At 45.6% G+C, this 144,179-nt stretch overlaps 5 protein-coding genes across 9 annotated transcripts in view; 3 read left to right on the top strand and 2 right to left on the bottom strand.

Annotated features, from left to right (window-relative positions):
* pou2f2b (POU class 2 homeobox 2b) overlaps positions 1–28,407 on the top strand; it is a 39,771-nt gene extending 11,364 nt beyond the window's left edge. Inside the window, exons 2-17 of one of the 4 annotated variants that reach the window (XM_066719431.1) lie at positions 12,936–13,004; positions 13,414–13,448; positions 13,970–14,026; positions 15,581–15,706; positions 16,172–16,450; positions 16,808–16,913; positions 17,265–17,356; positions 17,546–17,668; positions 18,056–18,197; positions 18,412–18,557; positions 22,975–23,163; positions 23,675–23,723; positions 24,532–24,688; positions 25,196–25,264; positions 25,741–25,814; positions 26,445–28,407. In XM_066719431.1, the coding sequence (XP_066575528.1) occupies positions 12,936–13,004; positions 13,414–13,448; positions 13,970–14,026; positions 15,581–15,706; positions 16,172–16,450; positions 16,808–16,913; positions 17,265–17,356; positions 17,546–17,668; positions 18,056–18,197; positions 18,412–18,557; positions 22,975–23,163; positions 23,675–23,723; positions 24,532–24,688; positions 25,196–25,264; positions 25,741–25,814; positions 26,445–26,842 (2,111 nt within the window). In that variant the 3' untranslated portion in view covers positions 26,843–28,407. Of the gene's footprint in view, positions 1–2,869; positions 3,155–12,935; positions 13,005–13,413; positions 13,449–13,969; positions 14,027–15,580; positions 15,707–16,171; positions 16,451–16,807; positions 16,914–17,264; positions 17,357–17,545; positions 17,669–18,055; positions 18,198–18,411; positions 18,558–22,974; positions 23,164–23,674; positions 23,724–24,531; positions 24,689–25,195; positions 25,265–25,740; positions 25,815–26,444 lie in introns of those variants that run through there. The other 3 variants (XM_066719430.1, XM_066719428.1, XM_066719429.1) reach the window with 3 other exon arrangements.
* A 14,820-nt stretch (positions 28,408–43,227) lies between these two features.
* On the bottom strand, positions 43,228–64,037 carry erfl3 (Ets2 repressor factor like 3). The gene is given in 6 exon segments (XM_066719427.1): positions 43,228–47,736; positions 47,739–47,804; positions 48,007–48,719; positions 48,830–48,945; positions 50,539–50,773; positions 63,206–64,037. Coding segments are annotated over 6 exon segments (2,190 nt in total). The 5' UTR covers positions 63,228–64,037; the 3' UTR covers positions 43,228–46,698.
* Positions 64,038–69,642: 5,605 nt separating this feature from the next.
* Positions 69,643–80,994, top strand: LOC136764090 (protein capicua homolog). Its single transcript, XM_066717917.1, has 3 exons — positions 69,643–69,912; positions 78,819–80,780; positions 80,968–80,994. Exons 2-3 carry the CDS (start codon positions 79,095–79,097, stop codon positions 80,992–80,994), a joined length of 1,713 nt encoding a protein of 570 aa, XP_066574014.1. The 5' UTR covers positions 69,643–69,912; positions 78,819–79,094.
* Positions 80,995–81,037: 43 nt separating this feature from the next.
* cicb (capicua transcriptional repressor b) lies at positions 81,038–108,642 on the top strand. 2 transcript variants are annotated; one of them, XM_066719425.1, is made up of 20 exons: positions 81,038–83,643; positions 90,211–90,360; positions 90,648–90,906; positions 91,150–91,261; positions 94,261–94,443; positions 94,642–94,786; positions 95,148–95,353; positions 95,533–95,674; positions 95,818–95,915; positions 96,004–97,285; positions 97,500–97,639; positions 98,152–98,303; positions 98,463–98,611; positions 102,954–103,412; positions 103,607–104,007; positions 104,228–104,385; positions 104,509–104,660; positions 104,802–104,936; positions 105,123–105,254; positions 105,409–108,642. In XM_066719425.1, exons 1-20 carry the CDS (start codon positions 81,075–81,077, stop codon positions 105,840–105,842), a joined length of 7,458 nt encoding a protein of 2,485 aa, XP_066575522.1. In that variant the 5' UTR covers positions 81,038–81,074; the 3' UTR covers positions 105,843–108,642. The 2 variants fall into 2 exon arrangements, with proteins under 2 accessions (XP_066575522.1, XP_066575521.1); XM_066719424.1 differs by having other exon boundaries at positions 103,604–104,007.
* Positions 108,643–115,226: 6,584 nt separating this feature from the next.
* On the bottom strand, positions 115,227–143,947 carry grik5 (glutamate receptor, ionotropic, kainate 5). The gene is made up of 20 exons (XM_066717916.1): positions 142,656–143,947; positions 135,197–135,356; positions 129,575–129,739; positions 128,708–128,805; positions 128,320–128,485; positions 127,589–127,767; positions 126,906–126,959; positions 126,614–126,775; positions 126,255–126,407; positions 125,982–126,086; positions 125,730–125,837; positions 125,126–125,329; positions 123,952–124,065; positions 123,289–123,398; positions 122,903–123,076; positions 122,131–122,296; positions 120,777–121,002; positions 117,258–117,386; positions 116,422–116,600; positions 115,227–115,979 (listed from the first exon to the last, which is right to left on the bottom strand). The coding sequence occupies exons 2-20, from the start codon at positions 135,303–135,305 to the stop codon at positions 115,227–115,229; spliced, it is 3,354 nt and encodes a 1,117-aa protein (XP_066574013.1). The 5' UTR covers positions 135,306–135,356; positions 142,656–143,947.
* Between the last annotated feature and the right edge of the window lie 232 nt (positions 143,948–144,179).

Here is a 144,179-nt window from a genome sequence, read left to right as displayed (position 1 = left end):
GACGATTATTGTCTTGTCGGGAGTCAGAGGCATCGATCCGCACAGAAATATGAGGCTCTGAGCACAGCCACTGTGTCACACGCCATCCTGCACACTGCTCCCCTGAGACACACACTCACTCACACACACACATACATTCTCACACACACAGATGCATACACACTCACAGATGCACACTGCTGTACACACACACACACATACAGCAATACCCACACTGATGCACACAATTACTATGCACAGCTCCCCCGATACAAACACTAATACACACACTGCTACACACACATACACACTGATACATACACACACTCACTGCTACACACACACACACACACACACACACACACACACTGCTACACACATACGCACACAGCTGTACACACACTACTAGAACAAGCACATAGATTTTTGGGCATTTCTACTTTATGGGAGGTATTTTAATTAAATGTAATTTTGTAATCCATGCATTTAATTGTATCCATGCTATTGTTTTCCACCCATAATAGAAATATATGTGTAACCAATTAACAGATATTAAAAATACATCCCTCATATGTTAAATGTACAAAGCAGGGGCCAATTTAGACATGTGGAAAATATAACACATTTCTAACTTATATTATTTATTTATTTATTTTATAATTATTGTTATTTTGGGTGTAAGAGTCACTACCAGAGGAGCAAATCATACAGCTTGTTAACCTGCCTCATTAACGAGCTCAGTCCATGTGTCTGGAATAATAATTAGCAGTTGTGAAAGGATAGCTGTTTCCTTCACAGCTTGGTTATTAAACATCCCAGCCCTGTCTGCACCCTTAATTAATAACTCGGCTGAGACAGGGTCTACTAAGGAGGCCCGTAAGGTCCTCCATTAATTAAGGAGCTTCTTAATTGGTAACTTAATTGGTCTTAATTTGTTAAAATACCTTCACCTGCAGAGCACACATTGTGTTACAGTTAGATGGAAGCTTGCATGAAAAGTGGGACTTTGAAGGAGAGCTTCAAATTGTGTCATTGCGTGTCTAATTGCTACCATAACAAGGTTAATTAAGTAATTGAGAGAGTGAGAGACAGAGAGAGAAAGATGGAGCAGGACTGAGTGGACGGCCCCCATAGAAGAGAGTGAGAGAACAGGAAATGCAGAAGAAGCAGGAGAATGGAGACAATTAGTAAATTAATCAGGTACATTAATGAGCTGATTGATGTCAGTTAATGATAAGGAAGCGAGGGACAGTAAAAACAAAATGACCAGGAGATCTGGGCTGACACACACACACACTCACTGACTCACTGACGGATACACACAGACACACATACACACACTCACACTCTCAGACAGACCTTTGGGTCCTGTTGCCAGGCAGCGAGCCCTGGTGTCCAATCAGAGAGCAGCGCTGTGTCCACTGATGTCACTCTTACTGCTGACCAGTGCTGGAGAAAGAGGGGGAAAGGGAAAGGGAAAGAGAGAGAGCGAAAGAGAGAAAAGGAAGAAAGGAGAGAGAGAGTTGGGTATGATTTCATTATAACTAAATGGTAGTTAGTGAATTTGATGCAGTACAGTAATTTACTGAACACTAAATGTTAAATAGTCCTCCTTATTTCTCTCTCTCTCTCTGTCTTACTCTCACCAGTGAAGAGCCTCCACACTGCCACACAAAAGACAATGCTGCCACCGTGTGGTGTATTTCAGATACTGCAACAACACGGTGTATAGTGTGTAGTTTTTATATTCCAGGTGTATAGTGTGTACTGTATATTAAGAACATAAGATAGTTTACAAGAGGAGGCCATTCGACCCATCGTGTTTGTTTGGTGTCCAAGTGTCCCAAGGATCCTTTCCAGTCTATTTTTAAATGTTCCCAAATGTTCAGCTTCAACCACATCGCTGGGGAGTTTGTTCCAAATTGTGACAACTCTCTGTGTGAAGAAGTGTCTCCTGTTTTCCATCTTGAATGCCTTGAAGCCCAATTTCCATTTGTGTCCCGGGTGTGTGAATCCCTGCTGATCTGGAAAAGCTCCTCTGGTTTGATGTGGTCGATGCCTTTCATGATTTTGAAGACTTGAATCAAGTCCCCACGTAGTCTCCTCTGTTCCAGGGTGAAAAGGTTCAGGTCCTCAGTCTCTCAGTAGGACATTCCCTTCAGACCTGGAATAAGTCTGGTTGCTCTCCTCTGAACTGCCTCTAGAGCAGTAATATCCTTCTTGGTGTGGAGCCCAGAACTGCACACAGTATTCCAGATGAGGTCTAACTAGTGTGTATGTGTAGTGTGTAATGTAGTATACTCCAGGTGTATAGTGTGTAAGCTGAGAGAGAGGGTGATGCAGACAGTGATAGAGAGGGAGAGAAGAGGGGGTGAGGGAGAGGAGAGAGGGGGAGAGGAAGAGCCGTGTTTGTCACAGTTTTGTCAGTGATCTTGAGTTTCCATGCCACCCAGCACTTTCCTCTATCTCTCTGGCTCTCTCTGTAATCTGCCGCCTCTCCCTCCTCCTCTCTACCACTTTCTAACATCTTTTCCCCTCCCTCTCTCTGTAACCTCTCTCTCCCCCTCTTCCTCTTCGCTCTGCCTACTGTTAACTTCTCTCTACAGTGCCGCTTTTACCTCCCTCTCTCTCTCTCTCTCTCTCTCTCTCTCTCTCTCTCGCTAAGCCAGCAGTCCCACTCACTGTCTGTCCCTCTCACTCTCCTTCTTGCTCTGTCTCTCTCTCCCTCTGTTCTAATTGCTTTCTTCCTCTTTTCTTTCTTTCTCTCTCTCTCTCTCTCTCTCTCTGTGTTTATCTGTCACAGGATGTGGGGGGCGGGGAGGGGGCGAGGAGCGTAACCAGACTGGGGCGGAGAGAGGGAGGGAGAAATAGACAGATAGAGAGAAGGGGAGGAGGGAGGGAGGTAGAGAGAGAGGGAGAAAGTGAGTTCTTTCCTTCCCTCATCAGTTAACATACCCTGTCCACACACCCACCACTTGATCACTCACTCACTCAGAGAGAGAGAGACAGAGAGAGGAAAAAAGTCAAGATAGAGAGTAAAAGAGAGAGAGAGAAGGACAGACAGTGAGAGACAGAGATAATAAGAAGGACGACAGACAACAGACAGAGAAAGAGAGAAAGAAACAGAGAGAGAGTGAGAGAGGGAGGATGGTCCATTCCAACTTTTGGGTCCAAGGTAAGAATTTACAATTAGTAGACTGCTGATTATAAGTATTAATTAATTAATTAATTGTCAGGGGATCAATTGATTGGGTTTTGCCATGCCGTGTGGCTCAGGAGTGGAATGTCTTTGCTAACAAGGGGCTGTTAATGATCACTGATCATCTCAGTGAGGAGAGACTGGGCACAGCTGCAGCAGCGGCTTGAATTGTGTAGTGTGGCAGTGAGTGTGTGAGTGAGAATCAGTAACAATGTAGTATAGTGTATCAATGTAATAGTGTATTATCATGTAATAGTGTTGTATGGTGTTTCAGTGTAATAGTGTATTAACGTGTAATAATATAGTATGGTATTTCAGTGTAATAATGTATTATCGTGTAATAGTATTGTGTGGTATTTAATTGTAATAGTGTATTATCGTGTAATAGTGTAGTATGGTGTGTCAGTCTAAAAGTGTATTATGGTGCAATAATATAGTATGGTGTTTCAATGTAATAGTCTAATAATGAAGTATGGTGTTTCAGTGCAATAGAGTAGTATAATGTGTCAGTGTAATTGTATATTATAGAGTAATAGTGTATCAGTGTAATATAGTATTTTGCAGTGTAATAATGTAATACAGTATAGTATTTCAGTGTGATAGTAGAATAGTGTTTCAGTGTAATAGTAAATTATTGTATTATAGTGTAATAGTGTAGTATAGTGTAGTATAGTGTCATACTGTAGTGTAGAGTATCAATGTAATAAAAGTATATTGTATTGCAATAATATTTCAGTGTATTATTGTATTGCAGTGTAATTGTATCATATTGTATTATACTGTAATAGTGTAGTATAGTGTCATATTGTGTCAGTCTAATAGTGTAGTATAATGTATTATGGTGTAATAGTGTAGTATAGTGTAATAGTGTTGTATAATGTATTATAGTGTAATACTGTAGTATAGTGTATTATAGTGTATCAGTGTTATAGTGAAGCAATTAATACAGTCATAATGCCATGATGTAGCGCTATAATAGTGTTTTAGGGTTTTAGCCCTTTTCCCTTAAGCACACCAGGTTTCAGCCCTACTCTTCAGTGAACCGGGTTCCAATTGGTGCGAGTGTGAAAGCACACACATGTGTGAGAACCCAGGTCAGCAGCATCCCGACTCAGAAGGTAGGCCAGCCTGCCATCATCGACCCAGGGAGAGTGAGAGTGGCACTGCACACTGTGGACTCCCTGCAGTGACCGCAGACCTGAGCGTCCTGGACTGGGAGGGTGCCCAGTCCACTGGACACCCTGTCGGACCTTGGGGAGGGGCGGCATATATATATATACACACACACACACAGTATCAGTGTGTCAGAGTTTCAGTGTGGATGCTGCAGTTTTATAGTGTATAGGTAATAGAAGGTATCAGTGTCATAGTGGAGTAGCATAATGTTGTTAGGACTACTATCAGTGTACTCTAGCAAAGTGTTGCAGTGTCTCTGTGTAATACTCACAAAAGTGTTATAATGTATCAAGGTGGCAAGGTGGCAGTGTGTTTGTCAGCCAATCAGATTGTGCGTCATTTGCTGCCCCAGTGTATTTGTGTCTGTGTGTGTCCATGCATCGGCATGCATGTGTCTCAGTGCCTCCGTGCCATCCTGTCTCCGTGTAGTCAGGTCTCAGACTGTAAGTGCCACGGGGTCATCTTGCTTCAGTGTGCCAATGTGTCAGTGTGAGGAAGAGTCACAGATCAGTAGCTGTAGAGATCAGTGCTCTGAGCCTCAGTTCCTGTTTTCACAGAGAGAGAGAAAGAGAGAGACAGAGAGAGACAGGGAGAGACAGGGAGAGACAGGGAGAGACAGACAGAGTGAGAGAAAGAGAGAAAGAGACAGGGAGAGAGTATTTTGGCAGAGAGTAGGCAGGCATATTTTGGGGGCATTCCAAGTCGAACCAGAATTGTTGAAGTACAGACAGGGACTTGATGTTGTGCCGTCGTGTGTAATTTGTGAATTTCCTGTAATGTCAGCAATTATCTGTCAATATCTTACACCCGCGGAAAAGAGTTTTCCTTCCCTGTGTAATAAACAGCATTGTGGCGGCAGCGTCCCCAAGCAGAGTATCGCCACCTGGATATCAAAGACATCTAGGGGCTCCCAGCACTGTGCAGGATCATACAGGATCATGCAAAACAGTGGCACCAATTAGCGATTCAACCTGGAATAATCGCAATGTAATTGAAAGGCTGCATTCTTACCATTAATAGTGTGTAATAATAGTGTGTAGACTATTTAATAATATTAATAATGACCTTTATATTACAGAGTTCCTGTCAGGCACAATGGTCCAAAGCGGTTTGCAGGAAAATAAAAATAAGCCAGTACCATATAATATAGAAAAACTTTTTAAATTGATAAAAACATTTAAAAAATACATACAGAATGGGCTCATGTTCCCAAAAAATATTAAATTAAGCCTCCTTTCCAGGTTCTGAGGAGTAGCCACAAAACGACCTATATAAGTACAGGACTAGGTGATTTGGGTGATGAGGCCCTGCTACACCTTCCTTGCCTTTTTTCTCTGTCTCTTTCTTTCTTTGCGATACGTTGTTGGCGCACAGACTAATCTCAACACTTTTAAAGGGGATGAGTCACCGGGAACCAGTACTTCTACACTTACAAGCCCCAAATCCTGCAGTCGGCTCACAGTGAGAGTCTCTAACCTGAGGCAGGGAACAGATGCCAATCCTCCGATTGTCCCCACCTTGGTTCTAGCTGTCAAAGATGTAGGGTGGTTGGCAGATCATGCCAAACCGTAGAGCCCGTGAACAAATCCTGAGTTTGACCTTTCAAGGAAGCGCCCAAGTAGCAGGGCACCAGATTCCAGTGAGCTGTTCTGAAGGTACAGACGCGTTTAGCCCCATCCTAACAAAAGCCCAATCTAGTAAAAAACTAAAAATACATACATGTCTACAAAAATAATGATAACCTTCCCCCCTCTTGGCTGACCTTCCTGACAACATCCTGAACAAAATGAACTACAAATCAGCCACAATGACTCAGTTGCATTGAGGAGAAGCTGTTTTCCAAACACACACAGAACAGGCTGGGTGTAGCGCCTATTACAGTAAGAAATATTTCAGTCTGCTTTGACTTGAAAGAAAAAAGTAAAAATCTGCCTTTTGGCCTTAGTGGTTACAGCTTTTACAGTGGTGTAGAGGGGGGTGGGAAGGGGGAAGGGGGGGGGTTGGGGTAGAAAGAGAGGGAGGAAGCTAAGCTGTATCAGAGACAGAGAGAGAAACCTTGCTTTGGCAACACTGCCCCTGTTAGTCATGCCAATAAAGCAACCTGTGAATTTGAATTTGAGTTATAGGACAGTACAGTACAGCACAGCAGGGTCTCCAGCCCTGGCCCTGGAGAGACATAGTATAGTACAGTAGAGTACAGTACAGCAGGGTCTCTGGGGTTAGTCCTATTGCATTATGATGTACTGCTGTGTGTAGTGTAGCAGTGTGTATTTATAGCACAGTGTCAAAGTTGTGTAGTAGTATGTATTTTTAGCGCAGTGTCAGTAAGTGTCTGGTTTGACACTGTGCTGCTGTGAGCCGGGGAAGTTGCACAGAGGAAGTGAGAGAGCCAGTGAGCACACCAAGATCCCCCACCAGAATAGACCCTGTGGCTCTCCACACACACACACACAGATACTCACACTGAGACACAATCACACTCCCACACACTCTGCAGTCAGTGTCCAGACAGACAGTAGCTCCTGCACACCTGAGAGGCACTGGACATTGTGACTGTAATAACAATCCCACTCACACATTCTAGAGCACTGCAGGATGGCATTCACATCCTGTCTGCAGTAGTCCTAGACTAGACTGTCATGTACTGTACTGTACCAACTGGAAAAAGACATGTGCCTGTGTAATATTACTATACTATAGTAATACTATATTGTACTGTAATGTGCACTACTGTGCTGTTCCCTTTTCACTGTGATGATAATAAGACTCATATTCAGGACAGACAGGCTGTTTCCTGCTGTAATTTAGTCACACGGTTGCCCCTAGTGTTCATCACCTAGAATTACCTCTCTGTAATGTCTGGCCTTCTGTCTATTTCAACTTCCTTTGTGGACATCCTATGTGATTATTATTATTATTATTATTATTATTATTATTATTATTATTATTATTATTATTATCATCATTATTAATAATAACAGAAATCCATTGTATTCTACATATAAATGGGTCTTAAAAATCACAAAGAATTTTTTTATTTTATTTTTTTAAAGGATTTATTAATTTTTCTCTCTTGTTATTAATTTTTTTCCAACCTCCATTTAATCTTTTACTTTATTTACTGTAATAAAGTATGTATGTGCTTATTTGGCAACACTGCTGATTGTAAGTCATGCCAATTAAGCCCCTTTTAGATTAACTCTGATTTGCACAGTATAATTACACACATGTGTGTGTGTATGGTATATTGTATATCTGTCAGTGTTAATATAGTCATTGTGTGATTGTCTGTGTGTGTGTGTTTCACTGCTGCTCTTTCCAGTTCAATTAAGACAGAGAGAGAGAGAGACAGTGAGGGAGGGGGGAAGGAGGGTGTGGGGGGGTGTTTGCTGCAGGTGGTGGTTATAATTAGTAGTTCGTTATATTTTTGCGTTTGTTAAAAAAAGGGAAGTTTGGGCGTTCTCTCTCACACACTGTCAGCAAATGTGTCAGATTGAGTGTGTGTGTCTGTGTATACTGTATTGGACTGTACTGTGCTGCCTGAGGATTTGCGTGTGTTTGTATGTGAGTGTGTGAATGAGTGTGTTTTGGAGTACAGGATGTCCAGAACAGTGCAATACAGTACACAGTGTGTGTGTGTGTGTGTGTGTGTGTACTGAGCTCTCTCTCTCTCTCTCTCTCTCTCTCTCTCTCTCTCTCTCTCTCTCTCTCTCTCTCTATCTCTGGGACTGTCCCCAGGCAGTGGAAGGGTTAAAACAGGAAGTGAGATGGGGGACAGGGAGTGATGTCACCATGAGTCACAGAACAGTACTGCATGACACCTAAAGCCTTCCGCCTCACAACACAGTGGGGGGGGGGTGACGGACGGACGGACGGACGGATGGATGGATGGAGGGACAGACAGACAGAGGAAGAGAGTGAGAAAGACAAGACAGAGAGATTGAGAGAGATGGAAAGGGAGGAGAGGACTTGACAGAATCCCACAATAATAAATGCACAATCAGACAGAAGACAAACAGACAGAGAGAGAGAGAGAGAGAGAGAGAGGAAGAGAGGGGGAGACAGAAAGAGGGGGAGAGAGCGGGAGAGAGAAGTAGAGAGAGTTGTGACTCATTATTTTATGCAAATATAGAAGCAGGATTATTTCTTTATGGGAGAAATATTCTGATCAGTGTGTCCCTGTGAGTGTGACAGTCACTGTGCATTTGTCCATGAGCCAGTCAGTCTGTGTATTATGATTTATTTAGTTGTTTGTTTATTAGGAGACACCCTTAACTTATAGACTTACAGTTTTTGGCAGAAATATGTAATTACAATCAAGGGAGTAAGCAGACATCCTAGTGCAAGGGACCTAAACCAATTGCAGAACAAAGTACGTAGAGTCCCCACAGAAATCTTTTCTTCTTAAATTCTGTGATTTAAAAAGGTTTTCTGCGGAATTCTGCAGCAATGATTAAGATCACAACAAAATGTTTAATGTAATGAAATGAACAATTAAAAGGCATGAACTGAGAAAATGATGGCTGCTTAAACTTGTATACAATGTCCATGTCTCAAAATTAACATGCAACACTATGATTGCCAATGTGAATGACAATGCTACCATATTTGTCAGGACAAATCAAAATGAACATCAAATCTGCTCTGACAAACAAACAAACAAAAACCATAAGGTATTGTTTTAATCTTTCTCTGGTACATGTATTGTGAACATTATGTTTGTAAATGCCTGCGTAACTTTTACGCGACAAATTTCGGGACTAAGTAGGTTTCCTACCTTGGAGTGTGACAAAGGGCAGTGTAGGCATACATACAGACGTAGTTACAGTGGAATGATTAAAAGTGCTGAAGTACATCAGTAACTAGGAGAATGTGGGAGAAGATCAGTCCAACCAGGCGATGCACAAATGTGTTGAGCTGCCCAGTAGATGATAGCTGTGGTATCAGTATCAGTCAGATAGTCAATGTATCTGTCAGACAGTGTGTATATCAGTCAGTGTGTCTGTGTGTGTTGTCTGCCGCCCCCTACCTCTCTCTGTGTAGAGCAGTCCAGTCCTGAACTAACCCCCCACCCCTTCAACTGTTCTCCCCTTCAACTGTGTCAGCCTGGAGCTCCAGACTCTCCCCTTCTGTCTCTCCTCTTTCTCTCTCTCCCTCTCCCTCTCCCTGCCTGTCAGGCATCAGTAATACAACACAGCAAATTTGAATGTTCGAATTTAACACCATGAGTGTTGAATTCAACACTTTTGAAATGTAAATATGGGAACCACCACAAAAGTGTTAAATCAACACTTTTAAAAGTGTTGAAATTCTAACACCGTCTCAAAGTTAATTTTAAACACTTTGAGTGTTCAACAGCAACACCACATCAATGCTAATAGCACTGTGCCAAGTGTTGAAACAGCATTTTCCCAACAATAGGTAGAGTCAAATATGTACTCTGTATCAGTGTAAGCAACACTACACAGCCAAAAATCATTAGCAAATTTAACACTGTAGGTGTTAAAATTAAGCCTTTTAAAGTGTACATGCGTGACCATCCAAAACGTTTTAAATCAACAATCATGCATTGTTGGGTTCCCAACACTTCTAACAGGTATATATATATATATATATATATATATATATACTTATATATATTTATATATATATATATATATAAATCTAAAAACGTATTGTATTTTCATTGGTTTTATAATTAACTTTTAAATAAAGACCCAGACCCAGAAAGACAAGCAAACTGGTCAAGCATATACAGGTAATGCTCACAAGCACCACCACAAGCAGAGAAATAGACAAACAAAACAAAAAAAAGTGTGGTAGGTGTTGACTCAAAGACATGATTTCCTATTAAGGTTAGAAAAGCCAGACAATACAAATATAAATATGCTGGCGTGTAAAGACACATTTTACACTGAAACAATAATTGTTTTACAATAATTAATATTTACACAATAATTTAGAAAAAAAACACACAATAAAACATAAATTATTCTGGAAACTACCACAATGCATTGTAAGAAAGTTTAGTTATTTGGTTTTACACTAGTTAATTCAACATCCTTTATTTTGACATGCAGTATTAACACTGACTCTCAAGATGGTTTAACTCTCAGAGTGTTAATTTCACCCAATGAGTGTTGAAGCAACTCTGATTTTTAACACTATATTTTAACACTGTAATTTTAATACTATAGATTTTGCTGTGTATGTGACAGGACAGTGAGTAGTGGTAGTATAAAAGCAGGTATGTTGGTGTCCATGATAGTGTGTGAATAGAAGTATTTGTGTGTCAGAAGCATTGACAATACAGCAGTATGTACTGTAAGTAACATTAGTACACTGCACTACAGTATACTACACTGCACTGTAGTGCATAACACTGCACTAGTACAGTACAGCACTACACTGCAGGGGCGTGTCTGTGGGGGGCCACGGAAAATGCAAAATTAATGTAAATTATCAGAAATCGCTTTCAATTACACATCCCTACAGATTGTTTGTTTGGTATATTAGCAAATAGGAGCGTGGGCCATATTCTCATGTAGCCATCAACTATGTTACACGTGGATTGTACAGCAGTATTAACTGTTAACTATGAAATAGTTAGAAAAAATGTTGGAGATGGTTTTTAACAAGTTTTAGAGACACTGATAAAATGGTAATAAACTTATGTTTTGGGGTGTGTTCATGATGTATTTTTGTGTTTATGTAGTGAAAATCTGCTTTGTGTTTTTTCAAAACTGTTTTTGCTTTACCGCGTTTTATCCGAATTCGAGTTCTACCAGAACACGTTATATCGGGCTACCGGTGTATATTACACTACTGTATTATGTAACTACAATACCACACTGCAGTATATTACACTGTACTACAATACAGAATATTACACTACACTGTATTATATAACTACAGTACTACACTACAGTCCAGCTGAAGTGCCCATACAGTTTAAATGGCTCCCAAGACAAAAGACAATATGCAAATGTGAGCTCAATTAAAAAAATACAATTTGTGATATGGAGTACAAAGTGTCAAATTGATGTAAAAAAAGTGTCACAGCCTCATCTTTGGCCCATATAGTATACCTACTTATTTCTCCGCTACACCACTGCAGACCTGGGTCAAATACCATTACATATTTGGATTTCTGTATTTTTATTTGTATTTGAAAAATTACAAATTGTATCATGTTGGACAATTACTAATTGACTATTTGAAAATACTCTTTTAAAGTTTTCATATGTAGCCTATTTGCAAATACTTCAGTTATGTTTTTCACTAGTATCTGATATTCTCAATTTTCAATAATTTGTATTTGAATCAATGTGTTGTATTTGAAAATATAACCTTATTTGTACATCACAACAACATAAACATAGCACAACATAAGATTAAAGACACAATGCGAGGAGAGTGGGAGAAAAATATATTCTGCCTATACAAAAAGTCTAAGTTGGTCACTTTTATGAACTCCTGGTCTCCTCCCTGTATCTCTTATCTGTTAGACAATGAAGATATGAGAGGAGGGGAACAGATGATACAAAGAAAGAAAAATGTGTTTGTTATTCAAAGTTGAACTACTGTGTGTACTGCTGGAAAAATATCTACTTTGCACACATAACACATATAGTCAGTGCTAATAATAATACTTGTAAAAGTTTAACTACTAAATAAATGTGGCCATAATATGACTGAGTATGTAGAGACTTCTGCAACTCAACATTTTCTTTCAATTGGACATGTTGCTGAGTTTGTTGTGATGTACAAATTAGATTGTATTTTCAAATACAACCCATATATTGAAATGCAAATAAATAAAAACACATAATTTCAAATACTTGTGGAAATACATATTTGAAGTATTAGCAAAATACATGCCAATACTTTTAAAACAACTTATAATATTGAAAAGTATTTTAAGTAGTTGGAAATACAGAAAATATATATCTGACCCAGGTCTGCACCACTGATCTGTGTGTGTGTGAGAGAGAGAGAGAGAGAGAGAGAGAGAGAGAGAGAGTATGGATGTGTGTGTGACCATTATGTGATTATATTTTAAAAGTAAGTAATTTACGATCATTCACTCTGTTTTAATGTGGTTTTAATGTCAGTGCCTGTTGTGCTGGTTACTATGGTGCCTTAAGCAGAGAGAGAGAATCCGATTTACACCACACAACACATTACCATGATATTACTTTATGATAATCATCCTAATAAGAAATAGAGGACAGGAAGCTTGTTTTTTGTGAAACTGAGAAAGAGGGAGGGAGTGCAGGTCTTCAGTGCGAGTGTCGCTGAAGACAGGAAACAAAACTCTGTGACTGTGACAGCAGCCAGCTGCACAACCATCACAGCACCACACAATCACAAAGATAGCACCACGACACAAGTCTCAAGACAATTCAAAATCACAACAGGCATAAAACCGTCCCAACACTAGCACAATCGCAACGCCTTCACGAATGTCTTCCTCTCTTTATCCCCCTCTCCCTCTCAGTGCAGTGTAACTGTACTGTAGTGTCAATCGGTGTGTCTGTATAAATGTATTAATATCTCTCTCTCTCTCTCTCTCTCTCAGATATCAGGATGTCTAAGCCAGTAGAGATTGAGAAGACAGGGGTCGACTCAACTCACCTGGAGAGCACAGGTACTGTCTGTCTGTACCTGTGTGTGTGTGTCTGTCTGTCTGTCTGTCTGTCTGTCTGCCTATATCTGTGTGTGTGTGTGTGTGTGTGTGTGTGTGTGTGCCCGTATGTCTGTCTGCCTACTTGTATATTTGTGTGGGACTGTATGCCCTTCAGCCCCTTCTTTGTCTCTCTGTATGACCCTGCTCTCTCTAAACAGCACTCCCCATCTCTGCCTTCCTCCCTCGCAGTGCAGTGTTGGTGTACAGTATTGTTCAGTGTGTCTCACCCCCCTTAACCCCACATCTCTCTCAGCTGTTAATGTTATTTCCAGTGAGTCAGGCTTTGTTTTAACACCTCCCTCTCTCCCTCCCTCCCTCTCTCCCTCCCTCTCTCCCTCCCTCTCTCTCTCTCTCTCTCTCCCCCTCACAGACTCAGAGAGGAATGGTCCAGACTCCAACCATCAGGTTTTTATTATTATTATTATTATTATTATTATTATTATTATTATTATTATTATTATTATTATTATTGTTGTGATTGTTGTTTTAGGTGCCATTTACAGACGTCAGACTTGTACTGGTTTGCAGAGATGTATACAAACTCAAACACACACACACACTGACACACTCACAAATACACACATACTGACACACATTCACACACATATATACCCACACATATTGATATGACATACTGACACACTCACACACATTCACACACACCAACACACCCTCAAATCTCTGACACACATTCAAACATACACACTCTCACACACACTGATACACTGACACATGGATGTACTGAGCCACTCGCACACACACTGACATACTGACACACTCATATCCACCACCTCACACACTAAAACACCAACACTGATGCACTGACAGACAAACACTGATACACAGTGCCACACACAAACACACACACAGTGTGGAGGCAGCGGGGCCTCTCTCTCATTGGTTCCTTTGGGTTTGTGGTCTTCCAGGTTCAGTCTATGAAAGGGAATCCCTTCACACTGTCCCCCACTCTGACCAACAGCAAGGTAGGACTGACACTGCAGACTCTCTCTTTCCCTTTCACTCGCTCCTTCTTTCCCTCTCTTGTTCTCTCTGTCTACCTCCTTCTCTCCCCATCACTCTGTCCCTCTCTCTCTTTCTGTTTTTCTCTCTCGATCTCTGTCATTCTCTCCCTCTCCCCTCTGTCTCTCTCACTCCTTCTCTGTCTCCCTCTACTGTCTCCACTCTTTCTCTCTCAGTGTCAGTGTGCTGTTTTCTGCACCTTCCCAGGTCACACTGGATTTGCATACAGCTACATTCTATGCAAATCAGAGCAACTATGTCATTACAAGTTTGGGGGGATAGAGAGAAGATCTGAGGCAGGAGGTGGGTGGGGGAGGGCAACAGTGGAATCCTACTGCACAGATTAATAATAATAACATAATAATACAAACAATAATACTAATGATACTGAACCTGTACTGTACTGTGTTTGCCAGAATCTCTATGAGGTGAAGGGAGTGATGAGAGACATAGTGAGAGAGTGAGAAACAGAATAAATGAGTGAGTGGGAGAGAGAGAGTGAGGAAGGGATTGAGAGGGAATATATGAGAGGGAAGGAACATTTGAGAAGGGAGAGAATGAGAGTAAATGAGTGAGTGAGTGAGAGTGGGAGAGTGTAAACTCCAACACCTACACCTACACCTGCCTAGGACTGTTCACGCACGACATGGATGTCTCCAGGCCGCGCGTCTTGTCTTGAATGTAACTTCCGGCAACTCCTTCAATAGGGAAAAAAACAAAAACAATCTATGACATTTTCGAAAAGACTACTTATTTCTCAATTCATTAACTGTTGCATTTTGTGTGTTGTTGTTTAGTATAAATGAGAAATGGTGGGCCAGGCAACCAAACACAAAATGTGTAATTTAATACTCTTACATTGTCTAATACAATAATTCATAATGATGAAATTAACGTGAAAGCATTGTTACCAAGTATTTATTGTTTTTATTAAGGTTAATAAAGTAGATTCAAATAAGATACACATATGTATTAGTTTTCAGGGACTGCAATCCTGTGCCCCTGCCAAAGTTACAAATGAATAAATAGGCCGATTTATAAACCAGGGAGATTTTTTTCCTGTATTTATATCCCAGTTCGTTCTCTCCATGTATTGATGAAACTCCTTATAGTTTTCAATGTGTACCAGACATGTAGGCCTATGGTTATGACTTTTGGCCAAACAATTTTACACCACAATACAGATACGTCTCAGTTTAGATGTCCACTCTCTCTCTCTCTCTCTCTCTCTCTCTCTCTCTCTCTCTCTCTCTCTCTCTCTCTCCCTCTCTCTCCTCTCGTTGCCGCTTTTCTTGAAATGGTGTTAACAATAATGGAACATCGCATTTCAGTAGGTGGATTTATTTCTCGTTGTTCAAAGGGAGGGTTCTGGTGTCACCCAGCACTGTAATTAGGAAGTGAACGCGCAGGTTGGACCAAAGCCACTTCAGGTCCATCCTTACAGTCCGTCCTCTTGCAGTATAAGAGAGTGGGAGAGTGGGAGTGGAGGTGTGATGCTACTCCATCTCTATCCGTAGGTGAAGATGGAGGAGTGCAGTGAGACGTCTCCTGCGCCGCCCCCGGCTCCCCCCGCACCCCCCTCGCAGACCCAGAGCCACCTGCCCCAGACGCAAATCATGCTTGCAGGCAGTCAGCTGGCTGGGGTGAGGGCCCTCCACACCTTCATGCCCACTCTCTCTCCATCGCTTCCCAGCTCTCCATTCTCACTCCCTCCTTCTGTGACATCGCTTTCTTCGTTTTGTGTCTCAGTGTATCAGTCAGTCACGCTCTCAGTGAGTCAGTCAGTCAGTCAGTGTCAGTTAGTCAGTGTTTCAGTGTGTCAGTCAGTGTGTCAGTTTGACAGTCAGTGTATCAGAGAGTTTGTTCTTCTGTTGGCATTTCTCTTTTTCTCTCACGTCAGTCCTTTCTCTTTGTCTACCAGCTAATATGCCTTTTTCTCCCTGTCCTTCTTTCCCACCCACCCTCTCTCTCCTCCTGCCCCTTCCCATCCCCACCCTCTTTCTCCTCCTTCTTCTTCCCCTCCCTTTCTCTCCTCCACTCCTTCTGCTCCTCATGCCCCTCTCTCCTCCACTCTTCTCTCTCTCTTTCTCTCTCTCTCTCTCTCTCAGTTGACTGCATTGTTACCAGCGCAGCAACAGTTGTTGCTACAGCAGGCGCAGGCACAGCTCCTGGCAGCCGCTGTGCAGCAGTCCAGCGCAGCCCATGCAGCCCATGCAGCTCATGCAGCCCACGCAGCTGCAGCGGCCAATCAGCAGCAGCACAACACTCAGAGCCCCCCCAGCTCCGGAGATCAAAGCTCCACCCCCAACCCCCCCACGCACCCCCCCCAGCAGCACCCAGCCCCCCCACAGCTCACCCTGTCTCAGCCAATCCAGCTCACCGCACAGGTAACAGGCTGATAAACTGTCCAATCAGCTTTCACATCCCCATCATTTGTTAGTCCCACCTCCCACCCCTCTTTCATTAGACGATCCCCTCCCTCCTGTCAACCATGCTCAGTCCCATTCACATTTTCAGTCCCTCCAGCAAATTGGGCTCTTTGTTCCACCCAAACACTTCCAGTCACAGTCCACACTTTTGGCAACGCCCTCCTGTGACCCTCTAGGCCAACCTGCTTCAGCCTCACCATTCTGCCTCCTAGCCAATCATCTTGCACACTGTGGTAAAAGGGGCGGTTTCCTCATTCTCAAGTCACTCAGGAAGGATGATTGGAAAATAATTTGACATCTCCCTCTCTCTCTCAGGACATCCAGCAGCTGTTACAGTTACAGCAACTGGTTCTGGTCCCAGGACACCCCCTGCAGACCACCCCCCAGTTCCTCCTGCCTCAGGCACAGCAAGGACAGCAAGGTGGGGTCCTTCACGCTGACCAATCAAAAATCAGAGTAGGATCAGGGCAGGGCATACACACAGACTGATAAAAACACGTTCACACTCTCAGTGTCACACACTCTCTCACAGTCACAAACATACAGTGTCACGCTGACACTGTTTACAAATACACAGAAACTCTCACATACACACACAGTGAAATACACAATTCAGAACAGGACCATTAACACAGGGACCAATCAAAAGCAACCAAAAGCACCAATGACATAGGTACCAATCGATTATAGCAGGGACAATCAGAAGCACAGAAATTTCTGCAAACTGTATTAGGGACATACTTATTGACCTATTATTTTTGATTGTCTGCAGGCCTGTTATCGACACCAAATTTAATTTCGCTACCTCAGCAAAACCAAGGGGGCCTGCTGTCCGCCCCGCCCAGACTGGGGCTCCAAGCACAGGTGAGCCTCTCAGGAAAACCCCATGTTTCTCCATCGTCCAGGCCGTACTCCTGTCTCTTGCTCTATATTACTGTGTGTGTACTGGTTGTATTGTGCAATTGTGTGCTGTAGTGGTGTGTGTCTACTGATTGACAGTGTTCTATGTGTGTGTATAGGTTGTGCAGTGACAGGGTGTGTGTTGTGTTTCAGGGGGCAGTCAGTAAGGTGGACAGTGCCGTGACTGGTCACCCCGAGGAGCCCAGTGACCTGGAGGAGCTGGAACAGTTCGCACGCACCTTCAAACAGAGACGTATAAAACTGGGCTTCACACAGGTACACTCCTCCTACATCATTTCAATGCACATCTGTCTCTCTCTCCATCTCTCTTTCTCTCTCTGGATCACACAGTCTACCTCCCTCTCCTTCTCTCTCCCTCTCCCAAAATTAAATTCTAATTCCACTGCAAAACAAGCTTTATTGTCAAGCTTACACTAATACACATGCTACTGTCAGTACACATGCAAACTGACACACTCTCTCTCTCTCTCTCTCTCTCTCTCTCTCTCTCTCTCTCTCTCTCTCTCTCTCTCTCTCTCTCTCTCTCTCTCTCTCTCTCTCTCTCTCTCTCTCTCTCTCTCTCTCTCTCTCTCTCTCTCTCTCTCTCTCTCTCTCTCTCTCTCTCTCTCTCTCTCTCTCTCTCTCTCTCTCTCTCTCACACAGGGGGACGTGGGCCTGGCTATGGGGAAGCTGTACGGGAATGACTTTAGCCAGACGACGATCTCACGGTTCGAGGCCCTGAACCTCAGCTTCAAGAACATGTGCAAACTGAAGCCCCTGCTGGAGAAGTGGCTGAATGATGCCGGTGAGACGCACACACCCTCACATACACACACACTTACACAGACATATGCAGACACACACAATCACATAAACAATCACACACACACACACACTTACTGATTAATAAACACACAGACACAAACATACACTGTACACACAGTGTCAGTCAGTCAGTGTATCAGACAATCTTCCCATCAGTGTTTCACCCCTCTCTCTCCCTCTCTCCCTCTTTGTAGAAACGATGTCGATGGACAGCACGCTGCCCTCCCCCGGCGCCCTGTCCTCCCCCCCACTGTTCGAGGGGCTGCCAGGCCGGCGCAGGAAGAAGCGCACCAGCATAGAGACCAACGTCAGAGTGGCCCTGGAGCGCAGCTTCGTCACTGTGAGTCCCAGCCACACCCAGCAACACTCATGCTACATTCAGGCGTTCATTGAAAAGTCATATTTATCACTTGGTCAAGTTAAATAATAAATAGTACTTCAGTCCGTTCGAGTGACAGGCAAAACAATTTGACTGATACACGGAAATCATAGACCACGAGGTCAGAAAAAAATATTCTGCTGTAGCTGCTAATGTGTTTTAAGAACTACATAGACACCTGTTTTGCTTTCCTTCCAATGAGGTATAACAAAAAAGAAAATGCATCTGGTAGATGTTTTATTCTTACATTCTTACATTTACCATACATTCACGTATATTCAAATTTACTACAGCAATATTTAACTATGTGTGTTGTCACTACCATATTCATCATATTTCCCTGTTCTTATCCTAATAAATTAGATATAATATCCTGAAAGGTGAAAGGTGACAGGTCATATAGTACGTCACATATCGGAAACTCAAGTATCATCCATAATCCCAAGTTTCCCACTTGTAATTATGACTTTGATCGGTCATTTGAGTGCAATTTACAAGTAGGAGAATTGTTATTTCCCAGTTTTCAATACCACCCATACACAGTAATAGCCACAGTCAGCCACACCCAGAAACTCTCCACATACTCAGCCACACACAGAAACACTCAGCTACACACAGCAACATTTAGCAACTCTCAAACACCTGCAGCAACACTCAGTGCCACACCAGTGGTGTAGTCTACGTGATAAGCAGGCATACGCCATATGCCCATGAGTATTTCCCATATGTCGACTATAAAATGAGCAGCGATACATAATACATTATATTCACAATAAATAAACAATCAATTTACAATATTACATTAATTTATATTTCAAGTTAGGGACTTATAATTAAGCCTTCAGTTTCAATTTTCTATGCTCAAGAAATAAGAAAATCACTTTAATAACTAAGCAAGCTGAATTGGAGGGGCGAAACGCGATATGGACATGTCAGGTGACAAAACATTTTCAGCTCAGGTTCCACGTGCCAGATTTGCACACTACCAACACTAGCTATGTGCCCAGTGTAGCCTACTAGCTAATCATCCTTGCATGCATTGGTGCATGCAACATGAAGCAAAAACAGCAAACAGTTTAATAAACTATGGTCTGAAGTCGAGTAGTTTAAAGCTATGCTGCACTTTGTTCTTCATATTAATTGTTTACAGACCAATGTTTATACAATGTCCTTAAAGGATTTTGTTTAAAATGTAACAGGACTAAATATGATTGAATATGATTCACCTATGATTTGATGCATAGTTTATTAAAATGCACTATACAATGTTCTTTTGTAAGTTAATTAAAAAATCACTCAAATAATTGACTTGTTTCATGCAAATCTTTAAAAACAGAAACAAATAGAATCATTGAAATTCCTTAAATTCCATTTAATAATCTCTATCTGAACCCACATAGTTATCTGCACCTTAATTTTGTAATATGTTAAACAAATGTAGAAATGTTTGTAAATGTATGTGTAGCCGGTGCACTCTCTGCTCAGCGTTCGAACCACGCACTTTAGCCACACCTCTGAGCTCCACACTACAACGGCTCCGCACCGCAGTCAGCTCCACCCAAAAGTGTGTTTAGCCCGCTACACAGAGAAACTGAATATCCTTATAAAGGAGGCTTAACACTGTACTGAGGGGTTACGTCACTTGGAAATGTTTTCATATACATAATGAGCCCTGTTACATGTGCATGTGCGCCCACATGCATTTGTGGGAGGGGGCGTGGGTGTGGACCATCACGGGAAGGAGGGTGGCTTGGTAAATTGAACATATGCCCACTACTTCATACTAGACTACACCACTGAGCCACACACAACAACACACAACTCTTCACTGATCAATACTGATCAATACCACTCTCTACACAAATCAACATAGTCTCTCCTCTCACAGTTCCAGAAGCCTACCTTAGAGATCATCCTGCTCATAACCACAATAATCATAATCATAATCATATAACTGGTCATACAATGGAAATGGCCCTCAAGGGTAATTAAGTAATTTTTACATCAAAGCTCCTTTAATTGAAGTTGTAAACAACATTTCGGCAGAGGGGTTGAACCCTGATCCCACCCACAGTGCAGATAATTATGGGGCTCCAACATGACTTTCCCTGCATCCGTTGCTTCACATCCCTCAACTTGTCATACGCAACCAAAAAGTGTCACATGTGACCAAAAGTTGTCATAGACAACCAGAAAATGTTATACATGACCAAAAGTTGACCAGAAATGGCATAACCCTGCATTACAGCAGATTGCATTTAACAATACAATGTATTAGGGTGAAGTCAATAGGCATCTCTAGGGTCGTGTCCATGACAACCAGTGGAAACAAATATGGTTCTTCATGTTCATCAAGCAAGCACAGTCTGAGTGTTCGAAAGGCTGTAAATCCTCCCTGCTGATTGGCTGTATCATGTGTAAAGTGTCTGTAGAGTGTCAAGGCTGCATGCGAGATGGGCAGTGATCTACAGAAACCTGTCCATTCCTGTGGTTGGCTCTTTATGAACATCCCACCATTATTCTTGACAGTTTACTGTACAAAGTTGGATATGTGTAGCACAGACATTTTGGGTGGAATAATAATAACAAACAAACTGCCTCTCTCTGTGAAGCCTACCTCAGCGGAGTTCCTGCTGATTCCCACACCAGTATCAATATCAATATAAATATCCATATCTACACATATATCAATATCCATATCAATATAAATATCCATACAGTGGGGGAAAAAAGTATTTGATCCCCTGCTGATTTTGTACGTTTGCCCACTTACAAAGAAATGATCAGTCTATAATTTTAATGGTAGGTGTATTTTAACAGTGAGAGACAGAATAACAACAAAAAAATCCAGAAAAATGCATTTCAAAAAAGTTATAAATTGATTTGCATGTTAATGAGGGAAATAAGTATTTGACCCCTTCGACTTAGTACTTGGTGGCAAAACCCTTGTTGGCAATCACAGAGGTCAGACGTTTCTTGTAGTTGGCCACAGGTTTGCACACATCTCAGGAGGGATTTTGTCCCACTCCTCTTTGCAGATCCTCTCCAAGTCATTAAGGTTTCGAGGCTGACGTTTGGCAACTCGAACCTTCAGCTCCCTCCACAGATTTCCTATGGGATTAAGGTCTGGAGACTGGCTTGGCCACTCCAGGACCTTAATGTGCTTCTTCTTGAGCCACTCCTTTGTTGCCTTGGCTGTGTGTTTTGGGTCATTGTCATGCTGGAATACCCATCCACGACCCATTTTCAATGCCCTGGCTGAGGGAAGGAGGTTCTCACCCAAGATTTGACGGTACATGGCCCCGTCCATCGTCCCTTTGATGCGGTGCAGTTGTCCTGTCCCCTTAGCAGAAAAACACCCCCAAAGCATAATGTTTCCACCTCCATGTTTGACGGTGGGGATGGTGTTCTTGGGGTCATTCCTCCTCCTCCAAACACGGTGAGTTGAGTTGATGCCAAAGAGCTTGATTTGGTCTCATCTGACCACAACACTTTCACCCAGTTCTCCTCTGAATCATTCAGATGTTCAATGGCAAACTTTAGACGGGCCTGTACATGTGCTTTCTTGAGCAGGGGGACCTTGCGGGCGCTGCAGAATTTCAGTCCTTCACGGCGTAGTGTGTTACCAATTGTTTTCTTGGTAACTATGGTCCCAGCTGCCTTGAGATCATTAACAAGATCCTCCCGTGTAGTTCTGGGCTGATTCCTCACCGTTCTCATGATCATTGAAACTCCACGAGGTGAGATCTTGCATGGAGCCCCAGACCGAGGGAGACCGACAGTTATTTTGTGTTTCTTCCATTTGCGAATAATCTCACCAATTGTTGTCACCTTCTCACCAAGCTGCTTGGCGATGGTCTTGTAGCTCATTCCAGCCTTGTGTAGGTCTACAATCTTGTCCCTGACATCCTTGGACAGCTCTTTGGTCATGGCCATGGTGGAGAGTTTGGAATCTGATTGATTGATTGCTTCTGTGGACAGGTGTCTTTTATACAGGTAACGAGCTGAGATTAGGAGCACTCCCTTTAAGAGAGTGCTCCTAATCTCAGCTCGTTACCTGTATAAAAGACACCTGGGAGCCAGAAATCTTGCTGATTGATAGGGGATCAAATACTTATTTCCCTCATTAACATGCAAATCAATTTATAACTTTTTCTGGATTATTTTGTTGTTATTCTGTCTCTCACTGTTAAAATACACCTACCATTAAAATTATAGACTGATCATTTATTTGTCAGTGGGCAAACATACAAAATCAGCAGGGGATCAAATACTTTTTTCCCTCACTGTATCTACACATATATCAATATCCATATCCACACCAATACCAATATCCATATCAATGCCAATGCGTGTGCTGATGTGTCTCTGTACTCAGAACCAGAAGCCTACCTCAGAGGAGATCCTGCTGATCGCGGAGCAGCTGCACATGGAGAAGGAGGTGATCCGAGTGTGGTTCTGCAACCGACGGCAGAAAGAGAAACGCATCAACCCTGCCAGCGCCACCCCCCCCCTGCCCAGCCAGCCCCCCCCGCCGCACAAACCCCCCTGCTACAGCCCGCACATGGTACGGCCCGCACGCTGCACGACACACTCACCCCACCCCGTCCCCCTACCCCCCTGCAGGCTGCACCTGATCTCTCCTGCACGCCACCCCCTCGTCACCTCCCCCCGTCCACACCTGTAAACACACTCACCTGTCTGAGTTCCCCCCCGCTCTCCCTCACTTTCACTCCTCTCCCTCTCTCTGTTCATATCTCTCTCTTTCTCCTGCACTGCTTAAAACACAGGCAATGCAAATCACACAGCCCCCCCACCTTTCTCTCTCTCATTCTCTCTTTCTTTATTTCTCTGACCATACTGCATAAGACATACTGACACAGTCACAACAAAGACTGACTGACTTGATTGACTGATACACTGACTGACTGACTGGTTGAGTGAGTGACGACTGAGTGATACACACACAGACTGACCGACTGACAGACTCATACCCTGACACACAGATACACAGTCTCTCACTCCCTCCTCTCTCTCTCTCTCTCTCTCTCTCTCTCTCTCTCTCTCTCTCCTTCCAGATTTCCAGTCCTGGACTGTCCCAGCCTGTCACCAGCCTCAGCACAACAGGTAAGAGCAAATTCAAATGCAAATTCAAGAATACCTTACCTTAATACCTTATTGGCAAGTTACATCAGTGTTGCCAAAGCATTGACAGTGCTGAGGAAAAGGGAAGCATATAGAGGGCTTAATTCTAATGCTAATGCAAAATGGAACATCATTATCCAGTCCCACAATTGCATATTAATGTTTCATTTATGCACATATTATTTGGATAACCCCATTTTTGCATTTGCATTTTCATATACTGGTATGCACATTCACTGACAATATTAAAATATTAAAATGTTAATGCAAAATCCAACCCTAACCCAATTGAGAAATGCAGAGCGAATTGACGGGGACGAATTGTCTTGGACCCAGCAGGTGTCACTATGCTTCGTTACACATCCTTTTAGGCTCCTTCCCAGCTGTCTATTGGTCTCTTGGAAATGCAATTACAAAAGGGGGCGCTGTTTTTATCTTTTCACAATTGCATTAACATTTAAATAAAGTTCACCATAAAACAGGGGAAGTCTTTGAAAATGCAATTGCAATTGGCTTTTGCATTTACATTTTAATATTGTCAGTGAATGTGTGTACTAATATATGAAAATGCAAATATGATTATTGCATTTGTATTTGCCTTTTTTCTCAAATAATGAGTGCATAAATGGAACATTGATTATGCAATTGTAGGATTGTGTTCCATTTAGCATTAACATATGAAAGTCGTCTGTATGCTTTCATACAGGAACAGGGCAATGGGGAACAATAAATACAGTCATTATAAATGCATTATAAATCTTGAACATATTTTTCTTTCTCCCTTTCCCAGTGACGATGTCATCAGCTGTCAGTCCTCTCACCCCGAGTGGCCCAGCAACACTGAGCTCTGCCCCGTCCCCAGTGACTCCGCCCCCCCATAGCACAGCCAGCCCTGCCCCCTCTGGGCACAGCGCTCTGAGCCTGAACTCACTGAATCCCCACACTGGGTGAGTGACCACTGACCATGCTAACCAATCACTGTCCACACTGTCCACTCACTTTCCATAATGACCACTCACTGACCACACAGACCCACAATACTACACTACACTACAATTCACTTTTGTGCTACACTACTATACTCTACAGTGTACTGGGCTTTACTGTATTGTACTGTTGTGTACTGTAGTGTGCTGTACTGTGCTGTAGGGTTGTGTAGTAGTGTGCTGCACTGTGCTATAGTGTACTGTAGTGTGCTTTAGTGTTGTGCAGTGTGCTGATGTGTAGTGTACTGTACTGTAGTGTACTGTACTGTGGAGAGCTGCAAAGAGCTGTAGTGTGGCGCAGTGTTATCTTGTTTAGTTTGTTGTAGGGTGTTGTGTAGTGTGCTGTGGTGTTGTATAATGTGCTGTACTGTCCTATGGTATTTTGTAGAGTGCTATAGTGTGCTGTGGTGTTGTGTAGTGTGCTGTGCTGCTTTGCAGTGTAAGTCAGTGTGATTTCTGTATTCACAGCTTGTGGAGGACTGATAGAAAGAACGGTGAGGTGTGTAACTACAGCACAGACCTTATTGCGGAATGGAGGTGAATACTCACACTGTGTAACACTGTGTTCACTTACACTAAAATTGTGCACACTCACACTGTAACACTGTGCACACTCACACTGTAACACTGTACACACTCACACTGTAACACTGTGCACACCAACTGCATCTCAATAGACTCACTGTGTAATACTGTACACACAGACCACCATAACACTGTCTATCCAGAGTACACTACTGCACTGCAGTAATTCTGACATGCTGTAATAAGTGTGGGACTCTCTTTTAAAATCTGTCTGTCTGTGTGTCTACTCTCTGTGTGTTTGTCTGTCTGTCTGTCTACTTTCCTCTGTGTCTCTCTCTCTCTGTCCCTGTGGGTGTGTGTTTGTCTCTCTATGTGTGTGTGTTTCTGTCTCTTTCAAACTCTCTTGTTGAATCTATTCCTCTGTCTTCCTTGCCCTGACTCTCCGTGTATCCATGTCTTTGTCTGTCCGTCTCTCCGCCGGCCTACAGGAACACAATGATGGGAGTGACTCCAGGAATGAACCAGTCGCTCATAACCAACAACACCCTGGCCACCATACACGGTGTGTGCGTGAGAGAGAGAAAGAGAGACAGACAGATAGAGAGAGAGAATTTATCTGAATTGAGAAGGGGGAGAGAGGGGGGAGGGAGAGGGGGATGAAGTGAGAGAGAGAGGGATAAGATAGAGGGATAGAAGGGAAAGAGGGAGAGGGAGAGAGAGGGACAGGGAAAGTGAGAGAGAGGAAGAGGATTACAGAGAATTGAAGAATATATGAAGAAAAATATCATCCCCCACTGAGCCCTCACCCATCCAACCATACCCCAACAAGCACTTGTGTGTGAGAATGAGTGTGTGTTAGTGTGTGAGTGTGAGAGTTAGTGTGTGTCTAAAACATTAAATTATCAAATTATAATCCATCTCCACCTCTCCTTCTGTCCCCATTTCTCTTACTCCTTCTCTCTCTCTCTCTCTCTCTCTCTCTCTCCCTCTCCCATTCTCCCTCTCCCTCTTCTTCTCTCTGTCTTCCTCTCTCTTTGTCTCAGGTCATGCATGTCTTTCTCCTCAGATGTGTTGTGTGTCACATTGATAGAGGCACCCAGCCCCCCTGTTAACGCCCTCTCCCTATCTCCCTCCCCCCCCCCTCTCTCTCTCTCTCTCTCTCTCTCTCTCTCTCTCTCTTTCTCCCTCTCAGCTCTGGCAGCCAGTGGTGGTCAGTTGCCCATTTCCAGTCTTGACGGCAGTGGGAAGTTGGTGTTGGGGGGGGGTGGGGGTGCCAGTGGGGGGCTCCCCTCCTCCCTCTTCCTGAACCACGGGGGGCTGCCCCTGCTGGGCCCCGGAGCCGGCGTGGGATTGGTCAGTGCAGCCGTCGCCAAGGCAGCCAAAGCAGCCTCTCTCCCAGCAGCCAATCCCAACCCAGTGGCTATGAGCCCTGCCTCCTCTTCCTCTTCCTCCTCCTCACTGGCCAGCTCCGCCTCTTCCTGCTGCGGCTCCTCCTCTTCCTCCTTCTCTGGCGATTCAGCACAGAGTCCATCCACCCTGGGAGGCAGTGGAGGGATGGGCCTGGGCATGGGTGGGGCGAAGGCCGAGTAACGGGCTCCGGCTGCCAATCGTGCACCGGGAAACAGGGAAAGGAGCCAATGAGAAACCAACAAACCAAAAAAAAACTTCCCCCTGCCCTTCAACACACACCCCTCCTGTCACCTTTGACTCCACCACTCAGAACCCCCCCCCTTCCCTGGCATTTCCTCTATCCTCTCCCTCTAACTATCTCGCACACACTCTCTCGCTCCTGTCTTTCAAAGCCAAAAATTACACAGATGAATGAATGAAAACCAAAGAGAGAGAGAGAGAAAAGAGGGAGGGAGGGTAAGGAGGGAAGGGGGGTGGGGAGAGAGAGGGTGGAGGGTGAAGCAAAACTTAAACCAAATATGATAGCAAGCTGTCTGTACTCATGTGAGCAGTGAGAGGGGGAGCGAGGGAGCACTCCCCCCCCACGGGAACGCAAGAAGACGAATGTGTTTCTCTCCCTGGAAACAACCAACCAAACAACCAAACAACCAAAAACAAAGCAGAGACAGAACAGGGATTAAATGGAGGGAGAGGGACCAGCAGAGAGACACGCCAGGAGAGAAGCTGAACCAAATATAAACACAACACAAAGACTTCTGTGCGTACGTGTGCGGGTGTGAGAGAGCAAGGGCAGTGGGGTGGGGGGAGGGAAACCAGGAGCATGCCCGCACCTACAAGGGGGCACGTGAATGAGTGAACCTGGGCCACCTGGGATGAGGATACAGAGTGACATTTGGGAAGCAGGGGAAACATTCGGCGCCCGTGCAACGCACACGCACATGGGCACATGCGCGTGATGTAGAGAGGACAAAAGGACAAGTAAAAACTACACACAAATACAAGATGCCAAAAAAAAACAAATGAACTGAGAACTGAATAATGACACTGAAACTGAAACTGAACAAACCAAAAACTTAAGGAAAATAGCTTTACCCCAAAGGTCCAGAGAGCAGCTGACCCGCCTCAAGTCTGCAGATACCCCTGCGCCTGTACCTGCCCCCCTCTGCCAGTTTGCAACTACCCCAACCTGTGTGTACTACCCCCTGAGAGTCTGTTCCTGCCCTTGAGCATCTGTACTGCCCACAGCCCTCTCCTGTCACTGCCTCATCCCACATTCTCCATACACCATTATGTTATATTTTAATATTTTTTCTTATTTTTTAATGATTTATTATTATTATTATTATTATTATTATTATTATTATTATTATTATTATTGTGTGTGTGGTTGTGTGATTATGTGTGCATAGGTGTTGGTGTGTGAGTGTGTGTGTGTGAGAGTGTGTGTGTGTGTGAGAGAGAGTGTGAGTGTGACTGTATAATTAGCAGTGGTTGACTTAATTGTTTCCACTTTTAAAGAAAACATGGAAAATAGACAACAGGATAACTTTTATTTTTTATAATGTTTTTTAATATATTTTGTATTAATTTATTCACGTTTGTAGTTAATATATTTTGTGTTAATGCAAACAATGATTTCTATGATTGTCCTTCAGATTATTATTTTTATTCTAATTATTAAAATCATCATGGTCATCCTCACCACTGTCATTACACTGAGACTGTGTTCCACCCCTTCACCCCTTCACCCCTCCACCCCACCCCACCCCACCCCACCCCACCCCTATCACAAGAAAAGACAAAACCATTGAGGAGCAAAGGCAGGAGGAAGTGATGGAAGAAGACAGGAGAGGGGATGGAGAGAGAGAGATCTTGTGTGCTTGTTTCACCTGGAGACCACCATCAGAATTTAAGGCAACAACAATAGCAACACACACTGACACAGAGACAGACGGACACAGAGGAACACAGACTCACAGACAGACATTCAGACACACATTCAGATAGGCAGACTCACAGACAGACCTGGACAGACTCAAGACAGACAAGCAGCCAGATACATAGTCAGACAGACATACAGACAGGCTCACAGACACAGCGCTCCCTTGTTGCCTCTTTGGAAGGAAACAAATCAACTAGGACTCAAAAGCAGGGGAGAGGAAGAGAGGAGCAGAGGAAGAGAAGAGGAGAGGGGGGTGAAGAGAGGAATGGGGGGTGGTCATCTGTCTTGTCAATGAATACCTCAAATAATGAACTCCACAGAGCCGCCCTCCCCCACCCCTCCCTTTTGCATACAAACACACATACACACACACCAGCCAAGTGCCAGGACAGTTGTCTGCAGACCTGTGTATGTGTGCTCCGAAGTCCTCTCTGTCTCCTTGTCCAGGTGTGTTTTTGGCTGTGCTGTGTCTGTCCAGTCCTCTCCCCTTCCTGTCCTCTCTATGCCTGTACTATACCAGTGTGCGTACCTGCCCATGTGTACTCTATCCTCCTCTGTACCTGTAGCCCTCCCTGTTGTCCCTCCACAGGTGAGCAGTAGTGAGGTCCCTGCAACTCTAGCTCTATCCATACCTGTGCAGGTGTGTTGCAGGCTCTCAGGTGTGTGTGTGTGTGTGTGTGTGTGCGCGTGTGTTTGTGTGTGTTTGTTTCTGTTTCCTGTTTCCCAGAGAGAGAAAGAGTTACAAAAAGAGACACTGTCCACCCACCCCCACACCTCCCTCTCTCTGTCTCAAAGCTTTACGGGCTGGACCAGTCTGTGGGAGTGGACTGGCTGTGCTGATTTTGTTGTCCTGCTTCCCTGCTGCTGAATTGTTGGGGCAGCGATGGAGAGACGCTGCCCCCCCACCTTCCTGTGTGTCAAAATCCAGCTTTGAAAATCCTGTGGTTTCCATTGCTCCATATTTATTGATTGAGTTGTGGAATGATTGATTTATCAGCTTTCTATTCATGTCTCAGTTTGGGAATTGTCTCCTCTCTCTCTCTCTCTCTTTCCCTATCTATCCTGCCTCCACATCTCGCTCTCTCGCTCTTTCTCTCCTCAGATACCAAAGCGTTCGTTCTTGAACTTTTGGGAGAGGAACAGAGAGCTCCTCTGCCATTGGGGGATGGGGGGGTCAACAGGAAACCACAAACTTGAAACCAAACAAGACCCCCCCCCCCTCTCTCTCTTCCTCCCTGACTTCTCCCTCCGACACCTTCGCAGTGAAGCAATGGTGACGGACCCTGTGTTCTGATGCTGAATGAATTTTCCTGTGTGGGGGAATTTTCCTCCCCTTCCGGATATTTTGGAATACTGGATTGTTTTGGGGGGCATGAGGGATACCGGGATGGACAAACAAGAAGGGAGTGTGTGTGTGTGTGTGTGTGTGTGTGTGTGTGTGTGTGTTCTTGGGTGGGAAGGGAGGAAACTTACTGGAGTCTAAACCAAAAAAAAACCAAAAAGACCAATGACAAGAGACAAACCAAAAATGTAGAAGAAAAGGAGAGACGCGAAGACAAACCAAACAGAGGGATGGGGAGTACAGAGAGTTACTGGGGAGGGGGGGCACCTCTCTTCCTCCCTCTCTCTCTCTCTCTCTCTCTCTCTCTCTCTCCATCCCGCTCCCTCTCCTGTCTGCAGCAGACTTGATTTTCATTTATTCCTGGATGAAGTATCTAATGACCTCACTGAACATTAATCTTTAGTTTCCTGTCTTGTCTTTATTTACTGTCCTGTAGTCGAAGTATTTTTACTGTTCTACTTTTCAATTATTATTATTATTATTATTATTATTATTATTATTATTAGTAGTAGTAGTAGTAGTAGTAGTAGTAGTAGTAGTAGTAGTAGTATTATTAGTATTATTAGTATTATTATTGTTGCTTTCTATCAGGTGGGATGGAAATATACTGTGAAAATATTTAGCTTCCAACCCCCTTCCCCAAAAAAATATTTATTTTGTCTATCTTTTTATTGAGTTATTGTTTTCTTGTAGATTTTTAAAACAAACAAACAAACAAACTTCAAAATATCAACCAATCAATACAATAAATGAATGAATTAATTAATTAATTAATTAATAATAATAATAATAATAATAATAATAATAATAATAATAATAATAATGCAGAACAAGAGACTTTCTGTCAGCAAGACACCAAAACCAAAATGAACTTCTAGCTTTGCAGAGCAAACCAAAAAACCAAAATACAGTGGAAAGTGGAATGAAGCAGTGACTGGAGGTGGACGGCAGTGGCCAGTAGTGGCTGTGCAGCACTCTGAACAGGGGGCTCTGGGCTATTGGAGACTTGCGATGCTGGATCCTGGGCCTGAGGATGGGCTGGGGGAGCTGACAGATCTGTACTGCTCACTGTCACACAGCCCCCACACTCCCCACTTACACACATAAACTCTCGCACAAACACACACACACTTCTCTCTCTCTTACACACACACACACACACACACACTCCAAACTCATGCCCTACACACACACTCCCCACTCATGCCCATGCACCCTCACACAGCTCCCAAACTCCCCACTCACACATACATACTCAACAACAGCAACAATGATAAAACCAACAACTAGAAAGAACCTGCAACAGTAACAACAGCAACAAAACACCAACAACAACAACAAAAAGAAGTTTCAACAGCAACAACACCAACAATAACAACAGGAATAGCAGCACCAGTACTAAGACAAGTCTGCTCAGCCCTGCCTGTCAGCTGCACCTGAAGATTTCTGGGAGGATATGAAAGAAGGAGCGAAAAAACAAAAATGCAAATGTACACAACAGCAACAACAGCAACAGGACAGCAAGGATGATGACTGAGCAACCAAACCAGGAAGGGAAACTCAACCAAAACTCACATTCTCAGCCTGAACATGTAGAAGGAATGTAACTGTTAGTGATTCTATAGTTTTTGTAGAAAAAGGATCTATGTTCTATTGCTTACTTATTGCTTACTTACGTAAAAATACGAAAAATGACTGAAACCTTAAAACAGAAAAACAAAACAACAAAAAAAATGTTGATGAAAAATGACTTGATTTTAGACCAAAAATTTAAACTATCTCTCTCTGGGGCTTTCGCTGAGTTTAATGATTTCCGTTTTGATTTCCATTTTGATTTCGTTTTGCTTCTGTTTTCAGTGCTGCGTGTGCCTGGCAGGGGGTTTCTGCCTCTCTATTTGAACTGTTGCTCTTTTGTTTGAAGCCACTGGGCGTGGAGGAGGGGAGAGACACTCACACACACACACCCATGGCAAGGGATTGAAATCAAACACTTGGAACAACAGAAAGAAAGAGAAAACAGAAGGAAGATTACTTGATTACCTGATTATTCGTTTTGTAGGCAGTCTGTCTGTTCCCTGGACACTGCTCTGACCCCCCCTACCTCTGACCTCTCACCTGTCTTTTTAAGGGCTTTAACCCGCCCCACACACACAATTAACACAAAGTAGAGAAATTAAAGACAAAAAATGTGGAGAAACTGAGGAAACAAAAATATGAACACAATGGGAAGGAAGTGTGTGTGTGAGTTTGAAGAGAAGGATGGAGAGAGAGATTTACAGACAGACAGACAGGTAGCATACTATCTGTGTTGTTCTGTGCACTAGACAGACAGACAGACAAGATTCTCGCTCTCTATCTCTCATTCTCTCATTCCCTTACTCTTTGTCTCAGTCCTCCTCCACCCCTACAACTCAAGCTATTTTCAATTGTAATTGCAATGGTAATTTAGATTTTTGATTTTAATTGCGGTTTTGGTGTCCATTTTTTTTTTTTTTTTTTTTTTTGCATCTGATTGGTCAGGAATGTACTGACCCCTTTTTCCTGTTGTGTGTTGTTGTCTGCACAGCGCCCCCCCCAGTCAGCAGGCTATGCGGTGTCACGCAGAGGGAGATAGCTCGTCATATACCTCATATACTTTGAAAAACCAAATAGTAGAATGCTTTAAAAAAAAAAAAAAGGAAAAAAAAAAAAACTTTACAAAAAAATAATATAAAAAAGGGAACATGAGATTTTGGGGGCCAGAGAAGGGGGGAAGGGGAGGTTGACGGTGGATTAGTTGGGACCACAGAGAAAGGAGGGAGGGAAAGGGGAGGAGGGAGGGAGTTGGGGAGGGACATCTGTGTTATTGATCAGCAGCAGTGGAGGAGAGGGAAGGAGAGAAGAGAGGAAGAGGAGAGCAGGAGTGTGAGATGGAGGGGTGGGAGGAGGTGGTGAACCTTGTGGGTGTTCCTGGGCATCACCAATGGCCCAGCGTTGCTAGTCAAGACAGTGACACACAGACAGACAGACAGAGACAGACAGACAGAGACAGTGAGAATCAGACAGACAGACAGAGACAGTGAGACACAGACAGAGAGAGTAAGAAACAGACAGACAGACAGACAGACAGACAGACAGAGAGACACAGGCACATGGACAGACAGACACAGAAACAGTGGATATGGACACGACCAGGGCAGTATGGTTCACCACCACCCTCACCTCTCTACCCACCTCCCCCTCTCTCTCTCTCCCTCTCCCTCTCTCCATCTCTCTCTTTCTCTCTGGTTCAGTACAATGTGCCAAAAATGTGGCCCCTGCCTGACCCTCCTACAACCTACCCCCTTCCCCCTCAGCCAGCCCCCCCTCCACCTGTGAGCTGTGTGAACAGTCCTGCGTACAGCAGACCGTCCCCACCCCTCACCACCACCACCACAACAAGTTACAAACACGCCAAGCACATACTAATATACTGCACTGACTGCTTTGGTATGTATGTATGTATGTATGTATGTATGTATTTATTTATTTATTTTTGATATTAGTCACCTGTTTATTGTACAGCAGGGTCTCCAGACCTGGTCCTGGAGAGCTACAGTACAGGGCTGTTTGATCAATAGAAAGTGGTGGCTCAGTCTCTGGGGCTGGCGTGACAGTGGCGTGTGGGTGGCGTGTGTGTGGCATGTGAGTGGCATGTCAGGTGCAGGCTGTGTCTCGCTGTAACTGGGCCATGTAATTCTTGTTTGCTGGGTGACATACCCCACTCCCACCCCCTTTCCCTCCCTCTCCTAGACACCTAAAAGAGGAGAAGGAAAGGGGAGCTGGACAGGAGGGAGGGGAGGAGGAGGGAGAGGGGATGGAATGAGTGTGATGCCACCTCTCACCCTCACACTCCTTCTCACTCGCTCTCTCTATCCCTCTCTCACTCTCCTCATCTCTCTCTCTCTCTGTCTCTGTCCCTCTCTCTCCATCTCCCCCCACAGGACATGCAGTGGAAGAGGTATCGCTGATGCACTAATGATCATATTTTCACTTATTTGATTTAATTCTTCTAATTCATTTTTATGTACTTTCTGACCTTCCACCATTGTCCCAATTAACTGATAACATATCTATTAATTAATCATACTAATTAATTAACTGAAATAGCATGGATTGATAAATTGATAAATTGATCACGTATAGATTAACTGATACTCTGTCGATGTTTTGATTATCCATCGCTGCCCTTCCTGCCTGCTGTGCCTGTCTCCTGCTGGACAGAACCCAGAATGATACCAAAGCTAATAATCCTGTCCAGAGGGGCACTGGCAAACAGATCTCACAACTTTTAGGTAATTAAACAATTAACAGTTTTCTGCACAGGGTTAGTCATTTCCTGTTAATTAGTTAATCACCTTTTTTCCTTATTATTTATTTTCCCCTGCTGTTCATACACTGTGCTCTGTGACAGGGAGAGAAAGAGAGTGCAGATTGGATACCCTCCCTCTCTCCTCCTCCTCCTTCTCCTCCTCCTTTTGTCCCCCCCCCCTCTTTCTCTCTGTCTCTTTCTCTTTCACAATACAGCTTAAATCCAAAGGTATTTAAACATGAAAGTAAAAAAAAGTTAAAGAAAATGTTTGTGGACTTTACAAGAAGATATTGTAAAAAGAGAAAAAAAAGATGCTTAAAAAAACCCTTAATATGAAACCAAAGATCTCAGTTTTCTTCTCAGTGCTTCTCGCTCTCTCTCTCTATCTCTCCCTCTCCCTCTTACCTTCCCATATCACCCAGCAACTGAGAACAGTCAATAACCTCAGAAATCCAAAGTTTAATAATAATAATAATAATAATAATTAATGATGATGATGATGATGATGACGATGATGCTCATGATTTTAAAAGTGTATATTTTTAACTATTTGTCATTGGGGAAAAAAACAAAACAAAAGCAACTATAGCTTGATGTAATTATGATGGTGATGGTATCACTGACTCTTGTGTGTCTGTACTTTGTTTGAAACTTTCTCCATGGTTTAGTGTGCTGCCAAAAATTCACTTTCTGTGTATGTGTGTTCTTCATCTGTAATTAATTAATTTATTAATTTATTAATTGATTAATGTCTTTACTGATTTATTCATTCTTTGGTTTGATTGCTTGCCGGTTTGTTTCTGTATTTTTGTCCCCTCTTCCCCATCCCTCCAGTTGTCATGGTGAGTTCTTTATTACTTTGGGCTGGAGACTGTGGGCTGGAGGAGGGGTGCTTAGGCCGGCTCTGTGCTTCACTGTCACTGTTGCTGGCAAGGAGGGCCCAGGGAGGGGCAGCATATGTGGCGGGGGGACCTGGAGCTGGTACCGCTACACAGTACAGGAGGAAGAGCTGAGGGAGGGAGGGAGAGAGAGAGAGAGAGAGAGAGAGAGAGAGAGAGAGAGGAATGGAGGGAGTGAGGGTAAGATACAGTGGTTGTACAGTGTAGAGGGGTCCTGTACAGTCCAGTCACACTGTAGTTCAGTCTGTACTGTGCTGTACTATACTGCAGTGCACACTGGGATATTGATCTGTATTACACTGTAGTGCACTGTACTTCACAGTGGGATATTTAGCTGCATTACACTATACTGTGCTGGACAATGCCACACAGACCAGAGCTCTCTCTAAAGTGGAAACTTCTCATTCGTTCTTCCTCCTCCAGCCTCTTCCCTTGTTTTTATCTCACTCATACATCTCACGTATTCTTCCCTTCGTTTTCCTTTCCTGTCACCCCTTTAATGTTTGAATTTCATTCTGCATTTTCAGTTCCCTCTCCTCCTGTCATTCTGTGTGTGATTTTCTCTCATTCCTCCTTCTATCTCTCCTCCTCTCTGTCTGTTCCTTTCCTCGTGGTAGCAGGTTAGACTCTAGTGTATTTATCTTTGAAACCAAAAAAGAGAAGCCAGCCCAGGCACTGGGCCGCCTCTGCTCGTCAGTGTACAGTGTCGTTCTTTTGAACAGTCATTTTTGTATCTTAAAGTGTTTCACTCATCTAAATAAAAAAATTACAAAAAAACCCAAATGAAATCAAAAACAAGAAAAACAAACATGTACAGGACAAATGGCTCGTCTGTCATTGCACTTCAGTGAGCACTCCTCTTTCCTCTCTCTCTACCTCGACTATCCCCCTCCCTCTCTACTTCTCTCTCCTCTTTCCCTCTTCACTCTCCCTTTATCTCTCTCCTCTCTCCGCTCCTGATTACAACACTCTCACTTCCCAAATATTAAAAATTATACTACAACTACTATCCCTATTCCAATCATGCCAATACTTTTATTTAATTTTTAAAACCCTTGCAGTAGTAGTAGTACTAATAATAGTTTTGTTCAAGGCAAGGTATCATTCAACAGGGAGCTCTACACAGCGACTACACAGTGGGATAGCAACAGCACACTGCACCACACAAATAGTCACAGACAGCACAGCACACTGTCCAGACATGCCGGCAAAGCGGTCGTGCTGACGTGCGCCTTGTGGAACGTGATTCCACTACAATGAGGCGTGGCGGAGGAGGAGTCTATCTCCTCAGGACCAATCACGGCACAGTTTCCACTGGACGCCTGTGGTGTATCACACGGCCGCCATTTTGGATCAAGCCAAGCATGATCAGCCGAGTCGGGCAGGGGCAGGAGCCAACATGGCGGACTGGTATGTCTGTGGGTGCGGATAGTAAGTCATGTCATCCTCACGTTGTGGAACTACATTTATTTATTTTAAACTAACGAAAAGTTCCAGATTTGTGTTGTTGTTTGTTGTCGACTCTCACCCCGCTTGTTGTTTAAGTAATGTCAGGAACAGGAACTGAATAAATTATATATAAATATATAGCCTTAACGTGTCAATATATTTACATAAGTCTTTTTTTTGTTTTTAATTACATTACACTTAGAGCTGGTTTCTATAATAATAATAGCAACAAGAATAAAATAAAATAAACTATTACAATAGAACTCTGCGCACTATTGTTTTGTGCTCCTGTATAATTAAATAGAAATAATACAGCATTGTAAACGTTAATAAATGGTGCCTGCAGTAACACAGAATATCCGCTGAGGGGAAGCATCGACCCAGACATTCTCCCAGTCGCCAGTGAAAGTGTAATGTGTGTGATACCTTCATCACCGGCACGCAATGTACGGCTGGTGTACGTCTGTTCCTGTTCACGTGAGGTACAGGAACTACAGTCGAAAGGGAGAAGGAGTAGAATAGTGCTGTCACAATAGAGCACTGTAGTAACAGTACAGTAGAATAGTGCTATCACAATACAGCACTGTAGTAACAGTACAGTAGAATAGTGCTGTCACAACAGAGCACTGTAGTAACAGTACAGTAGAATAGTGCTGTCACAATAGAGCACTGTAGTAACAGTACAGTAGAATAGTGCTGTCACAATACAGCACTGTAGTAACAGTACAGTAGAATAGTGCTGTCACAATAGAGCACTGTAGTAACAGTACAGTAGAATAGTGCTGTCACAATAGAGCCCTTAGTAACAGTACAGTAGAATAGTGCTGTCACAATAGAGCACTGTAGTAACAGTACAGTAGAATAGTGCTGTCACAATAGAGCACTGTAGTAACAGTACAGTAGAATAGTGCTGTCACAATAGAGCACTGTAGTAACAGTACAGTAGAATAGTGCTATCACAATAGGGGGCTGTAGTAACAGTACAGTAGAATAGTGCTGTCACAATAGGGGGCTGTAGTAACAGTACAGTAGAATAGTGCTGTCACAATAGAGCACTGTAGTAACAGTGCAGTAGAATAGTGCTGTCACAATAGAGCACTGTAGTAACAGTACAGTAGAATAGTGCTGTCACAATAGAGCACTGTAGTAACAGTACAGTAGAATAGTGTTGTCACAATAGAGCGCTGTAGTAACAGTACAGTAGAATAGTACTGTCACAATAGAGGGCTGTAGTAACAGTACAGTAGAATAGTGCTATCACAATAGAGCACTGTAGTAACAGTACAGTAGAATAGTGCTATCACAATAGAGCACTGTAGTAACAGTACAGTAGAATAGTGCTGTCACAATAGAGCACTGTAGTAACAGTACAGTAGAATAGTGCTATCACAATAGGGGGCTGTAGTAACAGTACAGTAGAATAGTGCTATCACAATAGGGGGCTGTAGTAACAGTACAGTAGAATAGTGCTGTCGCAATAGGGGGCTGTAGTAACAGTAAAGTTGTAGTAACAGTAAAGTAGAATAGTGCTGTAAGAGTAGGGGGCTGTAGTAATAGTACACTAGAATATTGCTGTTACAATAGGAGGCTGTAATAGTGCAGTAGAATAGTGCTGTCATTGTAGATGGCTGTAGTAACAGTACAGTAGAATAGTACTGTCACAATAGGAAGCCATAGTAACAGTACAGTAGAATAGTGCTGTCGCAATAGGGGGCTGTAGTAACAGTACAGTAGAATAGTGCTGTCGCAATAGGGGGCTGTAGTAACAGTAAAGTAGAATAGTGCTGTAAGAGTAGGGGGCTGTAGTAATAGTACACTAGAATATTGCTGTTACAATAAGAGGCTGTAATAGTGCAGTAGAATAGTGCTGTCATTGTAGATGGCTGTAGTAACAGTACAGTAGAATAGTACTGTCACAATAGGAAGCCATAGTAACAGTACAGTAGAATAGTGCTGTCACAATAGGAAGCCATAGTAACAGTACAGTAGAATAGTGCTGTCACAATAGGAAGCCGTAGTAACAGTACAGTAAAATAGTGCTGTTGCAATAGGGGGCTGTAGTAACAGTACAGCTGAATAGTGCTGTCACAATAGGGGGCTGTAGTAACAGTACAGTAGAATAGTGCTGTCACAATAGAGCACTGTAGTAACAGTACAGTAGAATAGTGCTGTCACAATAGAGCACTGTAGTAACAGTACAGTAGAATAGTACTGTCACAATAGAGGGCTGTAGTAACAGTACAGTAGAATAGTGCTATCACAATAGAGCACTGTAGTAACAGTACAGTAGAATAGTGCTATCACAATAGAGCACTGTAGTAACAGTACAGTAGAATAGTGCTGTCACAATAGGGGGCTGTAGTAACAGTACAGTAGAATAGTGCTGTCACAATAGAGCACTGTAGTAACAGTACAGTAGAATAGTGCTGTCACAATAGAGCACTGTAGTAACAGTACAGTAGAATAGTACTGTCACAATAGAGCACTGTAGTAACAGTACAGTAGAATAGTGCTGTCACAATACAGCACTGTAGTAACAGTACAGTAGAATAGTGCTATCACAATAGGGGGCTGTAGTAACAGTACAGTAGAATAGTGCTATCACAATAGGGGGCTGTAGTAACAGTACAGTAGAATAGTGCTGTCGCAATAGGGGGCTGTAGTAACAGTAAAGTTGTAGTAACAGTAAAGTAGAATAGTGCTGTAAGAGTAGGGGGCTGTAGTAATAGTACACTAGAATATTGCTGTTACAATAGGAGGCTGTAATAGTGCAGTAGAATAGTGCTGTCATTGTAGATGGCTGTAGTAACAGTACAGTAGAATAGTACTGTCACAATAGGAAGCCATAGTAACAGTACAGTAGAATAGTGCTTTCGCAATAGGGGGCTGTAGTAACAGTACAGTAGAATAGTGCTGTCACAATAGGAAGCCATAGTAACAGTACAGTAGAATAGTGCTGTCACAATAGGAAGCCGTAGTAACAGTACAGTAGAATAGTGCTGTTGCAATAGGGGGCTGTAGTAACAGTACAGCTGAATAGTGTTATTACAATAGGGGGCTGTAGTAACAGTACAGTCGAACAGTGCTGCTACAGTATGGGGCTGGGCTATAATTCCCATGCCGTAGAACAGTGCTGTAACAAAGTTGTGAGGGTGTCAGTGTATGTGTGTGTATGTCTATGTGCACGTCTCTTTTTGTGCAAGTGCGTGCATCACTGTGTCTGTGTGCATGTGCGTACTATGGTCTTTCTGTGCATGTGTTTGCATCTGCGTCACTACTCCAGTTTCTGCTAGTCTCTCGGACTGCAGCTCCCCACAGCGGATATCCCTCTTGCACTTCTCACTCCTTAGAGATAGGGGCCATGTGCCTTCTCCTCTGCCCCTCTCTAGCTTTGTCTCCATCTCCATCATCTCTTTCTCTCTCTCCCTGTGTGCATTCACCACAGTGTGCGGTGGTCTCTTCTCTCCCCTTTTAATAAGCTCAACTGCCTCACTTCCTTCTGCACTCTAAAAGAGTGCTACACACCACATGCAGTGTACAGTAGTGCTGTGTATAGTGTAGGTTAGGTTAGTACAGTACATTGTAATGTAGTATATAGCAGTATAGTAAATGTTAATGTAGTGTAGTATAGAGCTGTAAAAGGTGTTAAAGGTGTCTACTGTGGTAGACAGTAGGACTACAGTAAAAAAAAAAATTGCCAAGTCTGATTTTCTGCATTTTGGATTTTTTTTTTTTCAGACTGGCAGTTATCAGATCTTTAACCAAAACCTAATATTAGAAAAAAGGCACCTTAGTGAACAAGTAACACAACATTTGAATAATATGTATTTATTTAAAATATATGCAACACCCAATGCCTTGTGTGAAAAAGGAATCACCTCCTTAGCCTGAGTAACCAGTTGCTCCACCTTTAGCAGCAATAACTACAGCCAGAGGCTTCTTGCAGTTATTGATTAGATTCTCACGACACTGGGGAGGAATTTTGGTCCAGTCCTCCATCCAAAACCGCTTCAACTCAGTGATATTTGTGGGTTTTCGAGCCTGAACTGCTTGTTTAAGATTTTGGCAGGACAGCCAATTCTAGGAAGATTCACAACCATTCACAACTTTCTGCATTTGGACAATCTGGCTCTGACCATGATTCGGTGCAGCCCCAGAGACATAGAAATGACTTTGTAACCCTTTACAGACTGATAGGCATCAACCACTTTTAACCAGAGGTCTTTGGGAGTTTCTTTTGAAAATGGCATGATGTCTACTCGTCTACGGACAACTTCACTCTGACAGTAAGGGGCAGTTATATTTCACAGGGCTGGCCCAAATTTTAACCAAAAGGATTCAAACCCTTATCCCTTTAAAGAGGTTGAGTTACAGTGCCTTGCAAAAGTTTTCACCCTCCTTGGCATTTTTCCTATTTTGTTGCATTACAACCTGTAATTTAAATGGATTTTTATTTGGATTTCTTGTAATGGACATACACAAAATAGTGTGAAGTGAAATGAAAAAAATAACAGGTTTTAAAATTTGTTGCATGCATATGTATTCACTCCCTTTGCTATGTAGCCCCTAAATAAGATCTGTTGCAACCAATTACCTGCAAGGCCCCAGAGTCTGCAACACCACTGAGCAAGGGGTACCACCAAGCAAGTGACACAATGAAGACCAAGGAGCTCTCCAAACAGGTCAGGGACAAAGTTGTGGAGATTTGGGTTTGGGTTATAAAAAAAACATCCCACAGAGCACCATTAAATCCATTATTAAAAAAATTGAAATACGGCACCACAACAAACCTGCCAAGAGAGGGCCACCCACCAAAACTCAGGGACCAGGCAAGGAGGGCATTAATCAGAGAGGCAACAAAGAGACCAAAGATAACCCTGAAGGAGCTGCAAAGCTCCACAGCAGAGATTGGAGTATCTGTCTATAGGACCACTTTAAGCCGTACACTCCACAGAGCTGGGTTATACGGAAGAGTGGCCAGAAAAAAGCCATTGCTTAAAGAAAAAAATAAGCAAACACGTTTGCTGTTCGCCAAAAGGCATGTGGGTGACGCCCCAAACATATGGGAGAAGGTACTCTGGTCAAATGAGACTACAATTGAGCTCTTTGGCCATCAAGGAAAACACTATGTCTGGCGCAAACCCAACACCTCGTCACCCCAAGAACCTCCACAGTGAAGCATGATGGTGGCAGGATCACACTGTGTGGATGTTTTTCCATCAGCAGGGACTGGGAAACTGGTCAGAATTGATGGAATGATGAATGGTGCTAAATATAGGGAAATTCTTGAGGGAAACCTGTTTCAGTCTTCCAGAAATGTTACTGGGAAGGAGGTTCACTTTCCAGGAGGACAATGACCCTAAGCATACTGCTAAAGCAACACTTGAGTGGTTTAAGGGGAAACATTGAATGTCTTGGAATGGCCTAGTCAAAGCCCAGACCTCAATCCAATTGAGAATCTGTGGTATGACTTAAAGACTGCTGTACACTAGCGGAACCCATCCAACTTGAAGGAGCTGGAGCAGTTTTGCCTTGATGGGCAAAAATCCCAGTGGCTAGATATGCCAAGCTTATAGAGACGTACACCAAGAGACCTGCAGCTGTAATTGCTACAAAAGGTGGCTCTACAAACTACTTGGGGGGGTGAATAGTTATGCATGCTCAAGTTTTCAGTTTTTTTGGTCTTATTTCTTGTTTGTTTCAAAGTGGTAGGCATGTTGTGTAAATCAAATGATACAAATCCCCAAAAAATCTATTTTAATTCCAGGTTGTAAGGCAACAAAACAGGAAAAATGCCAAGGGGGATAGATACTGTCGGAAGGCACTGTAACTAGGGCGGGCAATAACTGTTTCACGCCTTCTCTTAGACTGCCTCTATATACTATGACAACCAACAAAATACCTGACCAGTTTCAATGTGCAAACATGAAAATGTTGTTTTTGTATAGAGTAGTATAATGTATGTTGATGTCCCAGTCTGTTTCTCCAGTATGTGACAGTGCAGAGGGGCAGCAGGGGAGGTTGCAGGCGTGTGGTTGGCATATGGTTGGCGTGTGCTGTATGCTGGGGTGCGTGAGAGAGAGGGAGGGGGAGCAGGTTCTACGAAAGCAAGCATCGATAAGGAGTGTGAATGAGCAGCTGAGGTTCCTGTGGTCTACCTCTCTACATCTCTCACTGCACTCTTTGCTGCAGCTCTTGCTAGGCGGAAGGAGGAGACTCAGAGAAACCGATACACAGAGACAGAGAGAGACACACATGCCACGCGCAGAGAGTGATATACACTGTACTTTTGAGACCTAAAGAGATAGACTTGTGAGACACAGCAACTATACTGGTGAGACAAATGCAGAAAGACTGACACTGTACTGGTGAGACGGTGACAGGCTGCCCTCCCAGCTGGACTGGAGTAGAGGACACTGGATTAGACTGGACTATGGTACACTACATTAATCTAGAGCACAGTAATGTAGATGAATACACTAATATAGTACTTTACCACACTACCCTAAAACACAACATAATGGGCTGGACTTCAGTGTATGAGACTCAATTGCAGGCAAGCCAGGAACCGGTCTGATAGAGCAAAGCCCAGTGACACACCTGTGGAGGTTTTTAACCAGTTTTAATTGACCCTGATTACAGTTTAATTACAAGGCAAAAAGAAAAGAAATGCACAAAAAAAAAAAAAAAACAGAACGAAAAAAAAAAGAAAGAAAAGAAAATGTCCATGTCACATCCGGGTGTCACACCTCTCCTCATGGGCCGAGTGTTATACAACCAATGGGAAGGGAGGGGGCAACACGGTTACCATTTACAACACAATCATTAAACCTCTCGGTTTTGTTCTCCACATCCTCAGCAACACAGGCACCCAGCAGGCCACACACAAGCATGAGACACGACCATGAGAGTCACATTGGAAGTACAACACACAACAGGAGAGTGGCACAGACAGACACACATGCACACACTGCCTGCCCCCTCCCTCCATCTCTCCTCAACCCTCCATTTCAAACACTTTGTTTTTCAGAATCCCAAGAAACTTTTTTAAAATAATAATAATCATAATAATAATCATAATAATAATAATAATAATAATAATAATAATAATAATAGTAATAAAAAACAATTTACACGTTTAAAAGTTTACAAAGTCAGGGAAGCAGAAAGGAGGAGGACAAAGGTTGGGAGGAGAGAAAAAAGCAAGAGCAAAGGAGAGAAAAATGGAGGGAAGGGGAGGTTTAGCTGTGATAGGGATAGGGGACTGGGGGGGAGTTTCAGTATTGTACACATTACAGATCACTCTGGGGACTGTAGGAGCTGGGGGGAGGTAAGGTATTAAAAACCAACAACAACAACAACAACAACAATAATAATAATAATAATAATAATAATAATAACAACAATAATAATAGTAATAACAGCAATATGGACAAAATCAGGATGAAGAACCACAGAATGATAAATTATCTTTCTATAGAAACAGAAAAGAGAGTCTGTCATCCACTGCCTCCCCTTGCCCTCACCTTCCATTCCTCTCTGTCTGCATGTCCTGTGTACCACTGTGTGAGAATCAGTAGTATACTCCAGGGCCTGCCTGCCTCTCATCATGTTGTGTTTATAATGGAGGGATGTCATCTGCTCCCTCCTTCTCCTGTTCATTACCAAGACATCACCCCACTTTACAAAAAGTGAGATTAATAATAATAGAATCACAATCAATACAGTCAAGAGGTGTTAAGCCACAGGGGCGGGGAGGGGCAGGAGGCGGGGTGCAGTGGACCAACCAGACGCTGTGAAGATAGCGACTGAGCTGTCAGTCAGTCAGTCAGTAAGGCAGCTGTCAGTTATAATACAGACACAGTGAGGGTCAGGGCAGCAGCTGTCCACCTCTATAGCACAGGATTAAATCCCATTGGACTGGACTGTAGCTCTCCAGGACCAGGGCTGGAGACCCTGCTGTACTGGACTGTAGATAAGGGGGGGAATGGAGTTGTAGAGGGACTAGAGGGATCCCTAAATCCTAGACCATACTGAACTGGACTTGCTGCTGCCCCCCCTCACCTGTTTGAAGATTATTTTTTTCCCACATTTAGTTTCTCTGTAAATCACATTTTTTTTTCTTTAATTCCAAAAAATAAAATATTCAAAACCTTAAAATCCCTTCCTCCCACCAATACTTCCCAGCCCTCCCCTCCCCTCGCTCACCCCACAAGACTGAATGAGCATGTCAGTGAGGAGGGGAGAGGGCGAGAGTGAAAGTGATAGTCCACCTGCCCCCCCTTCAACCCCCCCAGAAAACAAAACTATATTCCCCAGACATTTTAAAAAACATTCAGTATTAACGCTATTCTTTTAAAATCTAACCCCTCCGTCCATCTTTGTTATATATATTTATATATTCATTTTTTCCCACAAATGTATAGGTGGTGTGTGTGTTGATATCATTTACTTTTTAAATGGTTTCATTTGTTCATTTATTAATTAAATTTTATTTTACAAGCTATAAAAACAAGGCAAAAAGGCTGAGGTTGGCTGAGCCAAGGCATTGCGGCAGTCTGTCCCTATTCTTTTCCCCTTCCTCCCTTCTCTCTTCACCTGTCCCCCTCTCCCTCTTCTTTTCCCCTTCTCCCCCTTCCTCTCTCCCCACCTCATCTCTATGGCAGCTGGTGTAGTGCTGATCTGGGCAGTACTGCACAGAGCAGCAGTCCAGGAGCATCCTGTCACACTGCAGGCTGTGAGTGACAGTGTGAGAAAGGGTGTAAGTCTAAAACATTACATTCTCAAATCATAATCCATCTGCACCTCTCCTTCCAAGTATGTGCGACTGTGTGAGTGAGCGAGTCTCCCATTCCCTCTGTCCATTCAAACGCCTGCACTCACTCTGCCCCTCTCTCTCCCTGATCAGTCTCTGGATCTGTTAAGAGGACATAGCAATCTAAAAGATCTGATATTGTCGGTCTGTGTGTGTGTTTGTGTCTCCATCTGTGTGTGTCAAGTCTGTTTCTCTGCGTGGCTGTCCCCATGTCCAGGCCTTCGCAGACAGCACCTACACGGCTATGAGGCAACATTCTCATGGCTTCTGAATGAAAAATTACATCCTTAATTTAATCAAATTTAAACAATTACAAAAATTCTCCAGTTTCTTCATTAACCCCCCCCCCACACATACAGAAATTTAAAATGTAGAGAATCGCCAGTGTTAGATTCCATCCTGTGTCCATCCAAAAATTCCTCTGAGTGTCCAGATAGGTAGGTAGGTGGCTGGCTGGCTAGCCAACAGGGAGAAGGGTCCCATCCCTGGAGGGAGGGGGTGTGTGCAGGCTGCAGAACTATAGAATAGTCAATAGTCCAATTGATATATAAAAGCAAACAGGCACTTTACGAACTCAGTCACCAGCGTTTGAAAAAATACATGTGCCCTCCTGCTCCTCACTGGACTGCCTAGGGGTTATAGGGGAAGGAGGTCAAGGGGCAGACTCCAGGGGTCAGAGGTCACTTGTGGGATGGGGGGGCAGATGAGGCATGAGGGCAAACCTGAAAAGAACACGAGCTCCAGCAGTTTATATAGATTGACATTATGGACTAATCGATCAATCAAAATGAAAGTCACAGGTTCCTCTACAATCGCCTCCCTTCCTGGTCTCCCCATCTCTCTCACCTTGACCAGTGCTGTGCCTCTCCACATTCCAAAGCGGACCAATCCCCAGTCTCCTCTCTCGTGTTTGCCTTTGGGCCATTTTTAAAAAATGAACCCTGTAGACTTGAAGTTAAAATCTGTCAGTTCTGGTCAGAGTGCTCTAGGATTGAGTGGCAGAGAGGGAAAGAGGGGGGTGTTACATACAGTCCAGGGCAGTTGTAGGACAATTGAAGGCCACTGTGTAGGAGGGGAAGGAGAACTCAGGGGGTGTCAGTATAAGCTGTGTCAGTGTGCGTTTGTCAGTATCAGTCAGTGTGCTTCAACTAGTGTGTGTGTCAGTGTGTATGGAACAGAGGTGTGCGTGTCAAGTGTATTAGCATGAGTCAGTGTGTGTGTTTAAATTTGTATCAGTGTATTACTGTGAAGCAGTGTGGTCAGCAGTCCTTATTCTCCAGGGACAGCTGTGCAGTGGCCCTGTGGAGGTCAGCACTGACTCTCCTCTGGCTGGGGAGCAGGGGATCTGGGTGGGGCTGGGGGGGACTGTCCCTGTCCCTCTCTCCCTCCATCTCCACCTCCCTGTCCCTGTTGGCTCCCTCGCTCTCCCTCTCCTTCTCCTTCTCTTCTCCACGCACTTTCTTATCATCGCTCTCTTCTGCGCTCGCCTCCATGCGCTGGTCCTCACTCCAGCGCCGTTTGAAGCGCAGTTTGAGTGGGATGCACTTTGTGCCCCCGGGACTGAGGGGAGGCGGCACGGGGTGGGCAGAGGAGGTGCCAGGAGGCAGGATCCCACCCAGGCTGTGGGGGGCCAGCGTCTCACCCAGCTCCTGGGGCTCCATCTTGAAGGGAATAGAGGGGATGGTGATGTTAGGGGCGGACCGGCTGCTCATTTCCAGGAAGGGCGGGAGGAGGAGAGCAGGTGGGGGAGCAGCGGGTGTCTTGAAAACATCCTCATCCAGATCTTCCTCCCCCACTCCTCCTCCTCCTCCTCCTGCTGCTGCTGCTGCTGCTCCATTGTGTGACACAAACAAGTCATCCTCCTCTTCTTCCTCCTCATCCTTCTGCTCCTCCTCCTCCCCTCCTCTCAAGCCTGTCCTCTTCCTCCTCCCTCGGTGTGCCTCCTCTTCCTCGTCCTCGCTGATGTCCGTCACCTCCACCTCCTCCTCCTCCTCCTCTTCAGACTCTATGTCAGAGATGGGTTCCACTTTGATCTTGGGAAGGCCGCCGCCCCCACTGCTACTGCTCCCACCCCCTCCGCTCAGAGATCCTGAGGAAGAGGAGCCTGACAGCAAGCCAGAGCTGAGGTCGCTGCTGTAGGAGAGGGATGAGGACACCGAGCTGGATACGCTGCCCCGGGGGTGGGGGGGTTGGTGGTGGTGGTGGTGGTTCTGGCCCGGGCTCTGGCTTTGGCTCTGGCTCTGCTCGCGGTGCTTGCGGCCCAGCGGCGGCGGCTGCAGCTTGAACTTGAAGGGAGACAAGAGCTGCTGCTGCTGCTGCTGCTGCTGCTGCTGTGAAGGGGGGGTGTCCTCTACACCGCCGCCACCTCCCCCCAAGCTCCCTACCCCTCCTCCTCCTCCACCTCCAAGGTGCAGAGGCGGCAAGTGGAGGGCGTGCGAGTGGGGGTGACCATGGGAGAGTGAGTGAGACAGAGTGTGGAGCCCTCCTCCTCCTCCTCCTCCTCCTCCTCCTCCTCCTCCTCCTCCACCACCTCCTCCACCACCTCCTCCACCACCACCTCCCCCTGCCAGCTTGTCCGGCCTGTGAGGCTGGGGTATGACAATGTTGGGGTAGTGCAGGAAGGCGCGGGGGCTGAGGTGGTAGTTGTAGACGCTCTGTGTGTGGGCTTGCAGGTAGCGCTTCATGTCCTCGGGGTTGAAGGAGAAGTGAGTGCCCAGCATGGGGCTCAGGGTGGGGGAGGGTGTGTAGGGCAGGTGAGAGGAGGGAGTCATGGACAGGGCTGGGGAGAGGGGTGGAGCCAACAAAGCCCCACCTCCTCCACCACCACCTCCTCCACCCCCCCCACCTCCCCCAGGAAGGGGAGAGATGGGGAAGGGGCTGAGGGGGTCGGGGTGTCCACGGTGCGAGGGGGTGGGACGGGGCGGGGGGGCTCCATAGAGGCGGAACAGTGAGTCGTGGGAGAGGCGAGGGTGCAGGAGGCTGCGGAACCCCACTCCCACCACTCCCCTGTCTTCCCCACCGCCAACCACACCCCCCATCCCACCTCCTCCTCCACCACCGCCGCCCCCACCAACGTCGTCGATCTCAGAGTTGACGGAGGTGCCATCACTGCAGTCACTCACAGAGCCCCGTGCTGCCCGCCTGGCCACGCCACCCACGAACATCCCCGGGCTGCGCAGATCCTCACTGGGAGACAGCACCTCAGAGGGGGTAGATGGGGGGAAGCGGAAGTGGGACCCGCCCGTGGGCACTGGGGGTGCGCTCTGGGGCACACCGCTGCCTGGGAGGGGGGAGAGAGGAGAGAGGAGAGAGGAGAAATTAGTGTTATATGATTATATTGTGTGAGAGACAGTGAAAAAAACAAACAGTGGTACGCACAGTGGGACTGACCTGCAGATCCCATATCAATGAAGGGGTAGTTGACGAGGACCAGCTTGTTGAAGTTGAACTTGTAGGTGAAGCGCTTCCCCTTGGTTTTGTGCAGGATCCTTTTGTTGTAGTAATACCTGCCCACACAGCAAAGGGAACAATGAGTGTCACACAGGCAAAGATACACACAGAGACGTACACACACACTGAGGCAGAGATGCGCACACACATACAGCGAATGTCACACATGCAGAGACACACACACTGACACTTACACCCAGAGAGAGGAGAAAGTGGAGAAGAAAGGGAGGGAGAGAGATGAGGGGGGGGGAGAAAAAAGCGGGCATCGTGCGTGTCCGTGCTGTCAGTGAAGGGCTCCAGACACACAACAGCCCCTATTGTGAGATATGGAGGGGGTGGGGGTATTACTGTGTTGTTCTCTTGAGTGTTACTTTCTGTAGGAGAAAGGGGGAACACTGACGTGTGTGTGTGTGTATATATGGTTGTGTGTCTCAGTGTATATAGTGTGTGTTACAGTGTTGTATGTGTGTGTTGGTTTGTCAGGGTGTTGTTTTTATACACACCTTCAATCCTATTCCAGTAATTAGAGAGTGTATCTTAAGACACCCACATTTATCTCTCTCTCCTTTTAAGTCTGTGTGCCACTATTTTCTATCTTTGTCAATCCTCTCTCCTCCCATCTATTACTCTATTCTCTGCCCCCTACCCCCCCTCTCATGTATATTTGTCCTGTGCAGTGTGTTCGGTACACAAATTATATATTAGTCCATTGTCTGTAAATACTCCTCTATAATAGTGGGGTCTGCATCGGAGAGGGGGGTGGAGGGATACCGATAGAGGGAGCAGCCACAGACAAACAGTCTGAAAAGAGGGAGACAGGAGACATAACAGTGGTAATAACCATAATAGAAATGGTTGGGGGGAAGAAAGAGAAAGAGAAGAGACCCTAAAGGTAACACTGCTCAGAGAGTAGTTAATCACCCCTCTCTCAAATTCAAATTGAGCTTTATTGGCATGACAAGTTTACGCAAGTGTTGCCAAGGCATTTACAGGTAGTGAAAAGAACAGAATAAATACAATAAACAAGTTAATAAAGGGAATATTAAGGTCAAAAGTCTCCTCTCTGAAGCCATTCCACATCTCCATCTGGATTTCTACCCTTTTCACTCTCTCCAGCTCTCCCTCCCTCTCTCATGCTTTCCTTCTCTATCTCCTTCTCACCCTCCCCCTTTCCTTCCCTCCTTCTGCCCCTCTCTTGCTCTCTCAATTTCACTCTGAAATTCAAATTCCTCTTCACATAAAATCGAAATGTTCACTCTCTCACAAGAGAGTTACATAAGGAGATCTGATGCTTTAGTTATAGCAGTGGAGAGGGTTTACATAAAGAGGTGGATGGGTTATACAGATCAGGGATAAACAGCAGAGTGGAGGCAGGGTCCAGACTGGACCACACCAGAATGGCTGCAGAGACACTGACTGGACTGCTGCAGTCACTGACTCCACTGAAATGGACTGTAGCGCAGTCTAGGACAATGCAATATTCCAGTAGTGTAGCCCCAGCTCACCCCTAGCCTCTAAACTCTTAAGTCGATTTGGATGAAAATTGTATTGAAGACTATGAATCTGTACAGTAATCCCATCTTTCACTCGAATGGATAGATTATATTTTGATGCATTCTGCTGAAAGGAAGGATGAGACACACATGTACCTCAGGGCCCGGCTCAGTTTGTCATAGTTCATCTGCGGTTTGCACTTGCGGGCTCCCCAGAGCCGCGCCACCTCATCGGGGTCCTTGATAACAAACTCCCCGTAGTCCCCCTGCCAGGCAATCACATCCTGGTACTCCTCTTTCCGCAGCAGCTCCAGGATGAAGTGCCATAGCTGTATCTGCCTCGAACCTGGGCTGGACTCTGGCTTGTAGGCCCAGTCCGGGAATGCAAAGCCTGTGGGGGGAGGTGGAGAGTTAATACAGAGACACTGACTGTATATGACAGGGTAGAGAATAGCAGTATTGTGCTGAACCTGAAGGTGGCTGTAGGGTATTAATCACACTGGGAGACAGACACAGACATGGGTCAGTGGAAGTCCCCTGTCTGTACCCGACACTGTGGCCCAGAAACCCCCTGCTGGAGCTCCACCCTCTCTCCCTCGCTCACTGTCACTCTTTCCAGGTGACCGAAAAAAAAAAAAAAAAATACACCCCCCACCCCATCAGTGGAAACACAACCCACAAGAATTATTGCTGAGCTGCATTATCGCTTCGTAACACACACATTATAGATGCATAATACAAACACAATACAGATACATACACACACCCATTACAGATATACAACCACATTTTCTTCAAATGTTCAGAACACATTACAGACCAGCAAAGTCAATATGGACAACATGTGTGTCCGTGTCTATATGTAAGTGTAACTGTGCATGTCTATTTGTATCAGTGACCCCAGTTTAACCTAGATGACCTCACCCCCCATTTCACCCCCCACTCCTGCTCTGCTGCCCCCCCTCCCCTCTCTCTGGGGAGACACACTATCCCCCCACTACTGTGAGAGGCCAGGACAGCATCAATAATGACTGAGACTGCAGCACTGTAATGTGTGCTGTGGGAGAAAAGAGAGGAGTGAGAGAAAGGTTGAGATGGAGAGAGTTGTTGGAGAGGAGGAGGCTGAGGGGGGGATAATTGGAGATGGGGGTGGAAATTGGAGACAAGGGAAGAGAGGGAAGTGAGTGGGATGGAGTAGAGAAAGTAGGGGGAAAAATGGGATATGAGAACAAGGAGAGAGAGGGATGAGGTCATAGCTCGTCTGGTAGTCTGTTGTCATCCAATTCAGAAAGCTCCCTCTGTCTGTGTTGTGATGTAGACTGTCCATAGCAGTACACTGTACTTCTGTTAAAATTATTTAAAATATTTTATCTCCAGTGCTTCTCCAAACACCACTGACACTGATCAGAGAGGGGGGGGGAGAGATAGGGAGACAGAGGAGTGAAGAGTGATTCTGCTAGACTGACTCACGGATGGCACAAGTGCGTCAGTGTATGCTGGAGCGTCTCACTCCGAGCATGTGCATGTTGAAGTGTGCAAGCACGTCTTTGTCAGTGAGTGTCTATTAGTGTCCGAGTGTGCATGCAAGCATCTGTCTCAGGGAGCACTGCAGCGCAGACTAATAGCTAGCAGCCAATAGGCTTGAGTCTGCCGTCAAAACACAGACTGACTGACTTAACACTTTGGATCAAAATTTTATGTAGAAGAACAGAAAATCTCAGATCAGAGAGACTGAGACTGCCCACAGGGATGCACACTCATCTCAGAAAGAGGGGGAGAGAGAGGAGGGAGTTGTGTGCCACAATCAGGCAAAAGTGTGACAGGGTCAGTGTGTCCGGTTGCGTGCCATTGTGCGCAAGATATTTTTATTTTTTATTATGACTCTGGAACGAAAGGAGACTATGGTGTAACACAAAGAGAGAGTCATGCGTGGTGGCCTTGGAGGGCCAAAAATAGACACTCAAACTAGGGTTATTGTTCAACACAGAGAATTTCTTCAATTTTAACACCTTTATTTTAAAAAATTTAAAAGGACACACAGACAGCTCTGCATAAACAACTACATACACACATTTTCAACCTTAAAAAACACACTACACTTGTGCTACCAATAAAGGGGGGGGGGAGTAGTAGTAAGGAGAGTGGGGGTGACAAAAGTGAAGAGGGGAGAGAGGTTTTGAAAGGACAGGAGAGAAAGAAGCAGTAGTGGAGAGGGATATGAGAGAGAAAGTGAGTGAGTGACAGACAGGAGGAGGGAAAGGGAGAAAAGCAAAAGACAAGAACAGAGGGAGCAGAGGAGGGATGAGTGAAGGAGTGACTAAGGCTAGAAGGGAGGGAGAGAGGTGGATAAGAGAGAAGGAGAGAACAGGAGGAGGAGGAGGAGGAGGAGGAGGCCGACAACAACGAGGAGGATGGTGAGATGAGTAGAGAATGAAAAGGAGAGAGAAAGGACACATGCGCGTCTCTCTGTGTGTAGTGTCAGTGTACTACAGTGTCTGATCGATCTGTCAGTGTGTCTGTATTAACCCTGCTCACTCACTCTCAGTGCAGTGTCAGTGTACTATACTTTTCAGTCAGTCAGCGTGTCTGTATTAACACACCCCTTTTTACCCCTCATTAAATTTACAGTCCATACTCTAATGAAGATACCCATTGTAGTCATTGTTGATAGTGGATCAGTTTTGAACCCTGCCATATGGGTATCTGAGTGACAGTTCTTTGGCCCTATAGCGGCCAGTACAGGAGCGAAGCGGTTAACGTGATTGGAGCGGGGCCATTTCCTGGAAATGGTGCCAGAGGCTGAGACAGGAAGTGTGTACTACTCACAACCACAACAGCAGCTCCCACTTCCTGCCAGTGTGTCTGTGCAAGTGAGACACTGTGTGAGGAAGTGTGTGAATGCGCGTGTCTGTCAGGAACAACTGTATACAAGTTTTTGGGCTGAGAAATGATGGGGAGACATGCACGGAGAGAGAGCTCATGTGAGAAAGAAATGCAGAGACACAGGTCAGGAAAGACACGTGCAGGGAGACTGTCCCTGCAAGGAAAGGGACAGGGAAACACAGGGAGAGAGGCACAGAGGCTGTGTGCACGTGTCTGTTTTTGTGCGTCAGCTCTGACTCACTGCATGTGTGTGAGTGTTTGTCACACAGCCTTCACAACGCAAACACTCCTCTCCTCTCTGTTCCCTTGCTTTCTCTCCCTCTCTTTCTCCCTCTCTCTTGGACACAGTCTCCTAGCAACCAGACACTTCAGCACTAAAAATAACCCCCAGAAAGGCATGAAACAGGGAAAAAAGATCAAAAAAAAAAAATTAACAACAATTAATCCTTTCAAAAAGGCAGAGAAGGGACTCAAATAGAAAGAGAGAGGGAAGCTACAGGTAGTTGTGGCATCAGCGGTGTTGTGTGCAAGTTGAGATTTTACCATAACTCAGTCAACACTTCATCCACCCCCCCACCCCAACACCCCCATCTCTCGCTGTTCCTGTGCCTACCCCGTTCCCTCCTTGCCCTACACCATTCCCTCTCTGATTACTCCTACTGACACTCAACTTACACTTTTGCTACATTTCAATAAAAACAAACAGCAGACAGCAGAGCCACACCAAGCACAACAATACACCTCCACCTGGTCTCCCTTGCTCTTACTCTATCAAACTCAACCTCTCCCCTAATACTAACTCACCCTGTCTCTGCATCTGTCCCCTCTTGCCTCACTTCCTCTGTCTTTATCCCTCTATCTACCCCACTTTTCTCTGTATGCCTGTCCTCCGTCCACTCCTCTCACCTCCCTCCTCCTCCTCTCTTTATCCCCCCCCACCCCACACACACACACACACACAGTATCAGAGGTGAGCCTCAGGGTTACGTAACTAGGGCCATCAGAACTTAATCAGCTTTAGCAGAAGCACTTAATGAGGGAGAGGGGAAGAGAGGGATGGAGAGACTGCATGTGCTGTGACGACACTGTCCGTGTGTCAGTGTTTACCAGGCCATGTGCAGCTACCCTACTGCACTGTACAGTACAGCACTGTATTATAGTGGAGTCCAGTACAGTGCACTACAGTATAGCATAACACAGTACAATGCACTACATTAGTCCTCTAGAATAAACTAGAAATAAAAGTACAACAGTACAGTCCACTACAGTGCAGAACACTACAATAAAGGACCACACAGTACAGTACACTACAGCATAGTAAAGAACACTATAGTAGTACACTACAGCAACACAGTACAGACTACTACAATAAAGAACAATTGTACAGAACACTACAGTACACTACACTACAGCCCAGAATGCTACAATAAAGGATAACAGGTTATACTGTACTGTAGTGTATGGGACTCTAATAAGACTGCAGTAGGGGAAGTCAGTTTCAGTAAAACCAGTGTAGAACCCTCCTCACTCCCTCCATATCCCCCTCTCTACTTCTCTCCCTCCCATCTGCCCTTCCCCTTATCCCTCTTTCTCCACTTCTGACCCTCTACTCCACTCCTCTCCTGCCTTTCCCCACTTTTCATCCCCTCCCATTTTCCCCTTCCCCACTCCCTTTAAACAGGAATTATTAGCAGATGTGGACAGACCTTTTCCTCCAGCTAAATATAGAGCAACAGAAGAATAGCAGGAAGGGAGGGAGGGATTGAAGTAGGGAGTAAGGAAGAGAGGAGGTATTTTTAGAAAGTTGGACAACTCAGTGATCCAAGTCTGTCCATTGAAGTCTGCCTATTATCATCATTGTTATTGTTATTATGCATTTGCATAGACCTGTTTCCCAGCAACTCTCAATAACTTACAGTTTCATATATTTACTATAAGCCTACAGACTGTCTCTTTGACAGGCAGTGTCTTCCTTCACACTACCTCAAAGCAACACTGTACTACACACCCCATCACAGCAAAGTCTCAGTGCCATCTTTCGGTGTACTTCGTAGTCGTGGTATAGTGAGCATATGTAGTGCGTGTGCATGCAGTGAGCATATGTACTGCATGTGTGTAGTGAGTACATGTACTGCATGTGTGTAGTGAGTATGCGTTTCGTGTGTGTAGTGAGAGTGTATATAGCGTGTGTGTATATATAGTGTGCGTGTGTGTGGTGAGTATATATAGTACAAATGTGTATATAGTGTGTGTGTGTGTGTGTACTGGGTATATATAGTGCATGCATGTACTTTGGTATCAGAGTCGACTACAATTCCAGTCCCCAGTCCACAGGGATTATCAGGGCTGTGGAGGATCAGGCTTCCAGTTATGCAAGACAGGGTGATGTAACCACAGTACAGAGAGTACAGGCCAGCACACCACACATTACACTACAATACAACACATCACACTGATTCACTGTACTACACTACAAAACACTGAACACCGGGACTCACTGTGTTACACGACACTATATTGTACTACACTTCTTCACTGTACACATACAGTACAGCAGAGTCTCCAGTTCTGGTGAGCTACAGTACAGAAGGGTCTCAGGGAATTAGAGAAATGTAGAAAGTGAGTGACAGAGATAAACTAAAACACACACACACACACACACACACACACACACACATAATGGAAGGTGAGAAGTAGCTGGGGGTATTACATCATTGCTTGGGGACAGAGAGAGTGAGAGAGGGAGGGATGGGGGTGGGAGCCAGATCGATGTTAAAAAGGTTTAATTCCAGAGAGGGAGAGAGATCAACACCAACAACCCCCCACAATGCAAAAACCGACACACACTTGTGTCTGCTTGTGTGAGTAAGTGTGGAGGTCCTGACTTTGTAGTCAGCAGGGAAGAGGTCAGTATCATCTCATCTCTGTTGATCTCAGACTGCCACACACACACCAGTGAAACGTGAAATCATTGCCCACTCACTTCACTGGCCCTAACTCACAGACTGACTCTGACACATGCTCTCCCTCAGACAGACCATCGTTCCCACTCTCTCCCCTCCCTCCCATTCTCTTGAGATGCAACTTTTTCCCCGACTCACTGGAACTCAGCTCAAAGTTTATACCCACAACTCAGCGACTCAAAAAAGACAACATGTCCGAACAGAGACGGGGGGGGGGGGAAAGGGAGGAAGCGGGAGAAGGGGAGGCGGGGCTCTTCAAACGTGATCTCACATTCCTGACACCAGCGGAGGGAGGGGGAGGGGGAGGGGGGAGGGGAGAGAGGGAAAGGGTTTAAGGTGGCGCCACGTGGAACAAATCCACAACAAAAACACCCTGGGGTAATAACTACACACACTGCAGTGACACTGCAAAACACTACAGTAACAATTACACACACACACACACAAACTGCTCTTCCCATTACTGCATGTACTAATACTAAAACTACTGCTAATACTGTAGCTACAGCAAAGCAGGGTCTCCAGCCCTGGTACTGAAGAACTACAGTACAGTACAGCAGAGTCTCCATCCTTGGTCCTGGAGAGAGAGAGAGTACAGTCAGCCAAGGTCAGTCCAGGTCTCATTGTGAGCTGCAGTAATCCGATTGCCTCAGTAAGTAAAAGTAATTTTATCCATGTCACTTTGCAACCCCCACCCCCAAGCCCCCTTGGTCACTCCAGGGCACTGCTTCACAACAGACAGCATCCAGAGAGAGGGAGACAGACCAATGCTAACACAGGCAGGCTGAGCCCCCTAATCTGATTCCTTTGGATCCCTTATTTTAACTATTAGGAAAGCTTTCTAATTTAGGAATTGTATTTCTTTATTGTGAAATTACTACACTACAGCACAGCATACCAGCTCTGAACGGGGTGGTGGTGGGGGAAGTATAGGGTGTTCAGTGTCTCTCTCTCTCCCCCCAATGGTCTTCTACAACACCCTCTTTCTTTGCCTGCTCATTCTCCCCTCACCATCACCCCTTTCAGTCCACCTTAAGAAAAGTGTTGCCGATTCAAAGTCTTTCAGTTCTGGCAAAGAAAGAAGGAAAGAAAAAGAGTTAGTGAAGAAAAACTAAAAGCAACAGGAGTTGTGGCAGACAGGGAGAGAGAGAGAGAGAATGGAGACACCAGTGTATAAGACTGTATGCACAACAGAACTTTAAATAAATAAAATAATTTACTATCAAACACCAACAAACTCTCTCCCGCCTTTGCCCCCACACCCAACTCTAGCTCACACACTTCTGTTCCAGTTTATACGGGCTGAAGTTTACAGACTGGGGAGAAGAGGGGGACGGTAGAGAAAAAGGGGGGACGTTTTAAGCAGTGTCTATACTGTGCCCAGTTTTTTTTTTTTTTACTCATCTTTCTTTCAACATTAACTTCTATTACTACTAATAAACACCACCATCACTGGAATGGTAACGACCATCAGAGTAATGCAACAACTGTTGGGACTGGTGCCATGCATAAAAGCGCTGCTGCAACACCTGCTGCTGCCAGGGCTGCTGCCTCCATGACTCCTTCCCACAGCTGCAGCTCAACACCACATCGCACGCGCCCGCATGGCCAAATGCACACGCGCACGTATGCACGCCAGCCACCCCAGAGGGCAGTGTACAGAGGTGCTTCCTTCATGAAGCCGTGCTCCCAACTGGACACAGCCGGAGTTAGCAGCTCACACACTCGCAGGTCTGTGCTGCACAGCTCAGATTACAGAACAAGGAAGACTTCCACATTGCTGTGCATCTGTCTCTCTCTCTTCTGTCAATCTCCCTATGTCTCGGCCTGTCTCCGCCTCCGTCTCTGCCTGCCTGCCTGCCTGCCTGCCTCCAACTCACAGTCTCTCTAATGAGGAGCAGCCCTCAGTACAGAGCAATAGGAATGTGGAAGGTCTGGCTGTTTGGAGGAATGCCCCTTTTCTGTAGGAAACTTCATTACACTGAAACAGACAGGCGCGCACCCCACACACACTAACACACATACAGATGCACAAGCTTTAATGTGCACATACCAACGTTAATACACACCAGCACACACAGAAACAGACCTACAAACAGAAACAGCTGATTAAATGATTAAAGGACTGCAAACTGAATTCCCACTGTGCTTTCCGGAGAGGAACACTCAGCATACAGCGCCATACAGGACCGTGCTCTGTGCCATGGGACGCAGTGACTGTACGATAGCATCGGGTTCGCCAGGGAACAATACAGCAACCAAGACAAACAGACAAACAATGCGTTGAGGAGATGAAGGGATGAGTGCAGTGATTAACAGCAAGCCCTGCTCTATATCTGGTCGATTAATTGCCCCGGCCACAGTCACTCTCAGACAGGAGGGCTGGGCTGATAAGACACCTTATCTGCAAACTTGCTTAGCAAGACAAAACTGGAGGAAAAGAGAAAGAGAGCAGGACAGTTGCTTTATCCCTCCCTCTCCGCCCCCCTTCCTCCTCTCTCTCCCCACCCTCCTTCCCTCGAAAGTTTACAGGCTGCTCCAAATCAAGGCAACTCACTGTATTTAAATGTCTTTACTATCATTCTCACACAGGCGTCAATCACACCCTCACCACACACATTGCAAGACAAACTGCACACACAACTCACACTGCAGGCACATGTCTGTGCAGTGTGGGTGTCTGCATGCAGTACACCTCAAAACACACAGCACAGATCTAGAAAACACATCCAACGCACACTGTACAGGCAGACAAAACACACAAAAGCACCCAGACAGTGTACAGACACAGTCAAAACACTATTCAGACAGAACAAACTGTACAGGAACTCATATACTCTCTCACACACGGAGTACAAAAAATAGACCATACAGACAGATACGCACACACTTGCAATAAAGATAAACAATAAAAATAAACAACTCAAACACACTACAAAACACAGACTAATGGTGCACTGTACATGCTCTGCAAACACACTCTGCACAAACAAACTGTGTAGCAGTGGTGTCCACAAAACAGCTCCCAGCTTAACAATGCCTGCGTGTGTATCGAGTGAGTACAGTGTGCCATAGGTTTGTGTCTGTAGGGTAGTGTGAGCAGAGCATTGTCTGCATTTTGCAGTGCGTTTGCATCCTTCTCTCTAGGGTCTATTTTCACAGTGTGCGTTTCGGTTCCAGTTTGTCCACTCAACATCTACACAACTGTCTACAGTGACAGTGTCAAGCTCAACACAAAATAGCCCAAACTCTACAATAGCACACACCTATGCATAACGGCACAGTCAACTGGCCAAAACACGTTCAAACTGCAACAGGCCAACAACCATGACTGAATCTACAGCTTCACAATGCCACACAAAAACTACAAGGTCTTACAACTTCAGTGTGCAACGCCACACGAACACCACCAGCGGACAACAAAGGCCACGTGTGACTACGCAAATAAAACACCACCAGCCAGTTATTTGTGAGCAGTGGTCATAACATACAAACTGCACAACACAGTGCAATAGCAACAAGAATATACATCAGTAATAACCAGAGGGAGAATTATCAAGGGGAAGATTACAATTCTATGGGGGGGGGGGGGGGGGGGCATTTTGAAAGAGCACAAATCGGATCCACAGTAACATCCAGTGGACTGGGGACATAATAGTACCAACAGGGCACCAACACAGCGATACAAAACTCCGCCACCCTGGGGATCAGTGCCAAAATGCACAACGATGACCTAATGCAAGTGGTTGCAATACCATTCGCATCCCAAACATCAAATTGACAAAACAGGAGCAGACACTGCCACGACAAGTCACAACAGAAATGTGAAGTACTGCTGCACACTCCACACACACAACTGTGAAACTGCAACACAACCTAAGAAACATTTTACCCACAGCAGCTAAGCCAGGCCTTTCTATACAACACAGTCCTGTGCTCTCTCCCTTTCCTCCTATTCAGCATCCACACTCTCTCCCCCTCCTACTCCTCCATCACAAACACACATAAACATAGAGCAGTGGCCTTTCCCAAAATAACATATCATTTGTAATTAATAATAATTGATGTGAACTTGTTCTTTTTCAGAAAATGTCAAGTTGTCCTACACCCCCCTATAAACCCACGAAATATAATAACGTATTCATAAAATCAATTTTCCAATCCATTTATTTAGATTTCCCTCCAGATCACACCAGTTGCAGGTGGTGTCCAGGCAGTGGGCATTTGTGCTGTGCCTGTATGTGTGTAAGTAAAGATGCAATTATGTGAATTTCACTCTGGATGATTTTGGAACAACTGTTTTTCACACTTTATTCCACATTACTGTGCTCTTCTCCTCTGTTGTGAAGTTGTATAAGTAGTCACATTTACGGTTCCAACTGAGAGGGGATTGTGTAAGTGCTCGGGCAGCACTGATGGCCAGAGGAGCAACACACACCTTGGCCCCGGCATACCAAGAGCAGACCATGGAGTCGCAATAGCAGCTTCGGGGGATTGGTCTTGGGTGTCTGGGTTTGCTGTATTCTGTAATCCCCCTCCTTTCTTTCCATCTTGCTTTCTGAGACCAGCAAGGGCAAGAATGCAAGGGTAAGACGAGAGAAGGCAAATTAAATAAAAGGATGGAATGTGAAAGTGTAAGAGGAAGGAGACAGTATCTGAAGACACTGCACAGTGTACAGACACATCATAACTGAACACACTGCAGTTTACAGACGGACAGTGAGATCCTGTCCCCATTTAGTGAAAAACTAAAATTTCACCAACAGTCTGGCTGCTCTCTCACACAGGAAAACACACACTTTCTCACAGGCAGCTATATACAATTACTTCTTCAAAATGTTCCTTTACCAAAACAAATGTATTAATTGGTTTGTGTGTGAGAGAGTCAGAAAGAAAAGAGGGAGGAGAGGAGAGGGAGGAGGGTGAGGGCAGCAGAGTAATGGAATATACGGCTAATGTGTTTAATATGACTAAACATGACTTCATAATGTTGTCAAAGGCGGCTACACACACACGTTGTTGTGTGCATTTAATTAATTATTTATAATGGTGGGGGCAATTAAAATTTAGTCGGCGCTCAATGGGTTCTAAAAATTGCGACCCACTAACAGAGAGAACCCCTCCAAACTTGTGTATGTTGCTGAAAGCGGGGGAGGGGGGGGGTTAAAGATTGCGAAAGAGAAACCCTGTCCCACTAAACCACAAAAACATTTATCAAAATAATAATAATAAACACGGACATTTTTCCTCCGTCTAACTCCAACCGATCCCACTATTTGTCTCTGAACTACAACTCGGGAAAATAGCAAGCAAGCAAGCAAGCAAGCAAGCACGGGGGGGGGGGGGGGGGAGAGAGAAAGAAAAAGTTCCTGTCTAGAAAACTAAAGTTGATTCGCAAACTTTTTTTTTTACGTACGAGTGTCTATACGTCGAAGTGGGGTGGGGGATGGGTGGGACACGGGTCGATATCGATGGAAAGGAGATCAATCAAGGCGTTGCATTTAAATTAATAAGTTAAATTAAATCCAAAAGAAAATCCTTTCATTTTCCAACATGGATTCCGATACAGCCGAAGCCACAAGGCCGAGAGAGAGAGAGTGAGAACTTCCGGAACAGAGAGAGAGACGCACGCCACACAACAAAGTCAACTTACATCAAAATAAAATGAATCGCCACGAAAATAAATTAGACAAATAAGTACATAAACTAATAATACGATCCCCGAACAGTTTTAGATCACTCCGCCTATACACACATCGGCCGATATCTCGTCCAACTACTAACCCCCCGCACTGACAATTAAAACTACTACACATTGACAACACACACCGCAACTACACAACACGGCCCGGAAACACACAACCAACACTTCTATACAGAGATGACTGTGTGTGTGTGTGTGTTCTCAGACCAAACTATAAAGCTTCCATTTTGTCTCATAACCTTGGCTTAAAAAAACAAAAAACATCAAGAGAGACAATAGACAGAAAGGGGGGAGAATAAAATTAGCTACAAATCGGCACGCTGTTTGATTTTTCTTTTTCCAACAGAGAGAGAGAGAGAGAGACGATCAACAGGTCTCTGATGTATCCGTGCGAGTCGGTGGTTGCTCGCACTTCAGACACAAGACAGACACCAAGGCAACTTTGTAACAAGAAAAACAAAATATCGCGCCCCCCCACTTCCCTCTCTCTCTGAATCGCAGGGCCTTAAAAACCGGGTTTGTGTGGGCAGAAGTGGTTTATTAGATGCCTATATCCCTAATACATATACACACACCAGGAGAAAACGCGTCCGAGACATCCATACAAACCGATTGTAAAAATGAGCAAAACATTAAAAAATAAAATAAACTTTCGTGAGTTTTTAGCTGTAGATCGCGCCGACAAATTACACATTTGTTATGGGAACGCAGACCAGACCAAAGTCAAAATAACCATTAGGGGATATTTACTATCAATATCACGGTCAGTATTACTACTACGAGGAATTACTACATTTCCTACTTGCACCTCCCTTGTGCTTTATTTTTTAATACATAATCTAAAACCCGAACAAGTATACATAGCGCCAGTTCTCAACTTTCACACCCCTCCTCCCCTTCCCTGTCACCCGCCTCAATGGACATGATTATCTTAACTTTAAAAAGAAACAACAAATAACTAACTTCAGACAGAAATGGGAGGCAAGTGTTTGTGAGGAGCTTCAAAGCAGTACATCGACCAGCAATGAGCGACACGAGTGGGAGAGCTGCTAAACAAATCATACATATAGATCTATTTGTTTGCACGCAAAAATGTATAAATACCAAATACAACACGACTCTCACTCTTCCACTCAACAACTGAAGTGTACACGCCAGCCAGAAAACCCGCAGAACGAAACAACTAGAAAAAAAGGGGGGGGGTATGGACGATTTCAGGAGTTTGTTTGGCTTCTAGTGAATATTATTATTGGACAGGAAAGATCACTCTTACCCGTTTCTCCCGGCGTCTTCATAGCGAGCTGGAGTCGCGATCAATCGGCCTATAGTTTCCAGTGCGGCCTTGACTCAATATATTCCGCCCGTCTCCGCCGCCTCGCCTCTCCTCTCCTCTCCTCTCCGAAGCTTTACAACCAGAAAACTGTAAACTTTTCCTCCTCCCCCTTCTCTCTTTTTCCTGTCGCTACCTCTCTCTCTCTCTCTCTCTCTCTCTCTCTCTCTCGATCAAGCCCCCCTCCTCTCTCCCTTTCCTGATTTTGTTTGTCTCTCTCGCTCCTTTTCAATATTTCCTTTTTAAAAAAGAGAAAAGCTGGAACAATCCCTTTCTCCCTTTCTCTTTCCCTCTCTCTCTCTCTCTCTCTCTCTCTCTCTCTCCGCCCCCCTTCTCCTCCTCCTCCTCCTCCTCCTCCTCTCGGGCCGCTGCGGTGTCCGGGCTCTCCCTCCCTCTCCCGAGTGGGACGGGAGCGGGACTGCTTAACTCAGAGACAGGGCAGCCCAGTGTCGGCTCGAGTTCAGACGGCAGTAGCAGCAGTAGTACTAGTTGTTGCAATAGTTGTTGTTGTTGTTGTTGTTGTTGATTTGTGTCTATCCTGCTTGCTGGTCTGTTTAAAAAATCATTTCCTCTGTCGGAGTCCTGGAGCGCAAGAGGCGCCCAAACAGCGTCGCCTCACAAAACACACACTGAGCTACTCGAGGACAGAATGACACTCTTTCTCTCTCTCGCTCGCTTGCTCGCTCTTTACTGAGTTTCTTCTTCTTCTTCTTCTTCTTCTTCTTCTACTACTTCACACTCCACACTCCACACTCCACTCTACACACACACATACACACACACAATCTCCTCCCCCTTCCTTCCCCCTCTCTCTCTCTCTCTCTCTCTCTCTCTCGCTCGCTCGAGCCGGGGTGTCGTGTTTCACTCAGTCTCTCCGCACGGGGCCGCCCACGCGGGGAGAGAGAGAGAACGCGAGGGGGGGGGGTCACGCCCACTCGCCACGGCCTCGGTGGCGTCACTGCAGCACGCGGCGTCGCCATGGATACCGCCGCCGCCGCCGCTGCTGCCGCCGTGGTGACGCCCCTTCCTGCGACCGCCGCCGACGTACCGAGAGAGAGACGGTGGCCGGGTGACGTTAATACGTCCGGCGCGTCATTCAGGAGAAAGAAAATATTATTATTATAAAAATAAAACTAGTAAGTCATCTACGAGTATTAGCTCATAATGATAGATCAAGATGCCATACATTATATATATATATATATATAAAACACAGGAAAAATATTGACCTGTGATTGTAATCATACATTGCAGACTGTTCAATTTAACTGTATGGGACTATATTATTACTGACTGGTCTATATTATACAGGAGTGGTCTGTATTAGACAATATTGGACTGGGCTATATTATATATTATACTGCCTGGACTGTTTTATACTGGACTGGACAATATTATGCTAGACTAGACTGTATTATACTGGAGTGGGATATATTATACTGGACTGGACTTTATCATACTGTACTGTATTAGACTGGGTTCAGGAGAAAATTGTGTGTGTGTGTGCATGTGTATGCTGTGTGTGTTGTGTGTTTGTGTGTCTTTTGGAAAAAACAGTAATTCTAGCCTGATAACTGATACAAAGATGCACTCACAGAGACACACTGACCAGGCAGCGACAGAGAGAGAGAGAGAGAGAGAGAGTTACACATAACTGACTTATTAACACTTGTTTATTAACAAATTGTTTCTACAATATGAAATATAATAAATCAATACAAAAATCAATACACATGATTGTTATTTTGCTGGCTCCAGAGATCAGTTTTCAGACAGTTACTGAACAAGCTGCACAGTGTATGGAGAGAGACAGTTACTGAATACACTGCATCAACACTAAATCAAACACACACACACACCATCACAGATGTAAAATACTTTAAATAATACAGAATTAGCTCATTTTCTCCATTCACAATTCACCACAATACTACACTCCACAACACTGCATACTTTTCCAGACACTGTTCAAGTTTTATATTTAGTTTTAGAAAGAGAGACTTCAGATTTGTAACACCTTTATTTGTAACAAAAAGAAATAGAAAGAAACAACCCCACACCCTGTCAGCGAGAGCACAGAGCACCCCCTCCTCGACACACCACAACCTCTCACACCCTTGCAGGTTGTTCGTCATTTAATAAAATAAAAACTCAACCTTCACTCTGCATTTGGTTAAACACCTGCGAACACCCCCCTGCTCTCTCCTCAATCCGGTTATTCATTCTCACATACACAGCCATTTTAATATGTCCAACTAAAAAGAGACAGAGACATATTGTCCATGCAGAGAAACAGAGAGAGCAGGAGAGAGAGACAGACAAACAGAGAGAGAGAGAGAGAGAGAGAGAGAGAGAGAGAGAGAGAGAGAGGGAGAGAGAGAGAGAGATGCAGGGACACACAGAGAGACTAAGTGAATGAGTGTCTGTCTTGGCAAGGCAGGAACTGTCCAGTCCTGTCTGTCCTGGAGGTGTGGACAGCGTGTGTCCAAAGGCAGCACACAGACAACCAGTGTCTCTCTCTCCCTTGCTCTGCCTCCCCTCTCTCGCTCTCAATTTTGAACAGTTATATTCAACAAACCATGGAAGAAAACCTGATATAACCAAACAAAACAAGAACCACTCTCTCTCTTAAACTCTCTGTCTCTCCCACTCTCCCTTCCTCTCTCTCCCTCTCCTCTCCTCTCCTCTCTCCCTTCCTTTCTCTTCCTCTCCCTCTTTCCCTTGCTTAACCTCTCCTCCCCTCCCTCTCTCTCTCTACCCCTCTCTCACAGTGTGGAGGGCTCTTCAGCATGAGGTGGTCTCCGTGTTCTGAAGGAGGAAGTGTGGTCAGAGACATGAAAGAAAAGATGGAGGGAAGGAGGGAGGGAGAGGGTGAGGCACGGATACTCGGAGTGTCAGTGGGAGAGAAAGACAAGAAGAGGAAGAAAGAGAGAGGATGAAAGAGAGGGACTGAAGAGGGCATCAGGGAACAACTGATCATTTAAAGAGTCTCCTCTCTTTCTCTCTATTCATCTCTCTCCATCTCTCTCCCTCCTTTCCTCTTCATCTCTCTTTTTCATCTGTTTCTCTCTCTTTCCATCTCTCTGATCCTCTCTTTTCATCTCTCTCTCTCTCGTTGCACCCCTCCCTTGCTCTGTAATCCACTTTCACCACTCTTCTCTCCCTCTCACCCTGCCTCCCTTCTCTCTGTCTTCTTCTTACCTCTCCCAGCCTCTCCCTCTCTCTCTCTTTCCATCATTCTCTCTTTCTTCTCTTTCATTGCTTTCGTCTTTCATATCTTTTGACCCACAATTGGCCGTCTCGAATCAAACTGACAGACAGACGCGCAGGAGAGAGAAGGACAGAGGGAGAGAAAGAGAGAGAAGGACAGAGAGGGAGATGGGGGGAGAAAGAGAGAGAGACAAGAAAAAGAGTGAGGGGGGGTGGGTGACTGAAAGAAGGATGGGAAAGAAGAGAGAGAGGGATAGACAGAGGGATGGATTGAAAGAGAGGTTAATACCATTTACTGATTGGAAACAGCTTTTCGCTGCATTCAGAGAGAGGGGGAAAGAGCGAGAGTGAAAGAGAGAGAGAGAGAGAGAGAGAGAGAGAGACTCAGTCAATGGGCTCTTTGTGATCAAAGAAGTTGTTTATTTTCAAGATTGGCGCTTAAACTGTCAGAGCTGCACACACTGCCCCCCCTCCCACCCCCTCTCTCTCTTACTCTCTCTCTCTCTATTTCAACATTTAAAGTGTGGAGTGTGTTTGTTGCTGTGACCAGGTAATGGGATTTGGGGAGAGAGAGAGAGAGAGAGAGAGAGAGAGAGAGAGAGAGAGAGAGAGGGAGAGAGAAAGGGAGAGAGCAGGAGAGAGGGAGCAGAGTAAGACACACCACAATGTGGTATGAGACAAACTCCCTGTTTCTGCATATAGACAGCATCTCTCTCTCTCTCTCTCTCTCTCTGCCTCTCTCTCTCCCCCAGCTGGTATTCGATCAGTACTAATGTGATTACCACACTTCTTCATAGGAAAACAGAGCGAGAGAGAAAGAGAATGAGGGGGAGATGGAGAGAAAGTGAGTGAAAGGAGAGGGGGTAAAGGAGGGGGATAGAGAGGGGAAAGAGTAGTGTACTGTGTAGTGCAGTGCAGGGCTGGTCTGGGCTGGGTTATGTTGTGTTGTGTTGTGTTGTGTTGTTCTGTGCTTTACTCTGCTCTACTGTGCTGGGCTGTGCTATGCTGTGTTGTGTTGTATTGTGCTGTATAGTTCTGTGTTGTGCTGGGCTGGGCTGTTCTATGTTTGGCTATGCTGTGCTGTGTTGGGCTGTGCTGTGTTGGGCTGGGCTGGGCTGGGCAAGGCTGGCAGCAGTTCAGGTCTATATTCAGAGAGCTGTTTATAGTCTGGCTGCTCCTCATTCCTCACCCAGGAACACACACTTCCTGCTGGAAACCACACACTTCCTCTTTGACTAACTGACTGATACACTGACTGACCGACTGACTGATTGACTCTCTGACGGACTGACTGATACAGTGACTGTCTGACTGATTTACTCACTGACTGACTAGCTGCCTGATTGACTCACTGACTGACTGACTGATTGATACACTGATTGACTGACTGTCTGACTGATTGACTCACTGACTGACTGACGGACTGACTGATACACTGATTGACTGACTGACTGACACCTTGAACTGTCAATATTACATTATTAGCTCTGCAACAAACTTCATATGTCTCTCTCTCTCTCTCTCTCTCTCTCTCTCTCTCTCTCTCTCTCACTCTCTCTGTGTCCCTGTCTACAACACACTTGCACACTGTGTAATTCAGAGCAGACAGTGCTCTGGGGGATAGCTTGGGAAATGTTGCCCTCTGGTGAGAAATAGCCAAACTGCAGTTTAGATTTTAATTTTTTATTTATTTAACTGCAGAGGTCTGACATGCAAACTGAATTTCGACAAGTTTGCTCTTATTGTATTCAACAAAAAACACGCTGTCTCTCATCTACATCACACTCTCTTTCTGTAGTCCACTGAGGACTGTGGCTGTGGCTGTGATTGACAGGGGAGTGCTGGGCCTGCTGGGAGGGGTCACAGAGGGGTGTATAGAGGTGGAAGAGGTCAGATGTCAACAGCCTGGAGCGCGAGAGAGCGCCTCTAATTATTAATGTTATGCGTCTCTGTCTGGCTCATAACATTAATAATTACAGGTGCTCGCTACACTATACTACACTATAATGCAACACATACACTATAATACATTACAATACACTACTTTTAAGTATACTATACTGCACTACACTAAACTACATTACACCTACATTATACACAGAAAGATAGATAGAAGAGAGCATCTGACACAGACAGGTAGAGGGACACAAAGACAACAAACACAATTCCTCCCATTCTGCCTGTTTCTCCCTGCTTCTCGTAAACACGGGGTTAGTCAAGTTTACTCCAGATCACGCCCCCTCGCTACAGCTGGTGGCAACACGCGTCATGACATCACCACCGTGCGTCGCCATTGGCCGAGGTCTCTTCCCAGTCTCGCCCAATAGGAGAGCGGCATGGTGACGTCAGCGCAGAACTTTACTCACTCTGGATCGAAGGGGGGCGGGGCCCGTGTGGGGGAGACGTCAGGGGGAAATTGTGCAAGCTCTGTGATTGGCTGGGTGAGGGACTGTTGCTGAGAGAGAGACGAAGAGAAGGAGGAAGAGAGTATAAGAGAGTAAGAAAAAAAGATTGACAGTACAGATTGAAAGAGGGAGAGAGGGCTACCACTTTTATCATTCCTAAAATGATATTAAAATATTACAGTACATTTCCTCTTACTTATCACCAAACGAAACTTCAGGCTGCAGTTTTTCAGCCCTCCCTCTCCCTCTCTTTCACTCCCTCGATCTCTCTGTTTTACTCCCCCTCTCATCCTCCCCTCACTCGGTCCTGCGTTGGAAAGCACTAGTCGGAGGCAACGTTGTAGTTTTCCACTGCCTCAAACAAATAGCAATCTCAAGGGTGTTGCCTTAGTGAATAAACTACAATTCCCGGAGTTCTCTGCGGCTCTGGGGGAGGCGCCTGCGCTCTCCAAAGAGGTAAACATACCCCGTGCTCAGGGCAGAGGTATGGGGGGGTGAGTGAGGCTCGCTGTGATTTGCCGACAGCGTTCTCTTCCCGCCCCTTCACCCGCCTACTCGCTGTTTCTAAGCCTCCATGTGTTTTGATAGGCTACTGTAAAGTCCAGGCAGAGGCAACGATGGGGCCTGTTCTCCCGCTGGGATTGGACGCCTCCCCCTGCCACTCAAGGGGACTTTGACAGTCAGCTCCGCCCTGGATTTAGTTGCGTCCCCAGCCATTGGCTACTGTAACTGTCAGTGATTTCTGATTGGTCAGATGGCCCAGCTGTTCCAGGTTCATTCACCATTTTGTGACTATAGTGTAAAAGGAGTCCAGATACTTTTTTTTTTTGTTTTTGGTTGCTCTTAAAAAAAATATTTTCGTTTTTTTCCCCCTCTACTCTTTCTTCCAACAAGGAAAAAAGAAAACGGGACAGAAGAATGACTTGCAGGGGGGAGAGAGGGTAACACTCCGGGTTGCAGTAACGATGAAGCGGTCACGGTTAGAAACACGTCTGCGGCCGTGACTACTGACACAACGTACAATATTCTCAGAGGGTGAGTTTCCAGAGCAGTAAATACGCGGCGATCGCTCTCCCTCTTCCTGCTGGGTTAAACACTGCTTGCCTGCAAAGAAACACAGAAAGGACGGAGAGAGAGAGCGTGTGAGAGGTGTCATCAGAGAAAACAGAAAAAGAAAGATTGAAGGAAAGAACGGGGGAGAGAGAGAGAGGAGGGGGGCGGTTGCATAGTCTAAAACTTTTGTCAGAAAAAAGAAAGACAAAAAAAATAATAATAAAGGAATAAACTAAAGCAGCAGTCAATAATCGGCCCGCCCGGGGAGTCCCCGCTGCCCGCTGACACGGCGCCGCAGCCCCGCCACCCGAGCTCTGCCTCGCCGGTACCTCTACACGAAGAACAACAACAACAACAACAACAACAACAACAACAACAATATTAATAATAGTAATCGGTACTGTCACCTACATGCAGTGTTGTAACTAGACATTCCCGTTGTAGTTGCACCGTACAGCGCTCTTGCGGGATATTATTATTATTATTATTATTAATAATAATAATATACATTGTTAACATGAAACACCATTTTAATATAATATTACTACTACTACAGCAATATTATTATGACTACTACTAGTACTACTACTGTTACTGCCTGCCGTAATACTACGCCGTTCGTTAATCAGTTTAGACTAGACGACCCGTTTGTATTCTACGGGTTCCTATTGAGTCTCGACGTAATAATCGTGTCTCTTCTCGGTCTGTCGGGATTTCATATCATTCGCCGTGATTCTCCGAGTATAGGATTGTAGTGCTGCCAGCGATGTGTGTATATTAGCTGATGTTGTTGCTGGTGTGTGTGCGTGTGTTGTGTGTTGTGTGTTGTGTGTTGTGTTTCGGAGCGCAGGCCTGTTAGCTAGGATCAGCGTCACTCGCAGTACTGGTCCTACAGCTAGACGCTAGTTTGCCCGTATACTGTTACTACTAGTGCTATTGCAACTACTAGTGCTCTTGCTACTAGTAGTGCTACTGGTACTACTGTATTGTTATTACCATTACTGCTGCTACTGGTTTTGTTATTATTATTAATGCTACTGCTACTACTAGTGCTAGTGCTACTACTACTACTGCTAATTCAGCTACTGTTATTACTAATACTATTAGTAAAGTTACTGTGCCTGCTTACTGTTACTTTTACTACTCATACTGTTACTACTACTATTATTACCATTACTTGTGCTCCTGTTACTGCTAGTACTGCTGTAACTCCTGCTCTTACTGTTATGGTAAAAGCTAGGGTTACTATCACTGTTAATATTGTTACTACTGTTCCTTTGCACACACACACACATTGTCACTCCACACTACACACACACACACACACCACACACAACGAACAGACACTGTACACACACACACACACACACACACTTACACTACAGACACTGTGCACACACACTGTGCACATTGTACAGACACTGTACACACACACACAGTACACTGTTGCACACATACACACACACACACACACACACTGTGCACATTTTACAGACACTGCACACACAACGTACAGACACTGCACACACACACTGTTAAACTACAGACACTGCACACAGTACACATTGTACAGACACTGTACACACACACAGTACAGACACTGCACACACACACACACACACACAAACACACAGTACAGACACTGCACACATACATACACACTGTGCACATTCTACAGACACTGCACTCACACACACACACTGTTAAACTACACTGTGCACATTGTACAAACACTGTACACACACACAGTACAGACACTGCACACATACATACACACACACTGTTACACTATAGACACTGCACACACACACTGCACATTGTACAGACATAGTACACACACACACAAACACACAGTACAGACACTGCACACATACATACACACAGTGTTACACTACAGACACTGCACAGACGCACTGTGCACATTGTACAGACAGTACACACACACACACAACGTACAGACACTGCACACACAAACACAGTACAGACACTGCACACATACATACACACACACTGTGCACATTGTACAGACACACTTCACACACACACACCCACACACACACACAGTACAGACACTGCACACATACACACACACACACTGTTACACTACAGACACTGCACACACACACTGCACATTGTACAGACACTGTACACACACACACACACACACACACATTCTATGCACTGTACACATACTGCACACACCAGCTAATATGCTATTAATTATACAATTAGGCCACTACACAGAATGGGTACAGCACAGCATCATGGTGTGTTAATATTATTAGTTTTATTATAGCAAATACAGCCATTACTGTTTCTAATACTGTACTATGCAACACTACACCACACTATACTATTATACAGGCAGTGTGTCAGTCAGTCAGTGAGATAGATGCTCACAGGGGTATGGAGATGAATAGAGAGATGTAGAGAAACTGAGAGAAATCAAGAGGGAGGGAAAGAATGTGAGAGAGATGGAGAGATGCAGAGACAGGAAGTGAGGTCATGGTGATTGAGAGGAAGTGTGGGCAGTGAGAGCGAGAGAGAGAGGGAGAGAGAGCACGGAGTGGCAGAAGAACGGTTAATCAGACATGGGAACGGAAAACACACACTGACACACGCATATCGACACACTGACACACACACATACAATGACATATACTCTGACACACACACACACACACTCACTCGCACACACACATACTCACACACAAACATGCACACTCCCACACACACACATACAGATAGACATACTCACTGACATACACTGACACACACACACACTCACTGACTGACACACACTGACAAACACTCTCTCACTGACATGCACTGACACAGACATGCTTACCCACACACTCACTCACTCACTCAAAATGGGGTATGGCATAGACGTTAAGGTCACTGCACTATGGCACAGGAGACTGGGGTTCATGTCCTGCCATGGCCAGAACCTAAAAGGATGTTAAACATGATTTTTCCCTAAATATATGTTTGGCTGCATATAACTTTATTCACTTTGTATTGCGCTTATATTTTGTAAGTTGCCCTGGATAAGGGCATCTGCTAATAAATAATAATAATAATAATAATAATAATAATAATAATAATAATAATAATAATAATACACATACACACTTATATTTACCCCCACACACACATGCTGACACACACACACACACACACACACACACACACACAAACACTCACTGACTGACATACACACGCACTTACCCCAATGCACGTACACAAAGTGTATGTAGATTTGCTGTATTAAAAAAATATAAACTAGATGTATCTGGAGACACTGTGTCTGCATGTGACTGTACTTTGTTAACTTTATTGCATGTCTATTTTTATTTTGTGTGGTTGTATGCAGGTTACTGTCAGTGATAGTGAGTGGTGGTTAGTGTAAGAAGTAGTAGAAATTAGGTTAGGAGTAGTATGCATAGGTGATATTTTTATTATTATTATTATTATTATTACATTTATTTATTTATTTATTTATTTATTTATTTATGAGCAGACGCCCATGTCCAGGGCGACTTACAAAATATAAGAGCAATACAGAGTGCAATAATACAGTGCAATTCAAGGAATAATACATTTTACAAATTCAGATTTACACAAGTGTACGAGATATACAGTAAACAAAATATAAGGTCTTACATCCTAGATTGTAAAAGCTGATCAGTGCAGACAAGATGTTAAGTCAAAGTAAAGAGCATAGGGGAAATCAAAATAAACAATACAAGTGCTAGTAATGCAAAGGCAAGAGTATGACAAAACATTGTATAAGTGCAATCTTACAGGAGAAAAAATGACTAAATTACAAGCAGAGTCTGGAAAGATGCGTCTTGAGTAATCGCTGGAAGGAGGTCAGAGACTCTGATGTCTTGACTTCTGTGGGAAGGTCGTTCCACCACTTAGGGGCCAGGGATGAAAAGGAGCAGGCTCTGGAGGAAGGGGAGTGGAGAGGATATTGTAGAGTTTAGTAGTAGTACATACAGCAGTATGTATGTAACAGTAGTGTACTACAGTATACTACACTGCAATAGTACAGTACAGCACTACACTGCACTATATTATACTACTGTACACACTGCACTACACCACAGTATATTACAGTACACTGTATTATTTAAAACTACAGTACCACACTATGCTACAGTATACTACACTATAGTACTAATACTGTAATGTACTGTTCTGTAATGCAACTGAACTGACCAGACAGTTGACCATACCTCCAAGACCATTTTACATCATAACCACATTAATATGTTAATACAAGCAAGAAAAGACAGTGTGGGGCAAGACAGACACACCGTATCACACAGGACCCAGATATGTTGTAACCAGCATTATTATTTACACATAAAATCATTGTTTACAGTCTAGTCTGCTGCCACAGGGAAGCCCAACGACTTCAGCTTGTGTAGTGTATCGTGTAATACACTGTACTACACTACAATGCTGTAGTGCACTGTGATACACTGTGCTGCTACTGCTACTACTACCAATACATTACAAAGTGTTGTAATGTACTATAAACTGTATTATAAATTATTGTAGTGCATTGTGATGTACATTAAAAAGAACATGCAACCAACTGTAATCTGTCTAGTGGCAGGATTTAGTGATAATAATAATAATAATAATAATAATAATAATAATAATAATCAGTCTGCAAGATCACGTACTCTGTGTTGTAATATACATACTAATGAAACCCCTGACAGTGTATCAGTCAGACCCAGCGAGCACTAAGACCTCCCCTCCCCTCAATGAGTGTTGTTGGGGAGAACAGGGCTTCGTCCGCATTAGTTCCCTGTCCAGTCAAACTGTCGCTGTGCAATCAGTTGCAGGAGTCCGGCGCTGTAGCAGGAGATGGATTGGAGGATGAGCATTAGGCTACTTTATAGGGAATATAGGGAACGAAAGGCATTTGCGAATCTTCCCGTTCTTTTAGCTGCAGTTCAAGGTTAGATAGTCGACAGGAATAGAGAGACCATCAGCCTGTAAGTAGTCAGTCCAGTCAAATGCACCAGGTTATTTTAATTTCGGTGAGCAAAGTAAATGGGAACAGAAAAGGGAAAAGTTTAATTTAAGCGCTTTCTTTATGAAACACAGTGCAAAGTCGTAGCGCTTCTCCTCATGACACAATTGACTCAATATACATTCCAGCTACATGTCTTGAAGTTGACAAACTTTAATATAATTTTGTGATAATCAACATCGGATTATGTCAATAGAAGCGGAAAATTGAATCATTCACACAAAAGCGGCATCTGTCACAGATGGGGTTATATGGTTGCAAACCCAATGTAGTTGCTTTTATTAAAACAAACGTACTCATTAATATTACTACTACTTCTAATACTACTACTAATAATAATAATAACAACGTATTCCTACAGCTTTTGCGCTGCAGAAGAAACGTCAATACACAATACGTTTGTTCTTTTTTACACGAAGTTATCCAAAATTATGGATTTATAACCGATTACAAATTCAAAAATTGTGGAGTCTGTTGTGTCCCCTGGTATAGTACAGTGTAGTGTAAGCGCTCTGGGATAGGAGCGCAGACACTGGGGGAGCTCCAAGCACGCACAGAAAATAAACATTAACACGCACACCCACTCATTCCCAGAGAAAATATCGCCTTGGGCTTGTGTGTAATAATGCGATCGGGGTTGTAGTTGCGACGGTAAAATGTGGTACAGCACAGCACAATACATAACATTATAATACACAGCAGTGGTACAGCAGCGGTTCCCACACTTTTCCCCACGGTGGGATTAATTTATCGCCGACCAACACAGCGTGAGCCACACAGACAGCAAACACTGTACTGGATTAGAAAACATAGAGGAGAAACTCTCGTGACCAGTAAAGATGCCACACACATACAGACACTGGGAGCATCGAGAATGATTTTCTTCATATTTTCATGGATTTTCACATTTGCATTTGATAGGGTGCAGGACGAAATGTGCTACAGACTGCGTGGGTGTTTGGGAACCACTGGTTTACAACATATTACAGTGCAATATAATACCACTGGTTACAAGTGTGTTACAGTACAAACAGTATGTTACAGTAAAGTGTATCGCAGTACAGTGTATCACAGCACAGTGTATCAATTAGGCTTCTCTAGGGCAACAGACAGATTATTTCTGTATCATATACAAGTTTTGTTTTTTTAATTGTAATGATGTATAAGAAGCATTGAGCTTAAACGAACTCTGTCGTCATTTGCATGCTGATTGGTGGTCCCACACAACAGCTTCTGTCATGTATGCCATTTTGTGCTCCTGTCCAGCTCCACACTGTGTTTTCATCATTCGTCTCCTATTCACTTATTAAAGTGGTTATGATGACTTCATTAGTCTTGGGGCTAACTCCTCTCACAACTTTCCTGCATCATAATTAATACACCCAATGTCCCACCACCAAAGGGTGCCAGTACAGATTAGTGAGCAGAGGGAAGATTAATGCCAATTACTTATATTTTGAGATTAGGACCATTACAAGAAATTTGTAATGCCCTTGGTTTTACATCTCATCTAAAGGACAGCAGCCTGTCACCATCCCACAAAGAGCCCAGAACCCAGGAGGAGTGCTTCCTACTGGTCTCACCAACACCTCTTCCAGCAGCAACCCTTAATTTCTTCCAGGATGTCTCCCATCCAAGTACTGGCCAGGCCCAATTCTGCTTAGCTTTAGTAGACTGCCAGTGTTGTGATACAGGATAGTATGACTACTGGCTATATTTATTTCTAGATTTAATGACAAACTGCTGCCACAACTTTCTCTCCAGACAAAAATGCATAGTGATTCTACATCATGTTACTAATACCAGAGTATCAATGGTATGACGCCTAGGAGATGTGTCCTCATGCTAAAAGCTTGTTACCTGCAGACACTATTACGATGACAACTAACCTACAAACTGTAGTATCAAGACTGCTGAGATACTTACACTCACATACAGTATCACTAATTACTTACACTGTCATTAACACATATTGAATTACACTCACCTAAAGGATTATTAGGAACACCTGTTCAATTTCTCATTAATGCAATTATCTAACCAACCAATCACATGGCAGTTGCTTCAATGCATTTAGGGGTGTGGTCCTGGTCAAGACAATCTCCTGAACTCCAAACTGAATGTCTGAATGGGAAAGAAAGGTGATTTAAGCAATTTTGAGCGTGGGATGGTTGTTGGTGCCAGACGGGCCGCTCTGAGTATTTCACAATCTGCTCAGTTACTGGGATTTTCACGCACAACCATTTCTAGGGTTTACAAAGAATGGTGTGAAAAGGGAAAAACATCCAGTATGCGGCAGTCCTGTGGGCGAAAATGCCTTGTTGATGCTAGAGGTCAGAGGAGAATGGGCCGACTGATTCAAGCTGATAGAAGAGCAACTTTGACTGAAATAACCACTCGTTACAACCGAGGTATGCAGCAAAGCATTTGTGAAGCCACAACACGTACAACCTTGAGGCGGATGGGCTACAACAGCAGAAGACCCCACCGGGTACCACTCATCTCCACTACAAATAGGAAAAAGAGGCTACAATTTGCACAAGCTCACCAAAATTGGACAGTTGAAGACTGGAAAAATGTTGCCTGGTCTGATGAGTCTCGATTTCTGTTGAGACATTCAGATGGTAGAGTCAGAATTTGGCGTAAACAGAATGAGAACATGGATCCATCATGCCTTGTTACCACTGTGCAGGCTGGTGGTGGTGGTGTAATGGTGTGGGGGATGTTTTCTTGGCACACTTTAGGCCCCTTAGTGCCAATTGGGCATCGTTTAAATGCCACGGCCTACCTGAGCATTGTATCTGACCATGTCCATCCCTTTATGACCACCATGTACCCATCCTCTGATGGCTACTTCCAGCAGGATAATGCACCATGTCACAAAGGTCGAATCATTTCAAATTGGTTTCTTGAACATGACAATGAGTTCACTGTACTAAACTGGCCCCCACAGTCACCAGATCTCAACCCAATAGAGCATCTTTGGGATGTGGTGGAACAGGAGCTTCGTGCCCTGGATGTGCATCCCACAAATCTCCATCAACTGCAAGATGCTATCCTATCAATATGGGCCAACATTTCTAAAGAATGCTTTCAGCACCTTGTTGAATCAATGCCACGTAGAATTAAGGCAGTTCTGAAGGCGAAAGGGGGTCAAACACAGTATTAGTATGGTGTTCCTAATAATCCTTTAGGTGAGTGTATATATTGTGCAAAAAATCATGTGCAGATAGAGCATCTTCAGAAAGTTATATTTTTATATAAAGCCATCTACTCCAGCAGATGTAAATCCACATTGCTGACTGGCTATTGAACATATGATTGACTGCTTATTGGCTATCGAACTTATGATTGACTACTGATTGGCTCTCACATGTATGATTGACTGCTGATTGGCTACTAATCATATGAGTTCCCGGTTAGCTCTGATATTCTGAACGTTCCACCATGGTTTAATTTTTTTTTTTAATTATTATTTTAAATGGATTATAAATCAATAAATATTGATCATATCTGCTAAGCACAAGGTACAAGTAGCCTAGTGCTAGGCATCAGGCACTGAAGTTTGGTTGATTGTGGGAACAAAGTAATAATAATAATAATAATAATAATAATAATAATTATTATTATTATTATTATTATCCTGTAAGAGAAAAGGGTTCTAATAATGTAAGACAATAATATAACATAAAAAAATAGTTTTGAATTGTCTTGAAATACCAGGTGAGTACTGTACTGTAGTTACTAAATTAATTAATCTTCTCCCTCCCCCTCCCTTTCCATTTCTCCTCTCTCTCTGCCCCTGCCCCTCTTTTTCCATTTTCTGTTTCAGATTGTGTAAATAACTCCTAAGAAAGAGCAGGAGGGAGAGCGGAAGAGAGAGCGGGAGAGGGAGAGGGAGAGGTAGGCAGGGAACAAGGAAAGAAGAGGAAAGGAGAGAAGGGCAATAGGGTAGACGGATGGAAGATAGAAGACGAGACAAAACTTGTAAAACAGAACACACGCACACATACATACACAGGACAAGCAAGAGTCGACAAGCAGGAGAAAAACAAGAAAATACAACAAAGCAACTTCAGAAGCAACAAAACCAAGAGAGACAGACATAATGAAGCCACTGAGAAAACAGGGGGGACGCTCTCCTCCATCCACCAGAGCGAAAGGAGGGAAGAGGCGGGGCACCACGGAGACGAGTGTGGAAGGGGAGAGGAGAGAGAGGATGAGGGAGAGGGAGAGGGAGAGGGAGAGAGAGACCACCGAGAGACAGGCCCCAGCCCCACCCCCGCACTCATCGCCACGGAGGCACAACATCACAGCCCCTGCCCCCTCCCCCTCCCAGGGAGAACTGATTCAGAGAGGAGGAGTGGCCTTTGAGGGGGAAGGGCCAGATAGGACGGGGCTGGGGAAGGTGGTGGGGAGAGAGGAAGCTGAGGGGAGAGAGGGGGAGGAGGAAGAGAAGGAGAGCAGGAGCAGGTGCGAGAGCGGCAACATCAGCGCCAACAATGGCAACAACACAGTCAACACAGTCAGCGTGACACAAGCCAACACAAGCAACCAGCCAGCCAGCCGCAAGACTGCAACCTTCAAGTCCAGAGCCCCCAAGAAAAAATACACTTATGAACACTGTGTGGGGCTGGCAGGGGTGGCGGGGGTGGGGGCGGCAGGCAGCCCTCCTCCCCCCATCAGCAGCAGCAGCACTAACTATACATCCAGCATGAGTATGGCCACTGCTGGGCCCAGCGACAGCACAGAGCCCCAGAACAACAGCACCAGCAACAACAACAGCAACAACAACAACAACAACAACAACAGCCAAGATAGCAGCAATGACAGCCCCAGTAATGAGCCTCCTCCCGGCACTAGTGATGGGGGTGGGGCGGAGGTGGAGGGCGAGGCAGAGGGGGAGGGGGAGGGAGCCCCAAGCTCAGTGCGCTCTTCCTCCACAGACACCGCTAGCGAGCACTCCACCGACCTGGAGCCCCCCCGCGCCCCGGCCCCGCCCCCCAGCCAGTACGTTGTTGACACCCTGTGCAGGAGGATACAAAACCAGAGGGTCCTCGCCAGGCTGAGGGACAGAGTGAGAGGAGAGTGGGGGAGGGAAGGACAACAGGGGCTGAAAGAGGGTGAGGGAGCAAGGGAAGGAGGGAGGAGGGACAAGGACAATGAAGGCAGAGACAGTGCCATTAAACCGACCTCTGTGCTGTTCTGCACTGGGACGGTGCAGGGGGCGATTGTGGAGTCAGAGGTCCTGGCAGTGCAACTTTTTGGAGAGAAGGAACCCCTATTCTACTCAATCCCCTTCCCCTCCTCATCCCCGTTCCCAGGTGGGATGGCGCACACCGGGGCTGAGAGAGGGGGAGAAGGAAGGACAGGGGTAGGGGTCGACTTGATTCTGGACAGCCCCCCTCCTGGCCTGGACCCTGTCGCTGTGGGGACCAGGGTGTGCGTGCCACTGGGCGGGGTTGGGGGGACTGAGGAGGCAGGAGTTGGGGCCCAGCTATACAGGGAAGGGGTAGTCTCCCAGTTTGACCCCCATCCAGCTGTCTCCTTCCCCTACCGCGTCACTCTGTGCGAGGAAGAGGAGGAGGAGGAGGGTGAGGAGGAGAGGGAGGGAGCAGGGCAGATGAGAGATGCAAGAGGCGGAGGGGAGGAGGGGGAGGACAGCCAAGAGGGAGAAAGTAGGGAGGAGGAGGGGGGTGCTCAGGAAGGGGATGAGAAGAGAGGAAGGACGGGGAATGGAAAGAGGGGGAGGGGGAGGAAGGTGGGGTTCCGCAGGCGGCTGAGCTCTGAATCCGTGTGGGTGTCCCGGAAAAGCTTGCGTCTCTTTCTCTCTCCCTGGGATGCCCCGGAGCTGGGGGGAGCGAGGGAGCGGGAGAGAGAGAGAGAGAGAGACAGGGAGAGAGAGAGGGAGGAGAGGGAGAGGAGGGAGGAGATGGAGGTGGAGAAGGAGGTGTGTGCTCTCAGTAAAGGCATGTCCCTAGGGGGAGGGGGAGGAGGGGCAGGGGTAGTTGCAGGGGGGGGAGGGGGGGGAGGAGGAGGAGGAGTCGGGGGGTTCAGGCTGAGCGTGGGGCACCCCCCCTTCAAAAATATGGCCCCGTCTGTTTTGAGCCTGGCGCCGGAGAGGGAGAGGGAGAGACAGATGCAGGCCCACCACAAACATCAGATTATACAGCAGCAGCAGCCCCCCCCGCCACCTCCCCACCATGAAGAGGACGTGGAAGTGTCCCGCTTCAGCCTGGGGGGTGGCAAATTGGGGACGATAGGTATGGGGCAACCTCTCCAACACCCCCACCCACACCCCCACCCCCACTCCCAACCCAGACAGATAATTTCCAAGTCTCCCATTTACCACCACCTGGGGCTGTCAATTGGGATAGCACGGGGCAATACAGTTACCGGGGGGCACAGCCTTGCTGGGGTAGGGGCAGGAGGAGGAGGTCTCGGAGGAGGGGGAGGGAGCAGCCACTCTGTGGGGCTGCCCCTGGGCCCGGGCGCTCACTTGCCCCTTTGCACCCTGTCCAGTCTGGGCCTTACCACTTCCTCCTCCTCCTCCTCCTCCTCTTCCTCAGCCTACCCCTCGCCCTCTCCCTCCTCCACTGTCCTGTGCCCGGATTCTCTGGTTGCCCACCCCCACTCCCACCCCCATGCACTGCCACACCTCCATTTGCAACCGCAACAACAACAGCAGCAGCCGCCATCACAGCCCACTTCCTGTCCGGCCTCCACCACTTCCTCACCGGCACCTGGCAGTGGCCGGAGCAGCGTGAGCCTCCTCTCATTGGACAAGGGCTCTTTGGCAGCAGGAGGAGCTGCGATCGGCCCTGCAGCAGCAGCAGGAGGAGGCGCTGGAGGTAGAGGAGGAGGAGGAGGAGGAGGAGGAGGAGGGGGGGGTGGCTCAGGTTCCACCTCCTCGTCTTCCTCGTCCTCGCGCTCACGCACGCCCCTCACGGCCGCCCAGCAGAAGTACAAGAAGGGCGACGTAGTGTGCACCCCCAATGGCATCCGCAAAAAGTTCAATGGGAAGCAGTGGCGCCGGCTGTGCTCACGGGAGGGTTGCATGAAGGAGTCCCAGCGGCGTGGCTACTGCTCCCGCCACCTGTCCATGCGCACCAAGGAGATGGAAGGTGCTGGGGGGGGAGGGGACAGGGAGCGAGGGGACAGGGGCAGCAGCTCGGGAACTGTGACCCCCTCTGACCTGGGCCGAGGGGTTGGGGGCCGAGCGAGCAGCGAGTTGGAATGGGACGAGACATCACGGGAGTCCAGCGAGGCCAGCTCCCGTGGGGGTGACTCACGGCCACGACTGGTATTGCCCTCCTCCAGCAGTGCCACCCTGCTGGCCACACAGGATCTGTCACGCTTCGACTTCGACGAGTGCGAGGCGGCCACCATGTTGGTGTCCCTGGGCAGCTCGCGCTCGGGCACCCCCTCTTACTCGCCCGTGTCCAACCAGTCGCCCTTCTCCCCCGCACCCTCCCCCTCCCCCTCCCCACTCTTCGGGTTCCGCCCCGCCACCTTCTCCCCAATCACTGCTCCCCCACCGCCACCCCCTGCCACCCGCCGTCACCGTCACCAGAGCGGCACCGCCCCCGTCTCCGTGGCTACACCCAAGCTGGGGGACCGCGAGCGCGAGCGGGAACGCCACCCCTCGGGGCTGCTGACCTCCTTCATGGTACCCATGAGCCCCAGCAAGCGCAAGCCAGACGCCCCCCCCTTGCCTGCCGCCCCCTCGATGGACTCTGGGGTGGGGGGGGGCGACACCAGTGAGACGTTCCGGGTGCTCTCCCCACTGGCACATGCCCAGGCCGGTGGTGGTGGGCTGTCATTCCCTCGGTCCCGGCTTGGTGGTGCAGCGCCCCCCCCTCTGCTGCCACCCCCTGCCTCCTCCTGCTCTGCCCTGTCCACACCGCCCTCCTCCTCACCCCCTCCTCTGCTGGTCTCCCACACCCCCCCTGGCTCGGCCGCCATAACCTCTGACCCCAGTGTGCGCAGGGTTGCCACCGGCAACGCCTCCCACACTCACCCCCCCACCTCCTCCTCCTCCCATCAGCCACTGCGAGACTCCCCCGTCATTGTCAGGAACCCTGAGGTGCCATTGATCAAGTTCACAGAGAAGCCACTGGCTCGAGGGGGCTCTGGGGGGGGACTGGGAGGAGGTATGGGGGCCGGGGGGCCAGGGAGTGCCATAGGACCTGGATGCTCTTCCCGAGACCCCCCCCCCTCAGCCCAGACGCTGAAACCAGGCCTGCAGATCCCAGTGCCTATCAATGCCGCCGCAGCAACCAACGGAACGATCCTTATCGCCCGTGGCAACCCCTCCCTGGTCCTGGTGTCCTCACCCGCCGACCCTGCCCACAGCCGGGCCGCCAGTCAGTCGGGAGGTGTGGGGGCCGTGGCAGCCAACTCCCTCTCCCTCACTTCCTCTTCCTCCTCAGGCCCCTCCCTTTCCTCCTCCTCCTCCTCTGCCCCGAGCGGGAGAGAGAGGGAACGGGACAGAGAGAGGGAGAGAGAGAAGGAGAGAGACCGGGGGGTGTTTGGCCCCCCCCTGCAGCCTGTGCCCTGTCACCCCGCCCCCACTGCCCTCCTGCCTGTCATCCTGCCTGGAGACACACCCCACCCCACCCCCCGCAAAGACATCATCATGGGCCGGCCTGGCACAGGTAAGACTACCGGGGGACCGAGTGCACTGAGGGAAGAGGGAGGGGAAGGAGGGTCTGGAGGGTAATGTGTACTGTTTGTGTTTTGTGTTTGTGGTGCAGTGTTGTGCAGTGTGTGTGTGGTACAGTGTGTGGTACAGTGTGTTGGTGTGTTGTACAGTTTGTGGCTTATGGTGTGTGTTTGTGTTGTGCAATATGTGTGTGAGTTGTTCAGTGTATGTTAAAGGTTGAGTTTGCAGTTTCCAGAATCAGGAACAGAGACACAGACCTGCCCAGACATGCAGAGAGTGAGAGGGAGGGAAAGAGTGTGCTTAAGAGAGTTGAGAGAGAGAGAGAAGTGCGTTCCTCAGTCACTCCGGAAACGAGGGCTCTTCTGTTGTGCTTCCACTATTTCCGTGGCAACAGCACAAACAAACACACATTTAGACAGACGTCAGACACACATAGATACATGCAAACACACACTGAAACACACTCACACTGATACTCCCACAGACATACAGCGAGTATAGTCAGTAAATTGGTGTGTCAGTCATTGTCAACTATAATCGTATGTTTTCCTTGGAGGCACATCGCCCTCTTGTGCTTGAAATTCTGAACTGTGGTTCTGTTTGAGAATATCAATCTCCTATAGTAATATATATCTGTTATATTAACATTTTTAATAGCAACTCTCTTTTCTTTTATCAGCCTGGTCTCTCTCTCTTTCTCTCTCTCTCTGGCTCTGTTTCTCCCAAACACACTCACTCAACCAGACAGCAACTCACACACACAGACAATCACACTCACATGCAGACATACACTCAGACATGCAGACAGATGTGCTAATACAGTCACTATGGTCATTGCTGGTGGTCTTTGCCGGGGGTAGCGGATGGCAGTTGCTGTTGCAGCACATGGGTCCTTTGTGACACAAGTGGCCACCAAGTGCTGTTACTATGGCAACGACAGAACTGGGAGACAGGACACGAGTTTTAATCAGAGGCAGAGAGAGCAAAAGAGAGAGACAGACTGAGAGGGAGAGGGAGACAGGGATGGAGATGAGGAGACAGCTGCATAATATGAGGGAGAGATAGAGAGGGTGAGGGTCCATAGAGTGTGTGGAGGAGGAGAGTTCAATCCTGTCCAGTGTAATTTGTGTTCAGGCGGCTGTCTGGCGGCGTGTGTCAGCATCACACCCTCTCTGACCAGCTGGAATACAGGCCTGCAGGAGAAATGGGAGAGAGTGTGATGGACAAAAGGATAGACTGAGGGAGGGAAGGGGGTACTGAGGGAAAGGGAAGAATCAAAGATTTCTCTACCACCCCTTCTCTCTCAATCTCCCTCTACCCTTTCCCTCCCACTCTGTCTCAGTACCATGTTAAGTCAGTCAGTCTGTATTAGCTTTCTCCCTCTCTCTGTCATCTCCACCCTTCCTTCCATAAGAAAAATAGCTGTTTTCATAATCCCCCCACCCCCCCTCTGACTCTCCACAGTGACTCTCAGTCTATTTTTGCCTTCCCTACTCTCACTCCCACTCTCCCTTTCCTTCCTTCTCCTCTCATAGTTTCCAAGCCCCTCCCACTCTCCCCCCTCCCTTTCTTTGAGTTTTATTTATTTATTTTTCAAGTAATATATTCACTAATGTGTTAGTGTGTGTTTTTGTGAGTGTTAGTGCATGTCAGTGTGTGTATGACTGAGTGAGGTTGTTTCTCTCTCCACACTCTTCCTAAGATTCTCTTTGCCAACTTGTCTCTTTGTCCCTCTCTCACTCCTCCCCCTCCCTCTCTCCATCTCTCAGTGAGTAATGGGCCAGTCTTTTTTTGTAAACAACTCCATTATTTAACAGGAAGTGTGTGTATGAGTGTTTGTGTATATGTGTCAGTGTACATACGTGTGAGTGTGTGCCAGTGTGTATCAGTCACTGTGTAGTGTACTGCAGTGTAATGTAGTGTAGTTTAGTGTACTGCAGTGTAGTGTAATGTACTGTACAGTATTCCACCTGTTATGTGCATTGTTGCTTTTTGCTATTCCTTCTATTAAGGGAATCACCTTGGACAACAATTAAATAAGCAACTAATAATATATGAAGTTGTTTGGGAAGGTGTGTATTGTAGAGCATTGGTTAAGAGCTAACATAAGGAGGTTTAAAGTTTATTATAACCACTGCTTGATGTTGGGGACAGCGCCACCCTGCCCCCACAGTGATCTCTGCCGGTATTGCAGCCGTAGCCGAGGGCACAGCCCGGAGTGGGCGGGCATTCCCTCCCTCGCTTCTGTCATACGATTGGTTGTTGTACATCTCTGTCTCCATCCGCCAATTGGCCCCACTGCGCTGTCATTCTGCCCATTGGTTTCAGTGATTACGGGAGGGCAGGATTATGTAAATACATTGTGGCAATCCGAGTCAGGTTGTACTCGGATAGCCAATGGTCGAACGCCAGTTTAAACGTCACAATGGAGCTCTGAAACACGCTAACCAATGAGTAAGCCACACCCTTGGAAAGGAGTCAGTGGGCGGGGGAAAGGAGACATCCGTATTTACATATTCATGAATCTCTTTCACTGCGGCGGCCAATGGAAGCCTGAGAACCGGGCGGAATGGGATTTGCAGGCAATTTGCATATGACTGACATTCCACAACCGCCCATGGCCAATCGGTGAGCAGAGCGGCCGATGATAGAGAGCTGAAGGCCAAGCAGGGAGCCAATCAGGGGGCCGGTCTAGAAAAAGAGACGGAGAGAGGAAGAAAGAGAGAAAGAGGGAGGAGGTCTCGAGAGAGAGAGAGAGAGAGAGAGAGAGAGAGAGAGCGAGCGAGCGTGCGTGCGTGCGTGCGTGCGTGCGTGCGTGCCAAATGGGAGGGGGGTTGGTGGTGGTGGTGGAGGAGGAGAGAGAGAGAGAGAGAGAGAGGGAGAGAGGGAGGGAGGGAGGGAACATGAAAGAAAGAGGATAGAGGGAAGAATCAAGTCGAGAGGAGTGAATGATGTTATGATACAACGACTTTTACTACGAGACGCCTGGGGAGCAGCGAGCGCCGCCCAACCCCCGAACCGGGACCCCAGCGCACCAGGACCATTCGCCCGTCCGCCCTGTCCCCACTGACAGCGCCGATAGACCCGCAGCTGCGTTCCACAGCGACTCGTCCCCCTTTCTCTTAGTGGAGAGCGAATCTTGTTTATTTATTTATTTTTTCTCCTACTTTCAGAGAGAGAGAGAGAGAGAAAGAAAGAAAGAAAGAGGTGGGGGGGTTAAAGCCGAGAGAAGCAATACATCTTATCTACCGCAGTGTTCATATGCTTATTATAATAATCGTTAACTATTATTAATATCTGTATTATTACCAGAATTATTAGTCCACATTATTTATTTCAACATCTTAAACTGTGCGTCTCGGTGTGAGTGTATCTATTTGAGAATTGTCGTTGTCATTCTAGTAGTACTATCGACTGTAGTATAATTGTCGTGTTGTTTGTGAAGAGAGTGAATACAGTTGTGTTTTAGACGTGAAGGGGGGGCGGAGGTTAGAAGGTGGGATTTAGAAAAAGAGAAGTAGAGAGGGAAGGAAGGAGGGCGAGAGAGGAGGTTAAGACGCTCGGGAGACAGCTGTAACATCTGGAGCAGACATTAGCTCGAGCTGGGAGAGTAGTGCCTAGTGGTAGGAGGAGTATCAAAGCATCAGTAACAATAGCCGTGATTTATTTTTGTATGTTTATTATTAATAATTATTTTACAAAAGTAATCTGAAACCACGTTCATCGAGCTAGGATTCATTATCTTTTTTAACTTGACATCATTAGTACTGTTGTTGTGGTCGTTATTATTGAACTGGGTCGTGACGTAAATATTAGTCTCGGTTACATACTTGTCTTTGTGTATGTTTATACTAACATACACAATATTTACGATCTGCCATGTGTGCGGTTCAGTGAGCTGCACTGACATACCAACACACTGATACACTCGCTGTCCAAATTGATGCATATATCTATATAGACTGTATATACAACGTGCCTACTGTTAAGGATATATTTTTTATTCATTATTCAGTTTGACAAATCCCATAGCAACTTGTTTATTTTCAGTTACAGCTTACTATAGCTTGCGTTTGGAGACACCGTAAGAAACGAGAGCCATTTACGCTGTAATGATCTGATATCATGATGATGATGTTGATGATGATGATGATGATGATTACTAATCTCGCTGGCTTGGGTTAAGGCAGTAAATTGGTGAGCGTATCCCACGTATGCGCAGTGTAGACACAGGTGCTCCGGCCCCAGGTCAGACAGCGGCAAGGTGGGCATGTAGTTATTTCTCACGAAAGCTGTACTGGTCGAGCCAGTTTTGTTATTCACAACACCATGATAGAGTACGTTCAGATTGTGTACTGAGTTGTACTTTGTGTCGTCGTTGCTGTTATTCGTGTTTATTTTGATTAATTATCGGTTTGAGTAGGATTCTTCAGATAGGTCAACTTTTGTTGTTATACTTACCAGAGTATAGAAGACGGGCCAGTGACAGTACGATAGTGTCCCCAGTTCTACCAAAGGATTATTATTATTGACATTAACGCAGTGCACTGTGATGTAACAGCCAGATATCATTCCCATATCCATATCATTAGCATTCTTTCAGAGTTGTCTTTTTTTATTTTGATGATTATTAGAAATAATATCGTGAGAGTATAAACAAAAACATGTGTTGAATTGTGGTGCCAGGAGCACAAGGACGCACGCTGGAAAGTATAGTTTCGATTGCATTTCATGATCCAAATACGTTGTTTGTAAACATAAATACTAGCAACAATAATACTTGTACATATTGCAATCTATATTTGCTTTCGTGTTTATGTTGTTTTTTTAGAAACGTATCACAGATTTAGCTAAGTGGGTCAAGGTGGTAGCAGGTATGTCCAATAAATATCTACATAAATAGATCAAATAGGTGTTTTTTGTGGTTTATCGTTTCCTCGAAGTAACCGGTCTCGCTGCCGTGCTGTTTGTGAGGTCTGTACCGGCTGCACATTTTGATCGCTGGGAAGATGTTTTTAATTTTTTTTTTTAAAACGTCGACTCGAGCAGGTCAGTCGAGGGGATGTGGTGGGAGAAATAACAGGACACAGCCGCTACACTGAGGTAGTGTAACGACGTAAATGCACTGGAAGAAAACATATGTATGTTAAACATGTATACGGAACACTTGTATTATGTAATATATATTTATTATTCTTGTGTGCGCCTGTCCGAATAGATCGACTCTTTCTCAATAACGCGACTGCGGAAAAGGCAACAGACCGTTTTGGGCACAAACGGTGAATGCCCGCCTGAGACGGTTCTGCAGCTTCAGGCAAGGCCAGGGATGCGGGTGCGGCCTACTTAACCCCTACCGCGCAGGTTCGCTTCAATATATAAACAAACCAGAAAAATGGACGAAAAATACAGATTCCGCGGAGGAGGCAATTTGCAATGGCGGGATAAGCTATAAGCCTGCCCGGCCAGCGCAGACTTTTGGATTCTGCGTCTGTTTTATCATTTAAACAGTGAATGAGGTCGAAAGGGATTCGGTTGGTTTCGGCGTGGTTACGGTACCAAGTTAACTACGCAACTGGCAGTGACTAACGCATCGTGACGTCAGCACACCGACGGCCACATCCAGGAAGAGTAAAACAAACACATGTATCAGACTAATGTTGCGAGTGTTTTGTATTTAGTATAAATAACAAGGATGCACATGTAATTATTTAAAAACTATATGGAAGGGGATTCAACTTACTTTTTTAAAATCTGATTTTTGGGTATTTTTTTTAACTTGGTTCTAATGACGAGAGAGACGGACTCGCTGAACACACGCAGTCGTTAGACTGGGCGGTTGGGTCCCCATGTATCTCGTACCTATTAGGACCACTTATTTTACTGCGAAAAATGAGCTACTGGACATTAGTGACCAATACCTGGAATGTGACGGACTTGAGGGTTTGTATACCTTCGTGAGGGAGACTCTGGCATACAGCTTGATGTTTAAAGTCTGCTTCTGTTTTTTCGGTCGTATGTCTTAAAGAGTACGCTGGAGTTTTGTTTTTAAACATCATTTCCTCACTCTAATTCATAACTAACTACTGCAATGTTTTCGTCGGAAAATTCGTCTTACCTGCGTCAAGGACTGAGTATGTTTGGTTAGTATATTATGATTATTATGATTATTATTATGATGATGATGATGATTATTATTATTGATACACAGTAGATCACACTGAAGTATTTTTATTTGAAAACTGCTATTGCTGGACTGAGGTAGCGGTTTAATGTGCGACACTGAGCTTGATATACTGTGGTGTGCTTGTATGTTTCTAACTACTGTGAATATGTGTAATTGTGGTATCTTGTTTGTGTCAGAGCCTTGTACTGGAGCCTTGTCTGCGTGTTATATGGCGTGTGTTACATGTGTGTCGGAGTGTCTGTTGTAGCTTTAGGAGTGTGTTGTATTCAGTGTGAGGCTGTCAGAATTAGTGTGTTGTAATGTGCGTGTGTGTCTGCAGTGATAGTTTCACATATATCACCAAGTTAATATTAACCCCATTCTTTCCTTCTCTAGTATGGACAAATGTGGAGCCCCGGTCAGTGCCTGTATTTCCCTGGCACTCACTGGTCCCCTTCCTGGCTCCCAGCCAATCGGATACCTCCATCCAGTCTTCCGAGGGACAGCAGCCTGTCAGTCACCCCCTACCAGTCAATCAGAGCAAAGGTGAGTGCGTGTGAGAGTAGCACAGACTGAACCAATTGGAAAATTAATTGAGAATAATCTGCAGAAGGCAATGTTGTGAATATAGTTCTTTTTCCCCTCTGTTCTTGTTCTCTCTCATCCTCTCACCCATTCTTGTTCTCTTTCTTTCTCTTACTCTTTTACTCACTCTTCCGTCTCTTTCTCCCACATAAACATAGGACAGTTTGTATGTGGGAATCTTCCTTATGTTTATATTGTCTCTACATCTCTCCCCATTGACCTCTCCTGTCTCTCCCTTCCTCCCTCAGACGCTCAGTGCAGTGTGGTCTCAGTGAATGATGGCAGTGCCCCCCCCTCAGCCCTGGATAGAGCACCCCTTCCTCGCCCTGCCCCTCTCATCGAGGAGCCCCTCCCCGAGAGGGACAGGAGCAGGGAGAGGGAGAGGGAGCGGGAAAAGGACAGGGAACGCGAGAGAGAGAGAGGAGAGCGGGAGAGGGAGCGCGAGAGGGAGACAGAGAGAGAGCGAGAGAGGGGGGACAGTGAGACGGAGAGCGACGTAGACGACCCGTGAGTGACTCTTTCACACTGCGCGTGCAGACTCCACCTGCAGCAATGGAGGACTCACTGCATGCCAGCACACTTCACTCAGCATTGGGATAGTACTTGACAATATTGTATACTACACTGTAGTGCACACTGTATACACTTTGCTGTTAATACTGAACACACTATACAATTTACTGTTAATACTGACCACTCTGTATGTACTTTCTCTCCCCCTCATTCTCCCTTCCCTCTCTCCATCTGCAGGTTTTTCCCAGGTGTTCTACCGGACGCCCCCCTGACTGTCTCTCCAGTGAAGAGACGCACCCAGTCCCTCAGCGCACTGCCCAAAGACAGTGACAAGAACAGTCCTGGGAAGGTCAGGACTGACACACTGACTGACATCTGTATAATTAGAAGTATTAATATTTGCAGTGGACTTTCATGTCACCAGTCTTTCTCTTAGCCTGTACCGATGGAAGCCACTTTGCTAATGTCCCTCCCAGGTAGAGGTGGTAAGGTGCAGTCATTTCAATTATAGTGTCAAGGGCTCACCTGGTGTTTCCTTTATTTGGGTTTATTATAGGAGCCCTGGTGTGTCTCAGACTCTTCTGATTGTGTGAAGATCTAAGACACTGATCTTCCCTAGCCCGCAATTGTTGATTTTAGTTTGAGGCTTTTCCGTGCCGGTCCCAGGGAACAAAGGGAAGGCCCAGGCCTGCTCTGATATAATTGACTCCCTCCTCCATAAAACTTTAGTCTCCTTGAAAATGAAGATTCACACACTTTTTGTGCAGCACGGAGCGTGACGTACCCAGCAGGCTGGTTCTCGTGTCATATGCAGGGTCATTTTTTTGACCGGGGTTGGTTGGGGGGGTTTGTACCCGCAGTGAACGAGAGCGTGGGGCAGAGCGTGTGTTCACGCATTCGTTTGGCCAGACGGCACTGATTTATGGACAGGTGGGCCACCTGCCCACAATATAGCTTTGGGAAGCCCTGGCATTGCTTTTCAACAAGTTCTTTGAAATTTGTGAATTGATGGTACCTATTATTTATACAAAAAATTAGGGCTGCAACAAACGACTATGTTGATAATCGATTAATCTGTCGATTACAACTTTGATTAATCGATTAATCTGATAAAAATAATTCCAGCATTAATAGCAAGTGTTTTATTAAAGAAATCTAAAGTTTTGAGTTGTTCCTCATCTTGTGTAATGCTCTCTTTAAAACAACTTGAGATGGCAGTTATAAAACCAATAGAAAACATACGTGCAAAAGTAAAGGGCTTTATTGCATATAGTGTATATATTAACAGGTGTTTTTTATATTGATCTCGAAACACAAAGCTGTTTTACTCTTCAGTTTGAAAGGTGCTAAACTCTTTTGATAAATAACGAAAAATAAAGTAAACATTAAATTCAGTGTTTACAGGCTTTTCTACATCAAATAGCTTCCACGACAGTCCAATACTGGACTATGGAGGTAGATTTTTTTTTTTTTTTTTTTTTTTTTTTCTGAAATGAGACAATATGAGTGTGCCTAGTAGCACAATATTTACATTTACATGCACACTGGATGATGCAAACTATCATAACTTGCGTGAAAAGAGATAAACACAAGTGTGTTTGTATTCCCTTTCCCACCCTGCACACTGACTGTGAAACGAGTTTGATTTGATCTGATTTTATGTGTGTTAAAAATGACAGTGAACAATGAAGCACTAGAGGAAGACGTGGATTGTTGGAAAAGCTTATGATCTGCGTGTCTAACCACGAATAACTATTACAACAGAGGAAATAAATATAGACTGAACATATATGGCAAGCGATTCGCGGAGGAGCTTGGTAGGAATGGTACCGACTGTCTGACATAGTTAGAATTCTAGAAAGAGGTTAAGCACACCAACAGTGTAATGTGACTTCATTGTTTGCAAATATCTGCACTTTTAAATGAATAGTTTAACGTTGAAACATGCACTGTGCTTTTGTGTTTATGGTGAGTTTATGAGATATATATTTATATTTATCTTTATAAAAAATACGTAAAAGCTCCTTATTTCTTCAGCATCCCCGTTGCAAACTCAAAACAAAACTCAAATGTTTTCCATATGTGTTTTTCGTTTACGATAGATATTTATATTTTTTCAATATTTATAGCACTAATTTGATCATATAGTCCGAGCCTTCTGCAGCACTGCGTCACGGCTGTGCAACGCATTCCAGAGGCTGTGAGAAGCGCCTCAAAACCTGATAGTTTAAAGAAATTTCTTTAAAATGACCTTTTCAGATAAGTTTTTAAGGATCTCTGTTAGTTGCGAGTTTTAAAATCTTCTTTAGTCTTTTTTTTGCTTGCTCCCCTTTACTGGATATCCTGCTTGTTTTCTTGCTTACTTTGTCTTTTTACTGTGTCTGGTTTGACTCTTGCTTGAGTGTAGCGCGTGGGTATAAGATTGCATTATAAATAAAATGTATAATATGAATATTGGGCCTAATAATAATAATATAGTTGAGGAGGTAAATCAACAGGCGTATCTTGTGAGACACATACCAGTTCAAAAAATATAAAAGCTGTGTACTTAGTGTGGTTTTAATGGAACCAACATGTAGTAATAATAATATGGACAACTTTTCGGATGTCAGACTATAAATGATATGTCGGATCAAGTGCCACTGCCTGTACCAGCTGAGCGTCTTCATCCTTTGTCATCATGGTTCCGTGTGTTTTCTCTTCAGGTGCTCATGCATCATTATTCATTGTTCAGCTCTGCACATTTTGCAGCAAACTGTCTTCTTTTCAGTGTAAAGTGCTCCCATACTTTAGAAGACTTTCACGGCTTTCCACAGGTGTAGCTGCAGCCGGTGCCGTCTTTAAATTATATATATATTTTTAGTAGCTGTGCCCTGGTAGACCCAACTAATCGACAATGAAATTCATTGCCAAGGATTTTTAATAATCGACTTAATCAATTTCATCGATTAGTTGTTGCAGCCCTACAAAAAACCCCCCCCAAAAAATTAAAATCACTTGAGTCTCAGTAGATCTAGTGGACAGGGAGCTTCGGAGAGGAAGAGTGAGAGAAAGCGTTGTAGAGAGGGAGAGAGCTGGACAGGAAGAGAAAGAGGAACTGGAAGAGAGTGAGCTGGACAGGGTGGAAGAGGAAGGGGAAGAGAGATTTGAGCTAAACAGAGACTCAGCAAGAGGGACATGAACAGTGATGGAGCTGGACAGGGTGAGAGACCAGGATAGGAAGAGAGATTGAGATGGACAGGAAGAGAGACTGAGCTGAACAGCGAGAGAGGAAGAGGAAGGGGACTATCAAGTGTTTATGTGCAAAAGCCAAGACGCACTGACTGACTGATAGTTTCTTTTTCACAGAGGGAGAAGGATCATATCCGGAGACCCATGAATGCCTTCATGATTTTCAGTAAGCGTCACCGTGCGCTGGTGCACCAACGTCACCCCAACCAAGACAACCGTACCGTGAGCAAGATCTTAGGGGAGTGGTGGTATGCACTGGGGCCCAAGGAGAAGCAGAAATACCATGACCTGGCCTTCCAGGTAACACACCCCGTACACCGTACACTGTACACACTCACTCATGCTCGCACACGCTCACACACACACTCGGACTTGCTGACGCTCACGCACACACACTCACTCACGCATTGACGCTCGCACACACACAAACGCACTCACTGACACTCGCTCACACCTGAGACAATAAAACCATATTATATCCTTTTCCTTTCTCTGCAGGTGAAGGAGGCCCATTTTAAAGCACACCCAGATTGGAAGTGGTGCAATAAGGACCGGAAGAAGTCCACATCCGAGGGGAAGGGGGTGCTTGGGGGGCCGGGGGCAGGCAAGGAGACCAGGGAGAGGAGCATGTCAGAGACCACAGGTGAGGGAGCGGGGTATCTTGGAGGGAGAAGAAGGAGAAGTAGAGGGAAGGTGGAGGAGTAGAAGGGAGGGAGGGAGGTGACGGTATGAGAGAGTGAGTAATGGAGGGAATTGGGGATGGGGATAGATGGAGGGGGATGGAGAGGTAGAGAGACAGAAGGCTAATGGAGGGTGATAGGGAAAGGGCATAGGTGGAGGGGGAGGATGGGGTCTGTGTACATCTTTGTGGGAGCCTGAGCATGTTGTATAGTGCTGTAATGCATTAACACTGAACTCTCTCTCCCCCATATGTCTTTCTCCCTCTCTCTTTCTTTCTTTTCCCACACCATCCCCCCACCCCCCGGTCCACTCTCCTTTTCCAGAGCCTCAGTCGCTGGCTTTGGGGGCGGAGCTGAAGGCAGGGCAAGGTGTTGTGGGTGTAGCAGAGAGGGTGCTAGGGGAGGGGCCTGTCGGTCAGCTGACCCGGCCACGGGCGTTCTCCCAAAGTGCCGTGCACAGCCTGGAGAGGAGCGAGCGGGAGAGAGAGAGGGAGAGGGGGAACACACAGGCACTTGCAGAACTGGCCCAGGTAGTGTCCCGATGTGTGTGTGTGTGTGTGTGTGTGTGTGTGTGTGTGTCTGTGCGTTCATCTCTCTGTCACTGTGTCCCATCTGTCTACGACTGCAGGATTGTGTCAGTCTCTCTTACTGGTCAAGGATCAGAAATGGCAGTGTAAACGTACCTAATCAATCACCCCCCCACCTCTAGATGTGTGGCGGTGGGCCTGCCCCATTTCCAGGGCGCCACCCTCCACGGCGCACTCTCTCGCAACGTGGGCCAAGTGAGGAGGTGACCAGTGACGAGGAGAGGATGGTGATCTGTGAGGAGGAGGGAGACGACGATGTCATCGGTGAGATCACAACCCCCTGACCTCTGCCTACCCCCTCCATACACACGGGCACAAACTGAGACACACACACACTCAATCTGAAAGGACAGTTATTTATATTTAATGTATGACTGATTCTCTACTCCTCTCCCCCCCTCTCTCAGAGGATGGTTTCCCTGGTGGCTCTATTGATCTGAAGTGTAAGGAGAGAGTGACGGACAGTGAGAGCGAGGCTGGCTCAGGTGACGAGGCGGACGGCAAGGTCGGTCTTTGTCTGTCTGTCCCCGTCTGTCTTTGTCTCTCTGTAATATTGTCTGACGTTTTTTCTTTTCCCCCCTCTCTTCTCACAGCGAGTTTTTGCTCCAGTGATCTGCTCTTCCTCCTCCTCTCCATCCATCTCCCATCCTCTCTCCTCCTCTCTGGGGCGTGGTTCCGAGCCCTCGGCCACCACTTCTGCCCCCACCCGCAGCTCCTCCCTCTCCTCCTACTCCCCTGCCAAGCGGCCAGGAGAGGGGGGAGGCAGCTCGGACAGGAAGAGGAAGAGGGGGATGGATAGTGGAGGAGGAGGAGGAGGAGGAGCAGGGGGAGGGGGAGTGAGCAGCTCATCCCTCGTTCTCTCGTCCTCTGCCAGTCACTCATCTGTCATTGCCAGCTCGCAAGGTGTCACGATGTCCAGCCCACCAATTCACAGTAGTAGCAGCGGCCATAACACAACACAACAACAGCAGCTACTGCTCCACTCCGGCCGTACCCCCCCCAAGCAACTGCCTTCCGCCACACACCACCAGACCCTTGGCCTACCCCTGCTAGGGGTGGGGGTGGGTGCAGTCCGGGTGGCATCCACTGTAGTAACCAATGTGGTAAAGCCGGTGGTCAGCAGCCCCGTCCCCATTGCCAGCAAGCCCTGCCCTTCCCGAGAGGCAGTTAGCCCCGCCCCCTCCACGGCTCCCCAGGACAAGAAACCACAGCAGATGTCAACAATGCCACTGGGGAGCCAGCACATGCAGACACAGCTCCTGATTGGAGGAGGAGTAGGGGGCGGGCACTACTCATCCTCCTCGTCTGTCATAGGTGGAGGAGGAGGAGGTGGGGGAGGAGGGGGTGGTGTGGTGACTAATCTGTTGCTGGGCAGCACCTTCCCTGTCCCCCCCACTGTGCAGCTCATCACACAGCAGCAGCAGCAGCCCCCCCCACAGCCGGCCTCCATCTCCAACATCAACACAAACAATGCCATCTCAACAAGCACCCACAGCAGCGGCCCTGGCCCCCTGCCCCTTGGTCTGCTACAGCCCCAGTTCATACCTGCCCCGGCTGCACTAACCACCCCTTGTGGCAACAAAGCCATCACACAGGTGCAGTACATCCTGCCCACCCTCTCCCCCCACCCCAAGAGCCCCTGCCCCCACCCCCTCCACCAGTCACAGCCTCCCCAGCAGCAGCAGCCCCAGCCAACTGGCATCCAGTTTACCCTGCCTGCTGCCCCGCCCTCCCTTGGCCACCCCACCCACCTGCAGGGCCCCGCCTACGCTTCCTCAGCTAATGGGAAAGCAACCGTGGTGGTGGGGGCAGGGCAAGGAGCAGGCATTCATGGGGGAAGTCCAGCGGTGGGTGTGGTCTCTCCAGGAACCAGAGGTGAGGGGTAAAGACAGCGTGAGAGAGAGAAAGGAGGGATGGAAAGGATAGAAGGGAGTGAGGGAGGTGGGTGGAATGATGGGGGGAGAAAGGGAGCATGATAGAGTGGGTGGGATAGGGTACAGTAACAATAGGGGAAAGATTTAAGGAGTTGGGGAAAAAATAAGTAGTCTTTTTCTCTCTCTCCCTCCAATTCACCCCTCCCTCCCTTCAGTCCAGGCTCAGTCTCCGGTGCTGCAGGGGAAGATGCTCGTTCCCATGGCGACAGTGAGGACGTCGGGTTCTGCACCGCCACAGGCCCTCCCGCTAGTGGCCCCGCCCCTTCCTGTGCAGAACGGACAGCCAGGAAGCAAGGTGCTGTGATTCTGCAGCTGTACCAAAGATCCTCAATTTAATCAAGATAGTCAACTTTGTCTGTTTAACCAAGGAACTTCCGTCTTACCCGAAACAAGGCCGGCTACCAGAGACAGCATTTCGGCGATAAAGCGTTCTTGTCAGGTCTGATGAAAACATTGCACGTTGAAATAATAACTTGTATATGTTAAGATTAAGAAGGAGTGTCTCTAATACAATTCAGGTGTGTCATGTTAACATGTTCTGTTTTTTTTTTTTTTTTTTAAAGAAATCTTCGAATATGAAATGAGGCAGGTTTTCCATTATATAGATTGGGAGAAAAGCACCACTACTCCCATAATGCACTCCCATTATGGCTCAAAGTTAGGAAAAAAGGGTCAGTTGACTATCTTGTTTAAATAGAGGATCTTTGGCTGTACTGTAATAATGTTCTACTGACAATGTTGTGTAGTAAAATTAGCCCTGTTTTAAATGTACAGTGTGTGTGACTTCTGACCCCCCCACCTCCCCAGATCATCCAAATCGCTCCTATGCCCGTTGTCCAATCACCGCTTTCCTCTGGAGGAGCAGTGCACCCAGGGAGCCCCTTCCCCGTCTCCATGGGAACGATGGCACCAGGCTCCGCCCCTTCGCAGACCGTGCTGCTGCCTCCCCCAAACACCAGGTACACGCACCACTGCTTGACAGCCACGCAGCATTGTTACACAACTATTGTTATTCATCTAAACTGCTTTTCAGCCACTGCTACACAACTACACATTATTTGCTGTACAACTACTCAATACAGATACTGGTGAATTGAGTTTCTCTCCCTCTGCCCCAGGATCACCTATGTCTCCACGACGACGGGCTCCTCCCCCCAGCAAGCCCCTCCCCCTCCGGGTTCCACTTATGTTCCGTCGCCCCTGGCTACGCTGGGGTTCACCGCCATCGCACCATCTGGGCCAACGCTGGTACAGCCACTGATAGCAGGTATGGGGGAGAGAGAGGGAGACTGAGAGATTGTAATCTCATAGTCCAGTATAATAGAATCCAGTGCAGAATAGGTAAAGGTCCCAGTATGTTAAAAATAAAAAAATATATACTTTATTCTTCTTTACAAAATGTTTTTATATAAACTTGTTTTGGCATAGACTAGGATAGGGTATGATTGGAACTTTGCGTACCTGTATGCTAGCCCGTACTGTACGTGGTGAACATTGTGTCTAAGAGTGCTCTGCGACTTATGGAAAACCTGACTTGCGGACAGGTCTTCAGAATGGAACTGTTTAAGTCAAGGAGCATCTGTATAATTGCTTCCAGTCCAGTATAGCATAACCTAGTCCAGTGAAGTGCTTGTTATAATGGGGGATTTCAATTTCCCAAACATAGACTGGGAAGGCCTGGTTGGGACTACAGAGGCAGAAATAGAGATGGTTGAGATGGTCAATGACTGCTTTCTAACTCAATTTGTCAGGGAACCAACCAGGGAGAGTGCATGCATTGACTTGATATTTTGAAATGACCAAGATAGAGTCAGAGGGACACTAGTTAGAGAACCAATGGCAAATTGTGATCACAACATGGTTAGCTTTGAGGCATTCTTTCAAAAAACAAGGCCCAAGTCTACAATTTCAGAAAAGCTAACCTTGAGGCGGTATGAAGCGGCACTTAGAAGAGGTAGACTGGAGCACAGTGGATACAGATTCAGTTGAAAATGGATGGTTATATTTTATTATTTTACTTGAGGCTCAGGAGAAATTTATACCAAAACTTAGCAAATTGAGGACCAAAAAACTGGCCAAAATGGTTTAATAGAGGTATGCAAAAAAATATCAAGAGGAAGAACATGTTGTATAGCGCATACAAAAGGGACGGAGATGAAACAAAATACATAGAATATTTTGAGCTGCAAAGAGATCTTAATAAAGGGATCAGGAAAGCAAAAAGGGAAATAGAAAGAAAAAGCTCTTGGAGCTAAAACTAATGCAAACACCTTTTTTCAATACTACAACAGCAAGAGGTCAATAAGGGAGGAAGTGAAACTGATAAAGGGCAAAAATGGAAGTATCTTGGAAAACGAACAAGATGTAGCAAATGTTCTAAATTAGTATTTCAGAGGTATTTACAAAAGAAAAGACAGATAACATGCCACAGGTTAACAATCAGTCCAGGCAAATCCTAAGAGAGATCAGGATAAATGAGGAGGAGGTACTAAAGGGACTAGCAGAATTAAAAACAAACATCACCTGGGCCTGATGGTATATTTGCAACAGTACTTAAAGAAATGAAGGAAATTATTTATAGGCCACTAAGTCAAACATTCCTAATGACGCTTAGAACAGGGGATGTGCCAACTGACTGGAAGATAGCAAATATCATACAGTGAGGGAAAAAAGTATTTGATCCCCTGCTGATTTTGTACATTTGCCCACTGACAAAGAAATGATCAGTCTATAAGTTTAATGGTAGGTGTATTTTAACAGTGAGAGACAGAATAACAACAAAAAAGTCCAGAAAAACGCAATTCAAAAAAGTTATAAATTGATTTGCATGTTAATGAGTGAAATAAGTATTTGATTCCCCTATCAATCAGCAAGATTTCTGGCTCCCAGGTGTCTTTTATACAGGTAACAAGCTGAGATTAGGAGCACTCTCTTAAAGGGAGTGCTCCTAATCTCAGCTCGTTACCTGTATAAAAGACACCTGTGCACAGAAGCAATCAATCAATCAGATTCCAAATTCTCCACCATGGCCAAGACCAAAGAGCTGTACAAGGATGTCAGGGACAAGATTGTAGACCTACACAAGGCTGGAATGGGCTACAAGACCATCGCCGAGCAGCTTGGTGAGAAGGTGACAACAGTTGGTGCGGTTATTCGCAAATGGAAGAAACACAAAATAACTGTCAGTCTCCCTCGGTCTGGGACTCCATGCAAGATCTCACCTCGTGGAGTTTCAATGATCATGAGAACTGTGAGGAATCAGCCCAGAACTACATGGGGAGGATCTTGTTAATGATCTCAAGGCAGCTGGGACCATAGTCACCAAGAAAACAATTGGTAACACACTACTCCATGAAGGACTGAAATCCTGCAGCACCCGCAAGGTCCCCCTGCTCAAGAAAGCACATGTACAGGCCCGTCTGAAGTTTGCCAATGAACACCTGAATGATTCAGAGGAGAACTGGGTGACAGTGTTGTGGTCAGATGAGACCAAAATCGAGCTCTTTGGCATCAACTCAACTCACCGTGTTTGGAGGAGGAGGAATGCTGCCTATGACCCCAAGAACACCATCCCCAGCGTCAAACATGGAGGTGGAAACATTATGCTTTGGGGGTGTTTTTCTGCTAAGGGGACAGGACAACTGCACCGCATCAAAGGGACGATGGACGGGGCCATGTACCATCAAATCTTGGGTGAGAACCTCCTTCCCTCAGCCAGGGCATTGAAAATGGGTCGTGGATGGGTATTCCAGCATGACAATGACCCAAAACACACAGCCAAGGCAACAGAGGAGTGGCTCAAGAAGAAGCACATTAAGGTCCTAGAGTGGCCTAGCCAGTCTCCAGACCTTTATCCCATAGAAAATCTGTGGAGGGAGCTGAAGGTTCGAGTTGCCAAACGTCAGCCTCGAAACCTTAATGACTTGGAGAGGATCTACAAGAAACATCTGACCTCTTTTTATGCCTACAAAGGTTTTGCCACCAAGTACTAAGTCGAAGGGGTCAAATACTTATTTCCCTCATTAACATGCAAATCAATTAATAACTTTTTTGAAATGCGTTTTTCTGGATTTTTTTGTTGTTATTCTCTCTCACTGTTAAAATACACCTACCATTAAACTTATAGACTGATCATTTCTTTGTCAGTGGGCAAATGTACAAAATCAGCAGGGGATCAAATACTTTTTTCCCTCACTGTACCAATCCACAAGAAAGGGGACAAAACTGAGCCATGAAATTACAGACCAATCAGTCTCACCTGCATCACCTGTAAAATGTTGGGAAAAAATGATTAGACAGAAAATAGAGGAGCATCTTAATGAAAACCATATTCTTGGAGATAGTCAACATGGGTTTAGACGAGGCGGATCATGTCTTACAAATTTATTAGAATTTTTTGAACACGCAGCTGTAGATCATGTGAAAGCATATGATATGATATACTTAGATTGTCAGAAAGCTTTTGATAAGGTTCCACACCAAAGACTGATCCTCAAATTGGAAGCTGTAGGCATTCAGGGTAATGTAAGTAGAGGGATTATAAACTGGTTGATGTATAGGAAACAGGGTGTCGATTAGAGGAGTCGCATCTAACTGGAGTGAGGTTGTAAGTGGAGTTCCACAGGGATCAGTACTAGGGCCTTTGCTTTTTCTAATGTATATTAATGATCTGGACTCTGCGATAGTTAGCAAACTTGTCAAATTTGCAGATGATACTAAAATAGGTGGCTCAGCAGATACAATCTCGGCAGCACAGGCTATTCAAAGGGACTTAGATAATATTCAGTTGTGGGCCGACACCTGGCAGATGAAATTCAATGTGGACAAGTGCAAGGTAATACACGCAGGTATCAAAAATGTCCACTATAATTACACTATGGGAGGTACAGATCTAGATGAAGTATCGCATGAGAAAGACCTAGGAGTCTGTGGACTCCTCACTTTCTCCATCCAAATAGTGTGGGTAAGCAATAAAAAAGGCAAACAGAATGCTAGGGTATATTGTCAAAAGTGTAGAATTTACAAGGGAAGTAATGTTAAGACTGTACAATGCACTAGTTAGACCTCATCTGGAATACTGTGTACAGTTCTGGGCACCACACTTCAAGAAGGATATTACTGCTCTAGAGACAGTTCAGAGGAGGGCAACCAGACTTATTCTAGGTCTGAAGGGAATGTCCTACTGAGAGACTGAGGGAACTGAACCTTTCCACCCTGGAACAGAGGAGACTACGTGGGGACTTGATCCAAGTCTTCAAAATCATGAAAGGCATCGACCACATCAAACCAGAGGAGCTTTTCCAGATCAGCAGGGACACACGCACCGGGGACACAAATGGAAATTGGGCTTCAAGGCATTCAAAACAAAAAACAGGAGATGCTTCTTGACACAGAGAGTAGTCACTATCTGGAACAAACTCCCCAGCAATGTGGTAGATTTAAAAATATTTAAAAATAGACTGGATAGGATCCTTGGATCACTTAGATATTAATGAACACCAAACGAGCACGATGGGTCGAATGGCCTCCTCTCGTTTGTAAACTTTCTTATGTTTTAAGTGTTATTCGAGATAATGATAATGATAATGATTTTCTCTCTCCCTCTGTAGGTCAGCCTCCTATCCTTGCCCCGGCCCAGTCCCCTAACTGCCCCCCACTGCCCTCCCTATCTGCCCCGGTGTCCTGCGGGGGGGCGGCAGGGGGAGGACAGATTGTCACTGCCATCTACCCCAGCCCGGGCACCCCGGCAAACGTCACCCTGGCAACAGGGGTAGTCTCTGTGGTGACAACTGTGCCAGGCAGCGTGGTCTACACAGTCTCCAGTCCTGCCCCGCCGGCCCCGCCCCCCCTGCATCCTCCCCCTCCCCCTCCTCCCCCTCCACACTCCCCCCACATCCTTCCCAAGACGCACACGCAGACGCACGTCAGCAACACGCACACACAGCCACTGGGACGACTGGCTCCTTCCACAGTGAGCAGTGCTGCCGTGACAACAGCGCCCCCTGCAGTCTCCAGCACTGCATTGCATAGCACCAACACTGTACTGGCCAGCCAGCCCTCACACACAGGTGAGAGAGGTAGAGGGAGGAGTGGGAGAGCCAGGGAGGGAAATGTGTGCACACCTCTGTGTGAGTGTGTGTGCATGCGTTTCCCTCTCTTTGTGTGTGTGCACCTTATATTAGTGTTATTGTGTGTCTGTGCGTCCGTCTCATTGCTTTACTTGCATTCATTGATTTGTTCATTTGTGTTGTTTTTCTAGCAGGCAGTGTGTCGGTCACCCCTAAACAGCAGCCCCTGCCCCCCCCAGTCCTGGCAAGGACCCAGAAGGTGGTGAAGGCGACTGTGGCCAACATCCCAGTGGGCAGCTTTGAGGGGGGGAGCAGCCGGGGGAGCCGTGCAGAGAGGGAGCGGGAGAGGGAGCGGGAGCGGGACAGGGAGAGAGAGAGGGAGCGAGACTGTAACAGTAATAGCAGCGGCAGCACCAGCAGCATGAATCGATTTTCCTTTGATCCTGAGCGCTGTCCGGACCCCAGCACTCCCCCCCATGGAGAGGACAGCCCACCTGACGACAGAGGGGGCAGCTACCCCCCGGAGGGGCAGAACAGCATGGACGGGGGCTCAAAAGGGGGCAAGGAAGGGGCAAGTGGAAATGCAGCAGGGCAGGTGAGGAGAAGGGAGGATGGGACAAATGAGAGCATGGGGGAGGGAGGGAGAGAGACAGGATGATGAAGGGGTTAGGGGTTGCTGGGGATGTAGGAGAGAGAAAGAGAGAGTGTTTGTAAGCAGAAATAAATTTTGTAATCATAATCTTCCTGTACCCTGAACTGTTCTTAATGTGCGTTTTCTCCCTATCCTTCTCCCTCTCTGTCTCTCTCATATGCAGGCTGGTTGGAGAGATTCTCTCCCCTCCTCCCCTCTGCCGCCCCCTTCAGGGCCAGACACCCCCCTGCCCCCCCCACATCCTGACAAGGATGCCCCCCCGACAAAGAAGGTCAAAGTTCGTCCCCCACCTCTCAAGAAGACATTCGATTCTGTGGACAAGTAAGGGACATACAACATCAGAGTGACTGACACACACACACACACACACACACACACACACACACACACACACACACACACAGTGACTGTAAATGTATGATCTCTCCTCTCCCTCTCTCTTAGGGTGTTGTCAGAGGTGTATTTTGAGGAGCGTTTTGCGGAGCTGCCAGAGTTCCGCCCGGAAGAGGTGCTGCCCTCCCCCACTCTGCAGAGCCTTGCCACCTCCCCCCGTGCCATCCTGGGCTCCTACAGGAAAAAGAGGAAGAACTCCACAGGTGAGCGAGAGAGAGGAGGGGGGGGAACAGAGAAAGTTGGGGATGTCCTGTATTTAGTTTTCTCAATCACAAATCAATATCAAATGAGAGAATGCCTCTCCTTTCTCTCACCTCTCTACACCCCCTCTCCCCGCATCTCAGACCTGGATTCATCCACAGAGGACGCAGTATCCCCGAAGCGCCGGGGCCGACGCCGCTCCAGCTGCAGCTCGGAGCCCAACACACCCAAGAGCGCCGCCAAGTGTGAGGGCGATATCTTCACCTTTGACCGCCCAGGTAACCCCGAGGCCCGCACCAAAACACACTGCCCAGCACTGGGTAACGCACTCGCATGCAGTGCATGCATCACACACATCACAATTCTCAACGTACATACTTGGTTCACACTTGTCATACAAAATCTCACACACTGTAGATGCAATAGGTAACCCCCTGGTCCCTAACTTTTCTCTCCACCCCCAGGGACAGACTCTGAGGATATCCTGGGGGAGCTGGAGTTTGACAAGGTGCCGTACTCATCTCTGCGGCGCACGCTGGACCAGCGCAGAGCCCTCGTTATGCAGTTGTTCCAGGAGCACGGCTTTTTCCCTTCCGGTACCCCCCCTCCCCGTGTTTGTGTGTGTGTGTGTGTGTGTGTGTGTGTCACAGTGAAGCTTCAGGCTGCCAGGAGACACCGGAGAAAGTGTCTCCCAGGGTAGAGAAATACGCTGTACACCAGCATGTCTTACAAGTCTCTCTCTCTGTGTAGCTCAGTCCACAGCTGCGTTCCAGACTCGGTATGCGGACATCTTTCCCACCAAGGTGTGCCTGCAGCTGAAGATCCGTGAGGTGCGCCAGAAGATCATGCAGACGGCCACGCCCACCGAACCATGCGGGGGAGGAGCACCAGACATGGGGGGGGCAGGAGTCGGCAGCAGCAGCAGTGGCAGCAGCAGCATGACCTCCTCCCTTTCTTTCTCCCTCGCTCTGCACGGCCCCCCCACCCCCACCCCGGCCCCGGCCCCGGCCCCGGCCCCGGCCCCGGCCTCTTCTGCTGCGGAGGGGGGGAATGTCTCGGTGACGGCCACTGCCCCTGCCTCGGCCAGGGAGCTGGAGGGGGAGCGGGAGGGGGAGAGAGAGCGGGAGCCAAGTTCCGGCGAACACCCTCTGGGGGTACCGGACCCCCGAGACTATGGGAGATGAAGGAGGCTACATTAGTAGAGAGTGAGTAAGAGAGAGAGGTTCAAATGAAAGAGGAGAGTGAATACAGACTCCCTACCTCCCCTCCCTTCCTCCCTCCTTCCTCTCTCTTTCAGAGTGCAGCGTGAGGAGGGTGATGAAGATGTGTTAGAAGAGCAACAGCAGAGGGAGAATCAGACATTTTCTTTTTTTTTTTTTTTTTTTTGTGTGTGCCTGTTTTCTCCTCCGTCAGACTGGGCAGGTCAGTCTGCCATAACTTGGCTTTTTTAGTAAGAGGAAAAAAAATTATTTGTTCATTTTCTATTTCTTTGTGCGACAGGCAGGCAGTGTGGGCACTGGTCTGTACTGTGCTGTACGGGACTGGTCTGTACTGTACTGTATAACATTAGTCTGTATTGTACTGTATGGGACTGCTCTCTACTGTACTGTATACAGGGTTGGTACAGGTCCTTGAAAGTCCTTCAAGTTCTTGAATTCAGCTTTGTGAAATTTCAGTTCTGGAATACATGGGGAGTGCCCCGTTTATGGCAGAGACCTACCATGATATTGACTTTTTTTTTTTTTTTTTTTTTTTTTAATTGTTTTTCGTTTGAAATCCTGTACCATTTTACAAACCCAAACCACAGCATTCAGGCTGGTTTGCAATACATATCGCGCCACCTGCTACCGCTCCTCCACCACTATCTGTACAAATGGCCCTGTCCAGCACCTCCTGGTCACTGAACATTCATCACCTCACTCCCCTGCACCCCATGCTGTAATTTCATAATTAAAAACGCACCTGTAATTCAGGTTTTCAATGCGCTTTTCATTTAATCTACATATCTCACAACTGCGATTTTTTTGTGTGTGTGATGGATTAGTTTGCATTCTGAGGGATGGCTGTAATGGTGGTACACAATTGACACAAGTCGCGCTTGTCTTTCTTGTAGTACATACTGAAGTCTGAGGTGGCTGTGGTGGGGCCCCCAATGTACATGCTGCCACATATGTTGGCCCCTGAGCACGTTGTGTAAAAAGATGGCAGAACAAGCAGCAATGGGTGGACGGCCAAATGAGCCGCTTGCAGCTAGCAGGTTTTGATCGACAACTGCCACCGGTGGCAGAGATTGGGACAAGGCACGGTTTGAGCTTCACTTTCCAAAGTCTGTGAGAACCCTGTGTATGGGACTGGTCTGTACTGTAGTGTGCAGGACTGTAATGGAGTGATCTGTATTATACTGTTGTACTGGTCTCTTTACTAAACTGTACTGACTACTGCTCGCGGAGTGACTAGTCTCTAACAGAGCAGATCAACGTGAGTTCAGAATGTTTCGTCGTTAAGAATTGACAGGAGTGGGAGGAGCTTATGTTTTTTCTGATTGAAGAAGGGGGGAAGGGGGTCAGAATCTTGAATTTCCAACTCGCCCTGCTTTTGGATTCAACCCGGCCTGGATTAGTGGGCACAGGTGTTAGCTGCAGATGTCATCAATTTTAGGACAGCTTGCTTTCCTGTTGGCTGAAAAGTATATACAGTATTTTTTTTTTTTTTTTGGCCTGCCTCCTTGTACTTCTGCCAATTGGCTGAAATTGAACATTACAAGGATAGAAAAGGGTGTGTGGCCTCTTTCTGCTTTAGCAATTGGTTTGGATTGGAACCTCTGCCTTCTTGTGATTGGCTGTGACAGACTGGCCAGGACTGTAGTGGGCTGGAATAATCTGCTGCCACGGCTGTGATTGAACAGCCAGGACGGAAGGTGGGGAGAGAAGATTTTCTTGTGACTGGATGGGATTTTAAAGAAAGCTCCAGAAAATTAGATTTTAACAGAACTGTGGATTACCATTATCATTTTTGTTTGTTTGAAATATTTTATGTTTAAAAAAAAAAAAAAAAAAAAAAAGGGGGAGAGGGTTGGGGGTGGAGAGAGAATCCAGCAGGGGAGAAATTGTGTAAATGGAGGAAAAAAAGCAATTTCAAACACTTCTAACTCATGCTTTATTATTATTATTATTTTATTATTATTGTTCATACCATTATTTTCCGCAAAGTTAACTGCTGATCCCTATTTCTCTTTCTTTTTCTCTCACTGCAACTTGGACACTCCCTGCATCTCTCCCTCTAGCCCCCTTCTCTCTTAGTGTCACTTTCTCTCTTGCTCACACTCTCTCTCTTCCCTTTTTGTATTTTAAACCGTTTATAGTGTATTAAGTGGCTACAGTGTGAGAGAGAGTGGGGATGCGCACACGGGGGTGGGGGGGGAAGTGCAGTGTTGTTGTCTGTGCTGTAACACAATGACTGTACAATCTGGTTTCCTCCATTCATCAACACAAGGAATGACAAATACACATTGGTACACAAGTCCAGAAATGTCAACTTAATAATAAAGTAAATATTAATAATTATAACAATAATGTATTTTTGGTGTAATTCTCGTGTTATTTTCTGAAGATCAGTGATTTAAAAATGTTTTGAGTTTTTAAACTTTTAAATATTTAAAACTTATATATATATATATATACCTATATCAGTGTATTAACTCTCTCACACATGCACATGTGCACAGACATGCACACACACACTATTCCATACATATACCTAAATATGTTCTATATAGGCACAGATACAAATATATATATGTGTGTGTGTGTGTGTGTGTGTGTGCGTGCGTGCTGACTTTAGTCTTTAGAGAGAGCGAGCGAAGGAGGGAAGTGTTTTGAGTTCATATAGAGGCATGTTGATCATGTGCAATATTTCCTACTGTAAAAAAAATAAAAATCCATCAATGAAAAAATAAAAAGTTAAAATAAATACTTTGTTTAACACAGTGGCTTGGCGTGTGCCTGAGTGTGAGAGCGTGTGTGTGCATGAGATCAATTTTGTGTACATCTCTGTTTATCCATCAGTGACTGACAATGTGTTGTGTTGTGAGTAGATTTGGGTAAAAGACAGACATGCATACATCGACTGGCTGAATCAGACATGCACACCGACAGATACAGACTGACAGTCATGATGATGGCATTTGCTTTTTCAAATCTATATTAATGATCTGGAATCGGGGATAGTTGGCAAACTTGTCAAATTTGCAGATGATACTAAAATAGGTGGCTCAGCAGATACAATCTCGGCAGCACAGGCTATTCAGAGGGACTTAGATAATATTCAGTTGTGGGCCGACACCTGGCAGATGAAATTCAATGTGGACAAGTGCAAGGTATTACATGCAGGTAACAAAAATGTCCACTTTAATTACACTATGGTAGGAATAGAACTAGATGAAGTAACGCATGAGAAAGACCTAGGCATCTATGTGGACTCATCACTTTCTCCATTCAAACAATGTAGAAAAGCAATAAAAAAGGCAAACAATGTTAGGGTATATTGTCAAAAGTGTAGAATTTAGAACAAGGGAAGCATGTTATGACTGTACAATGCACTAGACATTCCTCATCTGGAATACTGTGAAACAGTTCTGGGCTTCACACTTCAAGAAGGATATTGCTGCTCTAGAGGCAGTTCAGAGAAGAGCAACCAGACTTATTCCAGGTCTGAAGGGAAAGTCCTACTCGGAGAGAATGAGGGAACTGAACCTTTTCACCCTGGAACAGAGGAGACTGTGGGGACTTGATTCAAGTCTTCAAATCATGAAAGGCATCGACTGCATCAAACAAGAGGAGCTTTTCCAGATCAGCAGGGATACACACACCCGGGACACAAATGGAAATTGGGCTTCAAGGCGTTCAAAATGGAAAACAGGAGACACTTCTTCACACAGAGAGTTGTCACAATCTGGAACAAACTCCCCAGTGATGTGGTTGAAGCTGAAAATTTGGGAACATTTAAAAATAGACTGGATAGTATCCTTGGATCACTTAGTTATTAATGGACACCAAATGAGCACAATGGATTGAATGGCCTCCTCTCATTTGTAAACTTTCTTATGTTCTTATGTATTGACTGAAGCTGACAGCCTGATGCTCTGACTCACTGACACACTACAACTCATTGACACAGACCCTGACTGGCATATTGGGTCAATTGCAACGAACTCTAGGAGAGAGTGCAGAGCTGCATCTTAAGCCGGATACTAGAGCTCGAGACCGACCCCAGCTGCCTGCTCCATTGCAACATGTGGACACAAGTAGACTGGCTGGGCCCCTGCTGAGTGCAGTACTGAGGACTGAAGAGCTGAAGGGGGTGCACGGCTCAGTGGGAACATTGTAAGTGTTTGTTCAAGTAACACTGATCAAATGTCATCACAGCGAACTGTGAGGGGGCAATCAGATTTTTTCCTTGTCCTGATTTTGTCATATCTATGACTATTGGTACTATGACTGCCGGACACTGTCTGGGACTCGTTCTCATGGGATTGGCATTAAAATGTAGTTCGAGATTTGAACTGTATTTGATTTTACAACGTGGCGAGTTAATATTCTTCCTTACAATGTTATATTGGTTGATATTTATTTATACATGTAGGTAGGGGATTGGGAGGGCCATGGAAGATGGGTATCTCCATTCTCTAGCTCCTCAAACTGCTGATGACAACCTGTGTTCAGCAACTCCACCTTGGGCCCAGGCCGGTGCCAGAAAATTGCACCTCACACCATTATGGAACTACCAGAACCTTTTACTGTTGGCATGAGGTGGTGGGGGGGGGGGGTAGAATTCCTTGGCCTGCCACCACACGTCCATTGGTCAATAGTCTGTTTTGGCTAATAACTCATACAAGCCCCCCTGATATGAGTCACCATGCGGACATCAAGATTGGTTGTGCTCGATCATACATTCCACCCGTGCTGTCAGGCAGAAAGAAGCAGACTTACACTGATCAATGGACAGCATGGGAATCATTCTCTCTCCTTACTTTATTAAGATTGCTCTATTGAGACTGCCTCCTGCATGGTCTTCCTTACAACTGCTCCTAATAAATTCACTTTGATTAACTCTGCATCTCTCTCTTCGGAATATTTGACTCTTCACCTGTGCATCATGCTGCTGGAGTGTGTGCTTTCGCCAACTGTTGCTCTTCGATGAGGGTGTCTTTCCTTCTTTCCCAGGCTGACATCACCTTTGAAATGATTCTGGTTGATGCATCAGCAATTTGTGCAGCCTTTATCACTGAAGGGCCTGATAAAGGCACAGCAATAATCACAGCCTCTTCGAACTCACTGAGGTCTCCTCTTGCAGCCATGCTGGGTCATGATGTAGCTTTTATAAATCTTACATATTCTTGTCATTTCTTATTATAATATGTGGTTGTTGGTTCTGTTAGTGTAAAACAACAATAGTGTGTGTGTTTGTGTACATGAGCATTTCAGCAATATTAAGCTGTCAGTCTATTTTTAGACATGGAAATGTATTCCATTATTCCACTTAACAATCGCAGTGTCTGCTGGTTTTTGTTCCAGCAGGAGCTCCAAATTACTTAATTAATGTCATTATTTACTCAGATGGGCTTATCTAAATTGTTCATATTTTATTTTTATAGCCATACCATACTATTTGTTGATTACTCAAAACATTGAAACAAAAGAACGTTTCAGAGTCTGGAGAGAAGTGTTCAGTTCATCCAGTTAATTGTTTAATTAGACCAATGAAGGAACCAAGAGCTGGGCTGGAACGAAACCCAGCAGACACTGCAGCCCTCCAGGACTGGAGTCTGACACCCCTGCTCTAGAAAACAACAGCTGTTACTTTGGGTTCATTGCAACTGAGAACGTTTTTAGTTCAGACCTGCAGACTCATTTCAACAGCCAAGTTCATTGTAATTGATACGTCACACTGCACTGGACATGGGGTCCTACCCAGCTATTATGCTGCTTAGAGTTTGTGGCAAATTACCCTCTCCTGACCCACCTGCATTGCACACGATATGCTTTCTAGGGCTACACTTCATTCCTCCTAGCACTAGGTGGTGATGTAGTCAGTTTAATTAAACCACTTATTGATTAATAATGTACTGACTCCTTTAATCATTTCAGTTAGTGGTTCTATTAAGGTGCATTGGCATGTTGGTTAAGCGGAAGCAGCTACAGATATTTATTCAGTCACACATCCCTTTATTATTGATACATCTTATTCAATATTATTCCTTAGAATGTGTAAATACATCATTTAAATATTCCAGTTTACTATTAGGAATATATCATTTGTCAAAAGAAGAGGAAAAAAAAGTGAAAAACAGCCCTGATTCCCAGAACAATTTATATAAAATACTGAATTCATAATAATGCCAGTAATTATTCAAGGTTCACTGCCAAATTCAATACATTTGACTTGTGATGCCCACAGTATAGCCTTGCCAGCAATAACTGGGCAACTCATTTTCCAAAAGCAGACAAGCTGGTTACAACTGTTAAAAAAAGTTGAAATGTTAAAAATGTTGTTTGCTCAAATACATTTTAAAGTGCACCTGACAAAAGCAATCCAACAGCAAGGCTGTACTTTACCCGTAAAGTCTGAGCCGCGCATAACACAATGGGGCACTTGGTATTCTGCTGATCATTCTGCCTATGATCTGGATCATGCGAAAACCACCTTGTATTCTACCAGCTCTATCTGGAAGTTTGGATCTGGAAGCCCTCCCATTATATTCTGTTCCAGGATTTGGAGGATGCTGAAAGATATGTTTCTTCTTTTAGCCAAGTTGTTACAGGACAAAATCAATCTCTGACAGAAGGCAGGGTTAACCAGCTGACCCCATAATTACATTTAATAGCAAGAAGTGGAACTGAATGTGATGCTTGAATTATGGCATTATTATCTCATCTTTGTAATAGATATGTTACACCATTGATGTATTTCAGGATTTCAGTATTTTATAGAAATTGTTTTGGGTATTAGTGCTGTTTTTTTTTTTTCTTTCTTTTCTCATATGTGTCCCTATTTGTAAATCAAAATATTGAAATGATGTATTTACACATTCTAAGGAATAATATTGAATAAAATGTATCAGTAATAAAGGGATATGTGATATCTGTAGCTGCTTCCACTTATTCAACATGCCAATGCACCTTAATAAAACCACTAACTGAGTTGATGAAAGGAATAGGGACATTATTCATCAATAAGTGGTTGAATTAAGCAGAGTACATGGCCACCTAGTGCTGGGAGGAATGAAGTGCAGCCCTAGAAAGCAGGTCATGTGCAACGCAGAACCCTGTCTATGACTGACTGACACAGACAGATGCGGATGGACAGACGGACGGACATGGACAGACAGAGAGTGTGTCAGTTCAATAGTCATTTTTTTTATTCCAAATGCAGAGTCTGTGTCTAGAGATTTAACACAAGAGGCATCCTGCTGCCCCCCCCCCCCCCCCAAAAAAAAGACAAAACAACTTCTGAGCCACAAAAAGAACCCCCCCCCCGCCCCGGTAACCCACCCAGAGTCAACAAGAACTGTGATAATAATCATAATCATAATAAGAACAACAATATCGTCATAATAGCATCATCTCCAGTTTAATAATCCATTTGGCAATAGTATAGAAATATGAAAAACAAAAAAAAGGAAGGAAATTAAAAGAAAATGAAAAATATATATATATATATATTTTTTTTATTTTTATTTTTTTTTATTTGTGTAAGGACACCCCTCTCCCTGCTTCTCGCTCTCTTTCCCATTCAAGCTCTCTTTCACCTTCCCCCCCTCACTCCTCTCTCTCTCTTGCTCCCTTTCTCTCAATTAGCAGTGCATAGGAGCTCGAATGTGGGGGCTCAGCCCTTGACAGCGCTGAGGGAATGACAGCAGTGTGAGGGGGAGGAACACAAGTGGAAGAAAGAAAAGAAAAAGACAGACAGACAAACAGAGAAAGCAAGAAAACAGAAGAAAATGAACAAGGAAATAAAACATACACAGCAAAGCAGCCATCTCTGGCCTCTCTGTATGGGTGATTTGAGTCTGTTTACTCATTGAGACAACCCCCCCCCCACCCTAATAGATAAGGAATGGTGACACCACTCTATCTGTGTTCACAGTCTCTATGGTGCTGTGAAGGACCAGCAGGAGGTTACTCCCTCCTACCGGCTACCCATCTATCTGCGCTGACTGACAGTGTCTCTATGGTCCTTTAATGGGAGTTACTCAATACATTCTTCCCATTCTGTCAGTCTCTGTGGTCCATTGGGTGGCGTTCCGTCGGAGGTTAGTCTTTACCAGGAGCGAAGTCTCTATGGTCCTCTTGAGGCTCAGCAAGACGTTATGTTTGCTCTGTGTGAGTTCAATCTCTGTGGTTCTTCAGTGGAGCTCTACAGGATCTTTGGACCAGCCTGGCTGTGCTGACAATTTCTGTGGTGCTCTGGAGACTCAGCGGGAGTCTGTATGTCAAAATCTCAATTGTCTTCAAGAGGCCCGGCACTGTAGTTTGAAAAAACACTCTGGCTGCATTCACAGTCTCTATGGTCTTTTATGGGAGATCTGCTGGAAATACTTGCTATACCTGCATTCAGAGTCTCTGTGGTGCTCTGGGAGGGACAGCAGGAGGACAGGCTAGTGTTCAGGATCTCTGCGGTGCTCTAGGAGGCTGTGTTTCTGCAGGGAGAGAGAGAATCCATGTTCCTTGTAGGGAGGGAGGGATAGGGCTGGGGAAAGGAGGACAAGATGAGGAGCTGGGCCCTGCGTGTCTCTCTGTCCCTCTACACCCCCACTACACCCCTCTATACTGCTCTAATCCCTCTTTACACCCTCTACACCTCTCTACACCCCTCTATACTGATCTACACCCTCTCTACACCCCTCTACACTAGTCTACACCCTCTCTACGCCCATCTACACCTCTCTGCACCCCTTTACACCCTCAGACAGTGACCCTGACTGCTCTGTGTGTCACCCACAGAAAGACAAGGGACAATGGGAGGGGGATCCCAGTTGAAGGACCAGAGGGGGGACAAGGGTAAGACATCATGGGGGGAGGGGGAGTGTTGGAGATGCAGGGAGGGTCTCTCTCTGTCTCCCTTTCTCACAGTGAGTCTCACAGTGTCTGAAAGTGTCTCTGTGCATCTCTGTCTCCATCGTGTCTCCGTAGTGTCTCTGTCGCCACAGGATCCCCATTGCAGCTCGGTGCCTCTCTGTGTGTCTCTACGTGTCTCCGTCCTCATCCCTCCCTCCCCGGGGCGCTCCTGGGAGTGTGAGTGTGTGTGCTCCTGCCACCGCTCCCTGCTCCCCCATTCAGAGAGGAGGGTAAGACACAGATGAAGAGGATTTGGGGTGGGGAAGAGAGGTGGGGGGAGGGGCAGGATGCTAAGGGAGGGGCAACTGGAGAGAAGAGGGGGAGCTGGTTGGTGAGGGCCAAAAGTAAAACTCCAGTCCTAGTGGGCCCCCTGCCTCTCTCTTTCTCTCTCTTTCTCCTGTATCTGTGAGTCTCTCCCCTCCTCCTCCTCCTCCCCCTCTCCCTCTCCCACTCTCAGTCCTGCTCCCCCAGCAGGTCAGTGGAGGGTGGTGGTGGGGGGCGGCGGGGGGCGGCAGGGCTGGCTCCCTCGCTGTCCGTGTTGTTGGAGGAGGAGGGCGGCGGGGGCGGCGGGGGTGGAGGCGGGGGCACCAGGGCGAGGCGGGGCAAGGGCGGACCAGCGGGGGGGCGAGAAGGGGTGGACCGCAGACTCTGGATCCGACGGCACTCCTGGCAGATGCGGATGTGGGAGCAGGAGCGGGGGGGGGCGGGTAGGGGCAATGGGAGGGGCAGGGGGAGGGGGGCGGAGGAGGAGGAGGAGGAGGAGGATGAGGGGGGGGGCCCGGCGGCAGAGGAGGATGAGGAGGAGGAAGGAGGTGCGGCAGGGGTCTGTGGGGGGGGCAGGGGGGCAGGGGTTGGCGTGGTGTTGGCCCCCAGTGGGTCCTCCAGCAGTCTCTGGGGTCCGGGGCCCAGGTCCGAGGCACCCCCGCCCCCGCCCCCGCCCCCCCCTGTCAGTGGCCCTGCTCCACTGTACAGCTTTCCGTTGCTCAGTCGCATCTCTCGGACCAAACGTAGCGACCGTGGCCCACCCAGGGACAGGCGGCCCCCATAGCGTGCACCCCCCAGTCCCCCCAGACTCCCCCCGCCCACCCCGCCTGCCCCCCCGCCTCCCACCCCGCCCCCCAGGGGCCGCCGCCGCCGCGATCTGGAGCTCTTCTTACAAGACACTGCGTTCCTGAACTCAGACAGCATCTCCTGACACACTGACACCTGAGAGGGAGAGACAGATGGAGAGGGAGAAGGCAATGGAGGAATAGAGGGAGAGGGATGGAGAGGGAGAGGGGAGAGGGTAGTGAGAGAGACTAAGGCACAGTGACACAGTGGCACAATGACATGATGACACACACACACACACAGACACTAAAGCAAAACATACAGCACACATACACACACCAACACAGACAAAGTAACTTACAAAACACTGACACACACCCCCACACCCCCCTCCCTTCCCATTCACCCCCCCTCCCCACACTATCACTCCCACACGCTCACTCTAAAACCCACCACTCACACACACACACACACTCTCACTCTAATACCCCCACAAATACACAGTGAGCCCCCAACCACCCACGTTCACTCAGTGACACACACTCTTTCTAACACCCCCCCCACTCACACACACACTCCCACTCTCTCTCTCACTCACAGGTGGGCGGTGGTGACGTACTGGCGTGTGTCTGTGTCTGTGTCCGTGGGGCCGTACCTCGTCCGTCTCTGCCGAGCGCCTCGTCGTCCACACAAACTCCATCACGGCCACGAACACGGCCACAATGAGCCCGCAGATCAGCACCACGAAGATGCCCCCAATGTTCTCCATGCCCAGCCCTGCACAACGCCACAACACAACACAGCACTGTATAACACACAACACTGTATGACACACAACACTGTATAACACACAGAACTGTATGACACACAGCACTGTGCTACACATAACACTATAGCAGACACATACAACACTGCTCTGTACTACACACATAAATGTTTTATGGATAGATGATGTGACTGTTTTCTATTCTCATACATTTATGTTGAACATATACCTCACTGTAAATCCTGAGCATATAAATAAATATCTGGATAACAGACAAAACTACATTTAAAATTCATTCCATGTATTTTACATATACAGAGAATGGCAATTTGGCATCTAAAAATATAAGCATCGTATATGATCTGCACTATATTAATAATATAGCACAATACCTAATATACTGCACTGTACTGTAACACAACTACTATATGACACACTGTACTATACACTACTTTATGACACACTGTACTGCACACGACTATATGACACTGTACTACACACAATGCACAAAACCTCCCTCCCTTTCTACATCTTCTCCTCCTTCCTCTCCCTCCCTCTTCTCCCATTTTCTCTCTCCCTTTCATACTTTGGCTGTGCGTCCCCCCCCCCCCCTTCCTCCCACCAGTGTCTTACTCCCTCTGTCACCAAGTGAGCCCTCCCCCTCTCACCCTTGGCTCGGTGGTCCTCCTCCTTGGGGCACTGCCCCCCCTCCCACCAGCGCCTCTTCAGGATCTCCAGTCTGTTGTTCTCCTGCAGCTGGAGCACAGCCAGAGTGATTTCATCGCGGAACGGGGAACCTGGCAGAGGTGGAGAGAGAGAGCTGTGAGTGAAGATGAGCTCTTAAAACGTAATCCAATTAAGGTAATTAGTGAAGTAAATTGAATTTTTGCTTTAAATAGTATTACAATAAATGCAGATGGTAGAAGAGAAAAACTAAGTAAAAGCAAAATAAGGATAAAATAAGGACATTTAAACTACATTTACAGAAGCAAAAGGCACTCCAAAGAGGAACCCAGAATCACTGTCTCCCCAAGGTAGAAGGGGAGACACACATCTGTGGCTCAAAATTGTGAAACAAATTTGCAAATCCCTTCCTGTGTGCAGTTCATATGCCACCATTTGATCCTCCCTCCCAACAAGAGGAGAGCTTCCAAACCCTGGGCTCTCTACGCCTATGTGGCAACCTCATTGCCAGGACATCGGGACAGAGGGCAGCAGCCGTGTGATTGGACAGGGCCCTTTGTACCACACCTTCTTTGATAGTGTGGTGAACAGGAGTGGGACACAGGTGCTACAGCTCTGTAAAAGCTTGGGTCTGTACATCGTTAATGGCAGGATCAGAGGGGATTTTCGGGGCAGAGACACATTCAGCGTGGTGGACTACGCCATCACAGACATGGACCCACAATCTGTCAATGCAGTCAACAACAACCCCCCTATCAGAACACTGCCAAACAATCCTGTTCCTGAAAACAAACTTCAAACAAAACAATTCTCCAAATTGTATCACCTCAAACCAGCCTATAAATGGACACAGAAAGTGCTGAGGTGGACAGAAACACAACTGGCATCAAATAAATATGAAGTATGCTAAACAGCTTTCTAATCAAAACATATAAATCAGACAAAAACAGAATCTACAAAATTAAACCTTGGCTAAAAATGTTTGACAAACCAATCCTGCTATATGGCAGTGAAGTCTGGGGTCCCCTTATGACCCAAAACTATATAAAAAAATCTATTTGAAGTTTTGCAAACACCTCCTGCAGGTTCACAGTGCCTACAGGGCTGAGTTGGGCCGGTACCCCTAATGCCACTCCACTGCGCACAGCCTGCGGGAGAGAGCTCCCTCTGTAGCACGGTCCTGGAGCTCAGCCAATTGAGCCAAATTAACACCAGTGAGCTTCAGAACACCACCAGCAAAAAACTCCCAGCAAAAAAGGTGAAAACTATTAACACCAATCTGGAAAACAATGATAAATTACCCTGGAAAAATTAACTTGAATCCAGCAAGAAAGAGTTCACCCTGGCCGAGTCTGCTCAGAGTCAGAAACACAAAACACAGACAGATCCTGACCAAGTACAAGCTCAGTGACCACAGCCTGGACATAAAAACAGGCAGACACAAGAAAACCTGCATTGCCAAACAAAAATGTCTGTGCAATCACTGTGATCTGGGAGAGACTGAATAAGAGCTGCACTTCCTGCTGTCCTGCACTAAATACAAAAACATCTGGGAGACCTACAGTGGGGGGAAAAAAGTATTTGATCCCCTGCTGATTTTGTACGTTTGCCCACTGACAAAGAAATGATCAGTCTATAATTGTAATGGTAGGTGTATTTTAACAGTGAGAGACAGAATAACAACAACAAAATCCAGAAAAACGCATTTCAAAAAAGTTATAAATTGATTTGCATTTTAATGAGAGAAATAAGTATTTGATCCCCTATCAATCAGCAAGATTTCTGGCTGACAGGTGTCTTTTATACAGGTAACAAGCTGAGATTAGGAGCACTCTCTTAAAGGGAGTGCTCCTAATCTCAGCTCTTTACCTGTATAAAAGACACCTGTCCACAGAAGCAATCAATCAATCAGATTCCAAACTCTCCACCATGGCCAAGACCAAAGAGCTGTCCAAGGATGTCAGGGACAAGATTGTAGACCTACACAAGGCTGGAATGGGCTACAAGACCATCGCCAAGCAGCTTGGTGAGAAGGTGACAACAGTTGGTGTGATTATTCGCAAATGGAAGAAACACAAAATAGTCAGTCAGTCTCCCTCGGTTTGGGACTCCATGCAAGATCTCACCTCATGGAGTTTCAATGATCATGAGAACGGTGAGGAATCAGCCCAGAACTATACGGGAGGATCTTGTTAATGATCTCAAGGCAGCTGGGACCATAGTCACCAAGAAAACAATTGGTAACACACTACGCCGTGAAGGACTGAAATCCTGCAGTGCCCGCAAGGTTCCCCTGCTCAAGAAAGCACATGTACAGACCCATCTGAAGTTTGCCAATGAACACCTGAATGATTCAGAGGAGAACTGGGTGACAGTGTTGTGGTCAGATGAGACCAAAATCGAGCTCTTTGGCATCAACTCAACTCACCGTGTTTGGAGGAGGAGGAATGACCCCAAGAACACCATCCCCACCGTCAAACATGGAGGTGGAAACATTATGCTTTGGGGGTGTTTTTCTGCTAAGGGGACAGGACAACTGCACCGCATCAAAGGGACGATGGACGGGGCCATGTACCGTCAAATCTTGGGTGAGAACCTCCTTCCCTCAGCCAGGGCATTGAAAATGGGTCGTGGATGGGTATTCTAGCATGACAATGACCCAAAACACACAGCCAAGGCAACAGAGGAGTAGCTCAAGAAGAAGCACATTAAGGTCCTGGAGTGGCCTAGCCAGTCTCCAGACCTTAATCTCATAGAAAATCTATGGAGGGAGCTGAAGGTTCGAGTTGCCAAACGTCAGCCTCGAAACCTTAATGACTTAACATGCAAATCAATTTATAACTTTTTTGAAATGCATTTGTTTGTTGTTATTCTGTCTCTCACTGTTAAAATACACCTACCATTAAAATTATAGACTGATCATTTCTTTGTCAGTGGGCAAACGTACAAAATCAGCAGGGGATCAAATACTTTTTTCCCTCACTGTAGTTCCCACAATTTACAAACCAAATCCCTAAATTCAGTCTCCTCCCCGATACCTGCAAACTCCCCGTCCTACTGGGAGAGGAGGAGCACAATGTGACCATAGCAGCCCAGTATGTGTCCACCTGCCCCAGCCTGAGGGACAGTATATGGACAAAGACCTGAGGGACTCCATAGGATAACCCCACTGGTGATTCGGGGAACTACTGTTTGTGTTTAGTATTATTCATTTTTGTATCATAATGTTATTATTATAAGCATAATAATTACTGTTATTACTATTTGCTGTAATACAATGTAAAAGCTTTGGCAAAACATTCCTTGTCATGCCAATAAAGCAAATTTGAATTAAACTGAATTTAATTGAATTGAGAAAGGGAGAGGGAGGGGGAGAGAGAAAGATGGAGACTGAGGGAAAGGGGGAGAGGGGGAGAGGGAAGGAGAAGGAGAGAGAATGAAAAGAGTCAGTCAATCAGTGTGTCAGTTAGGCAGTGTGCCAGTGAGTCAGTGCCCACCCTCACCCAGTGGCATGCCGATGCCATAGCCCTTGGTGTCCAGCAGGCCGCCGATCTGCGTGAGGTTGCAGTTGAGGCGCCGGTGGTACTCGTTCATGGTGCTCTCCAGCAGGAAGGCGTACTGGGAGTTGAGCACCCGGGCGATACCCTCCTCTGTGCTCTTCACGAACACGCTGGGCTGCTTTGACTGCATGTAGTTCCACATGCGCTGGTATGTTTGGTACCGCGAGTTCTGGAGGAGAGGGGGAGGGAGAGAGCAATAGAACAATGACTTAGTACTGATGTTGTGAAAGAGACAGCGAGAGAGAGAGAGAGAGAGAGAGAGAGAGAGAAATACAGAGAAATACAGAGAAATACACCATACAATGCATGCAGGGCTTTATCCATTGATTATTAACATTCAAAAAAGAGCACTGAAATATTGGATTCACCTAAAACAGAGTGACTCTGACTCACTCCATTTCAAAGCCTTGCAATACCAGGAGCTCAACCCAGAGAAGAGTCACCTCAGCCAGCTGGTCCTGAGGCTCACTGAGCAAAGCCACAATGCGCTCAATCAGCTGCAGGACAGCACTGCACAGACAATGCCAATGCGACTGAACCAACTTATACAACACCTCAAACACTCTTATCTGGCCCATTGGGAAACCAACACTAAAACACAAAAAAACTTGAGTGCTATCGGACCCTCAATTGAAACTACAGCCTGGCAGAATAACTGGTGACTGTCAGAAACAGAAAGCAGAGGCAGCGAAACATAGAAACAGGCCGACACAGCCAGACCTGGCTGGCCAGAGAGAACCGGCTCTGTGGTCACTGTGAGACAGGAGAGGCCGAGACAGAGATGCACTTTCTCCTGACCTGTGAAAAATACTAGCAAACGGGACAATTTTATTAATAAAATCTCTCTCTCCATCCCACAATTCCCACAAATGACAAACACAGAAAAACTGTCAGTCGTGCTGGGAGAGGGACACACAGCCCCACTGACTGCCCAATATGTGTCCACCTGTCACAGCATGAGGGACAGCACGTGACACCAGCCTGAGGGACAGTACAGTGTATAGACACCATGCCTGTGTTTGAGGGAGTGGGGGGGAATGGGAACCTATTCTGTTTGTATTTAGTGTTGTGTGAGGGTGGGGGGTGGGGGGTGGGGAGTGGTATATATATATATATATATATATATATGTATATATATATATATATATATATATATATATATATATATATATGTATATATTATGTATTGTTTAAATATTGTTACATTGTTTGTTTTATATAGAGGCACAGACAGTGATTGTGTTCATGGGCTGGCTCCTCACCCCTTAAATTAAAGACAAATATTTCTTGTCCGTACCATGAAGAAGGTCATGGTGCTCCCCCCGTGGATGGTGCCGTACTCAATGTTGGTCTGGTCCGCCAGGTCGTCAGGTGACTCGATGGGCACCTCCATGCGCTGCACTGTGAGAAAGGCAGCCAGATTCGCCGTGTAGGACGAAATAATAATCAGAGTGAATGCCCACCTGAGAGAGAGAGGGGGAGGGAAAAAGAGGGAGGGAGAGAAGAGGGAAGTGGGGAAGGGGGAAGGGAGAGGGAGAGAGGAGAGGCAGAGAGAGAGTGGAGAGGGAGTAAGAGGAAGAGGGAAATGGAGAGGGAGAGGGAGAGGGAGGGGGAGGAGGAGGGAAGAAGAGGGAGAGGTCAAGTCAGAGAAAGAGAGAGAGAGAAAGAAACAAAGACAGTCACAGAGACAGAGAGACAAAGATGTATAGCTCAGAGAGAGAGAGACGCACACAGAAACAGAAAAATAGAGATAGCAAGACAGAGAGACACACTCACCACACAACACTAAAGCAGCAAGCAGACAGCACAGACACAGAGGCACAGACACAGAGAGACAGAGACACAGAGAAACACACAGGCAAGGACACACAGAGACAAAGAGAGAAACAGACAGAGACATACAGAGACAGAAAGACACAGCAACACAGATACAAGACACACAGAGAGAAAGAGAAACAGACACAGAGACATAGAGAGAAACACAAACAGGGACACACAGAGAGAAAGAGAGAATAACAGACACAGAGACACACAGAGTCACAAAGACACACTGAGACAGAGATACTCACCACACCCCACTGACGCAGCGAGTGGACAGTGCACGGGGCATGATCTCAGAGCCCTGCTGCATGAAGCCGCCCACTGGGAACCACAGACTGTTGCCCAGTGTGTACTGGTTCTCCAGCACATCCTTCCGCTCCCGCAGACAGGGGTGGGGGTTATACCACTCATACGGGCTGAGCCTGGAGGGTGGGGGAGGGAAGGAGAGGTGGGAAAAGAAGGGGAGGGTGAAAGAGAGAAGGTAAGGGGGAGGGAAGGGGAGGTAAGGGGAGAGAGAAGGGAGAGAGGGATGGAGGAAATTGTAAAATGTGCAGAAAGAGAGACAGACACAGACAGAGTGTGTGTGAGTGAGAGAGTGATGTAGACAGGTGTGTGAGGCAGACAGGTGAGTTACCTGGCAGCGAGGAAGAGCACACAGCTGACAGCCAGGTATGCCAGCAGCATGAACAGCCAGACAGCCGGAGAGAAGGGGTCTAGGAATGAGAAATAGCCCGGCTTCCTCCCCTGTGAGAGAGAGAGGGAGAGAGACAATGGCAGAACAGTTATTATACTGTTATTGTTCTTGGATGCACTTTCTATACTGACCACCAGAGGGCATGGTTCCAGTGTTCCATCATGGTAACCAATGTATAACCCTCAACTGCCACTGCCAGTTTTCCTCTTAGTACTAGTACTTCTGAAATTACTGCTACCAATACTACTACTACTACTACTACTACTACTACTACTACTACTACTACTAATAATAATAATAATGCTGCAACAAATACTACTATTAATACCACTGTTAATACAAATATTTCCCACTTCCCCATCTTCCTTTCTCTCCCTCATGCTCTCCCTCCCCCAACTCTCAATTCAAAATCAAATTTAAAAAGCTTTATTGGTAGAGCTATGTGGCACTGACATACATCTCAACTGCTCAATGAAAGGACAATGAGAACAATAAATACAGCAATTCTACATTAACGTCTATTTCTCCCTCTTTCTCCATTCCTCTCCCCCCACCTCTTTCCCTACTTCTTCCTTTCCCTCCTACCCGCACACCCCGTCTCACCAGGTGAACTCTGTACAGGATGCTGATGCCCAGGGTCATGAAGGGCTTGGAGAAGTCAATCACCTTCTCTCTCTCCGCTGTGATGGTAAACCCAGCCACTGCCAGGTCAGCTTTCTGAGAGAGGGAGAGAGGAGGGCAGATGGAGCGAGAGGTAGATGTGAGAGGAGGTTAATACAGGTACACTAACTGCAAATAAATACATTTTTGATTCAGTCAGTGTCTGTATTTGTGTCTCAGTGTGTGTGTGTGTGTTTGTCTCAGTGCGTATGTCAGTTTATGTCTCTCTGTGTGTGTGTGTGGAGGGGTGGGTCTCGGTGTGTGTGTTATTGTGTGTGTGTGTGTGTGTGTATGTGTGTGCATGCGTGTGCGTCAGTGAGAGTGACTCAGTGAGCTGTGCACCAGAGAGACTTCTCACTACATTAATTACGGAATATGCTGATTAATTAACGAGGTTACTAATTAGCGTGTTAACGAGGTCCCTGCAGTGTCTGTGCAGGCAGCGCTGAGTGTTGCAGTGAGAGGGCGAGAGAGAGACAGAGAGAAACAGAGAGAAAGAGAGAGACTCTGACTGTGCAGTTTATTAAGCCATAGCACACACTGCATGGGAAATACTGCATTGTTAATTAGTGAGTCTCTTAAGTAACCTATTAACATGCTGTGCTATGAGTCAGCAGGTGGGTCAGTGAGTGTCAGTCTCTACAAGTGTGACTGTGAAGTGGTTCAGTGCATATGTGAGAGTGTGCATGTGATTGTGTGTGTGTTTCTGTGTGTGGGAGAATGTATTTTTGGGTATGTGCCTGTGTGTATCTCAGTGACGCTACAGCACAGAACATGGTTTAGAACATGGCGGTGACTGATTGGTTAACAAATCAATTGAGCTTCAGTATTGTTAGCAGTCTGACAGTGCAGTTGCTCAGTGGGTGTGTGCATCTCAGTCAGGGACTATGGTGCTGTTTAGGGCTTTAATTGGTTAATGAGGTGGTGGGCAATATCACAGTCCATAGTTCAGACATCCTGCTCCCTTCATTTAGAGCCTTAATTACTTAATGCGGCAGTGTGTGATTGATTAACGAGTTTGCTACCATGGTTAGACATGTATGGAAATGGCAGTATCAGAGGTTCGGTCCAGTCAGCATCAGTAACGTGGCCTCTGATTGGTTAAAGAGGTAGTTACCCTATTGATGAGCTCGCCCACCATGCCGGTCCAAGAGCCATTGGGCTCAGGGGCGCCATACAGCCCATCATCCACCAGTTTAATGCGGTAGGAGAACTTGAGGATGTTGGCAAGCTCGTGCAGCATGTCCACGCAGAAGCCCTCGTACTGGTCATTACCAGACAGGTCCTGATAATTCACCTTCCTCATCACATAGGGGTTCTCCTGCATAGAGATGGGGGGTGGGAATGACAGACACCCAAGGAGAATTAGAGAGAGACACACACACACAGACACAGAGAGAGGAGAAACACAGACACACAGAGTTAGAGAGAGAGGCATGTACATACACAAACATACAGACACACACACACACACACACACACACACACACAATTAGGGAAAAAGGCACGTACTTACACACACTCTGTCACACACACGCACAAAAGCATGCAGAGACAAAGAGAGAGAGGAGAGAACACACACAGACACACACTCGGTCACTGACTGTGTCTCACTGTCTCACTCCTGTTTTTCACTGTCACTGTGTCAAACTCTGTGTTTATCTGTGTGTCTCACTCTGTCTCACTCTCCATCTCACTCTGTGTCTCACTCCCTCTCTCACCAGTATAGTGGTGACGATCAGCGTCTTGTTGGCCAATGTCTCAGATACGTTAATGTCCAGGGAGGTGGAGTTCATAGCCAGAGTGTTATTGGAGTACCAGACACCAATCTGACACAGGAAAGAAGGAGATGAGAGAGGGAAGAAGGAGAGAGGGGAGTTATTATGGACAGACAGAAGCTACATGTCTTCCAGTTAAAACACAGAGGACTCCCCTGTGACCCCTGACCCCATGACCTTTTACCCCTGACTGACCTCTTTGTGACCACCACGGTGCTTCTCCAGGATGCGCAGTGTGTAGTTGGTGCGCTGACCTTTACTGTTGAACTCTACACGACCTGTCAGCCCATCGTACTCCACCTGAGAGAAAGAGGAGGGAAAGGAGGAGAGAGAGGGAGGGGAAGAGAGAGTGAGAGGGAGAAGGGGTTGAGAGAGGGGAGAGATAGAGACAGGTGCTCAGACAGGTACAGACAGGTACAGACAGGCTTACGCAGACAGACATACACAGGTGTGTAGACAGGTGCTCACCATCCTCAGGTAGTTCATGAGGCTGGTGCCGTGCTGCCAGATCTGGGGGGAGGAGCAGGACAGTGGCTTGACCCCGATCTCCTGGCTGCGGTTCAGCTGCCGCACTGCACTGACCACCACATGGACTGCGTCAAACATCAGTGCAGAGGACAACTGGGGCACAGAGGGAGAGAGAGGGAGAGTGGGTGAGATGGAGGAAAGGAAAGAGGGAGGGAGAGAGGGAGAGTGGGAGATGGAGAGGGAGGGATAGGTAGAGGGGGAGAGGGGAATTTTAACATATTAACGTATTAGCCACACTCACACTCTCTCACACTCTCTCACAGTCACTCACAGTCACTCACACACACACTGGGACTCACAGCAGGGCCAGGGTAGGGACTCAGTTCGCAGCCCTCCCTCCAGGACAGGTTGAGACTGCGCAGGAACTCCAGGTAGAAGGGGTGGCTGGTGTTGAACATGGAGAAGCCCACTATGTTTGACTGCTCGTCCACCACATCGTCCAACCGCAGGAGAGGGAAGTCCTGAGAAGGGGAGGTGGAGGGAGAGGGTCAGAAGGAAGGAGAGTGGGTGAGAGAGTGAGGGATTTACTGACTGGACACTACAGTACATCATCACAGACAGAGAGGGTGGGAGGGAAGGCTGTTGTCTCACCATTGTTGTGAGGATGTACTTGTAAAAGGCTGAGGTCATCCCCAGCTCCGCTGCCTGAGAGAGACAGAGAGAAAACAGCTCTTACACAGCCTGTACATGTGTCTTTATAGATAATGTTGTAGGATTTCTGTTACACAGTGTGTTCTAGGTGCTGTACAGCACATTTTGGGTGTTATGGAGCGGCACTGTGTTCTAGGTATTGTGCAATGTGTTCTAGGAGCTGAAGAGGGGGTGTTGTACATTGTGTTTAGGTGTGTATAACTGCACAGTGTATTCTAGTCCAACCCTGGACCCAGAGGACCCCCCACCCTGCTGGCTTTTGTTCTAACTGAGCTCTCAGTTACTCAATTGAACCCTTAATTGAACTAATAATTTCCTAAATTTAAGCCTTTTAATTATTTTCAACATTAGAGGTTTTGAAGTATAGAGTTGTATAAATAACTTATTAAAGAAACAACTCTTTTATGACACAATTTAAAAAGGCAAATCTAAGCAGATTGGAACAAAAAACAGCAGGGTTGGGGGTCCTCCAGGACCAGGATTAGGGAACCCATGCTGTAGAGGCTGCACAGTGTGCTCTAGATGCTCTGCAGTGTGTTCTAGGTGTTGTGAGGTGTGTTCTAGGCACTGTGAGATGATGCTCTGTGGTTTGTTCTAGGTGCTGTGCGGTGTAGCTGCTGCACCTTCTTGAGGATGAGGTAGGACACAGAGGCGTTGGCATCGATGATGATAGTGGCCACCTTGTCGTCCCTGATCTCCTTCAGCAGTGGCGTGGGGTCCTGGCTGTCATCCAGCATCCTGACGGACAGCGTCTCCCGGGAGATAAGGAAACGGCGCACCAGCTCCTCCAATCGCAGCAGGCCTGAGCGGGGTCAGCAGTCACACAGGGCAAGGAGTCAGTACACAGAGACATGCACAGACAGAGACAGAAGTAGAAACACACAGTGGATACAACGGGTCAGGCAGTTTGGTGAGGGTCAGTGTATCAGTGTGTCAATCTGTCAGTGTGTCAGTGTGTCGATGTGTCAATCTGTCAATTTGTCAGTGTATCTGTCGTGTGTCACTGTGTTAATCTGTTAGTGTGTCGGTGTGTGTCGATGTGTCAATTTGTCGGTGTGTCTGTGTGTCACTGTGTCAATCTGTCAGTGTGTCAGTGTGTCGATATGTCAATCTGTCGGTGTGTCTATGTGTCACTGTGTCAGTGAGGTACTCAAACTCTGCCTTGGCACAGATCAGGCTAGCAGTGTCAGTGTATCGGTATGTTATTGTGTTGGTGTGTCAGTGTGTCAATGTGTGTCTGCATGTCAGCGTATCTGTGTGTCTGTGTATGTGTGTCAGTGTGTGTGTGTGTCAGCGTGTTAGCATGTTTGTATGTATGCATGTCTGTGTGTCTGTGTATCAGTGAGGTACTCACACTCTGCCTTGGCACAGACCAGGCTAGCTGATGGGTAGCTGAAAGATTTCAGGATCGCTCCAATCGCTAGGCTCAGATCTTCGTTGCTAGGATACAGGCTGACGGATGCAAACCGTAGGTACGGCAACCGTGGGGTCTCCTCAGGACCGATCTTTACATGGGGAATCTGAGAGAGATGGGGGGGGAAATGGGGAGGAGAGATAGGGAGGGGGAGAGAGTGGGGAAAGATGGAGGGAGAGTGAGAAATAATGAGGAAAAGAGGGAGAAAGAGAGAGGGTGAGAAAGAGAGGAGAGAGAAAAAGGGTTGTTATAAACACACTGACTGACTGAAAACTACAGCACACAGACACTGAAAGCCAAAGATACAGACAGACACAAAGACTCTCACCTCTTTCTCTCCACAGATATGACTGACAGTAGACCCAGAGGCGGGACTGGAGGCGGGGCCTAAGACTGAAACCACACCCTTCGGAAGAATCTGACACACTAAGAGAGAAAGAGACAGAAGGGGGAGTTGCAATAGTGTTACAGTGTGATTTACAGTGTGATGTTACATTGTGTGTGTGTGTGCGAGTGTGTATGACAGTGTGTTACAGTTTGTGTGTGTCACAGTGTGTGAGAGCTGTAGTTAGTGTGTGCAGTATATTAGTTTGTATATGTGTACCGTTTATGTGTTACACAGTGTAGTGTATTACAGTGTGTTATACTGTGTTGTATTAGTGTATTGTAGTTTGTTACAGTGTTACAGGGCGTGTTACACTGTGTTACACTGTGTTGTCGTGTATTACAGTGTGTATTAGTATGTAACAGTGTGTTACATTGGGTGTTACAGTATGTTACACTGTGTTGTAGTGAATTACACTGTGTTGTAATACAGTGTTACAGTTACAATGTATTACAGTGTTACAGTGTGTTGTAGTGTTACACTGTTTGTTACATGTATGTTAAAGTGTGTTACAGCATTTTGCAGTGTGTAACAGTGCATCACAGTGTGTAGTAATTTGTTATAGTGCATGTTATAGTGTATTGGAGAGCATTACATTATGTGAGTTTTAGTAGTGTATTACAATGCATGTTAAGGTGTGTTACAGTGTGTTACAGCATGTTACAGTGTGTTGCAGTGTGTTACAGTGCGTTGCAATGTGTTGTAGTCTGTTACAGTACTTGTTAGTGTGTTACAGTGTGTGTGAGTTTGTAGTAGTGTGTTACACTGCATGGTATAGTGTGTTACAGTGTGTTGCAGTGTGTTACTTACTGGTGTCTGTGGTCTCATACTGAGAGTCTCTGGGCAGCTCAAAGATGTCCACCTCTACCCTGGCATTGGCTGGCACCTCGGTCACACTGTTGATGTTCTCTCTGGCCAGAGCCAGGGCCAGCCGCTCCCCTCGGCCACACACTGAGTGGTCATCCAGGATAGCAGCTGAACACAGGGAGAGAGAGAGAGAGAGAGAGAGAGAGAGAGAGAGAGGAGAGGGAGAGGGAGACAGAGGACAGGGGACAGGGGAGGGAAATAAATGGAGCGGGAGAGGGATAGAGAGGGAGGAAGAGAAAGAGGGAGAGAGGGAGATGGAGAGAGTGGGAGTCACTATTTAATGGTCAGAATAGTTGTGTTATTACTGTTATTATTGCAAATTAAATGCTTCCCACATTCTTGATAAACTAGTATGTTTTTTTCATTACAGTAGCCATGGTGGATATGCCTGCTTGCATGTTACACTGTTACACTTCAGTCTGTTTACCATATAACCCCCGTGACCATTAATAGAGCCATCCTTGTGTGAATGAATGCGAACAGCCGCTTCTATTGACATAATGTGATATTGAAAATGGAAGTAGATTGTAGGATTATATTAAACTATGCCAATTTAAAGACATGTCGCTGGACTGTATATTGAGTCAATTAGAAAACATAGATTGATTGTAGTGTATTGATTTTGTTAGATGTGTCATGATGAGAAGTGCTCAAACTTTGCACAGAAAGTACTTAAATTAAACTTTTCCCTCTTTTGTTCTGTTCCCCTTTCACTCTGCTCACAGCAATAAAATAATCTGGCGCACTTCACTCTGGCCATGATCGCACTGGCTACTTACAGGAGTTCTGATTGTTACTCTATTCCTGTCCCCAGGTTCTGTATCTAACTGCACAGATTACACTGACATTAAACTGCAGCTAAAAGAATGTTTGTCCCCTACTACACTCTTGTCCCTTATGCCATATGTGACTGTTTTAGTCCCATATGTCACTGTTTTTGGTGATGCATTTAGTCCAGGATGACATTTCTTGCTCCCAAATTACATTATTTTGGTTGCGTATGATAAAAACATGGTAAGATGTAGTGTGGTGGTATACCATGGTAAAACGTATGATAAAGTTCCTTTTTTGATCAAATATCACACCAAATTATTTATTATAATTGAACCTACCAGATGACATGGCATGGATCTTCTACACCGGAACTTCGCCTAATAAGTGTGCCCCAAGATTCTGTCCTGGGCCCCATCCTGTTCTCTCTCTACACCACCTCTCTGTACCCCCTCATCGCATCCCATGGTTTCTGCTACCATTTCTATGAAGATAATGCCCAGATCTTCTTGTCTTTTCCCTCCTCTGATGCTCTAATCCCCTGTCGTTTCTCTTCCAGTCTGTCTGCTATTTCCTCCTGGATGCACTCACACCATCTCAAGCTCAAATTTGATCTATTCTTTCTCTCCTCCTCACCTTCTACTGATCTTTCCATCTCAATTCCCTTGGAATCTACCACACTCTCCCCCTCTTCTTCTACTAAGAATCTAGGAGTCACTCTTGATCCTACTTTCAGCACATCACCATGCTGACACACATCTGCCGGTTCTTACTGAGCAACATAAGCAGAATCTGACCCTTCCTACTTCCTATTCTTACTACTCGACTCAGCTGCTCGTCCAGTCACTGGTCCTCTCCCGCCTGGACTACTGCAACTCCCTCCTGGCTGGCCTGCCTGCATCTGCTCCCTGCCCGCTCCAGCTCAGTCAGAACTCTGCGGCTCGTCTGGTATTCTCTCTGCCCGATTCGCACACGCTACTCCACTACTGCACTCCCTTCACTGGCTCTTGATCTCAGTTTGCATTCAGTTCAAGACTTTGACTCTTACCTACAGTAGTCTCGAACAGACCAAGTTTCCTTCAGACCCTGACCTCTTCATTCATCCCCTCCAGAGCTCCCTGGTCCTTCTGCGCCAGAAGACTAACTTTGCCCCCTCTCCCCTCCCCTTGCTTCACTAATCTTGTATCCTTTGTATTTTATATTAACTGTATTTCTGCACTTTCGTCATTTTTAAACTGTACTTTGTATTTATGCTTAATTTGAATTTTGTATTCAATTATTTTGCTGCACTTGTGTAACCTGTATTTCCCCTGGATAAGGGTGGCAGCCAATAATAAATAAATAAACAAACAAATAAACAAACACATGAATAAATAAATAAATATAATAAACCACATTGCGGCACTGCTGCTGAGCAACGCATTGCCCCATTGCATTGCATCGCATTGCACACTGCCTGACAAACAAACAAAAACACACACACACTGCCTGACAAACACACACACACACACACACACACACACACACAGATCAGTGGTGCAGTGTTAACATAATAAGAGGGTATACTACATGGGATGAGGCTGAACTTTTGTCCGACACGCCCCTATCCCCTACAACACAGCTGTATAAATGGGTAATTGTATGTATTAACAGCACAAATTGTAAGTCATCCTGGATAAGGGCATCTGCTAAGAAATGTAACAATAATATTGTCCACTACGACATGCTCATGTCCCATACAACACCCTACTGTCCTCTATGACATACCATGCCATTGTACTCTACGACACACCATTGTCCCCTACGACATGCCATTGCCTCCTATGACATGCCCCTGTCCCCTACAACATGCTACTGACCCCTATGACACGCCATTGTCCCCTACGACATACCATTGTCCCCTATGACATGCCATTGCCTCCTATGACATGCCCCTGTCCCCTGCAACATACAAATAACTTGCAGGTCCAAAACTTGCATGTCAATGTGTAGGGGGAAACGAAGGTCACCAGGAATGTCTGCTGCAATATTTTGGAAACGACATTAACAAAACAAATAAAATGGCAGTAACATAAAAATAAAAACTAAAAAGACAACAACGCTGCAGCTGGAGTCAGAGAGTCCGTGGCCAAACATCTGGAGTTCAGAGGTAGGGGAAGAATCGAAAAAAAAAAACTACACTTTCCTTGATTATGCAGGTGGTAATCTGGGGGTGTTTGTTGATGTGGTTCTACTTTGTTCGTTTTTAAAATTCGGCAACTAAAAAGGTTTGTTAAATTAAATCATTTTGATAACAAAATCGCTATATAATATATGTATTTTTTAAATAGCTGATACAATTGTGTGAAATGGAAAGAGGGTGCACTGTATCTTCTTTACGTCGATTGATTGTTATTGTGGTCACTCCGGTAGCTTTATTTCTACCACTACAACTCTGGTCTTAAGCATAAAGCCCAGAATATAAGTGCTTTGTTCCCAACATCAGGCTCATTCTCTCTTATGCATAGAGAGATTCTGGTATTACCAATGTAAATTGCCAAATACAAGTTTATAAAGTGAAATACAAAAATATAAAGGGGGTGGGGGGTAGGAGCTGTGACCCAAATGTATAGGGGTGCACGAGACAAAAAGATTGGGAACCTCTGCCCTATGCCATGCCCCTGTCCCAAACAACACGCTTTTAATAAACAGCATTTAACCTGAGCTGTTTAGTACCAGTCACTGTTACACGTGCAGATCTTACATAGCTAAGAGTCATTGTGTGCATTACGGTGCTTTGCTGATGGAGTGGGATGGCTGTCAGGAATTACATGACAATGAGTCTGTGTGCCTGTCCCTATTTTATCACAACAAGTGTGTGTGTGTGTGTGAGTACAAAACATTGTAGTATCACTGCATCTGAAGTATATATGAGTCATTCTCCCAAAACACATACCACTGAGGGATCACCAGCTTGGCAATAGTTCCAAAAAACAAAACATTAATATACAGACGTGCTCAAATTAGTTGGTACCCCTCCCCAAAAAACGAAGAATGCACAATTTCCTCTGAAATAAATTTTGATTATGTTTTTCAACATAATATTGAAAATAATAAAACAAATGAAAGTGGCATGGACAAAACTGATGGGACCCTCAACCTAATATTTTGTTGCACAACATTTAGAGGCAATCACTGCAAGACATTTCTGTAGCTCTTAATGAGACTTCTGCACCTATTAACAGGCAGTTTGGCCCACTCGTCCTGAGCAAACTGCTCCAGCTGTCTCAGGTTTGATGGGTGCCTTCTCCAGACTGCAAATTTCAGCTCTTTCCATAGATGTTCGATAGGATTTAGATCAGGACTCATAGAAGGCCACTTCAGAACAGTCCAATGTTTTGTTCTTATCCATTCTTGGGTGCTTTTAGCTGTGTGTTTTGGGTCATTAACCTGTTGGAAGACCCATGACCTGCGACTGAGACTGAGAGCTTTCTGACACTGGGCAGTACATTTCGCTCCAGAATGCCTTGATAGTCTTGAGATATCATTTTGCCCCACACAGATTCAAGATACCCTGTGCCAGGCACAGCCTCCTCCATGTTTCTCTGTAGGTATGGTGTTCTTTTCTTTGAAAGTTCATAAAATGGCTCAGAATTATTGTCTGCCTTACTTATTCATGATACACATAATTTAGGCTGATATTATAAAATATTAATTGATAACGAAATTAAACGTTTAGAAAGTTATTTACATTTTCTTCCTAAGTAGCGTTTGAAACACTCAGTGTTTTTAAAGCACACAACTGTGTTGCCCATCATAGTATTGAATTGAAGCTACAGTGTCATAATATATTATCTGATGCATATAACATCACAAATATAGGGTCGGTTCCTACAAATGTGGATGAAAATATGTGCAGTGTTATGCAATAATTCAAAATAACTTGTTTCTGCGAGCGTGGTGTCCGGAAATTATGTTTGATCGGTACCTAAAAGGGACATATTTTCTTGCACTCAGCATCCAATAAGAGCATGTATTCTGCATTTATAAATGACCTACTGTTGGCTGAAAAATTACAGTTGCTAAATTTAGAAAGGTTACTATCTGTCAGGAGAGGAATGAGATATTTTGTTCAAGGTATCTCATTTTTGATTTGGGTTACGACAGAGACTTCAGCCAGCAGAAAAGACTGATTTAATTACAATAATTTATGGTGGTTTTCAGTGGCCATGAGTCTTCTCATGTTGAATAAAATCTAATTCAAAATTAAAAGGTTTTTGTTTGTGTGATTATTTTATGTTTGTTGCATAAACAGTTACAATAGAGGTTACATTCTTGTACACGAACGTGACCAGAGATCTCACGCTAACAACTACTACTACTTAGTTAACAAATTCACTGTTTCACTGTGACACCTTTTTATGCAAGTCTACAGCTGCAAAGCATCAGAAATAAATTATAAATAACCCAAACAGGTAGCATAATGTTATGTTGTGTGTGCCAGAGAATGAAACACATACCCAAACATGGCCTCAGCAGGCACCTTTTAAAAAATGTGACATCCACCCATTCAGACTCTCATGAACACCCACAGGCATTGTTGATATGTTAAAATGAACATATCAGACAACAATTGTACAGCAATTCTTGTGGATCAGTTCTGTGCCTGTTTCGGGTAGGGGTGTGGGGGTTGTGGTTGTGTGTCAGCAGTTGTATAGTTGTGTATCAGGTATGTAGTTGCTTAGCTGTGGTTGTATGTCATCTGGGTAGCTGTAGTTGTCTTTCAGCAGTTGTGTAGCTGTGGTGGTCACTCACCCATTCTCAGAGAGGACAGGACGGTGGCCTGTGTGTGAGGGGGCGGGATCATGGTCAGAAATAGGAAGAGGAAGTGAATCGACAGCAGCAGCGCTGGCAGAGCCGGCATCTTCTACTGCTCCTCATGGAGAATGGTCGTCTGAGGCCCTGCTCACGCCACCTGCAAGACAGGGGGACATGTTACAGATTGCACAGCACACACAGCGCTCACTACACACACACACACACACACACACACACACTGTACTGACACACAGAATGAAGCACACATTAATTTGAGAGAATGAGAGGGCGAAAGACTGACTGGACAATGTATCACATCAGCACCAAGAAACACAGAGAGAGGGAGACCGAGCAAGAGAGAGAGACAGGCTCATAGAGAGACATTGAATTTGAATTGAGAGAAGGGGTTAGGAGAGAGGGGGCGGTTGTGACTCCAGAGGTGAAATGAGTAATAAGTTCCAGAGGCACAGTGGGTGTTGGCGTGGTAACAGTGTTCCCCTGCCTTGACCTCAGAGGTGAAAGGTCAGAGTGCAGGTCACAGGCTAACTGCACCCCCGACAATAACCTGAGTGATTCAATTAGTGAGACTCAATAGCTGCCAGACAGTCTCTATGTCTGTTTGTGTGTGTGTGTGTCTGTCTGTATCTTTGTGTGAATGTCTGTCTGTGTGTGTATGTGTCTGTCGGTTTGTGTGTGTGTGTGTCTGTCTGTCTATGTGTGTGTGTCTGTGTGTGACTGTGTCTGTCTGTTGGTGTGTGTGTGTGTGTGTGTGTGTGTGGGTCTGTCTGTCTGTCAGTCTGTGTGTCTGTATGTGTCTGTGTCTGTATCTGCGGGTATGAATGTCTGTCTATTGGTGTGTGTGTGTGTGTGTGTGTGTGTGACTCTGTGTGTGGTCGGTCTGTGTTTGTGTCTGTCTGTGTGTGTGTGTGTGTGTGTGTGTGTGTGTATGTGTGTGTGTGTGTGTGTGTGTGAATATGTTTCTGTTTGTGTCTGTATCTGGGGGTGTTAGTGTCTGTGTGTCGTCCTATGTGATTCTGTTTCTGTGTGTGTGTGTCACTCTAACTGTGTGTGTTGGCAGGGAGTGGAGTCTATACCACAGAGCACTGGCAGAACCATCATAATTATCAACACACACACACACAGAGGGGGAGGGGGGAGAGAGAGGGTGAGAGAAATATACATAGAGAGATAAAGAGAGATACACAGAGAGGGAGAGGGGGAGAGAGGGAGAGAGAGAGAGGGGGATGGAGAAAGAAAGCAGCGAAATATGTGATTTGAATTATCAACAGAGTGGAGAAAGTGAGAAACTAGATCACTTTCATAGGAAATGTAATGCTAGCACTATTATTGACACACTGATACACCAATACACTTACACATTAATACACTGATTATTATTAATATTACATTTCTTATCAGCCAGGGTGACTTTATTTTCTTTCTTTTTTTTTCAATATATTACATAATTTTCACATACAATTTCCCATTTATACAAGTTTTTTTACTGAAGCAATCTATTACCTTGCTCAATAACAGTGTCTCCCACCTGGGACTGAACCCACAACCCTCCACTCAGGAGTCCAGATCCCTAACCACAACTGTCCTGATACACAGTGACACATTGTAACACACATTGATAGAAACACTGACACACTGATACTCACACTGAGAGAAACACTGACACACTGACGCTCACACTGACACACCGATACAATCACAGACACACTGAGACACACACTGACGCACTGATACTCACACTGAGACACAGACTGATACACTGAGATACACACTGACACTCACATTGACACACTGAGACTTACTTTGATATGAGACCCTCTCTCTCTCTCTCTCTCTCTCTCTCTCTCTCTCTCTCTCTCTCTCTCTCTCTCTTCCTCCTATGTACCACCCCCCCCCTCTCTTTTGCTGCCGTGGCAACAAGACCAAGAGAGAGACAGAAAGAGAGGGTGAGACACTGCAGGTATTTACTGAGATAATCAAATCACAGCAGGACAGCACACAGACAGACACTGAAAGACACTGAGAGACACTGAGACATGCTGAGAAACACTGAGACATGCTGGGAGATCCTGGGAGATGCTGAGAGACACTGGGAGAATCTGAGAGACACCGAGGCACTGAGAGACACTGAAAGACACTAAGACACACTGAGAAACACTGAGAGACACTAAGACATGCTGGGAGACACTGAGAGGCACTGAGGCACTAACAGGCAGTATGTATGTACATACAGTATTATGCAGTATAATATGCAGTGTTTCCCCAAGACATTTGCATAGGCAGGGTGGTCAGTTACCAAATTGTTGACGGGGGGAAGGGTTCACAAATCGGTGTTAGTGGGCCGCCCCCCCCAGTATAATGGTAGGGGAACACTGGTGTGTGTATAATATATAGTGTGTGCATGTGTACAGTATACACAGTGTGTGTATATAGTGTGTGTGAGTATACTATAGTGTGTGTAGTATATAGTGTGTGTGTACAGTATACAGTGTGTGTATATTGTGTGTGAGTGCATTTACATTATGGTATGTGTAAAGTATATAGTGTGTGTACAGTATACACAGTGTGAGTAGTGTGTGTACAGTTGAGTGTGTTTTGTATAGTGTTTGTGCAGTATACAGTGTGCATATAGTGTTAGTGTGTTTGTACAGCATTCACAGTATGTGTGTATGAAGGGTGTGTGTGTACAGTATACACAGTTTGTGTATGTAGTGTGTGTATGTGTAAAGTATATGCAGTGTGTGCATAAAGGGTGTGTGTGTGTGTACAGTATACACAGTGTATGTGTGTACAGTGTATATAGTGTGTATGTATACAGTATACACAGTGTGTGTATATAGTGTGTGTGTACAGTATACACAGTGTTTGTGTACACTACCGGTCAAAAGTTTTATAACATCCCCCATTTTTCCAGTTTTTATTGAAATGTAAGCAGTTCAAGTCCAGTGAATAACCTGAAATGGTGCAAAGGTAACAGCAAAAAGTAAAAAAAGTTTAGGTTACTAAAAACTGAATAATAATGTAGATTTCAGAGTTATATACTGTGTTACTACACCCTCTTAAGCATTATTTGGGAGTGTTATGTGCAGCTCCTGTGCATAGAAGTTACACTGCATTCCTACAATGCGCACATCGTTTGAAAGCTTATTCTCTTAGCTACAGTCTGCTCCGGAGGGCAGGTGGGTTCATTTAGACGGTCACAGATCACTCAATTTCAATCGTATGCTTGTTTTGTTCAGAACATCCTAACGATTAATCCAGTATGATGTTCTATCAAACACAGAGAAGTTCAGATCCAATTATGTAAAATCATTGTGTATTAGGACACTGTAAAGTGTCTTCCATTTTGAGATCCATTTCGACCTCTCTACAGGTGTGTGTCACTTCTACCAAAATGTGGATGTTCTTGTTTTGATCAGTAGACTGCCTGGTTCCAGAATATGACACATTTTTCACATCAGAGAATGCTTCACATCGTTAGACTGTGAAGTGTACACATGGGATTAAAGAGAAACACATGGATAGGGTACCTGAGGGGTTGTCAGCTTAAGGGGTTAAATTTTGTTAAACAAAACGATTCCATGATTTCTTATTTGTTATATGCTTTAATTTCAGAGTACACTGAGACATTAAACTGCATACATTTCAATAAAAACTGTAGAAAAATTTAGGTTTTCTAAAACTTTTGACAGGTAATGTATGTAATGTGTGTACAGTAGTCACAGTTAGTGTGTAAGAACAGCATACAATGTGCGTGTAAATAGTGTGTACAGTAGTCACAGTTTGTATGTAAATAATGTGTGATTGTACAGCATACAATACACTATGTGTATAGTGTGTTTATTTATTTGTACAGTATACATAATGTTTGTTTAATAGTATGTGTTTGTACAGTATACAAAGTGTGTGTTGGCGTGCAATTACTCACTGACCCCCCACCACCCCCCACCCAACTCTATAGTATTCCCAGGTGACCGACTGCAAGGATCCCCCCCCAATGGTCAGCCTGTCTATTAATCTGCCTGTAAGCACTGTGACACAGACTCCAGCAAAATCAATACAACACTGCCTGCATGAATATACATGAGAGAGAGGGAGAGGGAGCAAGAGAAAGGGGAGAGTATGAGAGAGGGAGAGAGAGAGAAATGGAGCAAGAAGAGAGATGGGGAGAGATAGGTAGAGAAGGAGGAAGAGAGAGAGTTAATGGGGGGAGTTAATGCATAAACATGAGACAGAGAGAAAGAGAGGGGCCAGAGGAAGCAAGAGGGGGGATAAAGGAAGTGGGAGAGGAGGACATCATGAAAAGGAAACTAAGAGAGGAGAAAGAGAGAGGGAGAGAGAAGAGGGAGGGAGAGAGGGATGGAGAGAATGATAGAGAGAAAGAGAGGCAGCAACAGTTCGAGAGGGAGTGGGAGGGAGAGAGGGAATGAGGGACAGAGCGAGAGAGGGAGTGGGAGGTGGAGAACTCTATATTTGGAGAGGCAGTGACCGCGCGTGCCCTCTCACCGCTACACGCCATTAACACCGCAAACACGCCAGCAACACACCAGCCACAGCCAAGCACAACACAGCACCGCCGCCTCCCCCTCTCGCTTCCTCTTTTCCTCTCTTCCTCTTCTCCTCTTCCTCTCCCTCTCTCACTGTTTCCCTCTCAATCTCTCTTACCGTCTCCATTTCCATATTTCTGTCTCTCTCTCCATCTTTCTATCTCTCTGTCTGCCTCCCCATTTCCGTCTCCATATCTCTCATAATTAAAAACAAACTTTATTGGCATGACAAGTTCACACAAGTTTTGTTCACAGACACAGTAAAGAAGATATAAAATACAGTAAATCTCTCTCTCTCTCTGAATGGAGGAATAAAACACATGAGGATTTTGACTGCACTGACTCATCTCCTGACAGTAAACTACATCTCTCTCTCTGTGTTTATGTCTCTCTCTTTCTAATCTTTCCTTCACAATGGCTATCTCTCTCCCTCTCCCCTAACTGACTGATATACACACTGACTGATACACTGAGTGATATACACACTGACAGATTGATATACACACTGAGTGACTGATATAATGAATGATACACACACTGACTGACATACACACTGACTGAGTGATACACTGACTGATATACACACTGACAGACTGATACAGTGACTGATATAAGCACTGACTGATTGATACACACACTGACAGACGGGTACACTGATACACTGACTGATACACTGACTGACTGACTGATACACAACTGACATCCTGAAACACTGACAGATGAATAGATTAACTATAGTCTATACTAACAGTACAGTACAGTTCACTATACTCACAGTAAAGAAGACTATACTCACATTACAGTACACTACCTTCACAGTACTCACAGCACAGTACAGTACAGTACAGAAGAGCATATAATACTCACAGTACGGTAACCTATACTTACAATACAGTACAGTATGTTATACTCACAGAACAGTACACTAAATTCACAGTACAGTACATTATGCTCACAATACAGTACAGTATAATCAGAGTGTAGTATATTATACTCACAGTACAGTAAAATAATTATAGCCACAGTACAGCACATTATTCTCACAGTACAGTACAGTAAACTATACTCACAGTACAGTACAATAATTATACCCACAGTACACTAGACTCACAGTACAGTGCAGTAAAATATACTCACAGAACAGTACAGTACACTATACTCACAGTACAGTATAGTATATTATACTTACAGTACAATACATCATACTCACAGTACAGTACAGTAAACTGTACTCACAGTACACTATACTCACAGAACAGTACAGTATATTATTCTCACAGCACACTACACTATACTCACAGTACAGTATATTATATTACACTCAAAGTACAGTAAACTATACTCACAGTACAGTGCCGTATATTATAAATACAGTACACTACACTATACTCACAGTACAACACACTATACTCACAGTACAGTATATTATACTCAGCGTACAGTTCACTTAACTATACTCACAATACAGTACAGTACAATATATTATACTGACAGTACAGTACACTATATTCACAGTAAAGTACCGTACATGGTAATACTTTACATTAAGTGTCCCTAATTACTGTGTATTTACACTGTACTTGGTAACTACCAGTGTAATTATGCATATTTACACTGTATTTACACTGTAACAAGTAATTACAGTGTAAACACACAGTAATTAGGGACACTTAATGTAAAGTGTTACCCAGTATGATATATTATATTCACAGTACAGTCCACTATACTCACAATATAGAGTACAGTACAGAATAGCACAGTGTATTATAATCACAGTACAGTATACTATACCTACAGTACAGTAGAGCACACTATACTCACAGTACAGTATATTATAGTCACAATACAATACAGTAACCTATACTTACAGTACAATACAGTACACTATACAGTACAGTAGAGATACACTATACGCATAGTACAGTAAACTATACTCACAGTACAGTACACAATACTAACAGTACAGTATAATACACTATACTCACAGTGCAGTGCACTATACACAGTATAGTATATTATACTAACAGTACAGTACACTTTACTCACAGTACAGTAAACTATATGCACAGTACAGTATAATATACTCACTGTACAGTCTACTAAACTTAAAATTACAGTACAGTAAATTTTCCTCACTGTGTAGTGCAGTGTAGTACACAGATAGTGACACACAATACAGACTGACAACAACATACCGCAAAAGGAATATCACAATACACATACTCTCACATACCCACTGACACACTCATAAACACACATTCATACTGACACACACTGAGACACACACTCTCTCACATAAACCAACACACACGATACCCACTGACAACACCGTAACGCAGAGTCAAGAGCACAATACCCACTGACAACACCACCAAACACACACATACACAACACAATACGCAGACTATAGAATACAACACAAACCCTGACATCTACACAGCACTGAACAACTGGAGACACTGACAGCACACGGACATCAAAAACACACGCACTACAACTCCACAAGATTGAGACACACACACAGGCAACACAATACACATGCATGGAGACGACACGGAATATGCATACATCAACACAATACACACACAAACACAGACAGTTGTGGCCTAGTGTAGATGTATTTGCATAGAGCAACACACACACACACACACACACACACATACATACACACAGCAACAGAGAGAGAAAGAGTTGGGTGGAATGAGAGAGAAATACAGACAGAGCCAGGGAGAGAGGGAGAAAGAGAAAGAGCGAGCGAGGCAGAGAAAGAGAGCGGAGAGAGGGAGCGAGGCAGAGATTGAGAGACAGGGAGAGAGAGGGCAGCAAGGCCGAGAGGGGGAGAGGGGGAGCAACGGAGAGAGACAAAGCGAGAGATCTGTCGCTGTACTCACAGAATGATTGCTCCAGCGCAGAGGGCCTTCCTAGGTAGAGAGAGAGCCAGCAAGAGAGCGATGGAGGGGCAGGGAGGGGGACAGGTGGCCTGGGAAAAGGGGGGGTTTGTTCTACCCAGTGCAGGCTCTGATATCTCCCCCCTCACTGTCCAGGTACAGCACACACAACACCCTGAGCTGGTGTGTGTGTGCGTGTCTGTGTGTGTGTGTGTGTGTGAGTTTGGGGATGGTGGGGGGGTGGACAGGGTGGGGGTTTGCAATCCTCCAAGGAAAAGCACTGAATCCTGGATTTGACCTCCACTCCAAATGATGCCGGAGAAACCAAGCCGTATTCCAAAAATTCCTTTAAATATTGGTGTTCTGTTCCTCAAGACAAATACACAATTCCTTGGGATGTTTTTTGGCCCCAAATCCTTGTACACCCTTTTGTCTTCTGTTTTTTTCCTTGATTTTTGTGGTCGTTTTTTGGGGGTCTTTTCAAGGAAGGAAGGAAAGGGAGAAGAGCAGAGCTGGGAGAGGGAGAAAAGAAAGGATTTGGAAGGCGGTGGTATAAAAAATCCCCTAAAAGAAGAAAGGAATTAATTCTGACGTGGAGAAAAATAAAAAATAAAATAAAATGTAACGATCAATTAATGAATTCCAAGAGGAGCCGGAAAAGGTAAATAAATAAATAAAAATTCGGTACGAATCTCACCCCCCCCTCCTTTCCTCCCCCCACCCTTCCAAGATGCAGGCACAGAACGACAAAGAGAGAGAGAGAGAGAGAGAAAGAGAGAGAGGAGGAGGAGGGTAGGAGGAGAGGGATGAGGGTCTTTCAGTCTCTGTTTCTCTGTTTCTCTCTCGCTCTGTCTCTCACTCTTTCTCTTTCCCTCAGCTCAATGCAAAAGGACAGGGAACAGGGGAGGATAGGAGGAGAGGACGGATGGAGGGAGCTGATTCAGGGTGGAGGAGAGAGACGGAGGAGAGGAAAAACACAGCCGCTGGGATCCGAAAATGTAGAAGGCCTGCCTCCCTCTCCCTCTCTCTCTCCTTCTCTCTCCCTCTCTCTGCGTGACGTGTGAACAAGGCCCCTCTCTCTCTCTCTTACTGTCTCTCCCCGGTTTCAACAAACAAGAACCGTGGCAACGATGCGTATCCTCGACGACCGGCAATAATTATTTAATTAATTAATAAATGTGAATAAATGACTTTTTTTTTATCAAACCCAAACCAACAAAACCCCCAAATAATAATACATGAAAATACTAACAAGGGATACCTTCCCCTCCCCTCCCCAATCAAGAAAATAAGGAAATAAATAAATCAAATGAAGGAGGGTGTGAAAACCCCACCCCACCCCACCTGCACACACACACACACACACACACAAAATAAAGAAAATATCAAAAGGAAAAGAAAATCATTTTTTGGGGGTTTGATTTTGATGAATGAGAGACTGGATGTGTTTTTTCTCTATTCTATTCCTCCCTTCTCTAAAAAATATACTACAGCAAGAGAATCCTGAGGACGAACAGGGGATAGAGC

This window comes from Amia ocellicauda, chromosome 12, assembly GCF_036373705.1.
Source record: "Amia ocellicauda isolate fAmiCal2 chromosome 12, fAmiCal2.hap1, whole genome shotgun sequence".
In the NCBI taxonomy this organism is placed as follows: Eukaryota; Metazoa; Chordata; class Actinopteri; order Amiiformes; family Amiidae; genus Amia; species Amia ocellicauda.
This window is presented reverse-complemented; position numbering and strand designations above follow the sequence as displayed.

Excerpts from the sequence above, each read along its gene's own strand:
- LOC136764090 (XM_066717917.1), top strand. The coding sequence starts at position 79,095 with ATGAAGCCACTGAGAAAACAGGGGGGACGCTCTCCTCCATCCACCAGA. Across the intron at positions 80,781-80,967 it reads GGCGGCTGAGCTCTGAATCC|GGGGAGGGGGAGGAGGGGCA; the intron begins GTGTGGGTGTCC and ends GCATGTCCCTAG.
- cicb (XM_066719424.1), top strand. The coding sequence starts at position 81,075 with ATGGCCCCGTCTGTTTTGAGCCTGGCGCCGGAGAGGGAGAGGGAGAGA. Across the intron at positions 94,444-94,641 it reads ACCATGACCTGGCCTTCCAG|GTGAAGGAGGCCCATTTTAA; the intron begins GTAACACACCCC and ends CTTTCTCTGCAG. Across the intron at positions 98,612-102,953 it reads GGTACAGCCACTGATAGCAG|GTCAGCCTCCTATCCTTGCC; the intron begins GTATGGGGGAGA and ends CTCCCTCTGTAG.
- grik5 (XM_066717916.1), bottom strand. The coding sequence starts at position 135,305 with ATGCCGGCTCTGCCAGCGCTGCTGCTGTCGATTCACTTCCTCTTCCTA. Across the intron at positions 128,806-129,574 it reads GTATGAGACCACAGACACCA|TGTGTCAGATTCTTCCGAAG; the intron begins GTAAGTAACACA and ends TTTCTCTCTTAG. Across the intron at positions 127,768-128,319 it reads GGTCTGTGCCAAGGCAGAGT|GCCTGCTGCGATTGGAGGAG; the intron begins GTGAGTACCTCA and ends GACCCCGCTCAG.